Source organism: Pleurodeles waltl, chromosome 2_1, assembly GCF_031143425.1.
Source record: "Pleurodeles waltl isolate 20211129_DDA chromosome 2_1, aPleWal1.hap1.20221129, whole genome shotgun sequence".
Lineage (NCBI taxonomy): Eukaryota > Metazoa > Chordata > Amphibia > Caudata > Salamandridae > Pleurodeles > Pleurodeles waltl.
This window is the reverse complement of record NC_090438.1, coordinates 707,013,874-707,158,052: the sequence shown is the minus strand read 5'-3', so window position 1 is coordinate 707,158,052 and position 144,179 is coordinate 707,013,874. Positions and strand designations below refer to the sequence as shown.

The following is a 144,179-nucleotide window of genomic DNA, read 5'->3' as shown; positions in this document are numbered from 1 at the left end:
CAACAACGGCACAGGAAAGTTCCCCGGGGGCACTTTCAGAGGAGACCTGGCGACCTCAGAGGACTTCAGGGGTCAAGAAGAAGCAGAAGACCAGTGTGAGTGACGGAGAAGGGAGAGCAGGGCGAGGAGGCGCGGACAGGCTGCAGCAGGAGGAGAGCGGCTATGCGAGCAAAGATGGCATGGAGAAGCTAGGAGATGCGGAGAGGCAGGAGGAGGAAGGCAACACAGGGGAAGAAGAAGACGCGGAGAAGCAGGAGCAGGAGGGAAGAGGTGACACAAGAAAGGAGGAGGACAGAGAGAGGAGGTGCGACGGAGAGAAGCAGAGAGCGAGATCGGACACAGGAAGAGAGGGCCCTGACACCAGAAAGCCCTGCCACGTTCCTGGAGGGACATGGCTGCATAAGGTACAATCCTATTTTCTTACAGGATCTCCCATTAAGGTGTAGGGGGAAAGAAAGAGGGTGAGGGCACAACCAGGGGAACTAACCCTATAGAGAAGAGGTGGGTTAGAGTGAAAAAGGGAAACGCTTTGTCATGAGCACCTATGCATGCCCTACACATGTGACACCTATGTGATCCCTCCTCACGTCCACACTCACTCCCTTCAGTGGTGAACCTGTCCTATAATTTATATATATTAGACCACCTACCTGAGACCTGGTTTTCTCCTCTCTTCCTCCCGAGGCACGCCAGTCCAAAGCAGGAATTGACTGCAGAGGAGCAAAGAAACAACCTAGAGGGGATAGAAAGAAGATAAAAAAAGGACCTTAATATGTCGTAACCATCTTGTCCCAAAAACATACCAAAGAAATAAAAAGAACACGCAGACAACCCCAATTAGAGTCCATATTCCATCTAGTACGTACAACAATTTGCGCCTACAGAGGTGTCACAAGTGGGACTATTGATAACTCTACCCCATCCTCCTCTACCCACAAGTAAAATGGATACGGACACAAGCCTAATGGACGTGATATGCAAATTAGCTGAAGGCCAGAGATATTTACAGATAATCTTTGAAGAACAAGTAAAGAATGCTGAAACAAATTTGCGCCTACACAGAGTAATTGCTGGTGCCATCGGTTTCACCTATTTGACTTTCAATGAGGGTAAGACCGTCCAAATTGCATACAAATCACAGTTATACTCCACAGCTGAACAACGCTTTGCTCCCACTGAGAAAATCCTCAACTCTGTCCAGATAGCAGTCCTTAAAGAGAGACATCTTGCCCAGAGGAAGCTCACTATTGTTGTGTCCCCCATTCCAGCCGTAGAAGCTGTTACCAAAGCGAGCGTTCTACTCTCTAAAGCACTACATCCACGTTGGATCCAATGGACAACGTCTCTGTGAGCCATTGATGTTGACTATATTTTTGACTCCATATTGTAAGAATTCTTGCAATATAAACTTGAGTATCCAGTTCCAGAAAATACATTGCCTATTGAGCAATATCATAGAATCTTGTACACCGATGGTTCAGCCCAACCAGCAATAGGCACCAAACATCAATACTCCGCTGCTTGCGCAGTCATGAGTGTTTACATGAAGGGTGGCAAGTTGCATCCACAAAATACTTATCCTCATACTCCAGGAGATTGCTCTGCATAACTTGCAGAGCTTAAGGCTCTGGTGATGGCACTGGAACATACGGATCCTGAGCAGATGACTTTGATTGTCTGTGATTTGTACTAGTGTGTACAGTCCGTCAATTAATATCTGCATTACTGGCGCCAAAATGGGTTCAGAGATTCAAAAGGCAACACCCTTAAACACAGACGTCTGTGGGGGAAAGTAGCAGAGCTGAAAGAAACGCTACCTAATGTCCATGTTGTATATACACTGGTGTGTTGGAATACGCGTTGAAGGCAATACTCTGGCTGATGAAGCAGCCAAATCAGCTGTAGACCTGGCTTCTGTTGGTGCAGTAACTTGTTCTAAGCTAAAAGTATATGATGAAACACTGGCAGCTGTGAAAGCTTTGGTCTCTGCCTAAAGCATATCCTGCTAAATATTCGTACCGGATGGCAGGCTTGTTTGATGCACAAGTAACAATACCAGGTGTGAGAGTTCGAATGATTCCCAATAAAGACTTAAGACCTGAAATAATAAAAGCAGGGCATGAAGGAGTTGCTTCTGCTCCTGCTGGTGTGGCAGCTACAATTTCAATATTACAATCACGCTATTGGTGGCCAGGTCTTTACAAACAGACCAAGCAGTATTTCATTTGGTGTGACATCTGCCAGCAAATGAAAGGGTCCACCATGAAACATCCACCACAGAAACCCCTTTTAATTTCAAACAAACCTTTACAATGTGTGTTCTTGGACCATTGTGGTCCCCTGACCAGACAGTGCATACAAATACATTCTAGTCGCTGTTGACTCATGCTCCAGATTTCTGTGGGTTTAGCCACAACGCTCAGCTGGCGATCGAACTGTTATTAAAGATTTACGAATCTTTATCGGCACATATGCTGTTGCGGCTTTCCACTCGAACCGGGGTCCTGCTTTTGCCTCGAGGGCTTACAGGGACACCATGGCTTCGTTAGGGGTCCAACTGCATTACTCCTTTCCATTTCATCCCAAGGGAAATAGTGTTGTGGAGCGACAAAACTGAGATTTACAGCAATCCTTAATAGCCAGAGTATTAGGCATAGGTTGTAGTTGGCTTACACACCTACATGGAGTCCAGAGAGCACTTAACAATCTGCCCAGAAGGTCCCCGGGGGTGCGTACATCATATGAATGCCTCTTTGGAACTCAAATGTATGTTCCATATCTTGATGGTCCTGGCGTGGAGGCAGCAGATACACCCTTTGACATAAATGAGCGTGTAACTGTCTTGCAGGACTTACAACAGTTCCATGATGACAATGCATCTGCCAATGCCGCCTCCTTTGGAATCAGGGATGTAACAATAACATCTACAGGCTGTTTTCCTAAACTTGGGGATCTAGTGCATGAAAAGATTGCTGTGAAAAAGGAGTTCTATCCTTCTTATCGTGCACAGGGTACAGTCCTGGGAATACACTGTATCAGAACTGTGATTCTACCACCACTGCCTGGCTCTAAAGAAAATTGTTTTGTCTCTATCAACAATGTCAAGTTACACCATGTGGCCAATCCTGCACAGCAGACCTAGAGGACTCCTGGGTAGTGCCCAAATCCCACCCACTACAGACCAGGATATTCCCCTACAAGTTTTGAACAGCAACGTTGACACCTCTCCGAGCTTAGGGAGGGTGGAAAATGAGCTTTCATTGGTTCCATTAACAACTACTTTCACAACTAGTAAAGATGATAATGAGCAATTTCTTACAAATTCTACATAAACAGATGTCATAATTTACTATGAATCGCCAAGGGAGTCTTCAGCAAGTTCTCCTCTTAAAAACACAGCTCCAGTTTTTGCACGAACATATTCTGGTTATTTTGTCGACGTTAAAGACACCTTCAGTGACTCATCTGCCTCTACTGCAACAGAACAAGAGCATGTAGTCTGATGCATTGGTTTAAGATTAACTATTTCATTCGCCCATGGATTTATCTATGGTTCTTATTGACTGTACTTGCCTTCCTCCTATAGTTTGGGTCTGTTATTTTTTTCTTTCTCCTCATGCATGGTCATTTTCTTCCTGAACGTTGTACAGTTGAACTGGTGGATGAGGTCCTAAAACCACTTTTTTCATTGCACAAAATTTGCAGAGACTTGTCCCTAGTGAACATTACAGCCATACCAATTCCTGATGGGATTGTTTGGGATAAAGGCCCATATGCGGATATGCGCCGTTTTTTCTTTACGCAATAGCGTAAAAAAACACAGCGAACACAGCCATTTCACCAGAGGAGAGCCAAAATGGATCCCAGATGCCACTACAGACCCCAGGAAGATGACAGCAGACCAGAAACCAGCCAGTAGGACCCACACAAGAACCAGGACACTTTTAAGAAGAAAAGAAAGTGTCGCTTTAGTGCAGAGGAGCAGGAAATTCTGGTTAAAGAGGTGACGGAACACCAGCGCCAACTGTTTGTCACATCAAAGTTGCCAATCAGTAGGAGAGAGGCTATATGGCAACAAATTGTAGACAAGATTAACAGTGTGGCTGAAGTACGCAGAACAGTCATCGAGAAACGCTGGCATGACTGCATGACTGCAAACGCAGGACCAAGGAAAGGATGGCAAGAAACAGGAAGGCAGCACTGCAGACTGGAGGGGGGAGTCCAGCACACCAGGAGGCCCTGGACCACATGGAGGAGATGGTCGCAGCCGTCATCCCTGAGGAGATCGTCACAGGGATTCAAGGACAGGACAGCGCAGACTACCAGGAGACAATGCACATGCAGGGTAAGTTGCATGGGGAATTAAAATGCACAAATGTTAACTGCAAGCGTGGGGGGATACCGACCACAAAATGCATGGAAGTCAACATATACATGGAGTGGAATGGGTAAAGGGGCATGGCATTGGGGCATGGCCTGCACAGACAGAAGCTGGGGCACACCATTACACTACACCAACTACAGTCCCATAGGGGCATGCTGTCATGCCAAAGATGGAGCAAAGGGAAAGCCACGACAGAAGGGAAGGCCACTACGTCAAACTTACATCCTGGCACTCGTCAGCCAACATACCTCCTACATTAACTAGGGCCCTATTAGCAATCCTCTAGCCAAACCGACAACTGCAATGTAACTGCAACAACAGTGGCCACTACCATCTCTGATCTGTGTGCAGCTCAAGTAGCCAATGGCAGTAACCTCCCCATGGATCATACACACCTAAATTAGGGGGTGAGGATGACATCTGCAACAATCCCCAGAAACAAGACAAAGGCCCCAGTGCACTCAAATGTCAATGCCCATAGTTGTCACAAACATCAGCCAAAGTAAACAACAATAGGAGCGACACAGCACTAAGGACACACCCATGTTGCATATGTCAGGGTCCATCCTGTGCCTGGGTATCGAGGCAACATCCCAAATGTCATACTGCTCAGACAACAGCATAGAGGAGGGGACACATGTAACTAGTCACTGAAATACACCTGCACAGTCAGAGGAGGAAATAGGTCACTGATACGACTATCAGGGCAATCCAATGTAACACACATTACCCAACATCAGCAGGACTCATTAACAATGTCAACATCCATATCGGATCATAACATTGCCATGCATAGGATATGCCACATGTCAATTACATTTAAGTCGATGTGAACGATCAGGGATTGGGGCAGGTCCAGATTGTTAAGTGTGCTGCCATGGCCATCAGAACACCCACAGCCAGTGAAAGGTCTCACCATGAGAATGGATGTACACGGAGGGTCGAGAAGGAAAAGAAGGTGGCAATTCTCTATTTGGCTAAAATCAACACATAGAGGCGATGAGGCTGACAAGTCTAATAACTCAATAACATACATGTGACACACAGGTGGGCCTTAGGCCTGAAACAATGCCCATCTGAAGAACTGCAGATATTAACACAAAACAAGATCACAAAGTGAATTCATCAAAAGGCAGGCACGTCACATCAAAAATGCCACAACACAGACACACTAATTGTACCCTGTTTCATTGCAGAGGAAGATGGATCTCCTGCCGATATGCCTGTCCCAGATTTCCCTGATGACATGGATGACGAGCCGATAAACATTCCCCAGGAGACTATCCAAAAGGTCCTTGAAACCCTTCAGACCCCACCTTCTGTCACAAGGAGGAGCACAGAACAAGCAGCCATCGCAGAGGAACCACCCACCACCCCAATTGTAAGACCTGCTAGCTCCAATACAGCTGAGGACTCAGACGACACTGGCACCAGCTTTGAGAGAACTGTAGTTGGAGTACAGCAGGAGCTGGCCAAGGAGGTGCGGGTGGGGATGCAAAATATGGCAGCCAGCCTTGAGAGGGTGCGTTCGTGCATGATGTCATTTGCAGATCAGGCAGCAGCTATGCAAGCCCTAACATCTATCTTGCAGGAACTGCAGAAAACCCAGAAGGAAATCAGCACAGCTGTAATACAGTTGACCCAACGCCTACAACAGCAATCCTGTCAATGCGTGCAGAAATGCAACATTGAACCCCTCAAGGCCGACCTGGCTGCCTACCATCGTGATGTGGCTGCTATTCTCAAGAACCAGCAGGCCCTCCTTGCAGCAGTACTGCCCTTAAGACCTTCACAGGGAGCAGCGACCGGGATGTCTGACTCCACGTCTTCTAACACTGAGGTGTGTGTTGCCCCTTCACAACCAACAACAACAAGGACAAAGCAGGCAACACACACATCAGAAGAAGAAGACATGGAACAGATCACATTGACAAGGAAAAGTACCCGGAAGCACTAGTCCCTGCCACATGGCCAACTATTACCAAAGTTCTGTGTTTTGAAACATGACAGTCTTCCAACAACAGTACTCAAGCACTGTTCTGCTAACCACTGTATATCTTGTCACCCAGCCCAGTGATTGTCTCTCTCCTACTCATTGGCTAAGTCTGTCCCTCTGTACTGTCTGAAGCAGCAACCCCAGCATGACAAAAGCATTTTGGTAAACCCTTGTGTTGGATCACAATGGAAGATATCACTATAATGGACTCACAATCATGGACAATGTACATATAGCACTACAGCACTTTTCAATAAATAGAACTTACACAACAAATCTCTGTGTGGGTAATGTGACATATCAACTGTGCAGTAGATAACTGAAATGTGCCTACTGTCAAATTACGTAGCTTGTCAATACAACTGTCCAGATATTGGGGGTCATTCTGACCCCGGCGGGCGGCGGGAGCCGCCCGCCTGGAGGGAACCGCCGAATGACCGCACCGCGGCGGTCATTCTGGCTTTCTCGCTGGGCCGGCGGGCGACCGCCAGAAGGCCGCCCGCCGGCCCAGCGGGAAACCCCCTTCAACGATGAAGCCGGCTCCGAATGGAGCCGGCGGAGTTCTAGGGGTGCGACGGGTGCAGTGGCACCCGTCGTGATTTCAGTGTCTGCTTTGCAGACACTGAAAATCTTAATGGGGCCCTGTTAGGGGGCCCCTGCAGTGCCCATGCCAGTGGCATGGGCACTGCAGGGGCCCCCAGGGGCCCCACGACACCCGTTCCCGCCAGCCTCTTCCTGGCGGTGTAAACCGCCAGGAACAGGCTGGCGGGAAGGGGGTCGGAATCCCCATGGCGGCGCTGCTTGCAGTGCCGCCATGGAGGATTCCCTGGGGCAGGGGAAAACCGGCGGGAAACCGCCGGTTCCCCTTTTCTGACCGCGGCTTTACCGCCGCGGTCAGAATTGCCCCAGAAGGATCGCCAGCCTGTTGGCGGTGCTTCCTCCGTCCCCGGCCCTGGCGGTCCATGACCGCCAGGGTCGGAATGACCCCCATTATGTAGTTAGAGAAATCAGCACAGTGACCATGATTGCATCATACTCTGCCCATCCTGAGGGAATAATCTGATGAAGTGAGAAACCATACACCACCATGCTGTGTAGGACAGAAGAATGCTTCCTCAGGGGATAACTAAGTCATCAAATAGTGCCCACTAATTAGTGCCCGCTAAATGTTGTCAACATGCAAAAATAACACAATAAACATGCCACACTAATCTAAGTAAATACTCTGCCCATCCTGAGGGAATAATCTGATGAAGTGAGAAACCATACACCACCATGCTGTGTAGGACAGAAGAATGCTTCCTCAGGGGATAACTAAGTCATCAAATAGTGCCCACTAATTAGTGCCCGCTAAATGTTGTCAACATGCAAAAATAACACAATAAACATGCCACACTAATCTAAGTAAATACAAAAAAAACTGCACAAATGAAAGGTGTCTGAGTTAACATACAAATAGGTAATCATGCCGAACTGTATCACAAATGATGTATGAGGGTCATGAAGACAAGAATACAAGATTGCCAATGAGAACTCATCTTATAAGGGTATGCATGATCATCACACTGCAGTCAGACCTAAAACTGTTTTCCCAATATCAAGTCTGGAAGCACTGTTAGTGACTTTGAAAACACACTTATCAACAGAAACACATTGGGAACCATATTAACTGTGATTAGTGGTTGCAACGTAGACACTCAGCTCAGTTGGGATTTGTTTGTAGCATAGGACACAGATGTTATAGTACAAAATTGATGTACACTGAATCCAAACTCACGATCAAGTACCATTCAACACATACTATTAAGGGGTAACCAAATATTTATTAAAAGCTAACCATAGATGAGGAAACTGAAGGAAAAATCTTACCTACTCTAATCCACCCTGACTACTCATTACCCACAACTATCCCTAACTAACCTAAGCTACACTTACTAATCACATGTAACGAAACATTCTAAACATCTACCCCTCACCCCCCTTATGAGAAGGGACACATTGAGGACAACACATACTAACCTAAACACATACTATACTATCCTAAACAAATAAATATATATATATATATATTTTTTTTTTTTTTTACACACAAGAACCCTAACATAGCCCCCCACTCACCCACCCACACATGTAGTAAGTCAAAAAAGAAACAAGCAGGACCCCCCACCCACTAACACTAACTAAACTAACAGCCTATACTAACCTAACACTAAGCCCCCTAAGCCCACTAAGAACAAGGAAAGAGGAGGGAGGGGAGGGTATCATGTCCATCAAATCAACTGTCTAGAGGTTGGCCCTCCGGAGGGTCCTCTTTATATCCTTGACCCGCCTTTTAATGTGCTGCACGTCCCGGCTCAGGTGGCTCACCTTGCGCAGCACTATGTCCATTTTGTGTTCAAGTCTATTGAAGGCTGCAGGGTCAACAGCTGGAGCAGTGGCAGTCTGGGTACCGGTGGAGGAGGTCTGAGTGGGCTGTCCTGCACCGGTGGCAATGCTGGGGCCAGGAAGTCCAGCAGATGTTGGATCAACAGTGGCAGCTGTGGGTGGGGCCACCTGGCTCTGATTGGTGGTTGTTTCTGTGGTGGCTGTGGTGGGCAAAGTAGGCCCACCCTGTGGGAAGACTCGCCATGCCCCAGAGGCACGTTCATGGCGATATCGCCGGGCCATCCTCCGGAACCCCGGCTCCACCAGCAGGATGTGCTGGTATCGCATGGCCCGACGCTGAAATTCACGGACCTGGTCTGGAGTCATGTTAGCTGCTGTGAAGACAAATGCAGATATGCTACATTAGTAACTGCATTGTGTGAAACGGCACAGCAAGTTAATCAGACATTACATCTACTGTACTTGTAACAGCTCATATCACGATACAGAGCATTGAATGTCCCTGAGGAAGTATATGGCAGGCCAGACAACAAAGGTGACATCACACAAAGCACATCCATAACCCACAAGATGGGTAACAACTGGCTTTGACTTGCAATCTGAGTTCTGACAGTTAACATCTAAGAATCATGCTGCATATCCTCCACCAAGAGCTGGGCTACAAATGTCAGTGTACGGAAAGCAAAACTAAAGCCAAATGGTCTGCAAGTTGTAACTGGACTTTCCAGTATGGTACCAAGTGCCAAACCTGAGTGTGTATACTAGTATGCAACCAAACCGTCACTTATTCACAGGTATGTGTAACATACTGGTAGCATCAATACTAGGTACCCCATTCACAAACCCATGGCCGTGTTTGAGGGGGGCGGTGGATACACAACTATAATTTGCCAAAATGTACACCGAGGAGTGTATAGGCAACTCCACACGTTTGTCTCTACAGACACACCACAGGTAAGGTCTATCTACAATCTGGAGTCAGCAAACCCTAGAGCACTCATAGGGTCAGACATGTCAGGAAATGCAGAACTTAGTACACAACATATACTTCCAGTGAGGCCTGACTTACATCAGACACAGAGTTGATAGAACACCCATGATCATGAATTGCATGCACACCTAGGCCATTACACTGAGGTTCCACAGACTTGATGCACTACATGTGGAAGTACATGCTGCTAGGAGCTTCTACCTACTGTTTCAAACTTACGCAGGTAAATAGTGAAGCAGATGTCTATTGGGAAGCTATTAGCTCCACCAATCTTAGAGAATGTGGATCTGACAGGCTGACTAAATAGGGGCTGACTTCCATAGCGACTCTTAGTGATACAAGTGTCAGACACATGACTATCCCCTGTACTCACAGTGGGGCCTACAGGGATGTCCTACAATCCCTACATGATACCATTGGATACGCATTGGCAAACTCAAAACATGTGAGAACTGCATTCCCACTCATGGAACAAGTGAAAAACTTGCCCAACGCATCACACCTTGCTATGCGTTCAACTCACACGAGTCCATAACCAGCAAACACAACACATAACAGACATATCAACACTTACTGGAGTGGTCGGGTCCTCAAATGTCGCCACCTCTCCCACAGTGTAGGGTGCCGGTCCACCTGTAAGGTATGGAAGGAAGAAATGTGCTCAAAATCTGTGCACAGTGCAACAATTTCATAATCATTTACAATGTGTAGGCTGAATAAGGACATGGCAGCCATTCAGACATGATGGTACTGCATCTGATATTTCAGGGCCAACTTGTACATAGCATGGGTCTCCTGTGCCAATTACACACATATCTGCACACATACATTGGCCCTAACTATCATGTGGTTGCAAACTTGCCCCATAATTGGTGAGCACTAAAAAATATGGAGTGCAATCGAATCATAATGTGCATCCAAGAGAAACATCCAACGCCTGGTTACTTGAGGACTGCATTACCAGTCAAACATGTCTTGTGGCCATGACACATTTATTGCACATAGGCCCAATGTACAGAGGGAGGGGCAGGGACTCCTGTAAGCCATCCTGTTGTTACAGTACAGTCAATTGATGTGGCCCAGCTATGGTGATTTGCACCAACCATGGAGATGTAAAGCCATGTGCATACACTTGGACTGCCATCCATATTTGGATTGTGGCTCAACTAATTCCAACAAACATCATAAGATGTTAGCTGAGGGCACCTTACACCTTTTCACGATGTTTTAAAATCCTGAACTGACATGTATCCAAAAAGATCAAGAAACCAAATTATCCCACACATTCATAGTACTTCTGTGAACGCTTTCCTTCCACACTCACCAGACTAACATGAGACCAATGTTTGAGCCCCTTTGCTATTATCAATTGACGTGAAGACAGCACTCATTTTCAGCATCATGTAGTGATTCTAAAGTCAGTCTAGCAATTGCGTCAACATTGTTGGCCTAAATGTTGGTACATCTGTACTTCTCTGTCAATAATACCCTATGTAGACATGATTGGCTCCTATTTTGTTAGCTGTGCTGACAAAAATGCCGCACCAATTTCCTTCATGGTAAAGTTACCTGTAAGTTTGCTGAGCACATGCTACCTGACAGCTAGCAATTGTGATCCTTGCCATAGTGCATCAATGATCCCCTTGTATTTCCCCAGTATTATACACAGTCATCAAGTTAGCTGGCAGACATTGCACTAATCCCCTGATGTCACTACAGAGCATTTAATCGTGCACATTAACAATTGTCGTACTCACCAACAGTGCCACCAATCATGATTCCCAGGTGGTCCAAGAGATCCTGCTCCCTGGTGATGAGGTCAGCCCACCAGTGCTTCAGCTGGTGGTCACTCCTCTGGCTGGCATACAAATGCTGCAGGTGATGCAGCACCTTTCCCCACCGGATTCTGCGCGCCTCTGTCGGGTACCCCTGTATGACCCTGCCCCCTGTCTGGATCATGAGCGGCAAGAAATATGTCACCAGCCAGATGAAGCCCCGCAACTCCTCTTCCCCAATCCTGCCAAGACGTGGCCTACCAGACATACTTATAGTTGAAGATAAGGAATAGGGATTAAAATAAATAGAAAGGGGAAATGGGTGAAAGTAGGGGTAAAAAGACAGAAAAAAAGTAAACCTAAACACTAAAAGAGCCCAACTATCCCCAAACTAACACTACCCACAACAGACTCCCACAAACAAGAAATACACAAGATAAATGGACAAATGTAGACAAAACACAGTGCTACAGTATACACAAACAATATGTATTTCACAAAAGGACTTTACAGATAGCACACAGGACAAATACAGCACAAAATCTCTGGACAACACTCTCTACACAGCCACACAGTCTAGAAGGATCATAGACTGCAAAGTGAAAGTGAAAGTACACCCACTGTACATGGTCTGTAAACAGGATATCCTATTACAACACTTCCTGTATGAAATTTCCCGCCTTTTTCGCGTTATGCGTCATTTTTTGTTGCACAAAACTGTATTCGCGTCATTTTTTTTATGCACAGACGTGAATATTAACCCGCATCCACATAATGATACATGGACTGTACAAATATCTGGATGCGGGCTAAATTTCACTCCTGTGCTTCAAAAAAAATGACGCAAATACAGTTTTGGTAAACAAAAAATGTCGCACACCGCTAGGGACGGCAAAATTACAGTGCATTAACTGGTTTGGGGCATTTTTACTTGTTTTTTGGTTATTTTACATTTGGAACACATCAGAGATTGGCTAATTGAAGACAGTATGGTGTTGATGGTGTATGTTCACATGTGTGACATAAGACTGCAGCGGAACATCATCCACTACACCCTTCACAGTATGTTTACAGTTGGCTGACGTCATAGATGGTCATAAGTGTGACCTACATATATGTGTGGCACAAATTGTGCATGTTTGTCGTAAGGAGAGGATAGCAATGTGAAGCACATATGTACAATACCTAAATGCCTTTGGCTCAAAGTGTGTGCTTTGACAACTAATGTGTTGGTTGACCAAGTGTGTGTGTATATCACATGAAGCATTATTGTACATATGGTTGTATGAATGTGACGCCCATGTTTCCAATCCTAAGATGCAAGTCAAATTTGGAATGAGCAAGGGCATGTGTTAGTCATACATGCAACAACACCCGTAAAGTATACTTCCATGTTTTAGGGTCACGTAGACACCACATGTGACATAGCATGCACCAGATGGATGGCAGACGCATGTTCATGTCAATGGTCCACATTTTCTACATCCTATGTCCTAGAGTATTGGTAACAGCTTCCTAGGCACTAGTTGATGAATCCCACAGTGAGTCATACACATGCATTGAGGAAGTGGGTACCATGTTGTTTGCACAGACAGACAAGGGTCAATCTCATATGTATGATGACACCACAGTTGAGGCCATAGAAGTAAGCCCCAACTATCAAGTGGCTGTGGTGGACAAGCATACAAGACAGCACGTGTCCACATATTTCCAGTGATCAATTGCACATAGGTGTCTTGTTCATGTGTGTGGTCCAGTGATGATCCTGTAGATTGTTTGGGGTGTAATTTGTCACAGTTCGGACCAGGACTCATCATGAGTCAGTGGCAGCTATTCCTGTAACTATGGAGTATCCTTGGTTGATCAATGTGAGTAAAGTAGATGTGGACATGTGAACCAACATGTTGATGGTCCCACCCTGTCACTAAAGATGTGTAATGAGACAGTCAACAGGGCAACCTTGGTGTGCTGAGTGAGATAATGTCTCAGGTGTCATGTTCCGGCAGGTGTCATTACAACATTTGTACACAGGTTGGCCTCTGCACTTCCCACTGCATTTGGGAACATCATAGCCTCTGTGCTGTTTATTCTCGCAGCTATTCACCACACACGGCCCATCACTATGTTGTTCGCACTGTGATGCTGTGTGTGAACTGTCATGGTTCTGACATTTGTGTATTATTCATGTACATTATCAGAGGTTGCTGGTTGTGCTGAAAGCCCCATACCCAATCCCTGCCTATGACCCTGGGACACTGTCACACTTTGTCATTCATGCATGTATGCAACCCAGACAAGGGATGGGCCATGAATTTTGCATTTCCAAGAGGATGTAACTCAAATGGTACAGTTAAAAGGCAGATGATGCTATACAATGTATTTGGGTATGCATGGAAGAAGCCCATGCCCAATGCCCCCTGATGAATGGGAGGTTTTCTTATGCACGTGTGGTACATATGTAGACACAGGGATACTTTAGTGTGACGCACAGACAGTTGCCAATCAGGCTGACAGAATGCAAGGTGATTCAGGAGGCAGCTACTGGACAAGTTACATAATCAGTGGTCTGACTGAGACTGTTTGGAGGACAAACTAGACAGTTGACATGTCAAACTGTGTACGTCATGTGTTTTTGAAGGTGACAAATGAACCCAAAGGCTGTGTTACACGGCTTAATTAGTATCAATGGTTGACGGTGTATTTGACATAATGGCAACTCCTATGCTTTTCCAGGCATCATCAGGGGCAGTGCTTTTTGAAATGGGTGGTGTGCATGGAAGTGATCACAGGTGTGGGCTGCATCTGTTTCTTACCAGTCCTGTAGGTGAGACTTGCATTCTAAGGGCCAACAGACATTTTCACAAGGGGAAGCAATCTACATGTGCTAACAGGGCTTTGAAACTAGAAGACAGTGTATAAATTGACCTGGCGTCCATGCAGTCAGATGTTATATGACAATGGCATACCTTAGGAAAGGGTGTAGCACACTGGTTTGCTAATGTTGGTCTGTGTGTGTAGAGGAGGGAATATCGGGGTACACATCTTAGTATTCCAGGGACCTCTTCCGACAGGTGGGTTGTGACCAGGTGCATGGGAGTGTCAGGAGTTAGGAAATGGGCTGACATGTGCATGGAATGTCATGTGCGCAATGCATGTCATATGTGTGGCACTTGTGCTGTCTATGTTCTGCTTCTATGGAACTCTAGTCACAGATATTCCTTGCAAATATCGGGAGCAGTTGGACTAACTGCTGTCAAGGGTCTTGTCAGACATTCCTGTTAGTGATGCCAAAGCACATTGACTGCCTCATGTATGAGGGTTGTTTTCCCCTTATTGAGTGATGGTGTCATAGTTGTGTGCCATATGCTGCGTTGGACCTTGCTTTCACCAAGTATGTGTGAAGTAGTTGTGGTCCTCTGCTATTGGCCTTCAAAGGAGATATGTACATGATATATGTCATTTAGAGTGTGTGTGTATGTGACCATTGTATGTTAGGCATCACATTAGCTCTGGGATGTTCTGTGTCCTACTCAGTATCTCAGCAATGCTCCATGAGGCAACACTCTTATTCTGATAAGTAGAGATGAAGGTGTGCAAAAAGGAATAGCCAGACCATGATATGGTGATTAGAATAGGTGTTTATTTAAATTAGTTAACTAAAGTGGTGAAGGTGATCATATTCAGAAGACATTATTTACAATCTGTTGCCGCCTGCGTATACCAGCAGCTGTGTTCTGTAGTTCCCCCTCCTGTTGCAGGCCAGCATCGTCCTCTTCCTCCTTTTCAGGCATGTATGGCTCTGGTTCCAGGAGGGGATGTTTCTTCTGATACAAATGTTGTGCAATATTGCACATGTGAGGATGATCCTACAGACCATCTCGGGGGAATATAGGAGGTTACCACCAGCGATGTCCAGGCAGCGGAACCTTGACTTGAGGATGCCAAAGGTCCGCTCGACAATGCTGCGTGTCCTCCTATGGGCCTCGTTGTATGCATGCTCGGCAGCTGTACTTGGGTTGCCAAATGGTGTCATAATCCATGGCTGGATGCCATACCCCTGATCAGCTGCAAGAGAAAATGAATGGGATCATGTTGATGTAGCTGGCACTATTGAAAAGACCTTTAATGGCAGTAGTTGTCGTGTGTTGTCTGTGACTCTTTTGTGTACTAATGTGACATCCTATGCTTGTAGGCTGTACCATCTGCATTGTGTTGTTTCCTTGGCTGAACGACTGTTTGTCTGCCAACCGTTTGTCAGCAGTATGTTTTGGGATTTGCAGTACAGTGTGCCCTCCCTAGCATTGTGACTTGTGATACAGGTGTCCATGTGTCTTCACTGGGGGTGAGATGATAGTTCCATGCACAGTTAAAATTGGAAGTGTTGTTAACACATTCATATCAAAGTACCCTGGACATCCCATACCTTGAAAGTTATGCAATGTATTAATGTAAAGGTCATTGGGACACTTACAATTTGCAAGGTGACATTTAGGCAACCACACTCATTGACGTCTTAACATTAGGCTGTACAGTAATTTCCAATGTGTGACAGCTTCAATGGTGACTTAAGAAACATGGCTAGTGATGTCAGGACCTCAGTGTGTTCCTGTTGACATGTTGCTGTTGTGGTGTATGTGTTGTGCATCCTAGAGGGTTGCTGTGCAGTGTGTATATAAGTAGGTTTTTGTACTTACCAAAAAGTAGTCCATTGCCATACCGTCCATCCTGGAAGTGTTCATTGATGGTGCAGTGACGGAAGATGTATGAGTCATGGACACTCCCAGGATATTTAGCCACGATGTTGGTGATCAATCCCTAATGATCGACTATGGCCTGCACGTTGATTGAATGTGTGTGCTTCCTGTTGCGGTAGAGGTGTTCAGTTGCAGCAGGTGGCACAAGGCGTACATGTGTGCAGTCGATTGCACCAAGGACGTGTGGGAAGCCACTGATTGCGTAGAACCCCTGTTTTGTTTCCTGCTGCTTCTGCAGTGTGTTAGGGAAGCAGATGTGGTGGGTGTCAGTCGAATGATGGCATCCAGTACTTTGGGCAAAAAGGCGGAGAATGATGGTTGTGATATTCCGCCAACCAGGGCACCAGTTGTTTGGAAAGAGCCACTTGCCAGCATGTGAAGTACGGCAAGCAACTTTGTTTCTGTTGGGATGGTGCGGGGTGTCACCAAAGTGGGGGCCAACTGCTGTTCAATGTTGCGCAGCAGCTGCTGAATGGCCTGCCAGTTCAACTGGTACCTCTGTATGATGTCGTGTTCCCTGAGGCCCTGAAGGGTTGTTCTTGGGCGGAATATCCTCTCCTGCCTTCTGCGCTGCCTTTGGGGTCCCTGCTGGTGTTGTTGTAGCTGCTGTTGTTGCTGCTGGGCTCTGCGTCTGCGTGCACGCTGGATTAGAATCACCTCCATGGCTCCCTGTTGCTGCTCTGCTGCTCTGCTGTTTGTTCTGTGTGTTCTGATTAAATACAGGTGTGTTTGCCCCATTTTAACCCCTGCCCTGACCCAGGCGTTAATTTTTGACGCAAATCGGGCTGTGCGTCATTTTCTGGCTCCGCCTTCCGCCCGTGCGTCATTTTTGCCCAAAAGCATAAAAACGACGCATGGCCGTTTAAGCCATTTTTGGGACGGGAACGCCTACCTTGCATATAATTAATGCAAGGCGGGTTGCCGCATCCAAAAAATGATGCACACGGCGGAATTTTGTCGCCCGTGGGCTCGGGCGTCAAAGTTTTAATACAGGGCAACATTTGCGCTGATTATGCGTCAATATTTTTTACGCACAATCGGCACAGACGGAGTATAAATATGCCCCAAAGTATTATTTGATATATATAGGCCTACTGAGGTCATTCAAATACCATATGTATTCAAACTCTCTATGATTGATGTAATCACACCCAGAGTGGTTTCTGATGATTGGGATGTGAAAACTGTTGATGCTATGATGCCTGATCTACAGTATTATGCAGGATTTGAAAATGAAAATGTGTACCAGTTTAAAGGAAATAATGGAGATATGTTCCGTTATAATTGTTATGGACATTATTTCATTCACAGAGCAAGTACCCCAAAGACTATTTTTAAATATACACAATGGGAACACTGCCCAATTCCATCAGTAGGCAGTTCAAAATGTATACTGAAAAGTTTGCATATTGTTCTGGGCACAATGTTAAGAATGCTGAGTCAAAGACTGCCAGAAATGGAAAGTCAACACTTTGGCTATAATAGGTGGCATTTTGCTGTTGCTACTTTTTCTGCGCAATGGATGTCCATCACAGCAAAAGTACTGAATGCGCTACCGCCATGACAACTGTGTCATGAATGCAAGATGCAGTATTTTGGAGCACCACTCCTGGAACAGCTGGAGTGTGACTGGACATTGTCATTCTGACTGGTTTTGGATTGTGTGCAGCCCATGTTTCGAATGCCTCTGGTGCGGTTTTGAATGAGCACTGAAATTCTGTCTTTCTATGCAGTACTGCTGATCTGTTGATATTCTCGATGAGGGCTCATTCCCAGACATGTGTATTGAGGGTGTGTTTGCCTTTTGTGGATTCCGCGACTCTTAACTCTATGATGAGCATGACACAGAATGCTGCTGCCTCAGCTGGAGCTCAGGCTTGGCAACACAAGTGCTCTGTGGCGTTCCTTGGATATGATTTGGAGCTTTTACCGCCTGCTGAAGTAGAACCCCTCTGGCTTCAATTGTCCCAGATGTCACTGGCGATTTCCAAAGTGACACTGACTATTGAATTTGCTTTTTTCTCCTCCATGTTCAAATTGTCCTTTTTCTTCCTCTGTGTCTCTTAACTTGTCACTATTGATACATAGGGTTTTTTAGATATAATAGTTTTATTAGATTTCTTTTACCTTGAGGTTTTAAACCACCCTTGACCGGCAAGGGGAGGGTGTTGTATAGCTATTTTAGCCTTGTTTTAGACATGTTGTTTTAAGCTGACTAGGCCTGCCACTGTGCACTTTAATCCAGTTATATTATTTTCAGCATTGCTTTATTTTTCTAGCAATAGCCACATTTGCTGTGCTCTTTTATCATCTTTATCTCATTGTACTTTCGCCTAGGAAAGCATCACAATCTTAATAGAAGATTTATTTCACTTTGTGCTTTCTCCAAGGGTACAGTCAGATAGGGTTGCGGACAAACATGGTATGCTGTGTCTTCAATATTCACAGAAACACACACACCCATATGTAGAGACCATTTCTTAGAATGTCAGTGGCTTTATTATAAAACACCACTTTGTCTCAGACATGTTAGAGGGAGATTCCAGCCAGATGACCACAACTGTATGCTGATTGCTGAACGCTTCACTGCAGCTACTTGCTTAGACACCCAGACCCGTAATCCACATGGGGACTGTGTTTCTCTAGACTACAGGATTCTTCCTTCAGGTATGAGGGATGATGTACCCCCAGGGGGGAAACCCAAAGGGCAGATTAGGTTTATTCGGCTGTGCTCAAACATAGTGTAGGTAGGAGAAATATATATCCCTCCTAGTGACAGTATGGTAGGACTATTCTTGTCTTTTACTTTATTAGTCACCTGCTTGTTTTTATTGTATTTTATCATACTAATTATTGCAATACATGCCTTTTTATCTAAAATGCAGTTACTTCAATAATCCTTATTAACCTATCTTCTGTTCTTTTCTCTTTGCCTATATGAGACTGTTGGTAACTGAGAGAAAGGGATGGAATTTGATTGACCATGATTCCCCTGAGGAGTCTTTCTTGTCATGCGCCGGGTTGCCACAATCATCTTGGCCAGATATGAGACTCTGCTAGTTAGCCGGAGAACCCGGATTAGGCCGACAGGCGTCATGTGGTGTGGAATTATGGTTAGTAGCCACAATCCATGTAATCCCGTCTCCTAAATCCACTAGCCTCATTAGCATATTGAGAACCTACGCAACACCCCCTTGTCTGACTCCAGTGAGTTGTTTCCCCAGGTGTTTGGGCCGCCAGCATTAGGTGGGGGTTAGAGGGCCCCAGGGGGAGGGATCAGAGCCCCAGCCTTCCCAATGCCAGGCAGCCTCTGACGTATTCTCTTCTGCCCTTCTTGAGCACCGTGGGTACTGGTCATAGTAGAGCGTCCTCCCTACAGGTATGTGGCATCTCTTTATGCAGCCCCTGCCACATACAGTTCAAGGCTTTCAGCTCGGCCACAGGGAGAGCCTGTAAGCCTCCCTCCCTCAGCAGCAAGCTCACTCCCTACGGAGGCTGATCGGGTCCAATTGTGGCAGGGGGCAAATCACACCTTGCTGCTCACGTACCGCCGCACCCGGGCGAGGGCCTCCTTACAGCGGTGCACCGGTCCATCCTTCATTAGGCCGCCATGGGTTCAGTGGTTGCTGCAGGCCATCACATCTGTGAAGGTGAGTTCTCGGCTTCACCTCACTCACCATTGAGCGCAGATTCAGGGACGGGCATTCAGCCTGACGGCACCAGGGCCAACAGGACTCATGGAGGTCTCTAATGGTCAAGGCTGCTTACGGTCGTATTGCCAGTTCATCTAGGCCTCGCCGGGCTTTCCCGGAGCAAGAGGCGATTTTGAAGCTTTTCAAGCACGCCGTGCTGAGTTAGGGGTCTCACTAAAGAAAAAGGAGTCCACCCCATTGACCCTACTCTATCTGGGTAAAGTCAATCTAAAAATTAACAAGTGATAAATGTAGGGAAAAATACAATTGTTAATTTCAAACAGATGAAACAGTAAATCAGTCATTGAGACTGCAATTTAATTACATATTCTTAATTCATTCTATTTTGCTCAGACGTAAGAATAGCCTGTACACATTCTAAAACATATTATACACATAAATCAAAATACAAATAAACAAACAAATGAAAAACATCTGAAAAAACTATAGTCCTTCAATCATCTTTTGGTGGAGGTGCTCACTCTTATCAGTTCCTGGCAATTTGGAACGTAACCATGGTGCAAGGATTGCAGAGAGCTCCTGCTGTCCTGTGTGAGTTTTATACAAGTCCTTTTTATGATTGTGCTGTTTTCTGCCAGACACATAATCCAGCATTTACGAGACAATTAAAATGATAGGCAGTAGAAAGCATAAATGACATCAGACAACCTGATATTTCACAGATGCCAAAGTTCACACCTCAGTGCACCGTTTTTGCTGTGATTTTTCCTATTATTGCTGGTTTTGCCTAGTTAGCGCTATGGATAAACATCCAGTTCCAAGGTCCTGTTTACCACATTAGTCCCCATCCAACTGGCAACTCAACCTCAATGAGGACTACAATTCCCAGAATGAATCACGATGCCTGCCGCTGGGGCCTATAATTAGGTGACTCTCAGCTGGACTGTTTTTTCACACAGCATCACTGAGAACGTCGGGACATGTAGGCCTCATCTAATAACGAAGAAAGGGAAACCACGAGCCCCAGAATGATCGGTGCTGCTGGCTGAAAGGTCAGCATGTCTGAACGTATCTTGTGAGTTGGGAGCAAATTTACAACTGTGTATTCGGCTGGTAAATTAAACTCCTGGAATGGTAAGTTGGTGGAGCTCGTGACATGGAGGCTTCTATTAACCCATCTCACCTGCTCCTCCTCATCAGCCTCCGCAAGTTTGACAGATATCTCAGTGTCATTAAAGGCAACATATTCAAGCTCAGTTACTTCTGCAATCACTGCGCTCTGTAAGTGAAGTTCGATGCAGGTGAACGGGACTACTGGTCAAAGAATGTACAAGATGGTTGATCGAATGTACTGTGGTAGAAAATGGCGGCTCTGGTGACCTAAAGACATCCCGTAACCTTAACTACAAATCTGACTAAGTATTTTTTACCCATGATTCTAATTATGTATTGTATGTGCATATGTGTGTGTATTCATGTGTGTGTGTACATATATATAAATACATATATATGTATGTATGTGTATATGTTGTTTCTGTGCTTGGCATGTTCGTGGATCATTGCATGGCTCCTGGGTGGGTTGTTATACTAGATATCTATGAATTCCTGCTCTCATCTTATCACACTTATCTACTCATCACTCTTATGTCATGTCTCTATCAAACTACCCTCCATTCTCACTCTGACTAATCCCAAATCCCTTCTACCACTTTCATCTCCTAAATATCTCTGCCTAAGCTCTTCCCTCCACTTCCACATCTAACTCACCAAACCTCACTCTACCTCTGTGACCTCCCACACAACCCTACTAAATTCTCCTGCATTCATCTCACCCTGCTACTATGCTCTCCCTAACCCTTCCACATATTCTCCCCCCCTCACCCCTCTTTACTCATCCCAAGCTTTTGGGTTGAGTAAATGAACGATATACTCCCAATTAACACTTCTGGATTTCTTTCCTCCTCCACCCCTCCATTACTCCAGTAAATCTAACTAACAAACTCTCATATCCGCGGCCCATATTAACTCATAATAATACTAAAACTGTACTAATTATTTAACTATACTAATCCATCACTAATTCTTGTTGGGTTCCGGAGTAGCGTGCTACTCATCGAAAAGCGCTTCGACGCCTCGTCAGGGGTAGTAAGCGCTATATAAATATGATTACAATACAATACAATACAATCTCCTCATTTCCAAAACAGTGTGGTTACTGCCAACGCTTTCAGTGCAAGTCCACAGCAAAAGAGATCTTTGCATTATATACATATCTCTGTATCACCCTTAATTTTCATACACATTTTCAGCAAAATGTGTAACTTAAAAAATCCTTATGAACAATATTTCATTTTTTCTCAACCTCTCTTCAAATAAAGAAGGGCGATGTGTTTCCGCCCACTTTAATTAAGGGGTTCATCAGGACTAGCGGAGAGAGAAGTACCTCACAAATACAAAAAACACCTATTTACCAAACTAATAATTTAAAACTATTTGAAACCTCCACTGTGAACATTTCTAAAAAAGAGTTTTAAAAACCTTTCAAGGTGTCATCACAAACTGACCTCCTTAGTTGCTTAATAATTCCCATGCACAAATGAGTAATAATCTTCAAGTGTGAAGTTCCCTCTAAGTGACTGATCTGCTGTAAGGACGCTGCAATCCATGTGCAAATAATTAGCGTGCTACCAAATGTAGCCCTGCATGCAAAGAAAATAAATTTCTATGTACCTGTTTCTTTTAACACGGGTCAGTCATAAACTTTACCCTGATAAGCTTCTTTCTAAAAAGCACAACATTAGTTTAAGACCTATGCTTTCCCTTAACTGAAACCCAAAACGTCCGTACTTTTTAATCTAAAAATTTTTTGGGGAACATACTTACACTTGAACCAAGCATCATATCGCAGCTCCTAATAGACACGAATCGCGGGGATTCAGAGAACACTCCGAACCTTCAGCAATGTTTTAGAGGCACCATCGATCGCCTCCGTTCATATTGTGACCAGCTCTCCTTTGCGTAAAGATCCTTTTATTGCGGCCATCTTCGAGAAGGATTAAAAATCCTTTCTCCATCAAGTGCAGCGGCCATGAAGCAGCCATGGTTGCATAGATTACTTTCTGTTCCCAATCCTCATGGCTTTCCTTTGACGCAAGAAGATAAATCATGTCTTATTCAGGAAAACCTACGGTCCTTCAAATATGCGATCGGAGGGCTCATCAGTGACCTTCATACACATCAGACCCGCTATCTTTTTTGTAAGAATCCTTTTGTGGTGGCCATTTTACAAAAGGGATTGAATATCCTTTTTCTATCAAGCGCGCTGACTATCTATTCTTCCTATGTGTCGCTCATTGAAAGCGACCATAGTTGGAAGGATAACTATCAGATCCTTTTTTAATAAGCACCTGTCTCCAGACTCACTATTCCTGTTATGTTGACCTCAACCAAAGTACTGCCAAAGCTTATGATAATAAGGGCCATACCCATTAGCAACCTTGACATTTCTTCATAAAACAGGAAAAATCTTGTTTAAACATGTGTTTTCCATCTTTCTATAAGAGGTATAAGATAAGGTTCTAAGTAAAAATAGTTATGGAAAATCATAAAGATACAGCAAAAAAGAAAAGGGTCTACAATATACTTAATGCAGAATGCACTTATACATTTTCAATAACTATGATCTAGTGCAAACACTGTTAATCAAAACAACCTTCTAGATCAAGGCCCACATTTCGTCCAAATCATTTAGGTCATGTTGCGCTGTTCCATATTTTTCAATTAATCTGGCCTCCATTCTGTCCAGACAAGTGGCTATAGATCGTCCACTTTGATTAACATGTGCTACCTGAAGTACTGTCCACCAGATATCATTTGGCTTATGGTTAAATTCTCTGTAGTGTTCCACCCATGGCGCTCGTCTTGTTGCACATCTTATTCATGATTTGTGTTGCAGAACTCTGGTTTTAAGAGGCTGTGATGTTTGTCCAATATATATCAGCTTGCAGGTGCACTTAATGCAATATATCACATTTTTAGCATTACAGTTGGAAAAACAAGTTTGATAATGTGTTTGTCTATTCAACATTATTTCTTTAGTTTCACTTGTAAATTGACATGCTGTACAATTTTTACATTTATAATGGTCCTGTAAAAGAGGAAGCTGAAGCATCATTCTGAGATCTTTTCTCTTTTCCACAGGATGAGCCGCTTTAACCCAATGTTCACATACATTCTGTGATTTCTTAAATGCAAACAATGGTTTCTTAATACCCAATCTGGTCAAAATTCTCCAGTTTCTTTCAATAACTGACCTTATTTTGTTTGCTTTGGGGCTATCGGTAATAACAAAAGTCAGAGGGACATCTTTCATCCATTGTCTGGGAGTTAATAAAGTTTCTTTAGGTGTAAACCATGCTCTTTTAGATGCTGCTTTTACCAATTTTTTAGGGTAGCCTCTACTGACTAGTTTTTTCACCAATTCCGTCGCATTTTCAAAATAGTCATCTCTATTAGAGCAGTTCCTCCTAATCCGAAGGAACTGTACATAAGGTAAATTTTCTTTCAGAGTTCTAGGATGATCATTAGAAAAATGCAGTAAAGTGTTGCAAACAGTTGGTTTCTTATATAGGCTCACTTCTAAGGAAACCTCACATCAGTGCTATCGGGGTCTCACATCAGTGCTATCGTTACAGTGCGCTTTTCACTGGACAGTCTGGGGGTCCACTGGCCTCCTAGGGTGGCAGGATGTTACAGGATACGTATGGCAGGCTGAGAGCTCCGGCTTAGCACTGCCGATCCACCTTCTTGCCGGCCACACTCCCACTGTTAAGGTTATTTTAGAATTTTTCTTGGAGCACAAGACCAATCAATCAATTTTTTTTTTTTATTTAAGTGATAAGCTTTATGTTATATGTATTGGTATAGTGCATTATTACTCGCAAAGGTATACTCTCGCTTAGCAACTGTGTGTGCCTAGCCCTCACAATTACTTTTACCAAGCTCAATATGGCACTGTATTTAGTAGGTTGCTTTTTTTTTTTCCGCAAACCAAAACAAAAAATTAAAACTGAACAGAGATTGCAACACTCTCCCTTAGGAAACAATGGAGTTGGGGACTTAAAATAACCATCTCCTGGGAAATAGTATAATTTAATTTTTAAAATAAATATATTTTATTTTATATATATATATATATATATATAAATATATATATATATATATATATATATATATATATACGTATATATAGTAACTTTAGAAATAAAATTAATTCTGAACAACTTCTAATATTTAGTACATATTAAATAAGAAACTTGATTTTCTAAATTATTCTTGAAGAAATTATATTTATAAATTAAATAATTGTATTTTAAACATTTAATACACATCTAATTGTAAGAGTTAATTTGCTGTACCATTTGATTTTATTACTTCTATGTTAATAATAGATATTTTAAATAATTTTAAATGTTTAATTCATAATAAAAAATATTGTTTACAACAATTATAAACTTTAATAATTTTCTATATACCTTCCCATGAGGATATCTCCACAACGGTGGTGATGATCTCCCCATGTGTTTGAAAAAGTCAATAGTAGTAACTTTACACTCGTAAATTCAGCCTTAGGTGTCTGCAACCCCTGAACTGAGGGGGTGGAGACATGTAAGTGTACACATCGATGTAAATTCACACTCTGAAATTGTGACTAGGTCAAAAGTGTATATTTACCCTTGGTGCCAGAGTAGATTTCCACATGATTAAATTTACATCTATATATTTACCTTTGTGAAAAGGGCCCACAACTTTTAACAAATTGTAATACATATCACATAAAAATAAAAATGTTGTTAAGGGGGTGTGGCCAAGGCGTCAAGATGGCTGTCGCACTTCCGTAGTGCTCCGGACCCCTCTGTCATCCGCCTTAAGCAGCGCCTGTCATCTGCCTGCACTGGCGGCAGAATGCGATTCAGGGGCTTGTCTGATGTCCCTAGGGCAACTGGGCTGAATATTGGAGCCTCGTGGTTCGGTTGAGCGGCGTAAATTACACAAAGCGGTCTGCTTCCAAAATGGTGGACGGGTTCCGCTGACTGGAGGTGCTGTCGGAGGGTGGACTGGGCCTGCGGCCCAGTGGTGAGGAGGAGTGACTGCCCCAACTGGTGACCACACAAGTGGGAGGTGAGGAGAACTCCAGGACAGTGGGGAGCGGCGGCAAATGGGAGTGGGGCGGATGGCCTGAGAGGTGTTGTGGGAAGAAGAAGCGAGGACGACTGTGGGGTCATCCGGCCTGCTCGGGCACACCTCGAGGCTTGGGAGGCACCGGAGTGCGTGGCCCCCAACCAGCTGGCTGAGGAGATTCAATAGGCGTGTGCCGGCAGGCAGCCTGTGCCTCTCCCGAATTGATAGCAGCACTGGGAGGGGAAGAGCTATCCATCATAGCAAAGTGTGGTGCGTTGTTCTGACCCCCCCTCCAGCCACTGAGACGGTGCTGGGCCCAGATGGCAGGGGATGGAGCCGAGTAACAAAGGACAGAGGTGAGAAGGCAGAACGGACAAAAGGTGGTGGGAAAGTGCCGTAGGGGATAGAGATTTTTCTCTCCCCCTCCTTCTTTGAGGTGACTCCAGGATCTGGTGGCGGTGGGGACGCCTGGAAGGTCAAAGAGGCTGCAACGTGTGGATCGGAGGTGTCTGGGACAGTCCTCGCAGAAAAAGGAGACCTGGGCACTGTGGCTGGGGGCGGATGGACTTCTGGTCATTGATGGCAGGTCGCGGCAGAGTGGAGATTGTTGTGGCCGTGGGAACTGGCGATGGGTCTGTGTTCCTTGCAGTGGTCACTGCTACCAAGGGGTGAAGAAGTAACCGTACCCGGGCCCCTTTGTGAGTGAGACGTGGCCCTCAGGTAGTGGCTCTGTGGGACCTGTGATCCAAAACAAAGATTCTGTCTGGACACTTCATGAAAACACAGACCAGAGTGAGTTGAATAATAGCTGTGATTGCAATGGCGGTGATGGGCAAGGACAAATCGACAAGACCCTCTACGGCGCAAACATGCATAGACCAATTTACTACGGGCCCTGGCGCTTCTCGTGCTGAGGACCAGGCCCCAGGCGGTGGTGGCCAGAAACCTGCGGCTACCGGCGACCTGGCAGCCATCCTTCAGGCTATTCAGGCGTCCCTGCCAGCAGTAGAAGCCAAGATTGGAGAGGTAACAGTGGATGTGGCTCTGGTGCGCCAGGATCTCTGCAATGCAACGTCCCGGATCACAGAGGTGGAATAGAGAATATCCACTGTGAAAGATGACCTGACTGCCTTGAAACCGCAAATTTCTGCACTATCGGCCCGCACATCAGAACTATACGGGAGAGCAAGAGACGTTGAAAATAGATCTAGGCGCAACAACTTTCGTATCGTGGGCCTTCTGGAGAATACAGCGGCCTCCTCTTTGGCCTCCTTCCTGGAGGAGTGCTTCTGCTACTGGATGCCCAGAGATCACCTCAACCCATGGTTCGCAACTGAGCGAGCCCACAGGGCTGTACAAGCCAGGCCACCACCGGGCTCCCCGCCAAGGCCGGTGATACTTTGTCTCTTCAACTTCAAAGACAGGGACGCTGCGCTGCAGGAGGTGCGCTCCAAGGGGGATCTATACAGTGACACAGCGAAGGCCCTTGTGTTCCCAGACTAAACAAGGGATGTGCAGTTGCAGCGCCAGAGACTGAGAGCGATGGACATACCCTACCGCCTTCACTTCCCTGCAAAACTCCGAGTGGTACACAGCAATAAGACTCATTTCTTTGAGAACCCAGCTGGGGCGTGGACTTGGCTAACAGAGGAGGTCCCGATAGGCCCCCCCCCGGTGGAGGCCCACTGTAAACTCGAGACAGACTACCAACAGACAGTCGGTGGAACTGCCCGCTTGGCCCCACCAACAAACACGCTCTAGGAGGCGCAGAGCATGCCGGGGCTCATGCTCCGGCTCCCCCATGGAGCCCCATCAGAGAAAATGTTGGAGCAATTGGCGAACACAGGTCAGTGGGTAGCAAAGGAGGATCAAGGGTGCAGGGGCCGACACCTGTACACAACGGAGGACTCGGACTTGTCCTGAAGCCTGGTGCTTTAAATGTGCACATGGGGAGGGGAAGGTGGGGCAAGTAAAGGCCACAACGAAGATTTTGCTGCAATATGACTGCTTACTATCCAACGCTCTTTAATCCGACGATATGGAGGTGTCCACCACTGCTCAACCAATTGGTGTTTAAAACTCACCGTGTTAGGGGGTGAAATGTTTTATAAGGGTGACAGATGCTTTTTGGGGGAAGTATGGGGTGGGGTGGGAGTTGGGGGGTAGGGAGTTTAGGCCTTGCAAAAAGGCACTTGTTACTGTTAATTGAAGTCAATGTTTGTTTGCTGTTATTCGCAACTGCACAGGGATGTGGATCAATGATGGTACAGGGCAGAGCGTCCGCTACTCACTGGGGCGCTATATGTACACGAAGGGGGGAGGACCCAGGAGGTACCCGGGTGGAATTAGGAAACATAGTTGTGGTGGACATACGCACGCAAACAGATGGGACCGACACAGATGATCTCATGGAATGTTAATGGTCTCCTAGATAAGATCAAGCGTGCTGCTGTACTTGCCTACATCCACCGACACAGGCCTGACGTACTCCTGCTGCAAGAAAGCCATCTCCTGGGGGACCATTGCCCCTTCCTGGCCCACAAGGGTTTTGACAGAGAATATCATGCGGGGTTCATGCATGGCTCTCGCGGTGTGGCAATACTGCTCCACCGCTCATTTCCCATGGGGGTGATCCAAGTGTGGCGAGATCAGCAGGGGTGATATGTGGCTATTACTGGAAAGGTAGAGGGCCTCACGATCAATGTGGTTAGTGTCTATGCTCCACCAACGGTGGTGCGTGGGACTCTTAAGGATCTGGCTCAATTGCTTCTGGACTTGCCCGCGAGAATCACCATGTTAGGTGGGTGACTTTAATGCAGTTCCTGACCCAGGGTGGTATGCGACTGGGTTGCCTTCAGCCCATAGACAGGCAATGGCCACGGGACTATCCGGGTGGCTGACTTCCACAGGGTTATGCAATGCATGGAGGATATGGCACTTGCGGCACCAACACTTTATACATACTTCGGCGGCCCACAGTACACAATCTAGAATTGACCTTGTATTCCTACCAGCCACAGATTTCTGCCATCTCACCCACATTGCAATCTTGCAGCGCAGGATCTCTGACCATGCGCCCCTCTGGTTTAAAATGGGACCTGCTCAGGCGTTGGTCCGTCCTAGCAATTGAATGCATGGTACCTGCAGGGCAGGTCTTTTGTTAAACAGTTGCAACAGGCGCTTCGAGAATACTTCGGCCTCAATGGGAACTCAGTGACGTTGTCTGGGGTCCTATGGGCAGTGAGTAAAGCGGTACTAAGGGGGATGGCCAAGAGCCTTGTCCATGCTCGGGAGCACTCCCAAACATCCCACATTGTTCAGCTGGAGGCACAGGCCATGCGATTGGAGGCAGAGCAGGGTGCACAACCCAGTGAAAGGGTGGCTAGACAACTCCTACTGATCCGAGAGGAGATTCGGGACCACCCTTTGGACGCGACTAAACACCTTTGGCGAGGAACTAATGCTAGGGTATCTGGCTGGGGGGACAAAACTGGGAAGCTGCTATAGTGGCTGATACATTCGCATCATACTACAAAGCGCTGTACCAAGCCTCAGCAACGATCGTTCTGGGTCATGGCCGTCAGTTCTTAACGGATATTCCCCTCCCAACGTTGCCCCGATGCAGGTACAAATGTTTGACGAACCTCTCACAGATGAGGAAGTCGGAGAAGCCATCTCTGCACTGGGGATGGGTAAGACCCCTGGGCCTGATGGGTTCCTGCCAGAGTACTATAAGGTGTTCCGGGAAGACCTGGTGCCATACCTCTCGACGTTGTATGTGGAGGTGGACCGCCGGAGCTCCATCCCAGAGGGGCTGGACGTAGCCACCATTGTGGTGCTCCCCAAAACCCAGCCCCCGTTGCAACACTGTGCTGACTACAGGCCAACATCTCTGATTAATAACGAAGTGAAAATGTATGCCTTGATTCTTGCCTCCCGTCTTAAGAGGGTGCTGCCACTGCTGATACACCCAGACTAGTGTGGTATCATGGCCAACCACAGCAGGCAACACTGTATTCGTCGGCTCCACGTGGCCCTAGCTAAACGCCACCAGCTGCCCCAGAATCTTGCTCTCCTATTTATTGACTTTGAGAAGGCCTTTGATACTGTTGACTGGGGGTTTCTCTTCCTAGTGCTCCAGCGTGCAGGCTTTGGACTGAGGTTTTGCCGCCTGGTCCAGGCCCTGTATGCCAGCCCCATGGCACAGGTGCAGGTAAATGGTACCTTGTCCTCAGCTTTTTCTATCCACCGGGGAACGCTCCCTGGCTGCCCCCCGCCCCCTCTCATTTTTGCCCTGGGCGTGGAGCCCTTGGCGCAACTGGTAAGGATAGATCTACTATACCGTAGTTGGAAGTGAGGGCCCTCCTCTGAGGACCAAGTGGCCCTGTATGCTGATGATGTCTTGCTTTATATGGAGGAACCCAGCGTGACGGGTCCAAGAAGCTTTCCTCTTTTGCGTTGCTACGAAGAGGCATCTGGGATTCAAATGAATCCCGCTAAATCGGTGTTGGTGCCCCTAGCGATTTCCTGAGACTGCTTTGACTGGCAGGGAGTGGTACCCATGTGCAGGCTGAGTTTTAAATACCTTGGTATTTGGGTGGCTCTCCTTCCGGAACTCGCATGGGCCCTAAACCTGACCTCGCTTCTATCCCGCACCAAGTCGGATTTGCAAAGATGGCAAACACTGCCGTTGAATGTTCTGGGCCGTGAAGCCCTATACAAAATGATGGTACTACCACGACTTTTATATGTGTTCCAGAACTTTCCTTTCCTGATCCCACGCCCCTGGTTCCAGGCATTAGAGAGAGCCATCACCTCATTTCTTTGGTGTGGAGCGAGACACCGGGTGTCCTGCAAAGCACTGCCAGAGGGGGGTGTACAACGGGGGATTGGTTATGGCTGATCCCTATCTGTACTATCTGGCGAACCAGCTCTTCGTTGTACATGATTGGTTTAACGAGGTATGGGCAGACCCAGCCTACCAGATTGTTGGAGTCACTAGGTGTCCCTCGTATCCTAGACTTTCTCTAAGGCTCGTCGCTCCCCCGAGACCTGGAGCCGGTAACTAGAGTGGTCTTCGTTGCTTGGCGCGCAGCACTGTGGCACACCTGATGGAACACTTATCACCCAGCAGACCCCACTGAGGCACGGCAAATGGCTGAGTGAGTCGGCGGTACTAGAGGGGTTCACAGAATGGGACCTACTGGGCATAGCACGTGGGAGATGTATGGAGAGGGGACGCAATGAAATCCTTTCAGGAGTTACAGGCTGACCCCCACACAGTTCTTTGGGTACCTCCAGATCCGGCATGCCCTGGGCATTCACTTGGCACCCACCGACCCGATACCGGAATTTAGCCCACTTGAGGCTAAGCTGCTCATGAGTAACTTGGGGAGAAAAGGTTCATCCAAAATTTGTAAAATGTTAATGAATAATGCCCCAGGCCACCTAGATCAAACTAGGAGCAGGTGGGGGGTCTGGTTGGGGCCAACTGAGGAGACTGATTAGGTGGATGCGCTGATGGCGCCTAGAACATTGGCGGTGTTGGAGGGGCTTAGTGCGGTGCAGTTTTATTTCCTACATAGGGCTTTCCTGCCCCTTGACAGACTGCATTGGGCAGGACTTCGCCCCTCCGCCCAGTGTCCGCGATGTGCAGGGGACCGGCTGATTTCTTTCATATGGTGTGGGCATGTCTGTTGATACAGGCCTATTGGCGCAAGATAAACCGTGAGCTGAATGCTGTGCTGGGATGGGATGGGAACAACAGCTGTCCCCAACACTTGTGTTATTGGGCACGATGGAAGAGTTGGAGGGCACAAGATCAGACCGAGCATTTGTTGGTACGGCCCTGCTGGTGGCCAAGAGAGACATTGCAGCTACCTTGAACTCCCCTACAGGACCGTCCCTCCAGAAATGGAGGCGCGGAGTGGGCTTGTGTGCGCACCAAGAAAAATTGGTTTAAGAGTCGAGGGGTTGTCCCCATAAACATGGGAAGGTGTGTGGGAAATGGCTGGGACTGCTCACATGAACTCAGTAGGTGTCTGTGCCCTCAGGTGATGTGGCAGGAGGTGGATCTGACATCTGTCTCAAAGTCAATGTAATTTGGATCTGGTTGCACCTGAACTTACCTGTGCAAGTTGTCTTGGTTTTTCCTTTTGTTTTCCTATTTCTTTCCTCCTTAAAACCAATAACATTTGTTTTTTAAAAAAAATGTTATTGTGGGTGAGAACTTTACAGTCTGCTTTGATAACGCAGTTGTTCCCAGACAAATATGTGACAACCACAAGAGGAGGGGCTTTGGCTCCACATCTTAGGAGCTAGGAGAACATGTTTTGATTGGGTGAAGTTGTGTGCTTTCACAAAAAGGTGCTTGCCCTCCACATAACTGTGATCATTTTTTGTATTTTATCCAGCTGCCTGAACATTAACTTTAAGGAACCCACACATGCCACTGCAATGCTATTAAAGTATCTTAGATAACTGGATATATTATTGTTTTTTTTTGGCAGCAGTACAGATAGGAGGCAGCATTCATTAACATACAAGGTTTGGCTTAATAGCACATTTATAAGACAGACCTATTGGCATTGGCAATGTTTGTTTCAAAATTATTCTTTAATAAATCTTATTTAAAAATTAAATAACTATCATTGAAATAATGTAATATTTTAATACACATTTACTTTATTGAGTTAATGTGTAGTAATGTTTTGTTTTATTAAATTTAATTATGTGACATTTATTTTTTTATAAAAATGTTTAGAATTTACTTTTTAAAACAATTAACCTTTAATCTTTCTTTATATGTTCCCAAAGGAAGATCTCTGTCAAGGTGGCGAAAATCCACACATACAGAAAAAAATTATTAGTAGTAACTTTATACTCATAAATGCTGTTGTAGGTGATGCTACATAGAGTTAAAAACAAGTTTAAATGCTCAATATAGTCGGAGCAATAAACCATACACTTAAGGAACAAAGATCAGCATCGTCGATGTTAGCACAGCATTTGCCTACCCATTTTAGTTCAAAAGCAGAGTGGTCCAAGTGAAGCAAATGTAGAATTTCAGCTCTAAAGTTTGGCAAGATTGAAGCACTAGTCAGAAAAAAATTAATACAAGAATATTGCTTATGAGGCCTAGAAAAAAGCATAATTCCAAAGGTCCAGGTTTTTGCTCTTTCCATATATCAAGCAGATTCAAGTTAGCCATCATGTCTAAAATACCAGATCTAGTCCTACCCAACCGAGCTGTGTTGGAAGTGTTGGTCATGTCAAAATCTTGGAGGTGGAAGTCCTCGGCCGGCAGGAGGGGCGCGTGGCTCATTATGTTTAAAGATCTGGGGGAGTGACGGCCCCCCAGGCTGTGGGGGGCTGCCTGCCCCCCTCCACACAATTGGATATTTGTCCTGAGGAGGTGGCAGTCCCCGGGGCTCTTGCTATAGGCCTCCCCGAAATTAAATCATTATTTTACTCAGGGGAGGTTGCGGTCCCCAGGGTGCCGGGGGTGCGTATGGCCCCCGCATTTTACACTGTGATCGCCTGTGGAAGTGGCAATCCCTGGGGCTTATAGAAGCGTTAGGAGGGAGGGCCTGGGAGCCCCCTCTTTTCTAAAGCTAATTTTTTTTTAAAAAGGCGGGATACTGCCAATATTTCGTTTTTTAAATATCGGAAAAATTCCCAGATCATACAAAAGCATAGAAATTCAGTTGTTATAGATAGAGTTATTTAAAGTTAATATAGGTTGTGCCCTAAGGTAACTATAACTCACTCCCCCGCCATGCAGAGTTTTCCAAGCAATAATTTTACTGCAAGTGTTACAGTGAAATTATTACCGGTGTTATAAAAGATGTAATGAGTGCTGTAATATCTAGGGTAATTAGCAGCGCATGGTGAGGTATAGCTACCTTAGGGCACAAGTGATAGTTACTTGAAATAATACTAAAAATAATAGCAGAATTTCTATGGTTTCGTACATTTAAATGTGAGCCTAACTATAATGCCGCTTTAGCCTTTGTTTTTTTTTCAGTGAATTTATATTTTTTGTATTCTATTTCCTACTATAACATCCCTGTAACCTTTGTTTTTTTCAGTGAATTTCTATGTTTTGTTACAATAAAGTAATTTTAATATTTTTACGTTAATCCAACCACCTCCACACACGCCCAAAGCTGTGCATACTGGGGGTTGGCAGCAGGGCCAGGCCCTACAACCAACCCTCTATAACCACACCAACTCCGCGTCACACATGGCCTTTGATGTACTAAAGGACTGGTTGCAAAGAGTGGTTACAAATTACGCACTGACATTTTGTAACCTGTATTTCATTGTACAATGCAACTTGTGCACTAGGTCGCATCACAAAATGTCCAGTCGTAGGTGATGTAGAACAACTTACCTAATGAATATTAATCAAGCAGGTTGACTGCCTGTAATTGACTACACACACAGGGATGGTGACCTACAAGTAATAGCAAACAACAATCCTTGATTCTGTATTCCCAAAAGGGAGTTCAAAAAAAAAAAAAAAGTACCCATGCTTCTCAAATTTACCAATGCTGCTTTAAAAAAAAGGCTTCCTGTAGGGGAAACATTGGGGGAGCAGGTAGTGGTTCTCTGAACCACTGCATCCTCCCTACAGGGCTGTTGAAACCATTCACAAGGGAAAGGATGCCCCAAGGGGACACCTTCCACTTTGCAAATCCGCCACCACTTTGCTTGTGATGTCAGTGGCTTATCAATGGTGTGTGACTGCTTATTGCATTCACAAATAACATATAACCACGCCATATCACAATTAGGAGGGAGTGTCTGTTTCACACCCTTTCCGATTTGAAATTTGGTACAGTCAGTAAACCCATTTTGAGAGTCAAAAAATATTTTTCAACTTTCAAAATGGGTGTAGTACATATTGAAAAGCCATTTTCCAGTGATAAATCCTGTGATTTTGCCATTCGCAGGGTTTGTGATCCCAAAATGACTTTGTACATCTGGTCCTCAGTTACTGATTTGCTTCTCAAATCCCATAAACGGGGCAAGGCAGGAGGCTGTAGCTATGCAGGGTCACCAGGCCAGATAACTTTACTGCAACTTCCCACTGAACCCAAAAGCTCTTAGTGGGATGAATTTAATGTTCTTGTCCACCTTAGTTCTGCCTTCCTGTGGAAGCCCAGCAGTCCGTCCCATTCATCAGGGAGTGGGAAAATTACTAAATCTCACTTTTCTACAAGTGCTGGGAATGTAATGCCATATAACACCTGCAGCTATCATGTTCCCAAGGCAGGCTTCTAGGCACTAGGTTTCTCTCGACACGACATTGCACACAACATTCCAAAAAAAAGACATGACATTCCAAAAAAGACATGACATTCCAGGAAAAGACATGAAATTCCAAGAAAAGACATGACATTCCAAGAAAAGACATGACATTCCAACACAAAACATGACTTTCCAAGAAAAGACACGACATTCCAAAAAAAGACATGCCATTCCAAAAAAAGACATGCCATTCCTGGCAAAGACATGACATTCCACACATTCCAAGAAAAGACACGACATTCCACACGAAATTCCCAAAAAAGTTGTGACATTCTAGGAAAAGACATGAAATTCCAAGAAAAGACATGACATTCCACACATTCCAGGAAAAGACATGACATTCCAAAAAAAGACATGACATTCCAAGAAAAGACACGACATTCCACACGACAGTCCAAAAAAAGACATGACATTCCAAGAAAAGACATGACATTCCAGGAAAAGACATGACATTCCACACGACATTCCAAGAAAAGACACGACATTCCACACATTCCAGGAAAAGACATGACATTCCAAAAAAAGACATGACATGCTAAGAAAAGACATGACATTCCAAGAAAAGACACAACATTCCACACAACATTGCAAAAAAAGACATGACATTCCAAAAAAAGACATGACATTCCAGGAAAAGACATGACATTCCACACGACATTTCAAGAAAAGACATGACATTCCAACACAAAACATGACATTCCAAGAAAAGACATGACATTCCCAAAAAAAGACAAAACAATCCACACGACATTCCAAAAAAAGGCATGACATTCCAAGAAAAAACATGACATTCCCAAAAAAGTTATGACATTCCAGGAAAAGACATGACATTCCAAGAAAAGACATTCCATAAAAAGACACGAAATTCCACACGACATTCCAAAAAAAGACATGACATTCCAAAAAAAGACATGACATTCCAGGAAAAGATATGACATTCCACACATTCAAAGAAAAGACATGACATTCCAAAAAAGACATGACAATCCAAGAAAAGACATGACATTCCAAGAAAAGACACGACATTCCACACAGCATTTTAAAAAAAAAACGACGTTCCAAAAAAAGACATGACATTCCAGGAAAAGACATGACATTCCAGGAAAAGACACGACATTCCACACGACATTCCAAAAAACGACATGACATTCCAAGAAAAGACATAACATTCCAAAAAAAGACATGACATTCTAAGAAAAGACATGACATTCCACACGACAGTCCAAAAAAAGACATGACATTCCAAAAAAGACATGACATTCCAAGAAAAGACACGACATTCCACACGAAATTCCAAAAAAAGTCATGACATTCCAGGAAAAGACATGACATTCCAAGAAAAGACATGACATTCCACACATTCCAGGAAAAGACATGACATCCCAAAAAAAGGCATGAAAACCAAGAAAAGACATGACATTCCAAAAAAAAGACATGACATTCCACACGACATTCCAAGAAAAGACAAGACATTCCACACATTCCAGGAAAAGACATGACATTAAAAAAAAATACATGACATTCCAAGAAAAGACATGACATTCCAAGAAAAGACACGACATTCCACACTACATTCCAAAAAAAGACATGACATTCCAGGAAAAGACATGACATTCCACACAACATTTCAAGAAAAGACATAACATTCCAACACAAAACATGACATTCCAAGAAAAGACATGACATTCCAAAAAAAGACACAACATTCCACACGACATTCCAAAAAAAGACATGACATTCCAAGAAAAGACATGACATTCCAGGAAGACATGATATTCCACACGACATTCCAAGAAAAGACACGACATTCCACACATTCCAGGAAAAGACATGACATTCCAAAAAAAGACATGACATGCCAAGAAAAGACATGACATTCCAAGAAAAGACACAACATTCCACACAACATTGCAAAAAAAGAAATGACATTCCAAAAAAAGACATCACGTTCCATGAAAAGACATGACATTCCAAAAAAAGACATGACATTCCAGGAAAATCATGACATTCCAGAAAAAGACATGACATTCCACACGACATTACAAGAAAAGACATGACATTCCAACACAAAACATGACATTCCAAGAAAAGACATGACATTTTCCAAAAAAAGACAAAACATTCCACACAACATTGCAAAAAAAGACATGACATTCCAAAAAAAGACATGACGTTCCAAAAAAAGACATGACATTCCAGGAAAAGAAATGACATTCCAGGAAAAGAAATGACATTCCAGGAAAAGACACGACATTCCACACGACATTCCAAAAAAAGACATGACATTCCAAGAAGACATAACATTCCAAAAAAAGACATGACATTCTAAGAAAAGACATGACATTCCACACGACAGTCCAAAAAAAGACATGACATTCCAAGAAACACATGACATTCCAAGAAAAGACACGACATTCCACACGAAATTCCAAAAAAAGTCATGACATTCCAGGAAAAGACATGGCATTCCAAGAAAAGACATGACATTCCACACATTCCAGGAAAAGACATGACATCCCAAAAAAGGCATGAAAACCAAGAAAAGACATGACATTCCACACGGCATTCCAGGAAAAGACATGACATTCCACATGACATTCCAAGAAAAGACACGACATTCCAGGAAAAGACACGACATTCCACACTACATTCCAAAAAGAGACTTGACATTCCAGGAAAAGACATGACATTCCAAAAAAAGACATGACATTCCAGGAAAAGTCATGACATTCCAGGAAAAGACATGACATTCCACATGACATTTCAAGAAAAGACATGACATTCCAACACAAAACATGACATTCCAAGAAAAGACATGACATTCCAAAAAAAGACACAACATTCCACACGACATTCCAAAAAACGACATGACATTCCAAGAAAAGACATGACATTCCAGGAAAAGACATGACATTCCAGGAAAAGACATGACATTCCAAGAAAAGACACAACATTCCACACGACATTCCAAAAAAGACATGAAATTCCAAAAAAAGACATGACATTCCAGGAAAATACATGACATTCCAAAAAAAGACATGACATTCCAGGAAAAGTCATGACATTCCAGGAAAATACATGACATTCCACATGACATTTCAAGAAAAGACATGACATTCAAACACAAAACATGACATTCCAAGAAAAGACAAGACATTCCCAAAAAAGACGCAACATTCCACACGACATTCCAAAAAAAGGCATGACATTCCAAGAAAAGACATGACATTCCAAAAAAAGACATGACATTCCAGGAAACGACATGACATTCCAAGAAAAAACATGACATTCGAAGAAAAGACACAACATTCCACATGACATTCCAAAAAAAGACATGACATTCCAGGAAAAGTCATGACATTCCAGGAAAAGACATGACAGTCCACTCGACATCCAAGAAAAGATATGACATTCCAACACAAAACATAACATTCCAAGAAAAGACATGACATTCCAAGACATGACATTCCAAGAAAAGACACGACATTCCACATGACATTCCAAGAAAAGGCATGACATTCCAAAAAAGACATGACATTCCAAGAAAAGACACGACATTGCACACGACATTCCAAAAAAAGACACAACATTCCAAGAAAAGACACGACATTCCACACGACAGTCCAAAAAAAGACACGACATTCCAAAAAAGACATGACATTCCAAGAAAAGACACAACATTCCACACAAAATTCCAAAAAAAGTCATGACATTCCAGGAAAAGACATGACATTCCACACATTCCAGGAAAAGACATGACATTCCAAAAAAATGCATGACATTCCAAGAAAAGACATGACATTCCAAAAAAAGACACTACATTCCACACGACATTCCAAAAAAAGACATGACATTCCAAGAAAAGACATGACATTCCAGGAAAAGACATCACATTCCATACGACATTCTAAGAAAAGACATGACATTCCACACATTCCAGGAAAAGACATGACATTCCAAGAAAAGACATGACATTCCACACGACATTCCAAAAAAAGACATGACATTCTAAGAAAAGACATGACATTCCACACGACAGTCCAAAAAAAGACATGACATTCCAAAAAAGACATGACATTCCAAGAAAAGACAACATTCCACACGAAATTCCAATAAAAGTCATGTCATTCCAGGAAAAGACATGACATTCCAAGAAAAGACATGACATTCCACACATTCCAGGAAAAGACATGACATTCCAAAAAAAGACATGACATTCCAAGAAAAGACATGACATTCCAAGAAAAGACATGACATTCCAAGAAAAGACACGACATTCCACACGACATTCCAAAAAAAGACATGACATTCCAAGAAAAGACATGACATTCCAGGAAAAGACATCACATTCCACACGACATTCCAAGAAAAGACATGACATTCCACACATTCTAGGAAAAGACATGACATTCCAAAAAAAGACATGACATTCTAAGAAAAGACATGACATTCCACACGACAGTCCAAAAAAAGACATGACATTCCAAAAAAGACATGACATTCCAAGAAAAGACATGACATTCCACACATTACAGGAAAAGACATGACATCCCAAAAAAAGGCATGATATTCCAAGAAAAGTCATGACATTCCAAAAAAAAGACAACATTCCACACGACATTCCAAAAAAAGAAATGACATGCCAAGAAAAGAAATGACATTCCAGGAAAAGACATGACATTCCACACGTCATTCCAAGAAAAGACACGACATTCCACACATTCCAAAAAAGTCATGACATTCCAAAAAAAGACATGACTTTCCACACGACATTCGAAAAAAATACATGACATTCCAGGAAAAGACATGACATTCCAAGAAAAGAAATGACATTCCAAGACATGACATTCCAAGAAAAGACACGACATTCTACACATTCCAGGAAAAGTCATGAGATTCCAAGAAAAGACACGACATTCCTCATGACATTCCAAGAAAAGACATGACATTCCAAGACATGACATTCCAAGAAAAGACACGACATTCCACACGACATTCCAAAAAAAGATATGACATTCCAAAAAAAGACACGACATTCAACATGGCATTCCAAAAAAAGACATGACATTACAAGAAGACACGACATTCCACACAATCCAGGAAAACACATGACATTCCAAGAAAAGACATGACATTCCAAAAAAAGACATGACATTCCAGGAAAAGTCATGACATTCCAGGAAAAGTAATCACGTTCCATGAAAAGACATGACATTCCAAAAAAAGACATGACATTCCTGGAAAAGTCATGACATTCCACACGACATTCCAAGAAAAGACACGACATTACACACATTTTAGGAAAAGACATGACATTCTTAAAAAAGACATGACATTCCAAGAAAAGACATGACATTCCAAGAAATGACGACATTCCACACGAAATTCCAAAAAAAGACATGAGTCCAAAAAAAGACATGACATTCCACACATTCCAAAAAAAGACATGACATTCCACACATTCCCAAAAAAAAGACATGACATTCCACACATTCCAAAAAAAAGACATGACATTCAACACATTCCAAAAAAAAGACACGACATTCCACACATTCCAAAAAAAGACGACATTCCACACATTCCAGTGAAAGACATGACATTCCACACATTCCAAAAAAAAGACATGACATTCCACACATTCCCAAAAAAGACACGACATACCACACATTCCAAAAAAAAGACACGACATACCACACATTCCAAAAAAAAGACACGACATTCCACACATTTCAAAAAAAGACATGACATTCCACACATTCCAAAAAAAGACACGACATTCCACACATTCCAACAAAAAAAGACATGACATTCCACACATTTCAAAAAAAGACATGACATTCCACACATTCCAAAAAAAAGACATGACATTCCACACATTCCAGTGAAAGACATGACATTCAACACATTCCAAAAAAAAGACATGACATTCCACACATTCCCAAAAAAGACACGACATACCACACATTCCAAAAAAAAGACACGACATTCCACACATTCCAAAAAAAGACATGACATTCCACACATTCCAAAATAAAGACATGACATTCCACACATTCCAACAAAGACATGACATTCCACACATTCCCAAAAAAGACATGACATTCCACACATTCCAAGAAAAGACATGACATTCCACACATTCCCAAAAAAGACATGACATTCCACACATTCCCAAAAAAGACATGACATTCCACACATTCCCAAAAAAAAGACATGACATTCCACACATTCCAAGAAAAGACAAGACATTCCACACATTCCCCAAAAAAAGAGACGACATTCCACACATTCCAAAAAAAAGACACGACATTCCACACATTCCAACAAAAAAGACGACATTCCACACATTCCAACAAAAAAGACATGACATTCCACACATTCCAAAAAAAGACATGACATTCCACACATTCCAAAAAAAGACATGACATTCCAGGGAAAGACCCGACATTCCACACATTCCAAAAAAAAGACATGACATTCCACACATTCCAAAAAAAGACAACATTCCACACATTCCAAAAAAAAAGACACAACATTCCACACATTCCAAAAAAAAGACACAACATTCCACACATTCCAAAAAAAGACACGACATTCCAGATAAAGACTCGACATTCCAGGGAAAGACATGACATTCCACACATTCCAACAAAAAAGACATGACATTCCACACATTCCAAAAAAAAAGACATGACTCCTCACATTCCAAGAAAAGACATGTCATACCACACATTCCAAAAAAAGACACGACATTCCACACATTCCAAAAAAAGACATGAAATTCCACACATTCCAAAAAAAGACATGAAATTCCACACATTCCAGGGAAAGACGACATTCCAGATAAAGACAAGACATTCCACACATTCCAACAAAAAAGACATGACATTCCACACATTCCAACACAAAAGACATGACATTCCACACATTCCAACACAAAAGACATGACATTCCACACATTCCAAGAAAAGACATGACATTCCAAGAAAAGACATGACATTGCAGGGAAAGACACGACATTCCACACATTCCACATAAAAGACACGACATACCACACATTCCAAAAAAAAAGACATGACATTCCACACATTCCCAAAAAAGACATGACATACCACACATTCCAAAAAAAGACACGACATTCCATACATTCCAAAACAAGACATGACATTCCACACATTCCAAAAAAAAGAAATGACATTCCACACATTCCAAGAAAAGACGTGACATTCCACACATTCCCAAAAAAGACATGACATACCACACATTCCAAAAAAAGACATGACATTCCACACATTCAAAAAAAAAACATGACATTCCACACATTCCAGTGAAAGACACGACATTCCACACATTCCAAGAAAAGACATGACATTCCACACATTCCAAAAGACATGACATTCCAGGGAAAGACCCGACATTCCACACATTCCCCAAAAAAAGACACGACATTCCACACATTCCAAAAAAAAGACGACATTCCACACATTCCAATAAAAAAGACGACATTCCACACATTCCAACAAAAAAGACATGACATTCCACACATTCCAAGAAAAGACATGACATTCCAAGAAAAGACATGACATTGCAGGGAAAGACACGACATTCCACACATTCCAAAAAAAGACAAGACATTCCACACATTCCAAAAAAAAGACACGACATTCCACACATTCCAACAAAAAAGACGACATTCCACACATTCCAACAGAAAAGACAAGACATTCCACACATTCCAAGAAAAGACAAGACATTCCACACATTCCCACAGAAAAGACAAGACATTCCACACATTCCAAGAAAAGACAAGACATTCCACACATTCCAAGAAAAGACGTGACATTCCACACATTCCCAAAAAAGACATGACATTCCACACATTCCAAAAAAAGACATGACATTCCACACATTCCAAGAAAAGACATGACATTCCACACATTCCCAAAAAAGACACGACATTCCACACATTCCAAAAACAAGACATGACATTCCACACATTCCAGTGAAAGACGACATTCCACACATTCCAACAAAAAAGACATGACATTCCACACATTCCAAAAAAAAGACACGACATTCCACACATTCCAACAAAAAAGACATGACATTCCACACATTCCCAAAAAAGACATGACATTCCACACATTCCAAGAAAAGACATGACATTCTACACATTCCCAAAAAAGACATGACATTCCACACATTCCCAAAAAAGACACGACATTCCACACATTCCAAAAAAAGACGACATTCCACACATTCCCAAAAAAAAGACGACATTCCACACATTCCCAAAAAAGACACGACATACCACACATTCCAAAAAAAGACACGACATTCCACACATTCCAAAAAAAGACATGACATTCCACACATTCCAAAAAAGACATGACATTCCACACATTCTAACAAAAAAGACATGACATTCCACACATTCCCAAAAAAGACATGACATTCCACACATTCCAAGAAAAGACATGACATTCCACACATTCCCAAAAAAAGACATGACATTCCACACATTCCCAAAAAAAAGACATGACATTCCACACATTCCAAGAAAAGACAGGGCATTCCACACATTCCAAGAAAAGACAAGACATTCCACACATTCCAAGAAAAGACATGACATTCCACACATTCCAAGAAAAGACAAGACATTCCACACATTCCAACAAAAAAGACATGACATTCCACACATTCCAACAAAAAAGACATGACATTCCACACATTCCAAGAAAAGACATGACATTCCAAAAAAAAGACATGACATTCCACACATTCCAAATAAAAGACACGACATACCACACATTTAAAAAAAAAGACATGACATTCCACACATTCCCAAAAAAGACATGACATTCCACACATTCCAGGGAAAGACGACATTCCAGATAAAGACATGACATTCCAGGGAAGGACATGACATTCCACACATTCCAAAAAAAAAGACATGACATTCCACACATTCCAAGAAAAGACAAGACATTCCACACATTCCCACAGAAAAGACAAGACATTCCACACATTCCAAGAAAAGACAAGACATTCCACACATTCCAAGAAAAGACACGACATTCAACACATTCCAACAAAAAAGACATGACATTCCACACATTCCAAAAAAAAGACATGACATTCCACACATTCCCAAAAAAGACACGACATACCACACATTCCAAAAAAAAGACACGACATACCACACATTCCAAAAAAAAGACACGACATTCCACACATTTCAAAAAAAGACATGACATTCCACACATTCCAAAAAAAGACACGACATTCCACACATTCCAACAAAAAAAGACATGACATTCCACACATTTCAAAAAAAGACATGACATTCCACACATTCCAAAAAAAAGACACGACATTCCACACATTCCAAAAAAAGACATGACATTCCACACATTCCAGTGAAAGACATGACATTCCACACATTCCAAAAAAAAGACATGACATTCCACACATTCCCAAAAAAGACACGACATACCACACATTCCAAAAAAAAGACACGACATTCCACACATTCCAAAAAAAGACATGACATTCCACACATTCCAAAATAAAGACATGACATTCCACACATTCCAACAAAGACATGACATTCCACACATTCCCAAAAAAGACATGACATTCCACACATTCCAACAAAGACATGACATTCCACACATTCCAAGAAAAGACATGACATTCCACACATTCCCAAAAAAGACGACATTCCACACATTCCCAAAAAAGACATGACATTCCACACATTCCCAAAAAAAAGACATGACATTCCACACATTCCAAGAAAAGACAAGACATTCCACACATTCCAAGAAAAGACAAGACATTCCACACATTCCAAGAAAAGACATGACATTCCACACATTCCAAGAAAAGACATGACATTCCACACATTCCAAGAAAAGACATTCCACACATTCCAAGAAAAGACATGACATTCCACACATTCCCAAAAAAAGACATGACATTCCACACATTCCAAAAAAAGACACGACATACCACACATTCCAAAAAAGACACGACATTCCACACATTCCAAAAAAAGACATGACATTCCACACATTCCACACATTCCAAAAAAGACATGACATTCCACACATTCCAAAAAAAGACATGACATTCCACACATTCCAAAATAAAGACATGACATTCCACACATTCCAACAAAAAAGACATGACATTCCACACATTTCAGGGAAAGACACGACATTCCAGATAAAGACATGACATTCCAGGGAAGGACATGACATTCCACACATTCCAAAAAAAAAGACATGACATTCCACACATTCCAAGAAAAGACAAGACATTCCACACATTCCCACAGAAAAGACAAGACATTCCACACATTCCAAGAAAAGACAAGACATTCCACACATTCCAAGAAAAGACACGACATTCAACACATTCCAACAAAAAAGAGATGACATTCCACACATTCCAAAAAAAGACATGACATTCCACACATTCCAAGAAAAGACATGACATTCCACACATTCCAAAAAAAAAGACACGACATTCCACACATTCCAACAAAAAAAGACATGACATTCCACACATTCCAAAAAAAGACATGACATTCCACACATTCCAAAAAAAAAGACATGACATTCCACACATTCCCAAAAAAAGACATGACATTCCACACATTCCAAAAAAAAGACACGACATTCCACACATTCCAAAAAAAGACATGACATTCCACACATTCCAAAAAAAGACATGACATTCCACACATTCCAAAAAAAAGACATGACATTCCACACATTCCCAAAAAAGACACGACATACCACACATTCCAAAAAAAAGACACGACATACCACACATTCCAAAAAAAAGACACGACATTCCACACATTCCAAAAAAAGACATGACATTCCACACATTCCAAAAAAAGACATGACATTCCACACATTCCAACAAAAAAAGACATTCCACATATTCCAAAAAAAGACATGACATTCCACACATTCCAAAAAAAAGACATGACATTCCACACATTCCAAAAAAAAGACACGACATTCCACACATTCCAAAAAAAGACATGACATTCCACACATTCCAGTGAAAGACATGACATTCCACACATTCCAAAAAAAAGACATGACATTCCACACATTCCCAAAAAAGACACGACATACCACACATTCCAAAAAAAAGACACGACATTCCACACATTCCAAAAAAAGACATGACATTCCACACATTCCAAAATAAAGACATGACATTCCACACATTCCAACAAAGACATGACATTCCACACATTCCCAAAAAAGACATGACATTCCACACATTCCAAGAAAAGACATGACATTCCACACATTCCCAAAAAAGACATGACATTCCACACATTCCCAAAAAAAAGACATGACATTCCACACATTCCAAAATAAAGACATGACATTCCACACATTCCAACAAAGACATGACATTCCACACATTCCCAAAAAAGACATGACATTCCACACATTCCAAGAAAAGACATGACATTCCACACATTCCCAAAAAAGACATGACATTCCACACATTCCAAGAAAAGACATGACATTCCACACATTCCAAGAAAAGACATGACATTCCACACATTCCAAGAAAAGACATTCCACACATTCCAAGAAAAGACATGACATTCCACACATTCCAAGAAAAGACATGACATTCCACACATTCCAAGAAAAGACACGACATTCCACACATTCCAAGAAAAGACATGACATTCCACACATTCCCAAAAAAAGACATGACATTCCAAAAAAAGACACGACATTCCACACATTCCAAAAAAAGACATGACATTCCACACATTCCACACATTCCAAAAAAGACATGACATTCCAAGAAAAGATATGACATTCCAAAAAAAGACATGACATTCCAGGAAACGACATGACATTCCAAGAAAAAACATGACATTCGAAGAAAAGACACAACATTCCACATGACATTCCAAAAAAAGACATGACATTCCAGGAAAAGTCATGACATTCCAGGAAAAGACATGACAGTCCACTCGACATCCAAGAAAAGATATGACATTCCAACACAAAACATAACATTCCAAGAAAAGACATGACATTCCAAGACATGACATTCCAAGACATGACATTCCAAGAAAAGACACGACATTGCACACGACATTCCAAAAAAAGACACAACATTCCAAGAAAAGACACGACATTCCACACGACAGTCCAAAAAAAGACACGACATTCCAAAAAAGACATGACATTCCAAGAAAAGACACAACATTCCACACAAAATTCCAAAAAAAGTCATGACATTCCAGGAAAAAACATGACATTCCAAGAAAAGACATGACATTCCACACATTCCAGGAAAAGACATGACATTCCAAAAAAAGGCATGACATTCCAAGAAAAGACATGACATTCCAAAAAAAGACACTACATTCCACACGACATTCCAAAAAAAGACATGACATTCCAAGAAAAGACATGACATTCCAAGAAAAGACATGACATTCCAGGAAAAGACATCACATTCCATACGACATTCTAAGAAAAGACATGACATTCCACACATTCCAGGAAAAGACATGACATTCCAAGAAAAGACATGACATTCCACACGACATTCCAAAAAAAGACATGACATTCTAAGAAAAGACATGACATTCCACACGACAGTCCAAAAAAAGACATGACATTCCAAAAAAGACATGACATTCCAAGAAAAGACACAACATTCCACACGAAATTCCAATAAAAGTCATGTCAATCCAGGAAAAGACATGACATTCCAAGAAAAGACATGACATTCCACACATTCCAGGAAAAGACATGACATTCCAAAAAAAGACATGACATTCCAAGAAAAGACATGACATTCCAAGAAAAGACATGACATTCCAAAAAAAGACACTACATTCCACACGACATTCCAAAAAAAGACATGACATTCCAGGAAAAGACATCACATTCCACACGACATTCCAAGAAAAGACATGACATTCCACACATTCTAGGAAAAGACATGACATTCCAAAAAAAGACATGACATTCTAAGAAAAGACATGACATTCCACACGACAGTCCAAAAAAAGACATGACATTCCAAAAAAGACATGACATTCCACACGACATTCCAAAAAAAGAAATGACATGCCAAGAAAAGAAATGACATTCCAGGAAAAGACATGACATTCCACACGTCATTCCAAGAAAAGACACGACATTCCACACATTCCAAAAAAGTCATGACATTCCAAAAAAAGACATGACTTTCCACACGACATTCGAAAAAAATACATGACATTCCAGGAAAAGACATGACATTCCAAGAAAAAAAATGACATTCCAAGACATGACATTCCAAGAAAAGACACAACATTCTACACATTCCAGGAAAAGTCATGACATTCCAAGAAAAGACACGACATTCCTCATGACATTCCAAGAAAAGACATGACATTCCAAGACATGACATTCCAAGAAAAGACACGACATTCCACACGACATTCCAAAAAAAGATATGGCATTCCAAAAAAAGACACGACATTCAACATGGCATTCCAAAAAAAGACATGACATTACAAGAAGACACGACATTCCACACAATCCAGGAAAACACATGACATTCCAAGAAAAGACATGACATTCCAAAAAAAGTCATGACATTCCAGGAAAAGTCATGACATTCCAGGAAAAGTAATCACGTTCCATGAAAAGACATGACATTCCAAAAAAAGACATGACATTCCTGGAAAAGTCATGACATTCCACACGACATTCCAAGAAAAGACACGACATTCCACACATTTCAGGAAAAGACATGACATTCTTAAAAAAGACATGACATTCCAAGAAAAGACATGACATTCCAAGAAAAGACGACATTCCACACGAAATTCCAAAAAAAGACATGAGTCCAAAAAAAGACATGACATTCCATGAAAAGACATGACATTCCAGGAAAAGTCATGACATTCCAGGAAAAGTCATGACATTCCACAAGACATTTCAAGAAAAGACATGACATTCCAACACAAAACATGACATTCCAAGAAAAGACATGACATTCCAAAAAAAGACAACATTCCACATGACATTCAATAAAAAGGAATGACATTTCAAGAAAAGACATGACATTCCAAAAAAAGACATGACATTCCAGGAAAAGACATGACATTCCAAGAAAAGACACGACATTCCACACGACATTCCAAAAAAAGAAATGACACTCCATCTAAAGACATAACATTCTATAAAAGACATGATATTCCAAAAAAATACATGACATTGCAAGAAAAGACATGACATTCCAAGAAAAGACATGACATTCCACATGACATTCAAGAAAAGACACAACATTCCACACATTCCAAGAAAAGACATGACATTCCAAGAAAAGACATGACATTCCAGGAAAAGACACGACATTCCAAGAAAAGACACGACATTCCAAGAAAAGACAACATTCCACACGGCATTCCAAGAAAAGACGACATTCCACACATTCCAAGAAAAGACACGACATTCCACACATTCCAAGAAAAGTCATGACATTCCATACATTCCAAGAAAAGACACGGCATTCCATACATTCCAAAAAAAGACATGACAATTCACACATTCCAAGAAAAGACATGACATTCCAGGAAAAGACATGACATTCCAAGAAAGGACACGACATTCCAAACGGCATTCCAAGAAAAGACACGACATTCCACACCTTCCAAGAAAAGACACGTTATTCCACACATTCCAGGGAAAGACAACATTCCAGGGAAAGACACGACATTCCACACATTACAAAAAAAAAGACACGACATTCCACACATTCCAAGAAAAGACATGACATTCCAAAAAAGACATGACATTCCAAGAAAAGACATGACATTCCAAGAAAAGACATGACATTCCAAGAAAAGACATGACATTCCAAGAAAAGACATGACATTCCACACATTCCAAGAAAAGACACGACATTCCACACATTCCAAGAAAAGACATGACATTCCAAAAAAGACATGACATTCCAAAAAAGACATGACATTCCAAGAAAAGACATGACATTCCAAGAAAAGACATGACATTCCACACATTCCAAGAAAAGACACGACATTCCACACATTCCAAGAAAAGACATGACATTCCAAGAAAAGACATGACATTCCAAGAAAAGACATGACATTCCACACATTCCAAGAAAAGACACGACATTCCACACATTCCAAAAAAAGACATGACATTCCACACATTCCAAACAAAGAAAGGACATTCCAGGAAAAGACATGACATTCCAAGAAAAGATACGACATTCCAAGAAAAGACACGATATTCCAAGAAAAGACACGACATTCCAAGACATGACATACGACACATTCCAAAAAAAGACACGACATTCCACACATTCCAAAAAAAGACATGACATTCCACACATTCCAGGGAAAGACACGACATTCCAGATAAAGACACGACATTCCACACATTCCGAGAAAAGACATGACATTCCACACATTCCAACAAAAAAGACAATGACATTCCACACATTCCAACAAAAAAGACATGACATTCCACACATTCCCAAAAAAGACATGACATTCCATACATTCCCAAAAAAGACACGACATTCCATACATTCCAAGAAAAGACATGACATTCCAAGAAAAGACATGACATTCCAAGAAAAGACATGACATTCCACACATTCCAAGAAAAGACACGACATTCCACACATTCCAAAAAAAGACATGACATTTCACACATTCCAAACAAAGAAAGGACATTCCAGGAAAAGACATGACATTCCAAGAAAAGATACGACATTCCAAGAAAAGACACGATATTCCAAGAAAAGACACGACATTCCAAGACATGACATACGACACATTCCAAAAAAAGACACGACATTCCACACATTCCAAAAAAAGACATGACATTCCACACATTCCAGGGAAAGACACGACATTCCAGATAAAGACCTGACATTCCACACATTCCGAGAAAAGACATGACATTCCACACATTCCAACAAAAAAGACATGACATTCCACACATTCCAACAAAAAAGACATGACATTCCACACATTCCCAAAAAAGACATGACATTCCATACATTCCCAAAAAAGACATGACATTCCATACATTCCAAGAAAAGACATGACATTCCAAAAAAAGACATGACATTCCAGGGAAAGACCCAACATTCCACACATTCCCAAAAAAAAAGACATGACATTCCACACATTCCCCAAAAAAAAAGACGACATTCCAAGACAGGACATTCCACACATTCCAAGAAAAGACACATTACAAGAAAAGACACGACATTCCACACATTCCAAGAAAAGACATTTAACAGATTCCAAAAAAAGACATGACATTTAACAGATTCCAAAAAAAGACATGACATTCCACACATTCCAAAAAAAGACATGACATTCCACACATTCCAAAAAAAGACGACATTCCACACATTCCAAGAAAAAAACTTGACATTCCAAGAAAAACCATGACATTCCAAGAAAAAAAAAATGACATTCCTAGAAAAAAACCATGACATTCCTAGAAAAAAACATGACATTCCTAGAAAAAAAACATGACATTCCACACGACATTCCCAAAAAAAGACATGACATGACATTCCTAGACATGACATTCCACACATTCCAATATAAAGACATGACATTCCACACATTCCAAGAAAAAAACTTGACATTCCAAGAAAAAAACATGACATTCCTAGAATAAAACATGACATTCCTAGAAAAAAAAATGACATTCCACACGACATTCCCAAAAAAAGACATGACATGACATTCCTAGACATGACATTCCACACGACATTCCCAAAAAAGACATGACATGACATTTCAAGAAAAGACATGACATTCCACACGACATTCCAAAAAAAGACCTGACATGACATTCCAAAAAAAGACTTGAATTCCCAATATTGTTGATTAAAGAGACAAACTTTTTGCTCCATGTATCAAAAGACTCAAGCCCACATATAGGGAACACATGATCCATTACTTGCCTCTTCGTTTACTAATAGCATTGCCATCAGAGCAGGAGTGTTTCTCAGTTTTTGTTTAAACACTCACTATTAATAAATATATTGCTAAAGCATGACGTGATTGCACACTGTCATTTACAGCAGATCATTTCCAAGAAATGTCCAAAAACCTTCACAAGAACTTGCAGCTTTACATATATTACTATATAATGTAGTAACAGCCTGTGAAAATTGGGTTTCAGAAAACATATAACCAAGTAAAGTGTTCTGATTTGTTTTCACCCTATTAAAATATTTTTTTTCATCACACAGAAGTACAAACAATGGACTTTCACAGCTACTGAAATATATTTTGGAAATGTTTGTACAGTTGCCTTAGTTATTTAAATGCTGTGTTAGGAAAACCCTGACAAAATCCAGGAACTCTGAAGTGAGAAGGAAAGTTAACTGTAAACTGACTTTTGACCTCTGTCTCTGAACACAGAGCAAATGTGACAAGAAGATTTAAAGGCTTCTTTATTGCTCCTCCACTTTGACTTAACAGAACACCTGTTCTTTGTAAACTTGCCAAAGGGGGCGCACCTGTTCTTTGTCAACTCGACAAAAGGGGCGAGTAGGTCATAGGATTAGCTCACTCTGATAAAGGGATAGTCAAGTTGATTTTTCGGGGCCCGATTATTCGCACAACCACGGATCCAGCTCTGAGGGGTCCGCAATAGAGAGTGCAATGTTTAATTCCCCATTTGTAAGGAATCTAACACAGGATGCTTAGAAGTAGGTTTGTACAGGGATTTTAGATTCCCCCTTGAATTCTGGGTTATAGTTTTTCAAGAGAGTCTAAAATATTTTATTTTCTTGTTGCAATTCCAGAATCTTAGATTTAATTATATCCTGTGAAATCTGTAGACCTTTCTCTGCAAGGACAGTGGTAGGTTTCACAACAAGCAACAGCACTAAAGCTTGGATTTTGTTACCACTTGCTACTAGCTGCCTGGGTTCTAGTAGGTCTTTTCTGTCTTTTGCTAAACCGATCATTGTTTACCTTAAATGTAGTTTTAAACATTGCCTCTTTAGTATTAAGTGTGATCTTCAGTAGGTCACAAGACTGGGCTATATCATTCAAATGGTAAATAGAGGTTATGAAATGCATCAGCTCTTTCTTTGGTTGTTGGCTGGTTGAATATTGTATTTTACAACCACTTTCAGCAGACATATGCGATAATCAGAACTCCTGCTCAGCAAACTGTCAGCATTGCAAAAGGAGAATGATGCAATACTCAGTCATTGAATCTGGACCAGAACAGAAAATGAAGTCAGGATCTAGCAAAGTGGTGTTGGTGACCCAACTAGCTAAATATTCTGATCGTAAATGTTCATTTCTCTTAAGAAAATTCTGTGTTTCAGGACTAGGGTTAACATCCTCAAACCTTACTGTAATGTAGACATTGAGGCCCGTATTTATACTCCGTTTGCGCCGAATTAGTGTCATTTTTTTCAACGCAAATTCGGCGCAAAAGTAACGCCATATTTATACTTTGGCGTTAGACGCGTCTAGCGCCAAAGTATGGGCAAATAGCGTCATTTTTTTGCGTGAACGCCTTCCTTGCGTTAATGAGATGCAAGGAAGGCGTTCCCGTCTAAAAAAAATGACGGCGACGCAAATGCGTCGTATTTATACTCCCGGGCAAAAATCACGCCCGGGAGTTGGCGGTCAAAAAACCCCGCATTTGCGCCACTATTTAACGCCTGGGTCAGGGTAGGCGTTAAGGGGCCTGTGGGCCCAAAATGAGCCCACAGGTGCCCTCCCCTGCCCCCAGGGACCCCCCCTGCCACCCCTGCCCACCCCAGGAGGACACCCAAGGATGGAGGGACCCACCCCAGGGACATTCAGGTAAGTTCAGGTAAGTATAATTTTTTATATTTTTAATTTTTTTTTGGTGGCATAGGGGGGCCTTATTTGTGCCCCCCTACATGCCACTATGCCCAATGACCATGCCCAGGGGACATAAGTCCCCTGGGCACGGCCATTGGGCAAGGGGGCATGACTCCTGTCTTTACTAAGACAGGAGTCATTTAAATGGCGTCTGGGCGTCGAAAAAAATGGCGCAAATCGGGTTGAGGCGATTTTTTTGCCTCAACCTGACTTGCCCCATTTTAAGACGCCCTAACGCCATTTTCCCCCTACGCCGGCGCTGCCTGGTCTACGTGGTTTTTTTCCACGCACACCAGGCAGCGCCGGTCTGCTAGCGCCGGCTAACGCCATTCCATAAATACGGCGCCCGCATGGCGCTTCAGAATGGCGTTAGACAGCGCTAAATTTTTTGATGCTAAACTGCGTTAGCGCAGTTTAGCGTCAAAAAGTATAAATATGGGCCTAAATGCCTTTCATTGTTGGGCACAGGTAAACTGCCCTGCACAAACTTAAATGAAGCACTAGTGGTTTTCTTTCCTAGACCTCTCATCGTGACAGTCAAAACAATTTCACCAACAGCAATTCAAACAGAACAAAAAATGGTAACTTACTGAATGCAAGAAACCTTACAAGTGATCCCGGAAATGTGGGTTGATCATTCTGTCAGGAACTGACGGGGTGTTGGCTAGACTGGTGGCAGGGAAGTCAAAGGGGGCAGAATACTGGAATAGAGCTTCCCAAGGTCACACAGAGTCAGAGGAGAGAGGGGATCCAAAAGGGAAGCTATGTTCAAGGGAATAAGAGATGGCTGAGAAAGTACAGGCATTCAAGAGGCAATGTGGGCACCAGACTAACCCCCCAGGACGAATGTGCAAGATATATATATAAATAAGCATAAACAATAACGGGAATGTGGGGTGAAGCACTCAGGAGCTCCACACACTAAGACTGAAGCTCAGTAAGTTCCTCACCCACAATTGCTGTTACAGGTTCTGACTGAAAAAACAGATATATTGGATGTGTGCAAAGGCAGGGTCTGTGGATCTGATCCCTATGGTGATGTTAAAAAGTAACTGAAACACCATGTAGGTTGTCAGCTGAGCCCACAGATCCTGGAGATCAAACAGGAACACAAAAGGCGGTAACAGCAAGGGATTAGAACTAAATACAACCACTATAGAGAAGGAGCTAGGAAGGAGGAGTGCTTAACAGGGAAGAAAGGAAAACAAAGGGTACACCTGGGAGAAAACAAGCAACAAACATACAAGGAATCTAGAAGCAAGACAGCAGGAAAGAAGAAAACTACAAACTGCAACAAAGAAATGGAAAGAAAGGCAAGGACTGGGAAAAGGAAAATACAGAAGGAGAGGCTTCAAGGGAGCACAAGGAGTGCTGGTGCAGGAATTAAGGAAACCAGGAAACTCTGCAGGCAGAAACAGTACAAGGAATAGCTGAGGCTCAGGAGTCAAGTAGCAGTGCAGGGAGTGCTAGTTCAGTAACAAGGATAGCTACAGCACATGAACAAGGATAGCTACAGCTCAGGACTAAGGAAATACTATGGCTCAGGAACTCAGCAACTAAGAATAACAAAAGCTCAAGCAACAAGGGAGGAATAACTAAGGCACTGTAACCGGAAAATGGAATAATTATGGCTCAGAAACTTCAGGAAACAAGGGTTGGTCTCACTAGAAAACATACAATTACCTACACTGGACTAAATGGAGCTGAGTCTTAAAAGGGCTCACAGTAGTCACATGCATCAGGTGTAAGCAGGCTAGCACCAGTCAGCCACAGGTGTGATGAATTCCTCCACCCGTCCGTAGCTGCATGGGTGGAAATGAAGCAATGAGCAGGGGATTACAGCTATTGGAGTTCCAAACATGGGCATGCTAGCTTCCCCAAAACCTGGCATGGATTGGGAATGGATGATAATTTCCAAAGAGGGTCCAAATGGCTGGAAGTCAGACTATGTCTATAGGGGAATGTCTGGAAGCTTATTAGAGCATTGGAAAGACCCAAAATGTGGCCCCGTGATGGTGGACTTGAGAGTGAAGGGAGCGAATTGTGACAAACATTGTTTTGCACACTTCTGTCACTGGAGTATACTTGGGCTATGCGTGGGTGATATTTGTGCTACCTTTGGACTCTCTTTCTCTGGTGGCCACCTGGGGAGACTTATTTCTTATGAAGCTTCCTAACTTACTATAGTATCATCAGTAGAAAATGCTTTCAGTTTTCCACTTTGATTCCATCAAGACAGCTTTCAGACGTGCCATAGTTTTGGCATAAATTCAGAAGGTTAGCACTCTAGTTGCACACTGGAACTCTGCAGAGAAGCTGCTGATCACTAGGGAGTTAACTGGCAGTCTACAGCTGGTGTTAAAAGTGCATTTTCAGTCTGCATGTCAGAATGTTTTAATGAAAGAAGAGGAAGATATGTGAGAACTCACTTAACATCCTCATTTTTCTTTCTACAGTACTAACCATAACTTCTCGGACAAAATTAACCTCTTCATTTTGTTCCTTTCTAAAATGTTTCAATTTGTACCAGTTTGATTCAATCAAGATGGCTTCAGGTGTGCCACTCTTATTATAAGTAAATCTGTTAGCATTCTAGTTGTTCCTTAGAACAGTCTGGAAGGCTGCAGAAGAAGACAAGGGAACGGACAGGCTTCTCCTGTTGGAAGTACATATTTTACTGAATGTCAGACTTCATTCTCATATGGCTGAGAAAGATAGTGTGAAGTTACTGAAAATATGCTATCATTTTAGCTTCAGGAGCACCTTCAATAGCCTTGATAGGAAAATAGTTTTCTATCAAACATGATTCATGAAATCCCAGAAGGCTTTTTCACTGGGTAAAATCGCCTGAGAACACACCAAAATTGCTACAATTAGTATGGTACCATCAATAAATGAGTTATTTATATTGTAACAAAAACCTGTTATCTACCTTTACACGTTCTGCTTTTTGTGACCCTCAAAACCTGCCGTTCACTACAATGTATTTCAGTGGGGTGCTATCATGTATATTGGTCCCAAGAAGGCTCACGATGAGATCTGTGCTTAGGCTCTGCCCAGATATCTATATTTATTTTTGCTTTAGTAATTCCAAAACTACTCAATGGATTTACACCAAACAACAAAAGGCATGATCTGCACAGCAAGATCTGGCTTCCTGCCAAATTTGGTGTAATTCCATTCAGCGGTTCGGGCTGTAGTCATGGAAAAATGAATTGGAAAAATGTGTTTTACGATGTCCTCCAATCCTTTTTTCTGGGCCCGAGCTTGACTAAATACCCCACAACCTTCAACACAGCAGCTGAACTGACTGTCGTATTAGTTTTGAAAATTTTGTGAAGATTCAAACAGAATCAAAGTTATTAACAAAACATGTTTTTCCTATGGAAATTAGTTCCTAACTATAACTACCTACTGGCGACAGCCAGTTGGTAATATATATATAGATATTTATATATCTATGTATACACATATATATATATGTATATATAGAGATAGATATAGATAGAGATATATATATAGATCACAAAGTTCTGGAGTCTCGGGGCTCAAGACACGGCAGTCCATTTCAGGTCCCAGAAACCCAGATAATGCACCAATTTGCATCCATAAATCAAAGGGGCCATGAACACCAAAAGATACAGTAAGTGATTTAGTTACCCAAAATGTCGATATCAATGTGTTTCAGCCGTAGCCTTGATCACAGTAGTTGACAAAAGGAACTGACATGGTCATTATATACATACATTAATGAATATTAAAAATGGACAAACAAAATGTGAAAGTTATAATACCTGTGATGGCAGCCGCCATGATTGCACAGTTAACAGTCCATATACTTAATATCACCTAAATAGCCTGTATGCCTCTGTCAAAACCTCAATAGCTGAAAATCAGATTGAGAGAAAAAATATTATGTAAGAAACCCCATGTTACTTCAAAGCCTCCGTCCGACAGTAATGCCCGAAGTTACTCATAATGTCACCAAATACTAAAATAAAGGAAATGACAAATACAAGAATTATGTATATACATATGTACTCTAATGACATACATTGCTGATGCTAACCATAATAAGTTCAACAGCACCAATACTCCGAGCATAGCAAATACGAGTGGTATGGGCATGCAGTGACTTAATAGGAGCCGCATGCTGATGTTAGTAACCGGCTTACTAAAACACCCACTCAATCATAATAATCTGTGCACTATATAACCCTATGGATAGTTCATGCAAAGTATCATGCATCAGTGTAACTTAGCTGTTCCGTATTATGCAAATATTGTGGTTTAAAAGTGAATCCTGCAAATGTGGACTTGATATCATAGTTGTAGCGGTGGCAGAGTACAGTGCTGTGCAATTTTTGGCTGATTTCCAATACATCTAGTGCAGAACACCCTTTGTGGAAACAAAAACAAAATGAATAATAATTTAACATTAAAAACGGTTCATAGTACTGATCTAACCTTCGAAGACTAACAAATACACAACTACATATTTATATTACAGCAGATGTACTGACATTTCCTCACTAGAGTTGAGACCCAATGGTGCTAATTTTTCAAAGTCCTAGACATATTTTGATTCCAATACTCTCAACGTGTATTCCTTGTTACCCCCTCTCAAATCCAGAGTTATAACATCAATCACAACATATTTCAAGAAATTCTCATTACCAGAATGTGTCACAAAGAAATGCCTGGCCACCGGATACTGTTGATCATTATGTCTGATGACACATTTATGTTCCAGCAACCATTTTTTAAGCCTGATGAATAGTGCTGCCTATATATATTTTATTTTAAGGACACATAAGGCAGTACACACAGTATGGTGTATTACAGTTGTAACTCCCTCGGGTGGAATATGTTCTGTTAGTGTTAAGTATCACTTAGGTTTTACAATTTGTACTGTTGCTACAGGCTTTACACTGCATGCAACAGAAAAAGGCATTAATCCCGTCTGCTCGTTTGTTGGAGCTGATACCTGTGACCAAATTATGATTTAATCTGTTCCTGAAGAAGCAACTCGTCCAATCTTGGGGCCCAGGGTCACAATCACCTGGGACCTGGCCTAATTATTATTTTTTTGGGGGGGAAGGGGAGGCTGCTTGGCCCACCCTCCCAAGGCTGATCTCTGCCCTGAGGACCCCATCCCCCAGGGCCTGGCCTAATTGTTATTTTTTGGGGGGGGGGGGGGGGTGCGGGACCCCATCCACTGTGGTCAGACCAGGTGACCTGAGAGTCAACCAGTCACAATATTGGGGCCCGCGAGGGGGGCCTGAAGACCCCAGTGGTCCCAGCCAGCTTGCCACCTCCTGTGGGAGCCAGCATTGGTGTCACAGAGAGGAAGCTGTTAAAGCAGCTCCCCCTCTTGGTGATCGCAGTTTCCTTTGCTTCCCTGCCTGCATTTCACGAGCAGGGAAACAGAGAAAATCTCCGCTCGCATGAAGGGAGAGCTTTTTGGCAGCTGTCAATTCATCCGAGTGGAGTGTTTGCTCTTACTTGGCGTAAGCTGTCAGCTCCCACCAAATCACAGCAAACAGCTATGTCGCGGGGTTGGGCACCCCGGGACATAGCAAGAGCGCAGCCCTAGGGGGGTGGCGTTCCCCAGTGCCATCAGTGGCTTTGCGAGGGGGGGCCGCATGGCACCCCTCCAACATAATAGCCCCCGGAAGGTGGTGGTTCTCCGGGCCTGGGGGTCCGCAACAGACCCTCTATGTGTTTTGAAATTAGCCCCGGGGAGGTTGATGTCACTGGGGCTGCTGCCCCACCCCTTTTTCTGAGCCCCCGCTTGACGGATCACTGCAAAACTTTCCAGACAGCAGCTCACATGAGCAACAAATTCTTGGTGGAATTTTCGTGAAGATTTGTCAACCTGTGCCAAAGATTTAGGCAAGTAAAAAAAATGCTTTTTCTATGGAAACTAGGTTCTAACTATAACTGCCTAGTGGCAACTGGGTAATGTGTGTGTATGTATGTGAATATATATATATATATATATATATATATATATATATATATATATACACACACACACACACACACACACACCTTACCTACTGGCGGTAGTTATAGTTAGGCCCTGTTTACCATTTGACCAATCTTCACGAAATTTTCCCCAAAAAGCATGCCGGTGGTTCTTGTTGTGCATGGAAAGTTTTGGGGTGATCAGTCATGCGGGGGTAAAAAAAAAAAAAAGTGCATTTCCCATGATAATTCCCATAGGACCTTTGAACAGACCTACAGCCTGAACCACTGGACGAAATTACACCAAATTTGGCATAAAGCTAGCTTTCGGGTACACAAATGGTTCTTTGGCTTATTTGGTATAAATTCATTCTGTAGTTTGAGAAATGAAAGGGGAAATAAATTTGTATATCTAGGACTGCGGATCCATGCCGACGTTTTCTTGATTATTGCAGTGAATTTGCAGATGCACGCAACAGCAGGAATGCTGTGATTGGCGGCCCGCTATCTGATCAGAAAGTTGCAGCCACCATTTTGAGTAAAGGGACAGTCCCCGGGGCTGAAAAATTAAATTAAAAGTGACATAAGGGGTCAGGGTGGTGGTACCCTGATCCCAGAAATGTGATGTAGGGGTGTTTGAGGGGCAAATTATGGGTTTAAATATTTTTTTTTTTTTCACCATATGTGATATTGGCGAATATTCTGTAATCTTCGCAAACATTCGAGAATACACCCTTCTAATAGCCGTAAATATTTGTGAATATGCAAAAAATAATTTTAAAAAACATTCATACACTCATTCATACACTCATTCACTCAGACTCATGCGTCCACTTACACACCCACTCACTCATGCACCCACTCATAGGCTCACACCCACTCACAGATCCACTGACAAAGAGGCCCTGTGACCAACCCCGCTGTGTACAGCCAAAGGCCAGGAGCGTCATGGGGTTGGGTGGCAATAAGGGCTTGGTTGCAAGCCCTTTGGCTGTGTGCAGCAGTGGTTGGATTACTATATAGTGATTAAAATTACTTTACGTTAAAAGAATTAATGTCTGAGTGGGTCTGTGAGTGGGTGCATCAGTGACTGAGTGGGTCTGACTGTGCAGGATTGTCTCAGTAGGTCTGTGACTGTGTGCATGAATGTGTGAGTGAGTGGGTGTGAGTGGATCTGTGCATGCATGAGGGTCTGAGTGGCTCTGTGCATGCACGAGGGTCTGTGTGTGAGTGGGTCTGTGTAAGGAAATGCCTCTTGGCATGGTTACCCCCTGACTTTTTGCCTTTGCTGATGCTATGTTTTGAGTTGAAAGTGTGCTGAGGCCTGCTAACCAGGCCCCAGCACCAGTGTTCTTTCCCTAACCTGTACTTTTGTTTACACAATTGGCACACCCTGGCATCCAGGTAAGTCTCTTGTAACTGGTACCCCTGGTACCAAGGGCCCTGATGCCAGGGAAGGTCTCTAAGGGCTGCAGCATGTCTTATGCCACCCTGGGGACCCCTCACTCAGCACAGACACACTGCTTGCCAGCTTGTGTGTGCTGGTGAGGACAAAACGAGTAAGTCAACATGGCACTCCCCTCAGGGCGCCATGCCAACCTCACACTGCCTATGCAGTATACAGTAGATAAGTCACCCGTCTAGCAGGCCTTACATCCCTAAGGCAGGGTGCACTATACCATAGGTGAGGGCACCAGTGCATGAGCACTGTGCCCCTACAGTGTCTAAGCAAAACCTTAGACATTGTAAGTGCAGGGTAGCCATAAGAATATATAGTCTGGGAGTCTGTCAAACACGAACTCCACACCACCATAATGATGCCAGTGTACATTTTATTGTAACATACACCCCAGAGGGCACCTTAGAGGTGCCCCCTGAAACCTTAACCAACTACCTGTGTAGGCTGACTGCCACACTCAAGACATGTTGCTGGTCACATGGTGAGAGTGCCTTTGTCACTCTGTGGCTAGTAAAGCCTGCACTGGGTGGAGATGCTTATCATCTCCCCCTTGCAGGAGCTGTAACACCTGGCGGTGAGCCTCAAAGGCCCACCCCCTTTGTTACAGCGCCACAGGGCATTCCAGCTAGTGGAGTTGCCCGCCCCCCTGAGAAAAACAAGGAGGAGTCACTGACCAGCCAGGACAGCCCCTGACTTTTAGGAATCCTCCATCTTGCAGATGGAGGATCCCCCCAATAGGGATAGGAATGTGACCCCCTCCCCTTGGGAGGAGGCACAAAGAGGGTGTAGCCACCCTCAGGGCTAGTAGCCATTGGCTACTGCCCTCCCTGACCTAAACCCACCCCTAAATTCTGTATTTAGGGGCTCCCCTGAACCTAGGAACTCAGATTCCTGCAACCTAAGAAGAAGAGGACTGTTAAGCTGAAAAACCCTGCAGAGAAGACGGAGACACCAACTGCTTTGGCCCCAGCTCTACCGGCCTGTCTCCCCACTTCTAAAGACACTGCTCCAGTGACGCTTCCCCCAGGACCAGCGACCTTGGAATCCTCAGAGGACTGCCCTGCTCTAGAAGGACCAAGAAACTCCCGAGAACAGCGGCCCTGTTTACCCAAGACTGCAACTTTGTTTCCAAAGAAGCAACTTCAAGACAACTGCGTTTCCCGCCGGAAGCGTGAGACTTGCTACTCTGCACCCGACGCCCCCGGCTCGACTTGTGGAGAAACACCTCAGGGAGGACTCCCCGGCGACTACGAGACTGTGAGTAACCAGAGTTGCCCCCCCTGATCCCCCACAGCGACGCCTGCAGAGGGAATCCCGAGGCTCCCTCTGACTGCGACTGCCTGACTCCCAGATCCCAACGCCTGGAAAAGAGACTGCACTCGCAGCCCCCAGGACCTGAAAGATTGGAACTCCAGTGCAGGAGTGACCCCCAGGAGGCCCTCTCCCTTGCCCAGGTGGTGGCTACCCCGAGGAGTCCCCCCCTGGCCTGCCTGCATCGCTGAAGAGACCCCTTGGTCTCCCATTGATTTCCATTGGAAACCCGACGTGTGTTTGCACACTGCACCCAGCCGCCCCCGTGCTGCTGAGGGTGTACTTTCTGTTCTAACTTGTGTCCCCCCCAGTGCCCTACAAAACCCCCCTGGTCTGCCCTCCGAAGACGCGGGTACTTACCTGCTGGCAGACTGGAACCGGGGCACCCCCTTCTCCATTGAAGCCTATGTGTTTTGGGCACCTCTTTGACCTCTGCACCTGACCGGCCCTGAGCTGCTGGTGTGGTAAGTTTGGGGTTGCTCTGAACCCCCAACGGTGGGCTACCTTGGACCCAAACTTGAACCCCGTAGGTGGTTTACTTACCTGCAAGAACTAACCAATACTTACCTCCCCCAGGAACTGTTGAAAAATGCACTGTGTCTAGTTTTAAAATAGCTATATGTGATTTATTTGAAAAGTATATATGCTATTGTGATTATTCAAAGTTCCTAAAGTACTTACCTGCAATACCTTTCATTTGAAGTATTACATGTAAAATTTGAACCTGTGGTTCTTAAAATAAACTAAGAAAAGTTATTTTTCTATACAAAAACCTATTGGCCTGGAATTGTCTTTGAGTGTGTGTTCCTCATTTATTGCCTGTGTGTGTACAACAAATGCTTAACATTACTCCTTTGATAAGCCTACTGCTCGACCACACTACCACAAAATAGAGCATTAGTATGATCTCTTTTTGCCACTATCTTACCTCTAAGGGGAACCCTCGGACTCTGTGCATACTATTCCTTACTTTGAAATAGTGCATACAGAGCCAACTTCCTACAGTCTGTGTGTGAGTGAGAGATTTTGAGTGGGGCGATGAGTGGGTCTGACTGGATCTGTGATTGGGTGCGTGAGTGTCTGAGCGCCTTTGTGAGTGTGTGCACAACTGTGAGTTGATGGGTGAGTGTGCCAATGTGTTTTATTTGTGTGTGTGTGCTTTAGCTGATATTCACGAATTCGGCACAATGCTACACACAGGGGCCCGCACTGGGCATTGCAGTGGACTCTCTAATATCCACGTTGTGTAAGAAAAAAACACCTTCCCATTTTCAAAACACACTATCACTTTCCCATTTCATTCATAGGGTCAGAGTATCTCCACACTGACCTCTAATCCCCCTTTCCCATTTTTTTCCATCTCATTTCAGCCCTAGAGACCAGCCCCCATTTTAGAAAATGGTGGGCGCAACTTTCAGATCAGCTTGCGCCCAGCCAATGAGAGCATTCCTGTGGCTCGTGGGTCTGTGAATAGGTCACAAGTATATTTGCTAACTATTTGCGCTTCCAGATATCTATATTTAGTTTTCTATTATTACCTCAGACTACTGAACGGATTTACACCAAACCACAAGAAGGCTTCTTTCTGGACTGACCGCTACCTTTCTGCCAAATTTGGTATAATTCCATTCAGGCTGTTGTCATGTTCAAAATCGCTATGGGAATTAGAATGGGAAACACACTCCAGGTCCCCTTTATCAGCCTCCACTTGACGAATCCCCCTGATACTTCCCATCCACAAGACCTTACTGGGCACTTTTTGGGGAAAATTTTATGAAGATTCGTCTAACGGGACCAAAGATATAGGCAAGTCAAAAACGCTTATTCTAGGGAAAGTAGGTCCTAACTAGAACTACCTACAGTGATATTATCAATGATGTCCAAGATGTCATGATTGATGTAATATCTCGGGTAATTAGTTGTGCATGTCGAGGGTGCGAGTTATAGTTACCTTAGGACATGAGTTCTAGTTACTTGAAATAACTAACTGCTGAATTTCTATGGTTTTGTGTGTAAAAATCCGAAACCATCTATAACGTTCTTGCAACCTTTGTTTTTTAGTGAGTTTCAAAGGTTTTTTAATTCCATTTCACCCTGCGTAGGTGAGAAGCCTTCAGTCTCTGGAGGGCTTGATAATGCAAAAGTCCTGGAAAATGGCTTTGATGGATGATAGAAGTCCCACTTTTCTGGCCAGTTGGCACAGAGATATTCTGTCTCGTCGCAGGATGGTTCTGAGTTTCTTTGTGACCTTTAAAGAGGGAAGACTCAGTGAAGCCACTACTGAATCAATGAGGAATTCTAGGAATGTCATCTGTTGGAATAAGTTCTGATTTCCGTTCGTTGATGACAAACCCCAAGTCCTGGAGGAGAGCAATAGTCATGTTCAGATTGAATCGGAGCTGTGTTTGAGATTGGTCCATCAGAAGGAAGTCGTCCAAGTAGCTGATCATCCTTACTCCTCCTGGTTGAAGGATCTCCGCTACTGGTCTCAGGAGCTTTGTAAAACATCATGGGGTTGAGGATAGACTGAAGGGGAGGGCTCAAAATATGTACACTTGTCCCCTCCAAGCGAACTGGAGAAATCTTCAGTGAGGTGGGAAGATGGGAATTGTGAGGTGGGCATCTTTGAGATCCAACCCGACCATCCAATCTCCCCTCCAAAAAATGTCTCTTAGGAGATGGATTCCCTCCATCTTGAAGTGGCGGTAAACCAATCACTCATTGAATCCTCTCAGATTTACTGCTGGTCTGAAGCCTTTGTCCTCCTTTTGCACCAGAAACAAGTATTTTAAAATCCCCTGAGGGTGGAGTACTGACCTGTACATAGGACCTTTGCATAATACCTCCATCACCTCTGTATAGATAAGAATCATCTCTTCGTTCAAAAAGACCAGAGGTCTCAGTGGAGTGTTCTGAATTAGGGATCCATAAAATTCGATGTGAAAACCTCAGACAGTTTGAAGGACGCAAAGGTCCGTTGTAATCCTCCCTAATTGTGAGCAGATTTTAGGAGTCTTCCCACCTCACCCCCCCCAAGGCTTTGAGGGGGAAAAAAGGGTACTGCTTACTGGTGTTTCCACCTGGTGCATTAGCGCCTCCTCAGTTGTTTCTTCCTCTGCCTGAGCCTCTGCTGGGGTAGAAGGTTCCGTGTGTTCCATCATTCCAGCCACTGTTCCTTTTGAACTGAGTTCTAGAGAGATCTTGGTGGAAGGAGCAGCCCCTGCCTCGTCCGGGCCCTGCAAAAACCTTTCCTAGGAAGATTTTGTTAATTGAAGATTATGCCATGTCAAGGGCGGAAAAGGTTGCCACAAACTTTCCCAACTCCTTGATGAATGGCCCCCAAAGAGGTTACTGTGGGCAGTCGCCCCACCTCAGAAGTTGCTAAATCCCCGAGTTTGGGGTCGATTGTAATAAGCAAGAATCTCCTGCGATCTGCCTCAAGCGCATAGTTCGCATTACCAGCAAACAGATAGCTCTCTGATCCTAACCAGCTACTATTTCAGTGGACATGGGAATGCCTGATCGCTTTGCTTGTTCTGCCACCTGGATGATCTGGGCAAGAGGGCCAGCAACGTCCAGGAGTTTATCCAGGAAATTTCTCAAGGATTGGTGTATGCCCTTTTTAGGGCCCTTCATAGATTTATTGAAAAATGTGTTTAATTTTGCAGATATGCAGACTTTCCCTTGCAGTGAGGGTCTGGGGCACTCTCCCTGCAGTCTTGCTCTGACCTCCTTTTCTAAAGGTTGGTGGATTTTACTAGCAACGTACTCTGCCACGTTTTGGTCGGGTGTCCATTCGGAGGACCGTAGATCGATATCAGAGGGGTCGAACATGTCACACTGGTTTGTGTCTGCCTCGGTGGAATCAGAAGTATTAGGCCCTCGGACGCCATGGTCTACTAGATTCTTGATGATCCTCAGATGAAATGTCACAATCTGAGTCACCCTCCCCTCTAAAGGGAAACCCACCATCAGGGTCTGAATTTTGGGTGGCAGCGTCACAATTTTCTTTGGGACAATCTCCCTCCCGGTAGGGTGTATGTTTAAGCATGCAAACACTCTTACTGAAGGTTTCTGGCAATTTATTGAAACCCTCCATGCGCCCCGCATCATGCTTATAGGCCTTCTTTCACCTTTCAACACTAGTACTAGGGCCTGGTTCTTGAGATTTAGGGTCACTAAAATCCCCTGCATACTCTCTGCCAATTTATCCACTTTGTCTTTAAGAGGGTTTTGAGAGGGGAGGGGGGGGGGGGGGGGGGGGGGTGCAGGGATCTAGAAATTGCCAAACAAAGTGCTTGGTCCACCCCAAAAGGCAACTGTTGGGGAGGCCATTGTTCCTTAGCATCCTGGAAGGATGAGTATCCATGATCACCACAGTGATCCATTAATAGTCAGATGATTGCACCAGTGAAAAAATGTACGTCCAAAACTTACACAGGGGAGCCCCGGTGCTTATAACCGTAAAAACAGTTGTAAATGAAATTGTGCTCACTAGGTTGCTCTGTAGTCGTAATCCATGACTTGAAATTACAGGGGATAACAACTGACGTAGTGATGTAAACACGAGGGTTGGCAGGGGAATAATATGAGGAAACCAAAGGAATTCCTCACAAAAATCCTCTAACGCACGTGCAAGCTTTGTTAGAGTGCTGGATAGAAACAGCTCTTTACAAGGCCGCAACGGGCACGAAAGGACTGTTGTCCACACACGAGAGCACCTCCTCAGGACGCACGAGGTATGAAAAAAAAAAAAAATAATAAATCACACTGGGAGATAAACCTACCCTGCGTGATAACAGTACACGTCTCAGTTAAACAATTACATCTTTAAACAAGCACAATATTCAGTGATAATCATTAAATGAGGAGAAATTAAGAAACAATGACAACTGATGAGCATTCAAGAAAGAGGAAAAGGAAGGGACGTCATTCACATATATGGCGGACCGAGTTATGATTGGACTGTGGTTACTATGGACACTAATTCCCTATCCCTCATGGGATAAGTAGTTCTATTTTTTCTTTGATAACTGCTATTTTATATCAAGTGAAGAAAGAAATGCATCATACTTGCCTCGACCTTATTAGAACTGAAACTTCCCTTCTCGTTATCTAGGAAATTTATCACCACCTGACAGGTTTGCTCCTGTTGGAAGTAGAACAGTTAGATATTTTATAACTTAGAACAGGTCTTAATTTTTCTTTCTGCAGTACTAACCATAATTTCTATGACAAATGAACCCCTCATTTTAGTAGAGTCCAGTGGCAGAGTAGATTGGCATAGACTGCATTGATTTTGAGTAAAGGATTATAGAGTGCATTGGTGTGGAGTGCAATGGTTAGAGTAAAGTGAAGTGGCACAGAGTAGAGTGGTGAAGAGTAGAATTGAATGGTGCAGGGTAGAGTAGAATGGTGTGGAGTGGTGCAGAGTAGATTGTTTCATACTAGAGTGAAGTGGCTTAGAATGGAGTGGTGAGCGGCAGGGTGCAATGGCATACATTGACATTTAGTGCAGTGGTGCAGAGTAGATTAGAGTGACGTAGAGTGGATTGGCATAGAGTGCACCAGTGTGGAGAGGAGTGATGCAGTGTTGCAGAACAGTGAAGATGGTATAGAGGGGAGTGGTGCAGAGGGGAGTGCAGCGGCCTAGACTGCATTGGCATAGAGTGCTGTAGAGTAGAGAGGCATAGAGTTAAGTACAGTGGAGTGGTGCAAATTTGGACCATTGGCGTAGAGTGGTGTAGAGTAGAGAGGCATAGGGTGAACTGGTGTGGAGTAGTGCAGAGTAGAGTGCAGTGGAGTGGTGAAGTGAGAAAGTGGAGTATGCATGTTGTGGTAGTGCACTACTATTACAGTCAACACATTTACAATTGAAATGACTATTACATTTGCACAGGCATAAGTTTTACTGATAAAAGTATATACCGCACAAAAAATGAGTGGAACTGTCATTATCCGTTATATTTTTTATAATATTAAAATAGGTTTCCTCCACACTTCAGAATTACCAAAAAATTTGCTTCATTTGTGCTCTCTAATTCAGATGTATTCTGAAATATCTGCACAGTTCATTTAAAGTCATTTATATTTTGTTGCGTGTTAGAAAAAAATAACATCGTACATCCTTTGGTCCATTACATCCCCATTATCAGCATAATTCACTTTGAAGTCAGAGCAAGAAAAGTAAACACCAAGTTCACTCATAAGTCAGAGATTTACATTTAACCTGTCTGAGTGCACAGCAAATATGACAAGATAAGAACAAGATTTAAAGGCTTGTTTACAAATTGAGCACTGGTGGAAGGATACCGTAACAAAGGTAAGGGCCATGGAACGGACGACCTCTAGATGGATAGCCTAAAACAAATAGAGCCAGCAAATAGAAAACAAGCAAATGTGAGTTACAAAACAACAATCCAATGGTAAGCAATGAGCAGAATGAATTCACAGGGAAGCTTTCCGAATGTCCAAGGTTTCGTTTGCAAATCACTTTAACCAAAAACATTGAATTGTACTTCATGTATCAGAATCTGTGCCTGCTGATATGTATTATTGACTAAATATATTCACCTCTAAGATTTTCTTTCTTCTCCAACAGTGTGAGACAGGTTGCATAATCTGCACAGACATGCTGTTTCTTTGGCAGCTGTGAATACAATCTGCAAAGCATAGGCAGGTATCACAGTGCATCCTTTCCCGGTCAATAGCGAGATATAGTACAATCTGTAAAGTTGATTCACCTCGCAGTCGTGCCTCTCCTCCCAGTTGAGTCAGGATGTTCTTCCGTCTCCTATAATATTTTCATAGCACAGACTAACATGAATGAATCGGCACACCTTTCTCTGGCAATGAGAGACAAGTAAAATATCTTTAGGGTTGAAGCTGCCATCAGGATGCCCTTCCTGCTCTTTCAATTAGAGACAGTGAGCCAAATCTTCTATAGCAGAAACAGCCTTCAGATTGTACGTCTTTCTCTGTGAATGACAGATGTAGTGCAATATGTCATCATTGAATAACCCGTCAGGATGCACTTCCGTCTCTGTCAGTTTGAGACAATTCTCACAATCGGTCACAGCTGAACAAGCTGTCTGCTTATGTTCCCTTTCTCTGAATGGCATAACAGTGACACAACTGTTGTGGCCATAGTAGTTGTCAAGACGTCTTCATTCTGTCAGGAGATCAGCAGAACAATCTACAAAGCCTCCTCAGCTGTCAGGAGGCATCCAGGTGTGCAGCGTGTTACATTTATAAACTATTGCTTCAATAGGACTTGACCAACAGTTTGTTGAAAGTGGTAACATTACAATCAAAATTCAAATCAGATTAAAAGTTCTGTTCAACACAAGTATACAGAATCAATAGTTAGAATCATCCCAATTTGGCAGATCTTATCAAAAGCCTTAGAAAACTGCTAATATTCCTGACATCTCATGTCACTAAGGAAGCCACACTAAGTTCTAGGAAAATTACCTCTGCATTCAGGGACTATCGTCAGAAATTCTATAAGGAGAATGTGGTTAGGCTTCATCATATTTTCGATTATTGTATGGCACATTTTTTGCCTGTTTAGAGTTGGCACATCATGTTTCATTTAGAACAAACAACATTTTTAGAAATAGGTATTAGAAACCAGCAGCCAGTTGCGATGTCGCCCCAGAAGTTTGGTGATTAAAACCGAGAGGTTGTCTTCACTTAGGTGTCCCCAATCCAGTAGATGTTTATTATGAAAAATTACACGTGATATAGCAACTGGGGCTTTATCAAAGGGGAGCAGAGGCTGCCCCTCTTATTTTCTGTTTCCAAACTGTGCAAACTGCAGCTCCTGCTCTGATTTTCCATTTTAATGTAAATGCTTTAAACAAACTGTGTGCAGTGTGTAAAACATATGCACAGTGTCAAGTCCATAGATGTAGATCAAAGTTAAAACCTGCTATCTTATCTTTTGTCCCACAGATTGACGTAGGAATCCTGGTGTTTGTGTAGCAAAGATACCTCATACTTTTTTTTTCTTTTTATAAATAGATGTTCTGTCCTTATACTATGTATATATGTAACCGACAGGCGAATTAAATGAAGTTTATTTTTCAATATCTGACAACAGTACCAACCCCTCCAACAGGTTTAAAACAGATTAATGTGCTAGTACATATGTCAGACAGAGTGTGAGATGGCTAAAAAGAAGCTGAACATTGGAAATATCCCTTTTTCAATTGGGTTAATGCCAATAATATTGTAATATGTAAGCATAAATAGTGTGGTGCATTGTGGGAACTGCGATAGTGCCTTGGCAATTTATTGATAAAGACGTGATCACAAGTCAGTCAAATAAAGATTTGCAAAACCAGCTGCCCTATCAAGAGTGGGTGATCTTCAGAGAAATTTTGAGAAGATTTAATTAATTTAGTCTTTGAAAATGCCTTTAAGAGGGCAGGTGAGCCTTAATGAAGAGGAGATATGTCAGTAAATGATATTCAAATAAGTTTATTTATATAAATGCATTTTTGGGGCAAAGTACACATTTAGGAAAAATGAATGCCTTACTGAGACGTCTAAGCAGATAAGCAAACACTACAGAGGTTACCTAGTCTCTAGGTTTGCCCGATGATTTGTGACAGTCGTTTGATCGACTCATCGGTCATTGACCGGAATAGAAGCAGGGAGATTATTCAGTCACAGGGTTTGCACTTAATTATTAATGTGTCTAGCCATATGATCATTGGTCGTAAGTTTTTATACTCCAGTACCAAATTATTATGTACGTAATGTCTTCTCATGTATTGTGACATATTTAAACAGAGAGCCTTATTGATAGGCCCTCACAAGTGCTATGTAGAGTTAATAAACAGAGGTGATGAAATCTAAAATTAAATTAGAGGAATGGGAGGCTTGAGAAAACCTTACATAGACATGCTTATGGCAGTTTCAGCAGTTAGTATGAATAATTTCTAAGAAATAACCATTTCACAAAGATGACCCATGAAAAACTAATTTGATAGCTCACCATCAATGCATTAGTGGCATCTCCCTTGTGTGCTTGTAGAATTCGGAATGATAATGCGCCCTGCACAGGAGAGAGTTTGTGGAGGCATCACTAGCCTGCAAACACAAGTGCTTCTTTAACTGGAACAACGGTGTAGCACAATTTACTATTGTAGCACTTCTCTTTTTCACCAGGATAAATTGTGATTGTTCAGTTGGCATGCCAGATGAAACGTTGCCTTATGTATTGTAACTCTCTCAATTGTGTCCCCCTCATATCGATTATTAAAAGCAGGTCGGTTTAACGTTTATTCCATCCCAATGTTGACAGTTCAGACTGCACCTGCTTGGGGAGGGCACCTGAAATTAATAGTTCATATGCAGCTTTGGCGTGTCATCTGTTATTAAATGTAAATTCCGAACATTCAGGAGGAGCTTCTCACTCTAGTAGGTTTGAAATTAGTCCTGCCGAATTTTATGAAACCAGCATACTGCTAATAAAGCAATTTAAGAAATTCACTATGTGCACTCTTGAAGAAAACTCAAATTATGTTGTCACTGTTTCCCTCAAGAAGAACTTATGTAATCGTATTTATGATTTTCGAGCCACCGAGTGCATGGACTGTTTCGCAGAGTGGTGGCTAATCTTACATCTAGCACAAATTTACTGACTTTGGAGGGAACCTGTAAGAGAGTTTTTGATGATTAGAGGCCCCAAATTGAATAAGATACTGGAATTCACTTTGCCTACCCTAGTTCAGAAGACTGCCCACTGAAAATTTCAGTATTGGCTTCTTTTCACGCCAGGTCTCTAATGAACGGTAGTTACGCGTGTGATGATTTGGTCCTGATTGTGCCCTGAAAAAAACAGAGGTTAATTATGACATTTTAGAAAAAACATAAAATCATTAGGTTTTCAGAATATTATTAATCAAGCTTTTTATCCTATGATCCCAATTTGTGTACTTCAGAGCTTCATTAGCATTCATCACATTATTAAGAGAAATACATGATAAGCCAATGTTATACCTTCTCGGTTTTTCATATCAAACAACGTACATCAGAGGGAGTGAAGAGGGATAATGGGAAATGGTTGCATTTTACTGGCCATCTAACAAGCGAATCAGGAACATGTGGCCAATGATGAAGTATAGCTGATGTGTTCTACAGTTTATGATATATGAGTAAAATAACTAGAAATTGAAGCCACCCCTCGGATAAAAAGCACCTTAGCAGCTCATTCTAAGGGAATGTCATTCTGGGCACCGGATTTTAACCATAGTATTAAAGCCCCCTGCAGTTATTTTACGAGAGTGTGGTTTACCAGAACGAATGGCCTATGATTCCAGTGTGGCTTACCAGAACGAATGGCCTGTGATTCCAGTGTGGCTTACCAGAACGAATGGCCTATGATTCCATCATCTGTGATGTGAAAGAACTAAGCGCCACATTTACAAAACTCTGCCTGTTTGCAAGCACAAAATGCATTTTGGTATGTATGAATCCCAAACTGCGATCCGGTAACACATTTTGGTATTGAGAATGCATACTGATTTGGTATTTGTTTAAGACGTGCCTTCCAAATATCAAAACTGAATGAATGACCTGTATTAATGATTTGCGACCAAATTCCGGTTGCATAACAGTAATATTTTACCAACATTTCAAGGAGGTGGCAACCGTTATGACCCCTTCCATTTGAGAATGTTTTTTTTACGAGCAACATATGAAACATAAGTGCATCTTTTTTTTTTGTTGTTTTTTTAAATGCTGCCTTTTTCCTTTAGGTAAACAGGCTGCATTTAAACTAAAAAAATGAATGTTTTATTGAAAAGCAATCAGACATGGGGGTTCCCTGACTCCAGCATGCCACCATCCCTTGGATAACCACCATGCCTAATGGGACTCAAACAGCTGACAACCTCATTAAAATCAGCTCAGTATGTGACCCACTAGGAATTGCTATTTAACTGTTGTAAGTTTGCTTACATTAGGAATTGGGATTCCCTAATTACGATTAAGTAAGAATTGCAATTAGGAAATCACAATTCCTACTTTTTGTACATTTGGCCCTAACTACTTATCCTATCCACCTATACAGTTGTCCATACTTCACACCTTTCCCGACCACTGTGCAACATCAAAGTACCCCAGATGAAGAGTAGAAGATGTAAAGTGAACCTGGATATGGCATTGGTAATTTGACAATACCATTAGCTTTCTTTCTTGCTGCTTCCAGTCTGGGTGTCGTGTCCTCCCCCCTCCCCCCCAGTGCATGTGTCACATTTCCAGTATCAGAGCGTGAGGTAGGTGCGGACTGGGTTAGGTGGTTTTAACTCATATGCAACTTTTCAAAAGTAAGAACTTGTTTTGTATGTGATTTTAAATACTTTACCTATGTAGGTGCCAGTCGAAACGAGGAGCAAAATGAAAGATGTGAACCCACCAAATCTATTCATAAGATTCCTTATTAAGAGCAAATCTCATTTTAAAGATCTTTGTCACGCTGATCCCTGGTGACCAGATCCAAGTAAGTATTGCTCACCTTCGTGTTTAACACCAGCACACAGGGCTTCAGAGCTATGAAGATCATGAGCAAAGGTCTCCAATCATTTTGTTTTGTCTGATTGATAGATCAGGATGAAGAGGTAAAGGCTTATTTACAGGTCTACCAGGGAAGAGGGAAAGCAAGTTTTAGTAGTGTTTGATAACCAAATGCCTCCTTTTCTAGGTCAGTGTTGTATTTGAAGTGATATGTAAGAAGCTGCCCAGTGGGTAGTAATATATTTTGCGCATACTTTTTGGAGTTTATTCACAACACATGCGTAGATGAGTTCCTGGTTGGAGGTCATGATCATGGCCTTGTAGTTTGAGCCATCAGTGTCTGGGCAAACTTGTCCGGAGCATGTGGTTAGTGTATACTGCTGTTGGAGCAGATATGCTAATTAAGAAAATTATTAATGATCTATATGTTATTACTATTGAGAAATTGCGTAGAAAAATTACAGAAAAATATTGTGCACGTTTGAAAATGTGCCCTGAGGGTATGATCACCAAGTGTACTAAAATGACTGAAATTGTATGAAATAATGAAAATGAGAAAAATGTAATAATATGTCACAATGAGATGTATAACCTATGTTTTATATTAATTTGTAGTGTTAAGTTAACTGAATTAAAGGCCTAGTCTCCCTAGGCCTCACATACTGAGAGCAGAAAACAATAACCGCGTTTGCTTCGAATCTGCTGTGGACTAGCCTTGACCTGCTCAATGTTGAAGTCACTTAGCTAGAATTTTCTGCAATGTACCGGCGGACAGGAGATGAAGACAATTTGATACAATTATGTGTAAAGCAGGCTAAATGTACTTTCCCAGGACTTGAACAATGGAGATACTGACTGAAGAGGAGCATGAAACAATTTCGATACCTGAAGGGCCGGAAGATGAGAACATCGTATGAAAAACCAATCCGCTTCTAGTGAACGGGGACATATGAAAATTAGTAGATTTGGTAAACAAAAACTATAGGTTAAAGTTATATCTGCCGACTGACTGACCAATTAGCAATTGGGGGATGGACTGGGAGACCTTTATAAAAAGTAATGACAAAGGGCAAGAAATCAGATTAGCAGGAGAAAAGTTGATGACGTCAGGAGACGCTGTCCGAGGTGCTGATATTGGGCTCATGGTCTGTGAGCCTGATCCGTAGCTGACTAATAGATGACCTGAAGACGAAGACTGACTTGTTGCTGATCCATCCTGGATAGGTAGCTATGAAAATGTGACAGACTATTTTTATGCCTTTTATTCTAGGTATCAACTGCACTTTTTTTTTTTTTTTTTAAGATTCTCACTTAGGTAGATTTTTTCCAAATTGATGTTTTCTCTAAATTGTTTTTGCATGAAGACCCCCATGCTAATGCTAATCTTGGTTAGGTAGGCTGTTAGGGTGACGTTGACAGTGACAATGACTGACAAACCTAATTGCTGAATTTCACTATTAATGCTGGTATTCTTAGTTTGTGGTATCACATTGTCATAGAAAGCTTTCTTTAAGAATTTATGTCTTTTATGATGGATTAACAAAAAGGATTGATTTGAATAAAGATTGAACTAACGGATGATCTAGAATTGTAATCAATAGGGAATAAAAATTGTTAACTCCTTCCTGAGTAGTGGTTATTCTGGAGTATTATGGTTTAGTTGTTTTCCATAGAATGTTTCTTGATTATTGATGTTAGCTATAGATTCTATAGTCACTGCATGACTAGGATACTCCATGCGACTCAAAAGGGTCATCGACCTATACACGTCCCCTCATAAGTTTACTTACTAAGGACAAGGCGCGCTAACACTGCCAACTTTAGTTGTAAGCGCAGCTCCATGCTGTGTTCTTTTGAAGAATGGGTATAAGTTTCCATCCCCAGGAAACTTCAAGGTGTAGGGAATGTAGGTCGGGCCAGGTTTCACAGAAGCCTGAAAGTAAAATTAGCTAATGATGAGTTGTGGCTCCCTGCCTATTACTGTTCAAAGTGGGACAATATTAAGTGTGGGGCTGCCAACTACCCAGTATTATCTAGTCTGCCCATCCCTATTTGCTCAGTTTTAACGGAGGAGTCAGGCGGAATGTGGGCATCTAAAGTTTCTACCAACCATGTGTTACTTTAAATTAACTGGAAGCAACGAGAAATGGGTACCAAAATAGCTCCATGGGGCAGCCATTTTGGAATGGTGGTCTGTGTAAGGGAGTCAGACAGTATAATGATCATAGGGAGGTGGAAGTGGTCATTCTTTCTTTCTAGTTTGTTTTTAAGTTAATCACAGTGTTGCGTAGGTTCTCATTAGGGTAATGAGGCTACTGGATTTGGGCAGTAGGACTGCTTAAGTGGTGGGTAATGAGTACAATTCCACACCTGGTGACACTTGGCGGCCTAATCCGGGGTTTCCAGCTAACTAGCAGCACCCCATCGCTGACAGATGATTGTGGCAACCGAGCTCATGGTAAGATAGACTCCCCAGGGAATCTGGTACATCAGATCGCATCCAGTTATCTCAGTTACAAAAATCTCACTCAGGCAAAGACAACAGAGGCAGAATATATTTAAATAGGCATTTATCAAAATATCTGCATCTTAGATAAAAGCAGGTGCATAGCAATAACAAGGATAATGAAAGACAATAGGATCAGGCATGTGACTAAAAACGTAAAACACGAACAGTCCGACTATGCTGTCTAAACAGAGGAGTGGATCTATAGCCCCTCACCTACGCTATGTATGAGCGCAGCATACTAAGCCTAATCTGCCCTTTGGGTTTTCCCGTGGGAGAACATCATCCCTCATACCTGAAAAAGAGGCATGATATCTTAAAAGACACTGTCCCCATCTGGATCAGGGCTTGGTCGTCTAAGTAGGTAGCTGTAGTGAAGCTTGCAGCAATCAGCATACATTTGTGGTCATCTGGCTAGAATCTCACTAACGTGTTTGGCACTAAGAGGTGTTTTATAATAACACAGCTGACATTCTAAGAAATGGTCCCCACGCATGACTTGTTGTGTGAATGCTGGAGACAGCATACTCGTTTGTCATCAACCCTATCTGACTTTAGCCTTGGAGAAAGCACAACGTGAACTATATGTCCTACTAAGAATGTGATGCTTTCCTAGGCGAAAGAACAACAAGATATAGGGAAATAAAACAGCACCGCAAATGAAGCTATTGCTAGAAAAATAAAGCAATGCTGAATAAAACGTAGACAGGTGAAAGTGCAGAGCTGCAGGCCTAGTTAACTAAAACAAGTGCTCAGAACATGGCTAAAATAGCTACACAACAATAGTATCATTATCGAGCACTGGGGAACCAAACTGACATTACAGGGCATATGGTGTTCAGCCATGCCAATTTAAGGGGCAACATGCAACACCCTGCAGAGCTATGTGAATTGATTATTCATTAAAAAAATAAAAGCAACGGAGGTAATCCCAGCATCATCGGAATGTTGTGTTATGCCTTTAATTCGAGAAGGTGGTCAACCGCTGGCAAGGGCTAATTGCGCTTCCCTCAAGCTGCACTGCATCCTTCCTTCCTTGACCCCTTATCATAAGGGGGTTGTTGCTATCTCATATTACTTTGAGGAATGGTGTAAAACTATGACACAATCATACATACATTTGCACATTCAACCAAAGGAGAATTTTTAAAGGGCAATTGAACTGTCAAAATACTGCATTTTTTTCTTCGCTTGTGGAAATTAAAATAAAGCCATTCTGAGGTTAGCTGTGGCAGTTGCCCATGATGCTAAAATATTTCTCTCAAAATTTCATTGGGCATTCTGTGCAAACCAGCAAACTGGTTTAGCTTAACCCCTTTTACGCCACAGACGTAATGGTTATGTCCGTGGTGGCGCGCCTCAGGCACCACAGGCGTAACCAGTCTGTGTACAGACCCTCGGGGGAAGTGCTAGCACTCCCCCTGAGGGCCGCCACCCCTACCCCCCAGGACAGGTTTGGAAGGAAAATAGTTTCCCCTTCCACACCTGACCCCCCCTCCCCACCCCTCAAGACGTCAGCACGCGATTGCGCGCTGTCATGAAAGGGTGCAAAGACGCGCTGGAAGCTATTTGCTTCCAGTGCGTCAAGAGGAAAGAAGGTGAGTTTTACCTCGGGGCGGGGGTGGGGGGTGGGAAATCCCTCTAATAGAGGGGATGTGATCGGGCAGCAGGAATGCCCAATAGACACCTGGGAATTAGTGTGTGTGTTTATAGTGTGGGAGATCGACCCCTTGGGCAAGGGTCACTCCTTTGGGGGCCAATGTATTTTTCGCCGTTTCTGCCCCACTTGGGGGCAGATCATCCTTTTATTTTTAGGCCAATCTGCCCCCAAGATGGGCAGAAAGCCACTAGAAACCACAGATTTTTTTTATGGCTGATTTCTTTTGTGTTGGGGGGCGCCCCCTTGGGCAAGGGTCGCCCCCAAGGGGCAAAAAGCAATATTGGGCAGTTCTGCTCCCCCTGGGTGCAGATCGGCCTGTTTTGTTTTTGGGCCCATCTGCCACTTAGCGCCAGGGATCATGTGTGCACTCTGTGTGGGGGGTGGCTCCTTGGGCAAGGGTCGCCCCGCCAGGGGGCAATATATTCTATGGCATTTCTGCCCCCCGATGGGGCAAATTGGCCTATTTTCTTTTTTTTTTTTTAGATAATGCTTTAGCCTTACACGAGATCACCCTGATTCTGACCGTCTTTTTAAGATTAGACCTGTCCTTGATCATTTGGTAGATCTTTTTCAGAAATCTATGTTCCAGGCAAAGAAATATCTGTAGATGAGTCTTTGGTCCTGTTCAAGGGTCGTTTGGTTTTTAGGCATTACATTCCTAGCAAGAGGGCACGGTATGGAATTAAATTGTATATGCTGTCTGAAAGTAGTACAGGATGTTTATAATTTCCGGGTCTACACTGGTAGGGATTCCAGTATTGACCCCCCTGATTGTCCACCCACTTTTGGAGTGAGAAAATTGTGTGGGAACTTGGTAGACGACTGTTTCACAAATGTCACCATTTATATGTAGATACCTTCTACACTGGAGTTCAGTTGTTCAAGGAGTTGTTCAGAGTGGACACTCTTTCTTGTGGCACAATCCACTCTAATCGGAAAGGCTATCCAAGAGAGCTTGTCTGTAAAAAACTTGAGAAGGGACAGTGCAGTGCCTTGCAGAATGATGAGCTGCTAGCTCTAAAATTTGTAGACAGGAGGGAGGTGTACATGCTAACTACCATCCATGATGAGAGTACTTCACCTGTGGCTATTTGGCATCAAGTTGCTGAAGTGCGCAAACCTGTATGCATTTTAGACTACAATAAGCACATGGGTGGTGTTGATGGAGTAGATCAGAGGTTGGAACCTTACACTGCTGCTCGTAAGTTATGTTTGGTATAAGAAGTTAGTGGTTCACCTGTTCACTTGGCAACTTTTAATGCTTTTGCTGTGTTCAAAGATAGTTCTCCAGATTCAAGGATAACATTTGTGAAATTTCAAGAGTATCATAGCGAGCCTTGTTGTGTTTGAACAGGCAAGAGTTCCTAGAGAAGCAGTGGTGGAGGATGTGGCTAGATTGAAAGATCGTCACTTTGCTGAGCATGTTCCTCCCACGGCCCAAAAAAAAACTTTCCTGCTAAGAGATCTAGAGTCTGTGCTCGAAGAGGTATCAGGAAGGAGACTAGGATGTACTGCTCGGATTGTCCTTCAAAACCTGGGTTGAGTGTGGGTGGCTGTTTCAAGAACTACCACAGAAAAATCATTGGGAAATACCGTGAGTGTAGACAGCTGTTTTATATTTTCATATGTTCAGTTTCACAGTTGGCATTACTGTCATGTATTCAGTTAGAGCTTTTGTGTTTGTAGTTTTGTATTTATTTATAATTAGTGGTTTCTGTGTTTAAAAACAAAAAAAAGTGATGGCGGTGTGCATGAGGGACCGACCCGGGTGGGGTGGCGCTTGGCTGGCGGTGTGCGTGGGGTGGCGCTTGGCTGGCGGTGCGCGTGAGGTGGCGCTTGGCTGGCGGTGTAAATATTGACTTGCTGTTGGCTACTGCAACACTGCCAGACAAACGCCAGTTCACAAACTCCCATCAGCTGGTGTGATTGCTGTATCAGGCATGAGGGCGTATGTAAGTGATGAGCCCTTGAGTGGCGCTGTCGGTCGATGCAAATGTTGTAATGTGTTGGGCCTGTGGCTGCCCGCGTGAATGGTCTTGTGCATGTCATGTATGAAAGGTGTGTGAATGGACTGTAAAGCGATAGGTGCCTTGTTGTGGCTTTACAGCTCACAAGCTGTGAGTCATTGGTTCAGTTTTTTGGCCTCTCAGTTACTTCATTTTTGTGACATCTCTTTAAAATAAAATTTGATCTACTGAATCATCACTCACCCTCATGCCAAATCCAACCAGTATGTGTGGTAAAAATAAAATCTGCTCTGCTGTAATCATGCGTCGCACCACACCCGTGACACGCTAGGTGTCTCGGGTGGGACCCCGATGATGAAGTGTTAGAAAATGGGTTGTTAAGGGCAGGCAAGTACCTACACTTAGCAATAGGCCACTAACCTCCACTTAGGTCCAGTTAGGTCTCAGTAAATTAAAGCTAGCTCAACCCTTGGTAGCTTGGCAACGAGCAACAAGGCTTAACTTAGGAGACAAAGCGTAAAGCATTCAGAGATCACAAAACAGTAATTAAACAAAACACGGGAAACAGTTTAAAAATCCAAAATCAATTTATAAAAATAGGAAATAATTTTAGCTTTAAAATGACACCAAAATGAATAAAATCGGATAAGGGGAACTGGAGAAATTAATTTTAAAAGAATTAATGCTTTCTAGCACATAGAAACAAAAAGCGCCAATCTGGTAATCTGGTCGCACCTCGACTGGGGCAAAGTCAAAGTTTAAGCCCAACCACAATGAAGCCCGGCTCGGCTACAGCCCGCAGGAGGCCTCGGTCAAACGTTTACCTTAGGACTTAGTTTTTCTGGAGATTTTCTTCAGCAGGACGGACCTGCCAGTCCAATCCGACCTCCTGGAACTCTTCCTTGGATACACGTCGCGGATCCCTCGGTGGGGATTTTTACCGTTGGACTTAGTCGTTTTTCAGGTGAAAATCCTTCGACTGGGGCAAACCTGAATCTTGATCCAATGTCCTTGGATCCCTCTTCGGATAGGCTATCTGGAAGGTCCCGGTCAACTTCCTACGTTCGGAATAAGTCTACTTTTTGGAGATTTTCTTCACGGGGACGAACCTGCAGGTCAGGCCGGGATGAGGCAAGCTGGCTAGAGTTGCTGCGGTGGGTCGGTCCCTCTATGGAGCTTTTTTCCAAAAGTTCTCCAAAGTTCTGGATCTTCTTCCAGATGTTCTTTTAAGATTCTTTTGAGGTCCACAGTTCACCCAAAGGTTCCAGAAGCTCTGAGATGCTCCTTCGGGGTGCGGACTACAACTCCCAGAATGCACCTGGCACAAACTCCTTTTTGGCCACTGGACAGTAGTCAGCTGGATGGTTTCTTCAGGAGTTGGTGCAGGGGACTCTGGTTATCAAATTTTCACCTGTAGCAAACGGAGTCCCTCCTTGAACCAGTTGAAGCCAGGCAAAGTCCTTCTTGTGGTGAAGCCCAAGTGTGCAGCTGGTGCAGTCCTCCAGAGTGCAGTGTCCAGGTGCAGGTCAGGGGTCCAGCAGGGCAGTCCTTCTGTAGTTCTTCCTGGTAGGGATCTGGTAGGGAACTGAGGTGTGGGTGCAGGTCTTAATGCACAACCGGTCAAAAGATAGTGAAGGATTGGTATAAGGGTAGTTAAAAATGACTAGAGGTAACGAATTGTAATTTTATTCTAATGCCTATACCTCTGACATGATTAAAAACAATACATAGGGATATAGTAAAATAAAGTCTACACACCCCATATAAAAGTATGATTGGTATAATTACTAGATCTTGTAGTAGAGATTAGTAAAAGAGGAGAAAGTAAGCACAGAATCCCCTGTGTCACTCTATATCGTAGGTCAACATGTTTCTCGCTGTTTTATAGTCAATAAATGATCCTATGCAATTCGTCAGGACCTTAGTACATACCTAATCCTTTAAACAATAGGGAATCCCATAATAAGGAAATCAAAAACCCTCCAAATACTAAAGGTAGGGCCTCATCGGGGTAACATCAGGATTGAAAATCCACTATGGTTTTGAGTGGAGCCAAAAAGTTTTTGACCACCTATGCCTGATGATCATCCCGAGGCGTATCTTTTGACCGGTTGTGCATTATTCTCAAAAAGATCTCCGGCAAAGAGCCCCCGTGTGGGGCCCGTCAGGCATTGCAGTGCCGGCCTGACGAGGAGCTTGGCCCTATGATGAAGCATGTCACCGTAAGGTGAGTGAGGGATCTTGCATCGAAGACTTTGGTCTCCATTGAATGCTGAACCACCCAGTTTGAAAGAAACCACCTTGCATTTTTGGAACCGTGTGTACTTTGATTTATTGACTGTTGGGAGCTTTACAAACGGGACCAGGAGTATTTTCTACGAATCTCCCACTTTTGCCCCGCTCTGCTGTTGTTTTTTGGTGGGTGCAGGTCTGCCAGTTTTATCCTTGCTCCTGGGTGGGGTCCAGGGGGTCCTGGTTCTCCATTCAGAGGCAGGGTCCTTCCCCCTGTGATGACCACTTTCTGGGAAGTGTGGCAAAAATCAATCCCAGGGAGCAACAATCCTCAAAAATTCATCATGGCTGAAAGTGATTTTTGGAGGTTACATCTGGCTGAGCCCACCCACTGGTGTGGCTAAAAATCCTAAACACTCCCCTCTCCTAATCTAATCAAGGGAGCACCTAATTGTCTGGGTTTGCAGGATGTGAGGGTGTTGCTCCAAATGTCCTTCTCTGCCTTTGAAGACCAGTTTGGCAGCCCTCCCCCCTTCCTCCTTACCCATCTGCTGAGGGAAGATCTCATCCCCTAGGCACATCTTTGTGTTGAGCCCGGCCACTTCACACCTCATCAAGGCAGCCTGGCCAATCAGATCAAAGCAGCAAAAACACTGCAGGGCTGAAGTTGGCAACTTTTTAGGTAAGGTTTAAAACTCTTTACCTGAACAAGTTATATTAAATCCAACAACTGGAAGTTGTGGGATTTAGTATAACAATTAAATTGATACCAAACTTGTAGTATCTATTACTTAAGGGGATTTTTAAAATGAAAATAAAGTCTCCCCATTCTACCTATGGAGGCCATTCACTACAATGAGGGAAAAAGTAATTTGGCTGTTTTACCTCACCAGGGCTTCTAAACCTATTTTATAAGGTCCCTGCTTATAGTTACATGGCACCCAGCCCTAGGGGCACATATGGCACACCTTAGGGGTGACATATGTAACAATAAGGTAGTTTAAGACTTTGGAACCACTTTTAATTCCAAAGTCGAATTTGCATGTAACTAATTTAAAAGCAGCCAGCAAGGCAGGCCTGCCTTTAAAATGACCAGGGCACCTCAGCAGTGCACCTATGGATGCACTACCTATGCTGGGGTCCCTAAACCTACATGCCCTACCATATAGTAGGGACTTATAGGTAGGTTGACTTAGCCAATTATAATTAGCCTAATTTTCATACTGATTTTACACAGAGCACAGGCCCTGGGACTGGTTAGCAGTACCCAGGGCACCATCAGAGTCAGGAAAACACTAGCAAAAAGTGAAAATGGGGGCAAAACGTTAGGGGGCCTCTGCAATCAGCCCCGTTTTCTCACATGAAGCAGGCCTCCAACTTGGTTGGTGGGTGAGGGGTCTTTTTAACATAACCTAAGTGCGTTTCGTTTCACAATTTTAGTGTTTGGAGCATCACATAAGTACGTGGACACATCAAAATGATCTATTGCAAAACTACCTGTGTTTGGGGGGGTGGGGAAGGGTTCACTTGTTTTTGGTCCCGGGTGCGGCATTCATCTAGGGAAACCTACCAAAACCAGACATGTTTTAAAACTGGACACCCCAAAGAGTCCAGGGAGGTGTGGCTTGCCTGGATCCCCCAACATTTTCTTACTCCTCTGCAAACCTCAAATTTCTTCCGCCCAGCATTCCCCTCAGTCTCCCAAGTAAAATGATATGTCCCTTGTGTGGGTCCCCAAAGCAGAGTCAGCCTAAAAGATGTACAAAAGAAAACCATGTGCTTATCAACTCGCTGTGCTAAACCCTCAATCTCTACAGGTTATTGGCATTTTTCTGTTGCAGGCACCTGGACCACCCACACAAGTGAGGTACCATTTTTATCGGGAGACTTGGGGGAACGCTGGGTGGAAGGACATTTGTGGCTCCTCAGAGATTCCAGAACTTTGTCACCGAAATATGAGGAAAAAGTGTTTGAGCCAAATTTGAAGGTTTGCAAAGAACTCTGGGTAACAGAACCTGGTGAGAGCCCCAGAAGTCACCCAATATTGGATTCCCCTAGGTGTCTAGTTTTAAAAAATGTACAGGTTTGGTAGGTTTCCCTAGGTGCCGGCTGAGCTAAAGGACAAAATCTACAGCTAGGCACTTAGCAAAAAACACGTCAGATTTCAGTGAAAAATGTGATGTGTCCATGTCGCGTTTCCTGTAGCGAGCATTAGGCCTACCCACGCAAGTGAGGTACAGTTTTTATCGGGGCAACACAGAATAGCAAAACAAGTGTTATTGCCCCTTGTCTTTCTCTACATATTTTCCTTCCAAATGTAACAGTGTGTAAAAAAGATGTCTAATTGAGAACTGCCCTGTAATTCACATGCTAGTATGGGCACCCTGGAATTTAGAGATGTGCAAATAACCACTGCTTCTCAACACCTTATCTTGTGCCCATTTTGGAAATATAAAGGTTTTCTTGATAGCTATTTTTGACTCTTTACATTTCAGCAAATGAACTGCTGTATACCCGGCATAGAATGAAAACCCATTGCAAGGTGCAGCTCATTTTTTGGCTCTGGGTACCTAGAGTTCTTGATGCACCTACAGGCCCTATATATCCCGCAACTAGAAGAGTCCAGCAGACGTAACAGTATATTGCTTTCAAAAATCGCAGGAAAAAGTTAGAGTAAAACATGAGAAAAATGGCTGTTACTTTCACATCAATTTCAATATTATTTTATTTCAGCTGTTATTTTCTGTAGGATCTACACAAATTACCCCTTGCTGAACTCAGAATTTTGTCTACTGTTCAGAAATGTTTAGCTTTCTGGGATCTAGCATTGGTTTCACACCCATTTGTGTCCCTAACTGGAAGGAGGCTGAAAGCACAAAAAATAGTAAACATTGGGTATGTCCCAGTAAAATGCCACAATTGTGTTGAAAATGTGGGTTTTCTGATTCAAGTCTGCCTGTTCCTGAAAGCTGGGAAGATGGTAATTTTAGCAACGCAAACCCTTTGTTGACGCCATTTTTAGGGGAAAAACCACAAGCCTTCTTCTGTAGCCCTTTTAACAAACTTTTCGCTGTATTTTGGCTAATTTCTTGATCTCCTTCAGGGGCACCCCCAAAGTATGGATACCTCTAGAATCCCTACGATGTTGGGGAAAAAAAGATGCAATTTTGACATGGGTAGCTTATGTGGACAAAAAGTTATGAGCGCCTAAGCGCAAACTGCCCCAAACAGCCAAAAAACAGGCTTGGCACCTGAGGAGGAAAAGGCCTGGCAGCGAAGGGGATAAAAGATAAATCCATAAGACATATTATGGAGCTGTGTTGTGCTCCAAAGCATTATATCTCTGTTGGTTTAGGTCAGAATAGCGTTAGCAAAAGTATCGTCCTACAAACACAATTTTCAAAAAAAGGGCTCTTGGTTGGAAAAGGAAAGGCAAAGCCAAGGACGTGGCTCAAATGAGAGTTGTCAGTGTGGATGAGGTATGGTGCCAAGAGAAGGGATTATGACTTTGAGCTCATCCCTGCAGCCTGGGTGGTGAGTCACGGATTTTGGGCAAAGTGAAGCCCTGAAGGTTTGAGGCTTTGGAGCTTGGAACCTTTCCAAAGCCATCACCACTCCATCTGTTTGCTGGCCAGCATACGTGCTCACCTGCTCACTCCCTAAACTGTCCTAGGTCTGGCCTGCTCCTCAGGGCTCCAGGAGAGGCTAGGAGCTGGTGGCTACCGAGGCTGGTAGGATTTTAAAGTACACAGCAAAGAATGCTGGGTGTGTGTATTAAGCACAAAGTGAGTTTCTTACAGACTGCACAGATTTTGAACATCCAAAGTGCACTCAGAGGTGGCCAGTTTAGTGGCTGGTGCAGGAAAGTGTGATAGCTGTTCCCCTCGGAAAGTAAAGGGTTAGTTTCCCTTGGTTTTTCCACTAACACATTGGGACGAGCCGCAGCAGAGATACACAGAGTACAGAATGAGTGACCGCTGCTTTGAGTGGAGAGCAAGGTGGTGAGTAAAGTGGTCAAGATTGACTATACCACGCCCCAAATTATGGACCCCAAATAAAGGAGAAATCTGCCTGGTTGCCGGCACCTGGAAGTCCATGGCTTCACCGGTGGTAGTCAGTGGCAGTCAGCAAGCAGAGTTGAAGCCTAATGCCTGAAGCTTGATTCTGGAGCGTCCAGTTAACTGTCCCCTTGGCGTATATCAAAAGGGTTGAGCCCCAGGTGTAGCATACATTAATCATGCCTGGTGGAGGGTTGGGCAGTAGTGGTGCATGGAGGCAGCCAGCACAGGAGTCGATGCAGCTTGCACCTATGGTGTTCCACTGTTTTTCGCTACTCCCCGGAAGTGTGCTCATATTAACACTCAGGCTTAGTTGATGGTTTGTAGGCGGTCCATCCAATTTGGCCCGAAAGAGGACTAATTAAAAGGCTTAAAGGAATTCCATCGAGCTCTGCAAAGCCGAGATAAGCTATCGGCCCTTGCTAATGGAGTCTCCTCTGTGGCTGAAAATGAATGCCAGAAAGCTTAGATCAGGTAGAGTAATCTCCACCAGAGTTGGTGAAAAAAACAAGATCAAATCCTATAAGGAATAAATTGAACCGCATTGGCTCTTTGAAGAGACTCTTTTCTATGCCCACCTATTTTCTCAAACTGACAGGGGATGATACATTATCAGGCAGACAGGGACAGGTTCAGCCTTCAGGAATCTCCTTACCCAGTAGATTATCCCTGTAATAAGAGTTATGTCCCAAGGAAATCCCTAAGTAATCAGGACTAGATCTTATTCTTCTAAGTCCCCTAAGATGGACTACACATTGTCAGATATCACCTTAATCAAAACATCTTTCAACATCACCCGTAGAGCTAATGATCCTCAGTCCCCTGTAAGCTCAGATACCTCCAATTTTCTACACTTCATTCCATCTACCTGAGGAATATAATCAACTTTCTGAATCACTTCATTGCTGAGAGCGAATACTCTTCTCGATCTTGAACCTGCTGGAAAAAATTGAGACCTAATTCTTAACACATGCTTCCCATTCTGTCTGATATGTTAAAGTCAGAAGTGGCATTTAAAGAAAATAAGGGCAAAGCAGGCCTAAAAAAAGGTGTGGAGGTTGCCACATAGGTTGGTTGCCCTTGGTTGAAAGTAGGCATTATTGCTTTGCAGGAGGATGTGAGAGAAACCATGGAAGACTTCCTTTTTCTAGAGGAGCTATTCAAGGTCCCAGAAGTCTTTTCCTCGAGTAATATGTATAGTGATCCCCTAATAGATGTAGAGCGCAAACTGTTCCTAATTTTAAATAAAAAGAAAACATGCATGCAATCGAATTCCCCCAATTCACAATGAGGACCAAAAAAGAAGAACAGACAAAGGAAGAAATATCAAAGGCTGAAAAAAGGAGCAATGAAACTGAGATTTGCCCCTACTCTAAGACCACTAGAGAACAACATGGGAAATGTATCAATACATGTAACCTTTGCTGGTGACCCACATTAACCAATTCAGGGGGACTTAACTCCCAATAACGGTTTCTCAGATGAGAGGGAGTGTGAATCTTCAAATAAATAGATTTGTAATCTATGCAATGTAAATCCTCAACCCACAATTTTGGATCCAAAGGCTCAAGACATTATCCCCAGGGAAACCTTTCAGCTTTCTGTTGAGAAATCGCCTCTATGTTTAAAGCGTCCCAATTCAGAAATGAAAGATTTGCGTTTGACTCTTGAATTTATTATGTTTGATGAGGATATTGTTTATTTAAATTAACTTTTACCTAATTGTCTCTCAGAAGTAGAGTCATTGAGGTTGGTAAGGAGTAAAGACATTTAAGTACAATCACTGTATATCTCTGCCAAAAAGATCAACATTGCTCTTTAATTCAAAGGTAATTGTTAATTTAATACTGGACAACTGTGATTTCAATTTTAATAGAGGTATTGACATTATCCCTCACTCTCCAGTAGAGTGCCCCTTTCCTTCAGAAACATTAGGTAAACCTTTAAGCCCATGTCTCAGACTGTAGTGTTTCTTCCGAAGAGCTGCCAATTTGTGTGGAATTGACAGTTAATTTGGTGGGGTCCAGAGGTAGGTCTGTCACTTATCTAGGTCAGAACAATAATTTTATGACCTGGTGAAGAAGACCAAATAACTAAATGGAATTTGTTGGCTGGGGTACTTAATTTTAAACAACCAAGCTCCCACATGACTGTACAGTCTATTTGGTAATAGTATTAAAATCAAATCCTTTCCTGGAATTTGGCTGGCAGTTCCCAGAGTCTCAAAAACTGCACTCACTGAATTCTTTGGATGCAGATATTTGTTTACAATAGACATGTTCTGGATTTTACATTGGGACACTTTTTATATAATCAGTTGCCCAGCAAATGAAAATCAGGAAAGCTCACACAAGTGAAGGGATTGCAATATTGCTATCTACAAAGTATTCCTAGCCCTACAAACCATTTAGCAATACTTTGAATTTAGCACAATGTCTAGTGTTCAATTCAAAAAGGAACTTGGAACGGGGCTTGAAACTCTTCCCCTTGCCAGTTTATACATTCTCCCTTGACTGAAAGTCAACTCATGCATTGAGTCACTGTTCCAGTATATTTTCAAGTAGCAGAAACATAAAATATAAATTAGTAATTTTTGTAGGGGATCATAATGCTAATGTTTCAAATCATGGTTTAGCTCAGCTTTAAGATACAGAGAGGGACGAGGCACTAAATATACCTAGCCTTATCTTTCCGAGGTCACGTAGAGCTGACAAAAAGGGGAAGCTCCTCCTTGAACATCGGAGGAATAATAGGTCAATTATCATTATAGGCAAAACTTGATTAAGATATCTCCCGCTCATCCCATTCATTGTCGCTAAAAATCTAGCTCCATAATTTGTTATTGTTTCCTTGTCCGTTTTTTAATTTGCTATCTGACCTAGAGATTATAGATACCAAATTGGGAAATCACAAAATATAAATATTTTCAGGTAGTATCGCCCCAGAGAAAAACTTGTCTTGGAATTTAGTGGGAGAAAAAAAACGCACCTTAGTACAACTTATGCGAAGGTGCATTGGACAGCCTCCAATAAATAAATAAGAGAGGAATTAAAACGCACTAAGAACTAACCAGTAGGGACCAATGTCAATAGTCAAATTTGATGAGGAAATAGCAAAGTTTGTTAAACAAGCACAGCGAGTCAATCAGGTAAAAACAGGACATCCAATTGACAATTGCAAAGGTTCTAATTTAAATAAACTAATTAATAATTTGCACAAGTGTCTATTTATATACTTCCTAATGGCGAGAAGGAAAGTAATTTGTTTTTAAAAAAAGAAGATGGGCTAGATGGAAAGCTTCTATTGTTGGGCAACCGACCAGTAAGGTCTGGATAGACCTCATTGAGGCCATCACCCATAGTAATTCCAGAGGTTTCTGAAGACTAATTGCACTGGCCAGTGGAAGCAGGGTCATTGCCAAAATGTTCCCAATCTCAAGTGAGGCCTGGTTGAATTACAGCTCTAATCTTTATGCTGCTTACTCTTCAGAGATTGGAAATATTTCACTTATAGGTTCCCAGGTGATAAAAGAAGCAAACTCCTATTGACTATCAAATCGCATATTAGGGACGTCACTCATTGTACCTGAATTTCCAGGGAAAGGGGATCGATCAATTAACTATTGCCATCACTAAGTTGGAGGAAGATATGCAGTCCAATTACTTGGCACTGCTCTTTAAATATTGTTAGTAGATATATATCTATATATAGATATGTATCTATATATAGATATATAATATACATCTACCTCTACACCTCTACACCTCTCTACCTCTACACCTCTACACCTCTACATATATATATATATATATATATTGTTATGCTACCGGGTAGGTCCTGAACACACAGAAAGGCAGTATTATTCTCCCTTTACATACGAACAAAATCAATGGTGAGGCTGGGCTAGATGGTCGTCACTTTGTATTTTTGGGCCCCAAATCTAGTTAATCTCAATGACTGGACACTGGCAGACAGAGGCGACCCCACTCATAGATTGCAGTTAGACTTGCTCCATCTGCACGGCATACTCACATTGTACAACAAGTCTCCCCATCATTTGTTGCCCTGATCTACAGAGTCCCTGTAGAAAGCTGGTATGTGGCTCTCCACCACATGAAATGGTTTGGCATCATTATCAGGTCGAAAACCCTATGGCAGGGAACATGGCTATCAGAAATGGCAGGGTTGGTGGGTTTCACGGTTGAGACTTTATAGGTAGATCAACACTGGGAGATGCCCGAGGAGCAGGCCACCTGAAATTATTCCAGGAATTAGTGACTGAATTCCACCTTCATTCCTCACAGTTTTACTGGTATCTAAAACTCGCAGCAGAAAACAGGACCTACGGGGAACAGCTGCCCTCATCCTCCTCGACTTATTTGCAACCTTCAACACCATCTCTCACACCACACGATGACCAGGCTCCACTGCGTTGACATCCAAGTCAATGCACTCAACTGGACCTCCTTTCTCTTTGACTGAACACAGAGGATCCACCTACCACCCTTCGTCTCTGCACCAAAAATACATCATCTGTGGTATTCCCCTGGTCTCCTCCCTCAGCCGCACCATCTTCAACAACTACATGACACCTCTGGCACACATCTCACACACCCACGGACTCAACATTGTCTCCTACACTAACAGCCAGCTTGTCCTATCCCTCACAGACTACACTGCCACCATCACCACACACACCAGTTTCCAAAACACCATGACCAACATCACCACCTGGATGAGGACCAACTGCCTCAAACTCAACTCAAACAAATAGATCCTCATCTTGGTGAACAAGCCCCCTCCACCCTGGCCCCTGTGGTTGCCCTCCAGCCTTATCCCCCAAGCACCAGCCAGGCACACAACCTCGGAACTATCCTGGACACCCAACTGAGCATGAAGCAACAGATGAACATCGTCTCCTTCTCCTGCTTCCACATCCTCCGCATGCTTTTCCGAAGGATCCCCATCTCTACCAGGAAGACAGTCACCCAGTCCCTCATCTCCAGCCAACTTGACTACGGCAACACTATGCCAGAACCATGAAATATCTCATGAACTGCCTACAGACCATCCAGAATGCGAAAGCAAGACTCATTCTCGAACTCCACAGAAGAACCAGCATCACTCCCCACCTCAGGGCTCTCCACTGGCTCTCAATCCAGCAAAGATGCCTCTTCAAGCTCTTCATGCATGCCTACAAAGCCTTCACAACTCTGGACCCGCCTACATCAACACCTGCCTCACCTTCCACCAATCGACCAGAGAACTCCGCTCAACCACCCTTGCACAGGCCCACGTCCCCCGCATCCGTTGCAATCGCTTCTGTAGGCTCTCCTTCTTTCACCTTGCTGCCAAGTCCTGGAATGACCTTCTCTTACACCTGCGCACCTCCTTTTCTCTGAAGAACTTAAGAAAGCAGCTCAAGACTTGGCTCTTCTACTGTCATCGCCATCCAGACGAGGCATGCAGCATCTCACCAGCGCCTGGAGACCCCTGGGGTGACAAGCTGCGCTCTACAAGACCGCTTGATTGATTGGGGTTCCTGACCCACAACTATACTACCTTGCTGCCCAATCCCAGTATGCCTACCATTGGTGTCATCCAGAGGCGCAGGTCCCCTTTCAAGCTTGAGGGAAACCACATTATCCGCCATCCTACCCAAAAGGATCCCAATTGACCCTGTTGATATACAAACATTGTCCTCCAACTGCTGAGTGTGGCGAAAACGTAGATGTGTGCTGGAGGCAGGCTGCTTTACTCACCTGCCTTACCACTGCTGGACAAACCCTGTCTCCCTCTCACAAGAGAGGCATTAGTGCAATATATACTTCATAGCCACGATTTACAAACAATGGGGGAATCTGTTCCCGGGTGGCCAAGTTCTCTCACATGATGACCCCACGCACTTCAATAATGCCTCATACATGGATCACTTTGTTCTTCAGCAACTTCACAATGCTTTGTGAGCTAATCTGTATCCGGTGGCCCAACAACTTCTTGCCATTGACAGTCGCAGATGCAGACAGGGGACACCTGGTCCCCCGACTGTACCTTGTTAGTCTGGCTATGAAACCAGGCCTGACTCAACATGTAAGGAAGCCCAGGGGAAATTATCTTGGATGCCCCCTGACAAAGTCTAGGCATGTTGCTGCTCAAAAATGAAACTTGTTTCTTTCAATCATAAACACAAACTGCTCGCTTCAAATTCCTGCACCGAGCATACACTACCCCCAAGCTCCTAGTTCATCTAGATCCCATCCACTCATCGCAATGTCCCAAATGTCAGTCCAGAGGCTGATGTCATACATTTAACCTGGACCTATACACACATAGGACAATACTGGACTGATATCTTTACTTCACTCTCTATGATGATGGAGGTGACTCTTGTCCACCCAATAGTTGCATTATTGGGTTATACCAGTGACATCCCCCGATCGATCCAGAGAAGTACCTCCATTGCTTTACTACATGTAAAGCGAGAACTGACACTGCATTGGGGCAGTGGTCACCGCCCATCCTAACAGGCGTGGTTAAGTAGCATGGTACAATGTGATAAGATCAGCATGGATTATACACAGCTACAGTCACTTACTTCCAGACCTAAAGATATTTGGAACCCGCTATGCGTTTATCTGCTGGCCCTAGAGGGAGAAGACTCAGTGTTTTCCTCATTCCCCTCACCCACTCTATGCCTTTACCAATTTTCCTCAGTTCATTATTAAGTGACCATTTGAAGCACCCCTACCCCACAGCAATGCCCACTGTACCGCTCTCATCCTTTATATGGTCTACTGTTAGGCCAACACACCACACTCTCCCACTGTCCAAAAACATTATATTGCTCTCTTAATTATAAGCACATTCTGTTTTGATGTGCTTATCTTTGATATAACTGAGAAATATGTTTTTGTTGTGTGTTACTATTATTTGAAAATTCAATAAAAAGTTTTTTTAAAGAAAGAAATACTAATTGCACTTTACTCTTTCACCTGGTGTCATTCTGCTTGGAGGTGACTGTGGGCTTTCCCTGAAAATAACTATAGTAAATGGTTTAAAACAAAATGGTTTAAAACAAAATGGTTTGCTTGCTCCACTACTAATCTCCCTGTACATTTATGATCCCCCTACTGTATTGAATGACTTGGGAGGTGATGCACCGAAGTGAGGTCATCGAAATATTGCATTGTCACTTTACAGTGAAAATATGGTGCTCATGGACCTGGCCCCTAAAAGGTTACAGAAACGATAGCTTGCAAAAATATGCCTCCAGTAATCACTTGAAAATGATTATTAAAAAAAGTAGAGTGATAATGTTTTGAGGCAAGAGTAACAAAAAGATTGGGAAATGCAAATGGGCTGTGGGAGTGAGGAAGTGGAAATGTTTGATAAATACCCCTTATTTATGGAATGTTTACTAGCCTCTCAGATAAAGAAATCTCCCATCTCTCAAGCAAAGCAATGATCAATATAAATTCTGCTTTATCTTTATATAGAGTTACTTGTGGAACACACTTTTAAAATTTATCAGTATAGCATGCTAAAGCCCCCCCCCCCCCCACTCTGTATTATACGTCGGAGGTCATACCTCTTATTTTTTTGCACAAAATGGAGGGAATTGTTTGGGAAAAATTCACACTTAATACAGTGGCTCCAATAAAACTATATGCCTGGAAATGGGCTTATTAAGTAGCCATAAAATAGGGTGGGCATCAGCTTTTACATAGCATGGAAAAAAAACCTAAGAGGTCTTTTATGTACGTAACTTTTTTGGCTGAGTATGAAGGCTTTTACTCTTATTAAACATTTTAACCATGCACATAGGCACTTTAAACTGTGCAAGCTTGATCTAGAGGAAATGTCTTGTTTACAACTGAAAACCTATTTGAAACAGTTTCACATAGTTTCAGGAGTAGCTCGATGGTCAATGACATGCCTGTGTGTTCGGGGAGAAAGAAGTTGGATATTATTGTACCTACCTGTACCGGAGCACAACCACAATCTTACCAAACTTGGAATTTGGAACATGGGGTTTGTCATTTCTCATTAGTGCAGTCACTCTCCATAACAAATGACAAAGCTCTAGTCGAGGCAGTGGATCTGAACACTTTTGACTTGTCAAATATTAAAGAACAGTACCTGAGCCCATCACAACTATCGGAGAAGGCTAATCAAAGTCTGGCCGTACTGCAACAAGAAAAAGTTTCCAACTTGATCATTGAAGTCTCTAGTGATATGAGCAAATTACAACAAAATATAGGTGCAAGGGAACTTAGTAATATCAATACCCCAGTCACCAACAACAGCCCTCCAGACGGCAGCAATAGAAACAGCAAAACTCCCCCTAGAAGCCACCTTCCAGCTGAATTCTCTAGCTGCAAGTTGGGGGATCTCGCCTGGCTACACGCCTCGCATCTAAGCGCCCTCCACACTTTGTCAGTCCTCAACATGCAATTGGACAAACTAGATTTACAAATTGACCTAATGAATGTTATGGCCACTCACATTGCTGATATTAATCGAAAATTGGATATGTTGGCCATCTGGCCACCTGTTCCAAAGGCTAATGTGGATCAAGAGCAAGATCCCTGAAAATGTGGACTGATAATCGACAAATTGAGTACATTACCAAATATTCTAACAGACATGTTAGAAAAATTAGAAACAAATAAGAGTAATATTTTTACTCCAAATAATCTGAATCAAGGACTATCTCACCTAGCGCTTTTGCAAAAGAAACTAGGAGCAGGGCCAGCAAAAGAGTATCGCTCAAGCTGTCCAGTAAAAAATGGGGCTAATGCTCAGAGCACAACCTTCTGTGAAAATGATGACTCAAAAGCACAAATTAAGTCACCTATAGCCTCGGGAACTCCAGATGTTGTTCATGCCAATGCAATGGGGACACAGATGGAAAAAAACAGCATAGACTAATTCAAATTGTATAGACAAGCTTACAGCACCAATACCCAAATGTCCATCTAAAAGGCAAACAAAACGAGCCAGAAAGGCGAGGAAAAGACATAATAAAGAAAGAAGTGGCAATTTTTACCCCATATTTTTAGCACAATTAAAGCCACAAACATGGATCCCTGGTTTCTCATGCAATGACAAGGTCTGAAACTATGCGAAAATTACAAGGGCAGGGACAGCCGATGGTTCAGTTAATCTCCAATGATAAACAATCTGCTGCTTCTCCACTATCTGCAAAGCACAAAGTGCACCGGCCAATGGAACAACTTCAGATTAATTTACACCATCCAGACCTGAGGGATGCAGAAATCATGGATGTGACTTCAGGTCAAGGGTGTACAATGTCAGCATCAGAAAACAAGTTAGCACACATAGGTAGCAAAAACCCTGAGGCTCAACCAGTCTCCCAACTATCCACGCAGGACCTTCCAGGGAAGCCAGTGGCATTAGTACAGAAATTAAAGGATGCTTCGCAGACAGTGGCATTGGGGGGCCAATCTGTCTCTCTGGAATCCGAGGCAGACGGTGCTCTGAAGGCCACCCACACAAAGTGGCTTCTTGCAACTCACAGCTATCTGCCCAGCTGCCATAACGGGCAGTTCGCCGAGAGCCAAGTCACAGTCATGGAACAGCAATGCGGAACAAATACAGCCTATTAGTCAGTCCAGCAAACCATCCCCCTTGGCAAATCATCCACAGTCCAGCACTAAGAACGCTTGTTGGAAAAATATTTTGGAAACTAGCCTAAACTTGAGCTACCTCTCTTGGGTGGTAACAATTAGTAATGAACAGGACCACAAAAGTCATGATTTGGAATACACAAACTCTTATGAGTGAAGTACAAAATAAGAATTCCTTAACCAGACAAGCAGACGTGCCTATGAAGGACCCAAATAGCAATCAGTGAGAGGGCAATCAGCCGAGAAAGCCAATGCCTCACGGATTACTCCCTCCAACCTCAGCACAGCCATTACTCAGATAAAGTCTGGGAATCAAGTCAGATCATTTTAACTCACAATATACATCGCAGGGTCAACAAGACTGTTTGAACAGGGGTAACATCCTGGAGCTGCTGGCTGAGTTGCCATCAACTCAGAAGATTGTATCTACAGACTTTAATGTCAGTGAAATTCCTCTACAGCAGCGACCAGTACAGGCCAGAGCAAATATTCACTACATGGAGAACAAGGGACATCGTTACATCAATCATGGATGAAATAACGCAATTTGAAGCATGGGGAATATTGCTGTCAGAACTGTCCAGATGACGCTACCCTCGCCCCCTGCTGTCCATCCAGTTCTATGGAAAAATCAAATCAATCAGACTTAAAGGCCCACGTATACACAATGGAGATGAATAGAAGGGAGTCGGAGAAGAAGCAGTACAGCCAGGGGGTTGGGGGGGGGGTGGAGAAGTCAACCAAAAACCTTTGCATGGCCCTTCAATTGCCTGAAGCTGCATGCCTATACCTCCACGACCACAGAATGATGCTCAGGACGAACGGAGGTGGATGGCTCACATCATAAACTCAAGAAAGAGCAACTGAATCACAAAGTAGAAAATATGGATCAGGGGTCTGCCGTTAACATGTCTTGGAATATCGCAAGAGCAAAAACCATTATCGCAGATGGATTTGCAATAGCAAACAGTTGCAACTACACTATAATCATATTGCAAGAAACATGGCTAATAGACATGGTCCACTTGGGAGGTTACCCATTAAACCACGTCAGTGCCGAAGAATGTAATAAATCGGGCAGGCCAAATGGAGGTCTAGCCGCGTATGTCTTCACGGCGCTACACATTACAACAGAGCAACTGGCATTCTCAAAATGATCTGCAGGCTGTCAAACTCCGCTTCAGTGACAATTGACAAACTCCTCTTGTAATTTTTAATGTTTACGCTCATCCACAGAAACGTCGAGAAAACCCTGCTGTTTGAGAAATTATTGAATAAAGCAGAAGAGAAGATGCACTCAACCAACATGGGACATTGTAGTCATGGCCGATTTCAATGCCCACTTAATTCATACTCCTGAACCGGATTAGCAATTGGCAGCTGAAAATGCTCTGTAGTTAGTTCTCCCTCAACTTCCACCAATACAGAAGAGAACGGACGCAATGGGCAAGCAAATGGTCGAGGCAGAGCATTGGGTATGAGAGTTTTAAATGGCAGGACCAAAGATGACATGCCGCCCAGTTACACCCACTATAGCACAAAGGCTGCAACCATAAGACCATATGGCTGTGTCTCTTCCTCTGCTATCACACGTGAGGAAATTTAAAATCAAAACTACTCTCTACAGCGATCACTCATACCAACATATAGAACTGGACTTGAAAGCCCCACACCACTTGCCTGTCACTGACCTTGGAAGTATTGCATCTACTAACTTAAAACATCTGATTTTGTCAGAGTCTTCATTACCGCAGCTGTGTGAAAAGATAAAAACCCTGTTTCAATCTGCAACACTCCAGGCCTCGCCTGTAGTGGAAGTGTAGGCCACCCTTTTAATTTCATTATCTTCACTCAGCTCTGCGCCAATCACCAACACAAAAATCAGATGATGTCCTCAAGTCTATCATAGAAAATTTTTAAATTAAGGAACTGAGGCACGTACTTAGAGAAATTAAAAAAGGTCCTTTCACAGAATCTACATGTGTCCAAATAAAGGCCCTTCGAAAAAACTATAAAATTCAGGACAACTTCTGGCTCAAATTGCTCTATAGTTCAAAAAAGGCAAATTCCAGGGCCTTTTGGGCAACAGTTAACAGCATTGACCGGCAGTCAAGAGTAACTCATTGTTCATCAATTCCCGAAAATAAAATGGGCGGATTAATTGGCCAACAACTTTTTTTTTTTTTTTCTTTTTTTTTTTAAAGATTTAGCTGAAGCAAATTCACACCTGAAGGAGCCTGCAAGTCCTAAGAACCTTGGTCAGATCGACGATGGATACATCGCTAAGGCAGTCTCCCAAGTAATTAGGAGGAGGCGTAGGGATGGTGCCCCCGGCCCCAATGGCCTTCCACAGGCAATATTTAAGGCCTATCCAGAGTACTGGTCAACTTCACTGGCAATCCTTACACAGAAGTAGAGCGCAACAATCATCCCTGACAGCTGGAGAGGATCTATTATCAATCCAATATTTAAAGGGGGTGACAGAACAAATCCAGCCAACTACAGACTGATTTCTTTAATTGACAGTGTGTCCAAATACTTCACCTCGCTGATATTGGATGATCTGCTCCACTGCTCCAATTCAAACAACCTCATCCCCCTGAACCAAACCAGCTTCCAGAAGGGGTACGGCACAATGATCAATATTTTAGCACTAAGTGACATTGCCGACAAAGCAAAATGCCTAAAGAAAAAGCTACATCTATGCTTTGTTTACTTTAAAAGCGGCTTTGATCGAGTGGACAGAGCATTTCTTTGGCACAAATTGCAAAGCTGGAGCCTGCAAGAACGGCTTCTCTGCAGCATTGAAATGATATACGATAACACCTGGGTGCAGATCAAGGTAGCAGATGGTATGAAAGTTTCAAGGAGGATTCACAACAAATATAGGCTTAAAACAAGGATGCGTTCTGGCCCCGCACATCTTTTTACCTTTTTATGATGACCTCTCCCCAAAGCTAGACGCGACTAACTCACTCTCCGGGGATGGGGAACTTGCTCATATCACACCTTTCATATGCTGATGACATTGTTTCATTGAGCCACATGAAATAGGGCTACAGCAGCTAGTTAGCACCCTGGGCGATTTTGCAACGTTAAATTAGAAATCAATACTACGAAGACAAAAACCATGTCTATAGGATACGTCTCCAATTCTGTAAATAAAATTAAGTTGGGTGGCATCAGCCTTGAAGAGACTCGCTGCTACAAATATTTGGGTTTTACTATAGACAACGAGGCTAGCCTTGCACCGCAAAAGCAGGACATCACTCAGAAATGCAAAGCGCTGACATTTGCTTTTTGCGCCCCAGCCAAAAGGTTAAAAGGGCCCTCATAGAAACCTCTACTGTCCGTCATGTCAGCCAAATTCCTTCCAGCCACTACGTATGGAAGCTAAGCACTACACGGGAAAGACGCTTCGTTCCTCGATCAGCAACAAATACAAATCTACAAACTAGTTTTCGATCTTCCCTGTTCTGCTTCCCCTGCCCAAGTAAGCCTTGAATTTTGCCTTAAACAGCTGGATAGGAAAGTACATACGATAAAGACCAGGTACAAAATAAGAGGAAACACCACCAGCCCTTTAATTGTGGCTTTATGGTATTCAGTTAGCAATGACTCAAATGACATACCTATGGGACTCTAATAGGTCATATCCCCTTCTGTGCCAGTGTTGAAAAAGGAAATAGGTCTGCAATCTTTGCTAAACGCAAATTTGCACGATGCTCGCATGCCTGGCTTCTCACGCATACTTACACCACCCTGGCACCATCGCAATATCTGATCTCAACATTTTCAGTATATGGCAAATGCCACTTGCTCGCGATACAGCTAGGATCTCTTACATCAAGAGCGGATCAGCCACTGTGGAAGAATGGGGGAGAGACGTCATGCAGGCTATGCAATGCTGCCAGGGAGGACATGGTCCATCTGATCTGTATATGCCCGACCCCAAGAGAAGCACGTCGTCAACTGCTGAAACCAGTTTTTAGTTCAAATGGGATACGCTCTTGTCGGTCAGCAGTGATGACAATTGATTCAACTGATCTGCAGATAAATTATAGACTTATCAAATTTCTGTCTGTACAGACCAAGTGCCTAAATATGCGGCCTGTGGCGGTTAGTGCATCATAAAGATTTAGTTTATGCCCTTGAAAAATGCAGAACCACGCACATTGAAAAGTTTGCGCTTTTTAATAATTGTTTTGTTACTCATTGTTTTAGCATAAATTCAAGAATTTTATAGTGGATATTAAATCTTAATTGTGCTTTTTTTTTGCAAATATTGTTATCCCCTATATGTTCTTAGGCTGGCAACATAAGGGTAGCTTTTAAATGTCTAGTTGTAATTATGTAATTAGTTGACTGTTATGCTAAGATTTTAAATAATCATGCAAATAAAATAAACAAACTTGAGGTTTGTCATTTCTTATTATTGTTGGAGATTAATGATTTGCCATTAAATGTAGTTATAGGTGCCTAGAAAGGATTAAATTACGAGGACAGATTATGTATGTTCTCATCCCAAGACCTTAACCATGTGCTATTTGTTTGCCCTTCCCTTTAATCGCTGTTTATTGAAACAAGTCTTCCTGAAATATGGGCTCCCCTTAGTGAAAGTATTGCGCTTTGTCAACTTAATGAATGGAATGTTTTACATTTTTTCAAAAGCTTTTTAAAGTTTTATTGATTATGTGATTTTGTATTTATCATTTGGATCTCATGGTAGAGCTAAATCTTAATAAATTGAAAATATTGTTCAATGTTTTAATTATTAACTCAAAATGGGGCAACATTTAGGTAAACAATTTCTGTCAGACAATATTTTGGTTACAATATTCAGGTACCATGCTATCTTCATCAGACGTATTACAGGGGTAACATTCATGTTTTTACAAAGTACAAGGCCGACATTATCTGTGAATACTTCTTACATTCATAATGCCAGAGCTCTTCATAAATTTATTTATAATTATGATGATTTGGGAGTGCCTAGTGCAAATCAGGTTGTAGTTCTATCAGCTGTATTTTATCAATAAAATTCCTAGCATCTGATTCACAAAGGCATTTTTGGACCTAAATGTACATTTAGAGTTGTAAAAGTCTGTTTACACCAGTCAGGAATTGACCAAATGAAACCTGGCAGACGTAAAAGGGTTTTACTACTGTGGATTCCTCCAAAGAGTGTAGAAAACCCTGTAGTAGTAAGTCCTATGCAATAGATATAAATTGGGTATAACAAGGTCCAGTTAGCCATGTAAATTTGGTGACATTGACAAACCTGTGATTTTATAGGCACACTCACAACCTGAAATCCACTCTTACCCACCCTAGAAATGGAGGGAAAAGTACTTGAGCCACAGCATTTAATAACTCACCCTCCAGGTGAGAAGGAAGAACAGATTTAGTGGAGGTGTTGGGGAAGCTCTTTCTCCACAAGGAAAAATATTTTCCCTGCAGAGACAGAATTTGCAAAGCTTGCCTCGATCCTCCGCTGCTCTGTCACGATAGCATTAGTACACATACACTCGGTGTTAGAGCAATTAGCTCAAGTGATTCAAATACAAATTTATGACTGAGGAAGATATTGACAATATTTGCCTTTTTTTTTTTTTTTTTTTTTTTTTTTTTTTTACAGTCGAGGTAACAAGGTATCCGCTTTTGTTGTTTTCTTTTCATGCGAGGTGGAGTTGTGGGCTTGACTATTTCTTTGCTGCTGATCAGTATATTAATACAAATGTCGGACTACAAGTAGAGTGCCACAAGCTAGTATATTTGTAACATTTATTGCATTAGAAATGGTCACAATTTTATAATTTGAGAGGCATATCTGTGTCCCAAGTATTCTAGTACAAGGACTTCTAAAAGAGACTGCAAACAAGCTGGTGAAGTATGATAATGATATGTTATTTGTTACAGTCTTTGACATCACAGTTCATGAGCTCTTTTTGTCTTTTTCTTCTAAATGTGATTTCCCCCTTGTAGGGAAATGCCTCCCTTGACATGGTTACCCCCCTAACTTTTTGCCTTTTTTTGATGCTAGTTATGATTGAAAGTGTGCTGGGATCCTGCTAAGCGTGCCCCAGCACCAGTGTTCTCTCCCTGAACTGTACTTCTGTTCCCACAATTGGCACAACCCTGGCACACAGTTAAGTCCCTTGCAACTGGTACCCCCGATACCAAGGGCCCTGTGGGCAGGAACGGTCTTTAAGGGTTGCAGCATGTATTATGCGATCCTGAGGATCCCCTCACTGAGCACATGCACACTGCCTCACAGCTTGTGTGTGCTGGTGGTGAGAAAATGACAGTCAACATGACACTCCCCTCAGGGAGGGGCATAGGTAAGTAACCCCTCTAGCAGGCCTTACAGCCCTAAGGCAGGGTGCACTATACCACAGGTGAGGGCATAGTTGCATGAGCACTATGCCTCTACAGTGCCTAAGCCAAACCTTAGACATTGTAAGTGCAGGGTAGCCATAAAGAGTACATGGTCTGGGAGTTTGTCAAATACGAACTCCACAGTTCCATAATGGCTACACTGAAATCTGGGAGGTTTGGTATCAAACTTCTCAGCACAATAAATCCACACTGATACCAGTGTGGGATTTATTGAAAAGTGCACCCAGAGGGCATCTTAGAGATGACCCCTATATACCAGTCCAAACACCAGTGTTAGGCTGACCAGTTCCTGCCAGCCTGCCACAACCCGACAAGTTTCTGGTCACATGGGGTGAGTGCCTTTGTCACTCTGTGGCCAGGAACAAAGCCTGCACTGGGGGAGGTGCTTCTCACCTCCCCCTGCAGCCACTGTAACACCTGGTGGTGAGCCTCAAAGGCTCATGCCTGTTACAGCGCCCCAGGGCATCCCAGCTAGTGGTGATACCCACACCTCCGGACACAGCCCCCACTTTTGGCAGCAAGTCCGGAGGAGTTAATGAGAAAATCAAGGAGGAGTCATCCACCAGTCAGGATAGCCCCTTAGGTGTCCTGAGCTGAGGTGACCCCTGCCTTAAGAAGCCCTCCATCTTGGTTTCGGAGAATACCCCCAATAGGAATATGGATGTGCCCACCTCCACTCAGGGAGGAGGCACAAGGAGGGTGTTGCCACCCTCAAGGAGAGTAGCCATTGGCCAGTGCCCCCCAGACCTAAACACACCCCTAAATTTAGTATTTAGGGGCAACCCTGAACCCAGGAAATCAGATTCCTGCAACCTACAACAAGGAGGACTGCTGACCTGAAAACCCCACAGAGACAACAACTGACTTGTCCCCAGCCCTACCGGCCTGTCTCCACACTCAAAGAACCTGCACAGCGACGCATCCAGGGGGACCAGCGATCTCTGAGGACTCAGAGGACTGACCTCTACCTAAAGGACCAAGAACCTCCCGAGGACAGTGTCTCTGTCCAGAAACAGCAACAAAATTGAAACAAAGAAGAAACTTTAAAGACACTCACTTCTCGCCAGAAGCGTGAATCTTCACACTGCACCCAACGCACCCGGCTCGAGTCCAGGACAACAAACATCACAGAGAGGACTCCCAGGCAACTCCAACGACGTGGACACACTGAGTCGACCTCCCTGCACCCCCACGGCGACACCTGCATAGAGGATCCAGAGGCTCCCCCTGACCATGACTGCCTGGTAACAAAGGAACCAGACGCCTCGACAAAGCAGTGCACCCACAGCCTCCAGGACCGAGAGAAACCTCCTACCAGTGCAGGAGTGACCAGCAGGCAGCCGTCATCCTAGCCCAGTCGGTGGCTGGCCCGAGAAGCCCCCGTGCCCTGCCTGCATCAGCAGAGTGACCCCCAGGTCCCTCCATTGATTTCTACAGCAAACCTGACACCTACTTTGCACATTGCACCCGTCCGCCCCTGTGCCACTCAGGGTGTGTTTTGTGTGCTTGTGTGTGTGTCCCCCAGTGCTCTACAAAACCCCCCTGGTCTCTCTCCCCACCGCCCCCAGAGGACGCAGGCACTTACCTGCTAGCAGACTGGAACCGGAGCACCCCTGTTCTCCATAGGCGCCTATGTGTTTTGGGCCCTGCTTTGACCTTTGCACCTGACCGGCCTTGTGTTGCTGGTGCTGTAGCTTTGGGGTTTCCTTGACCCCCAACGGTGGTCTGCCTATGCCCAGGAGACTAAGTGCTTTACTTACCTGACAACCCCCCAGGAACTGTTGATTTTTGCAGTGTCCACTTTTAAAATAGCTATTTGCCATTTTAACCAAAACTATGTGTACTACTGTTTTAAATCAAAGTTCTATACTTACCTGTGTGAAGTACCTTGCATTTTATGTACTTACCTAAAATTTGAATCTTGTGGTCCTAAAAATTAATATAAGAAAATATATTTTTCTATATAAAAACCTATTGGTGTGGAGTTAAGTCTTTGAGTGTGTGTTCCTCAGTTATTGCCTGTGTGTGTACAACAAATGCTTAACACTACCCTCTGATAAGCCTACTGCTCGACCACACTACCACAAAATAGAGCATTAGTATCATCTAATTTTGCCACTATCAACCTCTAAGGGGAACCCTTGGACTCTGGGCACACTATCTCTCACTGAGATAGTATATACAGAGCCAACTTCCTACACCCCTATACTAACTTCTACAGCTGTCCAGAAATAGATTCTTCAGAACGTGTTTGACTGAATACAGTAGCGTAGATAGTATTCTACTAGCTGCATTTCCATTTTTCTGAGGTACAAGTGAGGGGTGCCCTTGCAGCTGCTCATTTTTATCATTGTAGTTAAGCCACTTGCCTGTGAGGTACAATGGTTGACTCTGGAAAAAACAGGCTGTTGACTCTGAAAAGAGTTGCCATGTATACATATGTCATCTTATTTGTTACAACCATTGCTATCACATTAGCAGAGCTTGATGTTTTTCCTAAAACGGGGTTGCCGATTTATTTCCCAGGCTGTTTATGACTGGATTAATAACAATGGGTATGAGTAAACAATGGCTTCTGTGGTATTCCATCAGCAACATTTCCACTTTTTCAAGGTGTGAATGAGGTGAACTGTAGTGCTTCTTTTTTTTATAGTACCTAATGTTACGTTACATGTGAATTTTTAAAGCGCACACATCAGCTGTAGGGGCGCACAGTTCTGGAAGGGAAGACAGGCATGCAGAAAAAATCCATAGGCTGTAGATTTTTTGAGCTTCTGTGTAAATACTGACTGCAATGGGATTGTTCAGAATCCGAAGGTCAGGACATTCCACGCTTTAGTAGTGAGAAAAGTGAAAAAGCGACCACCCAACTTAGCTTTAAAGTCCCTTCGAACCTGTAGAAGATGCAGACTGAAGATCAAAGAATTCTATTGGGAATAGATTTCTGTATTCAAGATGAGAAGGTATGGAGTGTTGGAATGAATGACCATATGTACTAGGCAGATCAGAAAGATTGGTAGCCAGTGAAGTGCAAAACGGATTTACTAGTGTGGATTCCTCCATTATGAGTGAAGAGAAACCTGTGGTACTAAATCCTATAAGCTGAAAAGGAAGGGGAGAAGCCCTGAAGAAGGAAGGGCCCTGGAAACCAATCTGACTGCCTGCTTCTAGATGACTGCCACTTTCCATGGTATTATCATAGCCAGTAGTTTGTTTGCTTCAGCTGTAAACTCAGGTGATTGTAATACAAACTGTTGACTGAGTGGATATGTTAAATGGATTCTTAAGGATTGTTATAGCCCTTAGTTCGTCAAGGGCTTGTATGTTTGCCCATTGTACTGCATTAGCTATGTACTCATTTTTACAAGATGAAAGCAGAGGTGTGTTTGCCTTCTGATCATTTCCTCAAGGCATCAGAGGCTTGTGTGATGTGGCAGTCAATCCAGATGGCAGTACAATTGCAAGATATGCCACTTTGATTATTTGTTCTGTGTGGCCCCCACCTTCTGAACATCTGCCACAGTCTCCATAGTGATCGGCGTGAGGACAAAAAAACTCAGTAAAGAGGTAAAATGAAGTTTGTGTATTAACTAAGGAAGCATAAACAGAGCTGCCACAAAGACCCGTAGGGTTCCCTCACTGCTTCCCTTCTTCAACTGTTAGCAACTATCTTGTATATCAACCACCAATATTCTTCACTGACATCATTCTAGTCCAGAGTGATGAATGCAGGTGGCATAGGACAGACCATTACATCACTCTTTCCTTTACAACACAAACCAAGAAAACAGTAATGCAGCACCCTTTATCAATATTAAAATACAAGAAAAACAGTCAAGAACTAATAAACACAAAAGAAACTACACATTAAATAACGGAACAGATGAATAGAGCATAAAACTCCAGACCTAAATGCCTATCTAACGGAAGGGTGAGCGCCTTGTGTGGCAACTACTGTATATCCATCCTGGTGCTTCAATGCTTAAATAGATTTGGTTGGTGACCGGATTCCTCCTGCAGGTCTGGCTGGACTCGTGCACAAGGTACTTCCAGCTAGGCTCCTTTGATTGGTGCCTTGATTGGGACGCATGACATCTTTGCATTTCACCACCCTTTCTGCATTCCACCTTTGACTACCATTTACTTTGTCGATTCCCATTTACTTTGTCAATGACCACAGGTTTATCATAATGTCACCAATGATAAGGCACCGATGGAAAATTAAGAATCATAATTTTAATCACTAACATGAGAATGAATTGCTAGACCTAAAAGCTATTGCTTCAACATTTAAAAGCATGCTCTGAACTCTGTCTAATCCATGCAGCAATACACGCAAAACATGCTAGACTGGCACTTAAAAAAAAAAAGTTTATTCCATAACCTCTTTCTGAACTATGAACTATGAAATTACATCTTTCTTTAAAACAATAGAACCAGTACTATATGCACTCATACCCACCTACTAACATGCCTAATGCGCTGACATGTATTTAGAAAAAGTGAACCAACCCAGAATTGATAGTTGATATTTAATAGTTCTTGAATAATGGCTTTATTCAAAGTGACTTCTTCAATTTGTTCTTCAGCATTAAAAGTTCTGTATAGCTCTATTAATCCAAATATTCTTTATTATGCGGATTTAGAAAAACATCCAACACATGTTTTGCCCCCTACACTCCTTCAGTAAACAGATGTCCTGTATCCCTTTGGGATTAAGCCCAGGAATTAAAAATGAAAACAATACTTGATGCAAAATTATGTATTCATTTGACAATGCAGCTTGAAAATGTATTTGACAATGTATGAGAGTTACTCCTGTCTGTTGTAATCAGAACCTTGAGAAAGCCCTAGGCCTTCAGCCGGCTGTTTTTCTAAAACCTCATAATAAAGAATATTTGGATTAATAGAACTATACTGATCTTTTCTTTCTGAAGAACAAATTGTCACTTTAAATAAAGCAGTTATTCAAGGACTATTACATTTCAACTCTGAATTCTGGGTGGGTCCAAAAACTGTTGGATTTGAAGAACAAGTGGTCCAAACATCAACTAGTGACCCACCCCTTTAACAAACATGGGAGCCATGTGACAGAAGGGACGTGTTGGACCTTTGAAGTAAATTATTTAACATGTATTTAGAAAAGTAAACATTGATTTAAGATTGGAAACATTAACATTACATGAATGGTGTGAATTATGCAGGCGTTATACTCATGTATGAAAAATGTGTTCTTCTAGAATTTGAGGCGTATGAGAAAGGAAGCGATTGTATCCGATCCTCGCCATCTAATAAGACAAAGCATTGTTCAATGTTTCAACATATCGAAAAATGAATTATTTTATCGATTGATTATAAAGAATGTCCTAGGGAAAGGTGGGGGAGCATCATCATTGACAGCAGAAAACAAGTGAGCATAGCAGACCAGAAGAGAGCTGACAGATGAGATGAGCACTGTAACTGACCACTAATACTTGCCACTTGAGCTTAGAGGATAGGTAATTCGAGAGCATTATCTGAATGATATGGGTGTGGGGGTGATGTTTTAGAGAAACCATACTGAGCTTGATACTTAAGGGAGTAGGATTGAGCTTAGAAAAGTGCATAGGAACTGTCTAGTTGTCAAGCAGTTAGATAAAACAGAGTATTTATTCCACTGAAGAGATTCTATTGAGCCTTAGAGAAAATTGATAAATTGTTTCAGAATATTATGATACCTGGAAGCACGAGACAGATAATGGCGAGAATCTTTGTTAATGTAATCTTTCCCAGGCTAAGTTGACATAATTATTCAGACATATTACATTTGTGGGATGAAGACGAAAAGAGTAGGGACCGATTCAGGACACTCAATGTAGGATTCTGTAACCTGAGAATTTTGATCAATAAAGATTATATTAATTCTTCAATAAATTATTTTAAACTATTAAGAATTCTCTGACTCTAAAAAGGACTCAGTTGTAAATTAAGTAACTGTCAGTCCAGCTTGAGGATTCTACATCCACTTTTAGATAAAGATCCATACTGAGGACTAAGTGAAAGTAATGGGGACCTGCACACATCAATATTGATGAAAAGCTAGACTGTCACTGAATCAAGGGTTATCATGCACTGTATTTCCCATGATGCAATGGGGTGAACGAAGAACTGGGATGTTAGGCAGTGTTCCCACCCTCTTACTTTAAAAGGGCTCCCTCGAACTAATGAGCTGACGAGCTGCTGCTGATGCACCTGCGCCCCGTGAGTGGTACAGAGACCTGAGAAGTCTCTGGGCAGCTTTTCAAACACCCCAAAAAGATTGCGTTGCTCTCTACTAAAGGACAACTATCCTGAAACATGTTCAGAGATACACAGCACTGACTGCATCCATATTGATGAAAAACTAAAGACTGTCACTGGAGCGTTATCATGCCCTGGATTTACCATGATGCATTGGGGTGCTCTGAGAGCTAAGAGGTGAGGTAGTGTGCTCCCAGCCGCTTTTTTTTTTAATTAAAAGACTCCCTTGAGTGAATGAGCGGACAGGCTCTGGCTGATGCACTTGCGTCCAGTGAGTTGCATGGAGCCCTGAAAAGACTTTGGGCAGCATTTCCAGTACCTCCAAAAAAAATGCATAGCTCTACTGAAGTAGGAAAACTATCCTGAAACATACGTCCGAGATACACACACTGGCTGCACCAACATTGGCGAAAAACTAAAGACTGTCAACTGAAGCAAGTTATCATGCACTACATTTACCATGATGCATTAGGGCAGTGGTTCCCAACCTTTTGACTTCTGTGGACCTCCACTTTATCATTACTGGAAGCCAATTTTCTAAGCAGTCGTGGACTGTCGGAGGAGGCTTCGCGGACCCCCCCCGGAGTCCCTGGATCACAGGTTGGGAACCACTGCATTAGAGTAAGCTGAGTACTGGGAAGCAAGGCAGTGTGCGCCCCCACACTGTTTTTGTTTGAATAGATGTAAACAATGGAGGATCACATGATAAAAGATTTATCAACATGAAATTGAGTTTCCTCAGCTCTTGGGCTTTCTCCTGATAAGCAGGATTTTTTTTTGATTTTTTTTAGGTATTTATAGAGAAAAAACAGAGGTGTGCTGCTTAAAGTTCAAGGATGTGCACCTCATAATTGTGTGGACAAGGAAAGGCAATACATTTCGTACACTAGGCAATGTGTCTATATGTAATCTGAATGGACACTAAGCTGCTATGGTAAAGATCATTAAAAATAAGTTTATCTAGAGGGCAGTGTGAAAACTGCAGTCACCCAAGTAAAGCATAATGTCAATTGCTAGGGTGCTGATCTTGATGACCAGTAGAGACTGCAAAGTTGTTTGCTTGCCACTAACAAAATAGCAATTGAAAGTAATGAGGTCAGCTCAAATGCAGATGCTCAAGCTTAAAGCTAGGTGTGCAATACAGCATGTTTTCCCAACATACGGATGATCCCTGAGTCACAGCACAATAACAAGGTCAACAGATCCACCAATGAGCACAAGACTGACCATTCTTTGGCTTGCTCTGCGTCTCGGCATATGCAAAAAGGTCTTTGCCCAGAGGCCTGGCACTTTCGTCAAGCTACTTGGATAAAGCCAATCTCATCACTACTATGCCATAGTACTAATAACTCAATGTAGTAGTCTAACTTTTTTTTCATGTGTATTGGAACCCCTCTCTGCCAGTGTTCTCCTGTAATGCTGAGTATGATGTAGTAGGTTGGTAAGAAACAGCTCCTTGTCCACTCTTTAGATGGACATTCAAGCAAGAGTTTTAAAATGTTGAGCATTTGGGACTACATGCATCACCATCTATTAACCAATATCAATATTCCATGCACTGTGATTTTGATTCTTTTATTGATTGTATATGCAGTCTTGTTGCCATATTTTACTGTTTAACAGGGATATAATTGCACTGCAGGAAACCTGGTTACAACAGGGTCTTCCGCTGTCGGGTTTCACATCCTTTGAAATAAATACAGTCATGCATAAGCAGCACGGAAAGCCAAGTGGGGGTCTAGCAGTTTACTTTTCATTAACCCTGAAAATGGACACAGAAGAGCTGCCGCGAGAAGACCAAGACCCCCATGTGCTCAAACTTTGCAACTGAATTTCTAACAATAGGCCACCGATGTTGTTGGTTAACGCCTACATACACCCCTGCTTTTCCCGCAAATGTACTGCAATAAAAAGGTTAATAGCAATCATTTCATACTACCGTCAGACCCACCCCGAGTGGGACATCATTCTGACAGGAGACTTCGACTTGAATTTAATTATGGCACAAGTGGAAGACAAAATACTAAGGGCCTGATTCTAACTTTGGAGGACGGTGTTAAACCGTCCCAAAAGTGGCGGATATACCACCTACCGTATTACGAGTTCATTATATCCTATGGAACTCGTAATACGGTAGGTGGTATATCCGCCACTTTTGGGACGGTTTAACACCGTCCTCCAAAGTTAGAATCAGGCCCTAAGTGCTGACAACTCTTACTGGAACGTCCCGACACAGGTTTCATCGAACTTCACTCATTGTGATCATCAAGGTGTACAGTTGGTGACGTCACTGGAAAACCTCAAATTATGGGTCCTAAACAGAAGGTTCCCAGGTGTCCCCCCCTCCCCCCACCAAGCCACACCTTCCACGGCCCCAATTCACGGTCCATTTTAGATTACACCCTAGTCACACTGCCTCGGATCTCTTTGGTACGGCAATTTAAAATAAAATACACCACATCTAGTGACCATTCCTACCAAATACTCACCCTAAGGTCCTCCTTGCCTGTGCACAAACCTGCTCCAGTACAAGTGGGTTCAATAGAGTGAACGAGCTTCAACAGACTACGTTGGTCCTCTGACATACTATGAGCCTTATCTTTATCAGCAAAGTTGCAGATGTTGGAGAGCCTTAAAAACCACAGACTTGTAATGGATGCCTGTGACGACGTCCAAGTGAAAATACTTGACCAGCATTCTCCTCGCAACCTACCACAGCCAATTCGGTGAATCACCCCAGCCCGCGTTTCAAAACAAGCCCAACTCCTTAAAAAAGTTTAAAGGAAGCTGGTAAGACACCTGAAGGCTCACCCAGGCAATCAGACTGTGGGAACAACTGAAGAATTCAAAGAGAGTATAAAAGACAAATCCGCAAATAAAAGGCCAAAGGCAAGAGCTCTCAAAATTAATACATACCGCAAAAGGGAAAAACCGCAGGAAATTCTGGGGCATCAATCTAAACACCAAAGGGAACTCTAACAACTGAAATATCCCTGAAAATAACTGGGTGTGTTATCTCAAGATAATCTTCACAGCAAAGTGCCACCCACGTGGAACTCCCCCACCCGCCCCATTGCCATAATTGACACCCTTAAGGAGAAACATCCTCCAGCTGGACGGCGGGGAGACGATCAAACTCACTCTGTCCACTGACTGGACATACCGAGCACTCCTTAAGGCCCATTGTGAAGGAGCCCCTGGGCCAAATAGCCATCCACAAGCCATTTTTATTGAAGAAGCTGTCTTCTGGTCAGAAGTGCTAACCTTATACAGGAAGTAAGTCTAGGACGCGCCATTTTTGAGAGCTGTCAAGGCTATTTAATCAATCCAATCTCAAGGGAGGCAACAGACACAACCCGGCGATTACAGGTTAATCACCCTTATCGACGTTGAGGCAAAAAACTATGTCTCCCTGCTCCTTGTGGCATTAACATGGTCAGAAAAACATAAAATCGTTCCAATTAACCAAACAGGCTTTTGGAAAAGGGTGGGTACCGTGACTAACATCTTAACTTCCTTTCTGGTAGAGCAGAGCAGATGGCAGCCCAGGAAACTAGATCTTGGCTTTATAGATTAAGGTCAATCAATCAATCAGTAGTTTGTTAAGCGCGCTCCTCACCCGGCAGGGTCTCAAGGCGCTGGGGGAAGGGTGCTACTGCTTGACGAGCCAGGTCTTGAGGCGCTTCCTGAAGGTCAGGAGGTCCTGGGTCAGATGTAGGTCGACAGGGAGGGAGTGGCAGGTTTTGGCGGCAAGGTGGGAGAAGGATCTGCCGCCGGTTGGGGTCCGTGGACGCAGGGGACAGTGGCAAGGGTGAGGTTGGTGGAGCGAAGCTGGCGTGTCAGGATGTGGAAGTTGAGGCGCTCGTTGAGGTAGGCAGGTCCAGCGTTGTGGAGAGCCTTGTGAGTGTGGATCAGGAGTTTGAAGATGATCCTTTTGTTGACGGGGAGCCAGTGGAGGTCTCTGATGTGTTCGTGGCAAGGGTGGTTGAGGATGAGTCGTGCTGAGGCGTTCTGGATGCGCTGAAGTTTTCTCTGTAGCTTGGCCGTTGTTTCCGCGTAGAGAGCGTTGCTGTAGTCCAGTCTTCTGCTGACGAGGGCGTGGGTGACCGTTCTGGTTTCAACGGGGATCCATCTGAAGGTCTTGCGAAGCATGCGAAGGGTGTTAAAACATTAGGATGAGATGGCGTTGACTTGCTGGGTCATAGTGAGCGATGAGTCCAGTATGAAGCTGAGGTTGCGTGGGTGGGTGGTGGGCGTTGGGGCAGCTCCCAGAGTGGCAGGCCACCAGGATTCATCCCATGCTGCTTTGTTGGAGCCAAAGATGATGATCTTGGTCTTCTCCGAGTTCAGTTTGAGGCGGCTTGCCTCCATCCAGTTGGCGATGGCGTGAAGTCCGGTGTGGAGCTTGGTCTTGGTGGTTGTGGGGTCCTTCGTGAGAGAGAGGATCAGCTGAGCGTCATCCACATACGAGACAATGTTGGCGAGCAGTGCCATGTAGACATTGAAGAGGGTGGGGCTGAGTGAGGATCCCTGGGGGACTCCGCAGATGGAGTTGGTGGCTTTTGACAGGAACGGGGGAGGCAGACTCTTTGGGTTTTGCCAGAGGAAGGATGTGAGCCAATCCAGGGCTCTGTGGAGGATTCCAGCATTGTGGAGGCGTGTGCGAAGGGTGTGGTGACAGACGGTGTCGAAGGCTGCAAAGGCAACGGTTTCATCTTTGTCGAGCCTGCTCCTGATGGCGTCGGTGGCAGCGATAAGGGTGGCCTTGGTGCTGTGGTTCTTGCGGAATCGGGACTGGGAGATGTCGAGTAGGCTGTTGTCCTCCAGGAAGCAAGATAGTAGGCTGTTGACTATCTTATCGATGACCTTCACAGGGAAGGGGAGTAGGGAGATGGGACGGTAGTTTGAGGTCTTCGGGGTCGGCTTTGGGCTTTTTGAGCAGGGTGTTGACTTCGGCGTGTTTCCAGCTCTCCGTGAAGATGGCGATCTCGAAGGAGCTGTTGATGATGGTCCGGAGCTAGGGAGCGATGATTTGGCTGGCTTTATTGAAGACGTGGTGAGGGCAGGGGTCGGCGGGTGAACCAGAGTGGATGGTGCTCATGGTCTTGGTGGTTTCCTCGTCGTTGGTGTGGGTCCAGGCACTCAGGATGTTTGTGTGGATGAGTGCGTTGGAGTCAGCCTTGACAGTGGTGGGGGACGGCGGTGAGAAGCTGCCATGGATGTCTGTGATCTTGCGGTGAAAAAATGTGGCGAGGGAGTCGCAGAGGTCTTGCGAGAGGGGGGGGCTCAGCAGAGCAGGACTTCGGGTTGGTGAGTTGCTTGATGATGCTGAAGAGCTCCTTGCTGTTGTGTGTGTTGTTAATTTGTTCTTTGTAGAAAGATCTTTTGGTGGTCCGGATGAGCTGGTGATGTTTGCGGATGGTGGATTTGAGGGTGGTGTGGTTGTTTTCTGTTTGTTCTTGGCGCCAGATCTTCTCGGCTTTTCGGCATTCCCGCTTGGAGGCCTGAAGGTCTGCGGTGAACAGCAGGCTTTCTTGCTGCTGCGGGTGCTGGTGGTTTTCCTAAGTGGAGCGAGGGTGTCGGCACTGTCGGCCTCACCTTCAACCGATTAGACACATGTTCTGGAGCAAGCTGAAGCTATGGGGTCTTCCGCCCCCCCCCCCATGCAATAATTGCTTTATTCTCAGATACATGGGTACGCATAAAGATCAGAGATGGTACTAGGCTCTCAAGGAAAATCCCCACAACCCTCGGTCTGGAACAAGGCTGTGTGCTCGCCCCACACCTGTTTAACTTATTTATGGCTGACCTGACCCCAGCTTTGTACGCAGGAAACATTCTCCCCCCTCACATGGGAGGGATCTCTCTGACATCTACTATATGCGGATGATCTGGTACTGCTCAGCTGCACCAAGGTCAAGCTACAAAGATCCCTAAACCTTCTGGCTAATTATGTTCATTCCAACCAGCAGGAAATCAATGTGGCTAAATCAAAAATAATGTGTTTAGGCTGCAGGTACACCATCAGATCACTGATGGCCTTAAGTAACGTCTCGTTAGAGGTGGTGCCATACTATAAATATCTTGGAGTAATTTTAGATGCCCAGGGATCCTTATGACAACAGAAGAGTTACTTTGCACAAAGAACCCCAGCACTAATGTATGCTTTCTCTCTCCTGGACAAACAGCCATATGACCCATCACTCCGTCCTCTGCTAACAGTTCTCATCCAAATTGCTTCCCACTGGATCTGTGGGAGGTAGCACCAACATACAATTCATTTTCAAGAGGGGTTAATAAGGGAAACTGCTTTCAGTTATTGAAGATAAAGCCAAATTTAGTGCCTGGTCTCATGCGTGGATGACCATAAAATACTATACCAAACTGGAAGCGGCTGCCTATTTCTTCACCACCTATGCACCTCACATGAAACTTGAACTTATGACAATGCGACTAGGCAACTTGACAACCTCGACCAATGCTCTGTTATAGAGGAACATTAATGCGCAGTTCATGTCAAAAGGAAGATCTACTACACAATCTGCATCTGTCCGGGTCTGTTAGACCTTCTAAAGAGGATGTTCACTGATGGAGCTATGACGACCTGTAGGGGAGCCATAGTGGCCTGTTTCAACCCGCACGATCCCCAGCTAAACTGTACGTTTGTCAAGTTCCTGAAACATGCTATGCAAAAAAAAGGGATGTTCGGGTTTGTAGCACCAGTAGGCCACGACCAAAATAACATGTCTAATCAACTCCCCCAGGTCACACAGAGATCACTTCAACTGTACATAGACCAATTGGTTCATGGTACTGGCCCGCACGTAGGGCACTATCAGCCCTTTTTTTTATTTTTTATCCCCAAGTCTGAAAAGGTTTCAAGATCAATCGTGTTAGCTCCAGTGGGTCGGGTAGTCGCAGTATTTATCATATATCTTAAGTCCAGGACAGTAATAAAGTGATGTGCTTCCATCTAAAACATTTTGAACCCCTGGCCTGTATATCTTTTACTACAAGTGAGACATTTTACAAGATTTACTTATCTCAGGAAAACTAAATCGTAAAATTGTTTTCTTTTTAACTTTTTAATTTACATGTAATCACTTCGTAGTAAAAATCTTAATTCATTTTAGAATGTTTTTTTATCATGTAAAATGGCAAAATTGTTAAGGTTTTAATTAACTGAGAAACTAAATTATGAATTACACAGCGACTAGAGGGGATAATCCTTCGGGCAATCTTTTACACTGACTGGAAAAACTATCACGTTATAGACTAGGCATTTTAGAATTAACACTTTAAAGCATAGTGTGTATATTAGCAATTCTAACTGACATGCAGCTGAAGTATGTACAAATGAACATGCATGGTTAAAACTAAACACTCATTATGCTAACATTGCATTCTACAAATGCTACATTCCCATATTGCACACTGGAATATAAGCCTGGGAGAGATGCAGTTATTTCGACTGTGATATAGAATAACAAGATCATTATCAAAATGGCTGCATGATTCCCACCACACACATACTCACTGATAAGTCAGATTAATGTGTGTCCACTCAAGTCCCCCAGTATTTTTTCATACTGGCAGCAGTTCAAGTCGTGCCAAATTATTAGAGATACCTCAAACTGTAGATTAGGTGCCTTGGGTGGTGCTTGAAAGGGGAAACCCACATGGGTCTCCCCACCCGTTGACGTAAGTGATAGTCAACTCTTAATCTCCCATGCAACTAAGCTATTGCTAGTACTGTTGATATGTATCTTTAATGTGAACTAGCGGATCCAAAGGGCTGTCTACCGAGCTCATGTATATTGAAGTTAAGTGTGATAATTCAAACTTGTTGGGGCGCAGATGTTCACAAACATTTACTGATCCCTTGCACCCTACTGCAGTGACAGAGATGAGCCGCACACAAGATCAACCACTCCATCTGAATTTGAATGATGGTGAATTATCCCAGCAGGTGTAGTTTTACACATTTCTTCCTAAATCCTTTGATACTGCCAAGCCTTGAAGTCCATATCTGTCTGGTAGTCAGATAGCCATATACAGGAACATCCGTGGTCTACTAAAAGCAGAGTGAGCTCTTGGGCAGTTACCCCTTTGTTTCCATTCATACCCACAATGTTCAGCATACCTCCATTTTAATCTTTGCAGTTTGTTGCCAAACTAACGCTGTTCACACTAGATTTCAAATAGCTTTCATGTTACTTAAGAAATACAACATAGTATATTTGGAGGAAAGGTTTCAGAATCCTGCATTTTGTTGAACAGAGCTTTTTGATAGCTTAATAATCTGTTTATATGACAGTGCTCCTTGGTCTTTCCTGCTTGCAGGTTATTTGCATGATCCGACGTTTGCACTTCTTACACAATCACCAATAACGGAATTGGTTATAAGCTAGTGGCCCTTGTTTTAAAACTATTATTTTTTCCACTGCTGTGCTCGAGTTTAAGGATATTCGCCTGAGCATGTTAGTAGTATTATTAATCCCTGAACTGCTTTCCATCTCAACTCAGATTCAAGAATTCTTGAACTGCCTACACTCTCTTGCAGACTAAATACAATGAGCACTGATTGCTAGTGATTCTCATCTTTCACTCATTTAGGGAGCTCAGTGGTCCCTGTTAGTGCTCACTTCAGGAAAACAATCTGACCACATTGTGGTATCTACTTCTGCCTCCCACTTAACATCTGATCTACTATCCTGTTCCTCGTGAACTAGCAAGCTCTACCAACACACAATAGCAGCACGGAAAATGTAACTACAATGCCAATGGAAATATCTGCTGCAACTGATTACCAGGATCATGCAGTACCAAAAAAGGGTTGACTGAGCTTACAGGCCATAAAATACAAGCTGTACTCCATTGAACACAAGTTGACCATTTTGAATCTGAAAGTCTAATTGTCAATCATTTAGAATGACCTAGGCAGTGTGTTCATGGGCAAGGCAACTATGGGAAAGCTCTTCCTACTGTACATTACAAGGATATTGCAAATCACTGAGGACTTCCGTTACCATGTAGAGGAACGAGGCTGAAGGCAGTGTTCCTGTATAAGGTCACAATATAGTTATAACAGTGGTTCCCAACCTGTGGTCCGGGGACCCCTGGGGGTCTGCAAAGCCTCCACCAGAGGTCTGCGACTGCTTAGAAAATTAATTTATCTTAACAGATTAGGTCTGCAGCTTTTAGTAATGACTCAGTAGGGGGTCCCGGATTCCAATAATGATTCAATGGGGGTCCCCCAGGTTCCAGTAATGATAAAGCAGGGGTTCACATTAGTCAAAAGGTTGGGAACAACGGAGTTGTAACATACAGAAAAGGAAACTTTTTTCCTTTCCCATAAATTACTTAAATCCTTGGTGCATTGCTGTTTTGTATTAAAGATATCACATCTTTGTAAGTGAGAATACAAGTAGAATCAATATTGCAAGCCTAAACACCAAACAAGCTGTAGATATTTGCTTTTAAGATATTAGAATCAGTTTAATACAAGTCAGATAAAAAAAAAAAAAAAAAAACACTGCAGCTCAGAATGTGTATAAGCATACAGGGTGAGTCTATATTTTCTAAAAAAAGGCATGCACAGAAAAACGTTTCATAAATATCTTACTGTTCCACTTATCACTATCCTTCTAGAAAAACAGAAGCATCTTTAGTTATGCTCCATGACCTGCCTTTCAACTTTGGATGCTGACTGGCAGAAGGCATTGTTTCATCATCGTGACATGAGTACTGAACTGTAATAAGTTATTACAGTTGAGCAGGTATGTCATTTCTTTATTACATATGACTAGGTGCGTCACAGGTAACCTGTAAAAGGAAATTAGAGCTTGGTCTGGTTTTGGCTTAAAGAATAGCTATGCTATGATTTGCAGTTGCCCACCCTTTATTACAGGTTGGCTCAAGGATATGGTGGAATGGGCTATTGCGGACAAAGTGTGTATGAAGAAGGTATGATCTGATGAGCGGCTTGCTGAGGACTCAATGGGGTGGATGGCCGATTCAAGCATTGTCTGACCCACCTGATGGAAGATTCCTTGAATGAATGGAATGGTGGATTGTCACTATGTATATGAAAACAGATGTTAGTGCAACAATATCAGGATTCCAGGTTGAAGCCTGGGTTGGAATGAGCTTGATATTGAGTGCCTCAATGTAAGGTGTAAAATGGCTGTTTTATTTCTCCTTCATGTGCATTAGTCTGGGAAGGTGTAGGATGATGTATTTTTGTATTTATATTTATAAAGCGCATTCCGGCTGTAGCGCTGAGGAGTGGGTGAAGCAAGTGATTCCCTAAAGAAACCCCTGGAAAGGCAAGACCGGCAAATGGAGCTCGTCCAAGCTAGAAAAAAAGCCACGTTTTTAGCTGCTTTCGAAAAGACAGGTGCGTGTCTTCTTTCCTGATGGGCAGCGGAAGAGTGTTCCATAGTTTCGCAGCCGCTACTGAAAAGGTTTTGTCTCCCAATCTGGCCTTTCGGCAGTGGGGCACTGAAATTAAATTGAGACTAGAAGATCTGAGTGGACAGCTAGGCGCATGCTGCTGCAGAAATTAACAAAGATATTTGCAACCTTCCAAGAGAAGAGCCCTGTGTGTGAGGCAGAGTGCCTTAAAAATAATGCGCTTTTCCACAGGTAGCCAGTGCAGCTGTCTCAAGTTGCTACTGGCAGACGCTTAGTGTGGGAGATAAAAGTCAAGGCAAGCCATGGCATTCTGAATCAGTTGTGACCTATAAAGGGACCCTTTGCTAATGCTTAACATCAGGGCATTGCAGTGATCCAGTTTAGAGGTGAATAAGGCCACAATCACCAAAATTCCGAGTTCCTTCTGAAGAAAAGAAAGGATTTTCTTGAGAATTTTCAAAGTCCAAAAACAGGTTTTAATGGTGTGATTAACCTGTTGCTCAAAAGAGAGTATTAGCAAATAAGATTCAGAGGTTTCTGGCCGTAAGACTAGGACCTGGCCACTCACTGCAGGATGTGGCATGAAATATCAGGGAGGGACAAGATGTGAGCAGACAGGTGTGTAATGTTTAGGAAAGTTGTACTGTATAGCATCAACTACTGTTCTGAATCATCATTCTGTTGCACTTGCTGTGTACACAGATTATTACTTTTATTTCCGTGCTGTTTTTGTCAGTTATATGATGTGTCTATATTTCAAACAATACAAAACATTTTAAAAAGAAATAAGAAAATTAGATGTGGGTTTTTATACATGTATACAATGGAGGGATTCTCTTTGAAGGAATAAAGAAAAGGAGGGTCCCCCGAAGCACTGGCCATGCAAATCTCCACATGTGCAGAATCATTTATCCGACAGCCTTATCGAATGTCCTTACTTTAGAACTCCACTTATACATGGGCATCCTAAACTGGGTGCACATCATTCATTGTTTTCCCTACAGGGGTTGCAGAGTTAAAGGCAAATCTGGCCAAAGGATTTTGGAGAAGGGATCCATTTGCCTTCCATGACATTTCCTAACAAAAACCCAAAATGCTGAAGTAGAAATTTATGCAAGGAACATACACACTATGAGTACTAAACCTGAATTCTGGATTCAACCAAATAAGAACCATACTCAAATCCCTCAGGGATGTAGAATAGATCTAGAGTGCGATTTTAAATGCGCCATGGGATGGCACAATAGATAGAATCCCAAAATGGCAATTTAAAGCAAAAAAAAAAAATTGCTAAACTTTAAACTAAAAGAATTATGGAGATAGGGCAACCATGCAGGTAAAGAGAATGTATTTTCTTCAAGCCAACATCAATTGTTTTCCAGTAGTGATTGTATACTTATTGATGAAGCATATTTGCAAAAGTAGACCTCGCTTAAGTCCTGACCACCACTACATATATTTACAGAAAGTGCCAAAAACCTCTGGTTACAGAAATTGCTTTGAAAGTATTGGTGGTTTTGTTTTGCATCTGTGATCCAAATATTTATGTATACCTGTGTCGTCACAACAACTAATACATAACTATGCTATAAAATTTAGTCTGTAGGTTTACTGTTAACTGAATGGTTTTAACTTTGATGTTTATTTCACAGTTTAATGCTAACCAAATTAATCCATATGCATTGGAAACATTTTGCAGGAGACTTCAGAAAAGAACTGAAAGCATGGTTGTTATAACATATCATGACTCACTATTTCTGTTTCTATTGAAAAGACTCTTAGCAGGACATTGCCCGCTAGCCACACATTCTATGTTTTCTTAAGCTTGAAGGAGTACTTGTATCCTTTGCATGCTAGACCACCATTTGTTGCAAAGTTATTTCAAGGCACATAACTTGTTGTGAGTCCTTTACGCCTGGTGGCTTCCTGCATGGATGTAGGACAGCCATTCCATATGAGAACCTCTCAATGAGGGGTGTCAACAGCTATTTTATATTTATGTAGAAAAGCACAGATTCCTGGAACGTAATTAACAGGTGGCAATATTGCCAAATGGTTGGCACTCACTTATTCAATCTCTGGAGAAAGGGAAGATAGATTAGAAATATTCAAAATGTTCCCGTCACACATCTCGAAATCATAACGTGTTAACCTACTAAGCTCAATATTCTGAGACCTTCAGATATGTGCGTCCTCAAACAAGCATATGCCTCAACGCCCTCAGAAGCAGACTGAAAGCGTACCTTTGATCAACAGACAGGAGTGCCTATCACTAATCTACTTGTATATACATAATTTTTAAAATATTTCCTTTTTCTTTTGGGATATCACATTTTTGATTACTTATCTCACAACCCTGAGGGAGTGATATTCAGTGTCAAAACATGTTAATTGTTCAGGTTTTTATTTGCAGGGTTCAATTGAATTTATCAATGAAATAGCTTAAATTATATTTTCAGTAAAATTAACAGTTTAATCAGGTCTTTATAACAGAGACACTATCGCAGCAGTCCAGTTTCCTCGCTGGCCTCTTGCTGAACCGGAACCACTGCCGCGATCCTCTGGACCCCAGCACCTCCTATTCCGTCCGCCTGCCAAATTCATTGCGGCCCTCCTCTGGCACCTTGCCGTCCAATGAGCCTCCGCTCCTCCGAGCGCAGCAGAAGGGAGGCAGGCGGACCAGCAGCGGTACGGGAGAGGTGAAAATTACGGAGTTCGGAAGTCACGCTGGAGCTGGACTGAATTGCATCAAGAGCATTTGAGGGCTGCAGGCATCGAGCGGTGAGTTGATTCTGCAATAGTGGCAGTAGTAGTTTCTGCCCTCAGCTTTCTCCCGCTTTGCAGCTACCTGTATCTGCCCTACTGGTGTCTTTATTCTACCGCTCCTTGACATCCAATTTAAATTGTTTTGCTGCCTTTGCTGTCCTCACTTCCATCTGCTGCCTTCGCCTCACCACCTACCCGCACTACAGAGACTGCCACAACTGTCATTTTCCACCCTTGTTTCTGTTCTGGAGGTTGGCGGTTAGCGGTCATTTCAACTATATGGTCAGCTGGACAATCAGCATTAATAACATCAAATATATCAACACTGCCTGGCCGCTGTTTCAAGATCCAGCCTCAAAGAACTAGCCATTTCCAGGAAATACCGGGCCATGAGAATTTAAAGGCCATACGACCAAAAAGGCCCTAGGATAACGCCTGGAAGGCCAATCTACAGCGCGTGTAGTGGACATAGTGGCCCACTGCTGAGAGCGAGCCCAGGCTCACTGCAGAAACGGCCCGACCAGGTTCTGGTGCGGCTTGCAGTGAGGCCTGTGAGCCCCACTTGCGCCAGTAGGTTAGGACTACCAGAGGCTCACAGAGGCAACACTTGGCCCTGTGTGTTGAGCGTGGAAGTGGTGAGACTTCCTTGGTAGAACTTCAGGTGGAAATTAAGGGAATTATGGAGGCAGTGGATTGCAGGAGCAGTTCCAGATTAGGGGTGCAGTTTGCAACCAGAAGTGGTGACAAGCCACAACAAACCACAGTAAACCATAATCCCCTTCTCTCTTCCCTCTGTCCTCCTTACCAATTGAATATTACTCCAAGTCTGTAAAGTAGCAAAGCCAACATAAGCTGATATCCCAGTCCAAAGGAAGTATTTATTCTTCGCAAGGGAGAATGCGTTCAGGGAAAGAGAGGGCATCTCTCTCCCAAGCAAAAAGAAACAAGAGGAAACAAAAATTGCCTACTATGCCATCCGTGAACTTAAAGCAACTAAAAAACTCACTGGAAGAGAATTTGACCCGGACATTCCCCATCGCGCGTATGTTTCAGAAGGGAGCAAAACTGCCTCATAAATTTGACTTTTTGGCTACCCCTTGGAAGCAATATTTTCCTCTACCAAAGACCAAACAGCTCTCTCGTCTCACATTTCTCCAACAAAAAGTCAAAGCAGCACCGTAATTGGAAAGGGGAATAATGGTGGGCCAGATGCTGGTCAAATTGTTTCAACAAATGCCCAGGTTGATTTTGCCTCTCTTCAAGCACCTGCAGCTTGAGGGTCATCCCATATTTTGACCTCACTGACACTGAGCGAATCTACGGGTAGGAATTTAATAAACTCTTTTAGGAATCAAGGTGAAATAGAATCAGATGGGGAAGAGGTAAAGAATTCCCCAGAAAATATTAGCAACTCATTGGCTAATAAAGGAAATGACTGGGGCTCGATTACTGATTTGTAACTACTGACTATGAGATCTCCCTCTCCTCCACCACCTCTTAATAGAGCCACTAACTTTTTGCAGACTAAAGGTTCCACCCCTCTAGAAGTAAATGTCATTATTAAGAAGTCAATAGCTATTGAATATCCCAAAATGTTGGTCGGTAAAGAGTCCATGGGGGGTTCTCAAAGCTATTCCGGAAGTCAGTAGCAAACTGCCCCGCACTCTACAGAAAAAGTAGCCATAAGTCCTAGCGCCGGCAGCGGGAGTCTATATAATGAATGGCAGATATGTTCCCAAAAGTGCCAAGGTAACTGCATATTCAGCAACTCAAAAAACAACAATTAGAATCTGTGGATGTGCCGCATATAGCGCAGATTACTGCAACCAATTATCAGCCCAATTCATCATCACAAGACAAACTGAGCCTAAAGGAGAAGGACCCAATGCTAGCACAATATGATTACCCCGCTCTTGAAGAGACCCAGGAGGGTCCTTTAGGCCAAAACAAAGTTTGGGACTTTAAAACTTCACAACTAACTTTGGACGCTTTATCCTATCAATCCTCAAAGATGGATGTGCAAGTTGACCTATTGAACATAATGGTGCATTCGGTTGCTGGGATTGACCTAAAATTGGTAGACTTAAATGCTTTGATCCCACAAGCCCAGACCTATGCCGAAACAGAGCATGATCTCATCTGCACGTTAGCCTCAATTCCTGAGGTTATAAACTCCCTGATGACGGATTTTAAAGCTAATCTGACCACCTCAAAAAGTTAAGGTATTGACTTAAAGTTAAATAAGGGTGAACAGGTCGGTGTTGGAAACAGTGAAGGGTAAGAAGGGGGTGAAATAAGGGTTGGTAAACAAAAGGTTTGTCATTGTCCTGATAATAAAGGTCTTATAGAGTTACTTAGTATAACAGAAGAGTGAAAATAAGGTTTATCATAGCCATGCTAATGAATGTATCAGTGTCACCAGTAAATTATTTAATAGGAGCACAGGGTGGGCTATCCAACCAACGTCTTCTGCCCCAGTCTTCTTCCTTCACCCTGCCTATAAAAACTCAACTTCGACAGCTATCTAAACCACCAGAAACTAAAAGGCAAAGAAAACAAGCAGAGAAAGGCTAGGAAAAGGCTGAAAGGTCCACTTATGACTAATGAGGCAGATACACAAAATATACCAATTCCTGAAAATACTAATTTTAAAAAAAGAGGAAAATACTAAGAACTAAAAAATTAGAAGTAGTCTTGTAACGACCAAGTTGTACCCTTTATTCAACATTCAAAAAGGGGGTCTTCCGATTTAGGCTCAAGTGTGTCTACCCCTTGTTTAAAAGTGACTGAGGATGATGTTATATCAGATATGGGGAATCTATGTTGTGGGGAAGTAGAAACCCAGGCGCAACAAGAGGCAGGGTGAAATTATCAAAAACCAGGTCCCGAATTGGAAATCAAGAAAAAGAAGGTCAAAGAGGGAATTGTAGAAGGAAGGCAGATGAAAAAGTTTTAAAAAATAATGCTGTCAGGGCGGCAGGATTATCAAGCCCTCTACATAGCCGATTACGAATGTTAGCATAAGAATAGATCTTGATCATGGCAAATTACCATTGAATGCTAGAGAGTGCCCCTCACATACCTCTGAGTGCTCAGCAAGGACTGTCCTGTGAAGTAGGTCAGGACCCTGTAGCAGAGGGCTACCAGCAGGAATCAGCCTGGAGTGGAAATAAGTCGATCTTCTTTCCGAGATATCGGACTAGGGGTTCAGAAGACATTAAATCGTGGGAATACACTTAAACTCCTGCAAGCCATACCCCCGCTGGAGAATATACGATCCGTAGACTTAGAATTTTTAACTGGAGAACGGACGCTAAAAAGTCCCCACCAAGAATCCACCTTGGTGACCTGGTCTTCGGCAACTGTTGCCAACAGGGATTTAAGGAAAAAAAAGTTTTTATAAATGGAGAATTGAGCTTACAACTCCCCATCTGATTGGCTATCCGGAACCTTTGGTTTCGGTTAGCCACAGGGTAGATCTCACAGGGAAGAGTAAACCCTATTCAATTTTGAGGACAGCAACTGGAAACCTTACACTGACTATTTATCATCCAATAAATTACACGCTAGATAACAGACATGATCCAGGTCAATTAAATATATAATGGCTTTCAGCGGCTCTCCACCATGATGTGAACCCCTGACAAAATTCCTCGCTATTTAGATTACCTAAAGTTAACTGTCATCATAACTTATTAAAAATCTGCTCCTGGAACATAAACGGGATAAGTGTCAATAGCCAGCAAAAAAATCTATCCCTGCTAAAAGACTTTCAAATAGTGCTTCTTCAGGAGACCTAGGCAATAAATCCTTTCACAACTGATGGCTCTTAGGGTTTTTTCTCCCCAGCCTATAAGGAAGAAATTTGGGTGGCCGAAGGGGGGTCTGGCGACCCTTATAGCAGTTGGGCTGAGAGTAACCTGTCAAGAATACCATGCTGATATTTTGGTAATAAAACTGCTAGATTGGCATAAGACGTTAGGTAGAACGCTGTGGGTAATAAATGTTTATATACACCCAGAAGCCTGCTCCAAGAAGCTATTGTCCTCTAAACTTGTGGAATTAGTATTGATGGGGATGCAAGAATCTGATGCCCCGGAGCTACTAATAGCAGGAGATTTTAACATGAAGTTATTGCAACCATATGATAGAGAGGAACAGATAGTAAATCAGGATTTTATATTGTCTGTTCCACGACAAACACTGGGGAGTCAAGTTAGGGGCGGGGGAAAGGCTAAAGTGGTTGCTTTCGTTAAAGATCTGGAGGCGCCCAGCCTCAGAATCTTGAATGGGAGATACCAACTGGACACCCCTCCTTCTCCTACCTATGTTTTGGGATTTCAGTCAGTAATTGATTATGCAATGGTTACTCTGCCACTTTTGCCGTTTATCGCATCCTAAGGACAGATTTAAGTGACCACGGCTTGCAAAGTATAGAGATGAATTTAAGTGTTCCTACGTATAAACCAGCTATTACCTCTCCTAGGAACCTCATCTCAATCAATTACAATAAGCTTTGGTGGCATGAGGATTCAATCGAACCTATTGGGAAAACTTCAGAGGAGCTTTTTAACCAAATTAGGTGTGATTTAACCGATGAACCAATAAGTCTATGGTCATTATTCCTGGAGAAATTTGCAGCTAGATTTCTCTCTGACCCCCTCCCCGTATATCTCATTTGCACTATGAGTTAGAGAAGGAAATAAATAGAAATATAATTAAAATAACAGTGGTCACTGCATTGTTGAGGAAAAAGAGGAACCGGTTATCAAGATTAGCTAAAAAGCACTTTAATGAGCCTGGTACACAAAAAGACTTACAAGTCATAAATAGTCAATATCGTAAACAGATATTGGAAGAAAAATAAAGAAAAGGCAAAATTTTGGGGCAAAGGCCCATTTACTAAGCAAACAAAAGAACTCTCAGGACTTCTGGAAAATGATTAATAACCTAAACAGGGCACCTACAATTATACCAAGTTCAGATATCTATGAGCTATCTTGGTACGATTTTCTATGGATAAACTAAAGAAGAGGCGCTTTGCACAGGGAGTCTATTAGTGACTCATGGGCTGCAATCGGATGAAAATGTAGTCAGTTATAGATCTACGGATGATAATGATCAAATGTTCTCCGTTCCTCAGATAAAACTTACTGATAAAAGCAGGAAGAACAGGGCCCCAGGCCCAAATGGGATCCCAAATGCTTTATATAAAACCAACCCAGGATTCTGGGCAGAGGGGTTGGCCATGATCTATAATAGTGCATCGGAGCATGAAACTTTTCCATGCTCCTGGAAAGGTGCCATTATGCACCTGATTTTTTGAACTAGTTGATCGTTCCAACCCTGAGAATTATCGGCTAATCACTAACTGACACTGAGGCTAAATACTGTGCGGGCGGCCCTCTTGGGAGTTCTACAGACGTGGGATGCTCAAAAAAATATTATTCCAATCAATCTATCAGTCAGGATTTATAAAGGGGGCTGGAACAGCAGTAAACATCCCATCCTGCACTATTATAAATTTAAACAAAGAAAACAGCCTCTGTATGTATGTTTTGTGGATTTTAAATCCGCCTTTGACTCGGCACAGTGTAGCCTGCTGTGGGCAAAATTAAACTCCTGAGGTATCCCTCCAAAATTATTAAAAGCAGTGCAGATGCTGGATTCTGACACATGGATTAGAGTGAAAATTGGGGATGGTACCTTTCTATCAAGGAAGGTGGGGACTGAACGTGGTCTTAAACGAGGCTGCATCCGCACGCCCTATCTTTTCAATCTTTATCAGATCTGTCCTATATATTAAAATGGGGTAAATGCGTACCCCCCAAAGATTGGGGATCTCTTCATCTCAAATCTGCTTTACCCTGACGATGTTGTCCTTTTAAATTACACAAACACTGGATTACAGCGTTTGGTAATGAAATTGGCAGATTTTCCAGCATAAAATGGGTTAGCTATAAATGAGAAGAAAACAGACAATAGAAATAAGCAGCAAAAGACAGAAAAAATATAAGTGGTACCTTCAAGGCTCAAAACTTGGACAAGTCAAATTATATAGATACTTGGAGGTACTATTAGATGAGAGGGGGTCATTTTCCACCCAGATAACGGATTTAGTACGAAAAGGAAATAACTGGTTGCTTGCTTTTCATTCCTTATTAAGAGTGTTAGATGGCCCCAGTTACAAACTTCTGTTACAAGTGATAGCCGCCAAGTTAATTTCAAGTGTTACTTCCGGTAGCAAAGCCCTGAGGGGTAGGGATGCAATCACCCTGAATGGGATTATTGGGAACGTTTTTAGATCGCTTTTCCATCTTCCCAAGCAAGCATCTCAGGCCCAAATTAGGCTGGAGCTTCGGTGTGTGAATCAAGTTATTGCAAGACAGGGGGCCTATATTAAACTTTGGAAAAGAGTTCAACTTGCAAACGAAAATGGAAGTAAAGCTTTTTGGAAAGAGATAAATATGGAACCAAGATACTCCTCACTGTTATATTTGGACCAGTCCTTGGATGATCTGGGTGCCCGTTCATTATGGGATCAGAGTTTGCCAGTGGCCGCTTTAAAAAAAATTATTAACGGTATGGTAAAGAAAAAGTCCCTGGTTGTGGATCAGAGTCTCCTTGCAGGTAGATCTCATTCTTGGTTTATAATTAAGGAATATAAAATGCTAAAATGCCAGGTGTATCAGGACCGGGGTTGGTCAAAAAAATATAAAATATATTTATTAAATATAGGTATGGTCAACTTCCAGGAGGTCAAGATTTTGCACAAAGGGCAAGTGCAGGATTAACATCAACTTGCTCTCTATGTGGAAGCGGAGTAGGGGGTCTGTTACACCTGATTTGTATATGCCAAAGCTTAGGGCAAGAACGAAGAAGATACCTCAAGGTTGTGTTCAATCAGAAACTCATACATACTTGTAGGCAGGATGTGATTGCCTGTTTTAATTCCTCACATTCTTCATTGAATGTTAGGTTAGTAAAGTTTCTAAGTCAGGCCTCGAAAAAACAGGAAGTTCAGAGTACGCTAAAATCAGTAGTGGGTGCGGAACTAGTTTGAGTTCTGGTCTTTAGATTTATAACTGAGAAGATGCCAGCCGACATACAGAGTTTGCTAGTCAATAAGGTCTTAGCCAATGAGAGAATGGTATGGTAGGACTTTTTTTTCCTTTCTTTTTTAATCCAATTAACAGTGGACTGTTTTAAGGAGAATAAGTAATATGTTTTATATGTATTAACAAAATGTAATGGAATTTTATTTAAGGTCTTAAAATTTCTATAAGACTATTTTTAAATTGTACTAATTCATATCATGGCCTGTGTAAAGATTTTAACTAAGGATGTGTTTTGCACAAGCACCTTAGGTCCTTGCTTCAAAAGGTTTTAGTTGGGTAGTTATGACATAAACCAATATATTATTAAAAAAGTATAAATTATCACTGATTCACACATTTGTCTTTCAAAGTATAGGTGCTTACTAAGAATTTATTTTAGACAATTGCTTACTGATGATTTTTACATTGTTATGGTTTTAATTAACTAAACAATAAAGGTTGACTTGGTCTTAATAGAAGTAATGGCTTTTTCCATTCAAAATACCTATGGATTTGTCAATATCGAGTAACAAAACATTGCCCAGTCAAAGAATAGCTTCCAGAGTATGAGCTATTACAATAGCGAGGAAGTGAGCAAACAGACTATATTTACTATATTTCTTTGTTAATTTCCATATTTTTCCACATTGTAACGAAACAAACATTCAACAGCATGAATCACTCCCCAGGTCATGATTTACTATTCTTAACTCCACATCAACATATCTAAAGTAGACAAATCTTAAAGATCTTCAGCTTTGGCACAAAACTGAAGCCCCTGTAACAGCCCTTGATTGCCAGACTAAGACTTGGCAGAGATGTACAGTTCCTTTTAGTACTGTGAGATGCTTGTTTTCACAATTAAATCAGAGACTGCTTTTATTATGGGATGCACCTTACAATGTGACTGAGCTGTACTTTAAAGACAGTCTGTCTTTATTGAATCTCATACATTTCATGTGCAGCACAATTTCAGAGTGGTTGGGTGAACAGGTTGCAACTGCCCTTTTTGAGCTAGTCCAGTGAGCCACACCTCATAATCATGTTTGCCTGTTTTTTTCAGCTCCCAGGAAGTAATTACACTCCAATACATGGAGTCCTTTTTTATCTGAAAAGTACACTCATTAATAACACCTTCAATTCCACATCATACATACATTGTAAATAGGAAGCAATGCCTTCTTGTATTTGTGGTGCAGTAAGCTTTTTTGTAAAGGCCTTTGTGATGACTTGGTGCAAGTCTTTGCTTTTTTAGGGTTTACATCACAAGACTGCCTCAACCAAAATTGGTCTGATGTGTCTTGCAAGATCTCAACTTCTCCTTATATTTTACATGCATTAGATACAGAAAACAATGTGTTGTGTTTTGCACTGCTGCAGCTTTTTTTGAGTAACTTGATCTTGAGTTGACCGGTGTTGCTTCTTTGTTCTGTTCTAGTTGTCACTGTTTCACTCTCCTAGCACCCACCCTCCTTGCTGCAGTTCAGGCAGGCACCTTATAGGCACCCTGTTTTTGTTTTTTTAGAGTTAGGAGCCAGCATTTTATAAACATCCTCTGTCTCTGGTAAGGGGACCAGTATTTCTACTGCAAAGCCCTCACTCCTGCATATTCCACTATCACCATCATTACCTTTGGAACCTTTGCCCCCAAGATTAGCATCACTATCATTACCGCTGAGCACCACTGTTAGAATAACGACCACTGTTACCACCAACATACTACCACCAACATCACCAACCATAGTGACCATTCTATCCACCACTCAGCCCCTGTTTGAGTGGTGCATTTTACAGTGTTTAGGTATGAGAGAATGATTGCGACCAGTTCAAGCACCAACACTTCCTGTCTAGCCCTCAATGCCCTGCATATTGCATTACCACCATTAACATAAATGTAACTACCACTGATATTGATGCCACCTCTACAAGCGCCAGGAGCACCATCACCACCAATTTCACTATCTTCATAACTGCAACCATGCCATGTTTGGGCGGGTTTGTGTTTAAGAGTACAGTGTGTTTGACAGTGTTGAGAATATATGTGTAACCGAAAGTGCAATCCGGGCATGTGTTTGAAAGACTGAATTTATATAACATATAGCTGCTGGCTTTTTAGGACTGGTCTAGAGAGTCAGCTTTAGCTTTGTCTTAAGCAGATTACTGTATCAAATATATTATATTGTCACCCCACCAGACACTATAGACAGTGTGGGGGGCAGATCATCCCACTCCAGCCATTGCCTGTTATTCAATGCCAGATGCATTTTGTATCAGCTCACTGGAGATCCTTTCTGTAGTTGGCTGGCCAGGCAGTATAAATTAAATTTTGGCTTTTTGTTACAATGCTTACTGTGTTCCCACATCGGGAAGAGGCTGGCACTCACAAAGGATTTTGCATTGGTCTGTCAACATCTGTTCTACAGTGTCATTCTTGTTTCAGTTTATCCTTGATAGCGCCTTTAAGATTATTATTGTAGAGGGGGGGCGTGACCAACAAGATAGCCAACCGGCTCCTCTGAGCAAGAGCTCCCAGAGCCAGCCACAGAATCCTGCAGTATCCTGTGGTTCTGGAGCCTCATGGACACCGCAATACACATGTGTGAAGAGGAGAGATGAGGAGAAGCAGCACTGGAGAAGGATCGGCCCGGGGACTCTCTCTCTCTCTCTCTCTCTCTCTCCCTCCCCAGCAGCTCGGTGCAGGCCAGCAGATTGGGCCTTGGCCCCAAGATGGCAGGTGCAGCATATCACACCCTTTGTGCCTGAGGCTGCTGCAGGCCCTGGATGGCATCCCTGGAGCCGGAGAGAGGTGCAACTGGAGAAGAGAGGTGAGCCTCTGCCTGTGACTCTGATGAGAGGGGGCTGTGCAGAGGGCTGCTGGAGGCGCTGGATGTTGGCCGGGGGCTGCCTAATGCTGATTGCCTGTGACTGTATATTTCAGACACGTAGCAGGCCCGCTTGGAGTACTGCTGATCCTGGCCTGTCACTTTTCTTGTGCTGGATGCACCTGGCCCCACACGGGCAGAGGGGATAACTGGCACGGCTCAGTCACTGTCTGGACTCTGCTGCATGGATGGATGTGATTGAGGGGCCTACTAGGGACTGAGGTGACGAGAGGCTTGAGGGTCGGGAGTCCACCTCACTCCCCCCAAAAAGAGCCGAGGGCGCAGTGGTAGAAGACAGACTGGTCCCCCTACAGTTGCTGGGGGATTGACCTGGGGGCTACCAGATGCAGTGAAGAGGCAAGGCCTACATTGGGGCTGGATAAGAGTGCGCTGACTGGGCCTGGACCCATACAGAGGGCCAAGAGAGGTAGGCCAAATAACTATGGGGAACGACTGAGGTGGCCTAGACTGCTGCGGAGTGGACTTGCCCGCTTTCCCCTACCTGGTCGCCACTAATGGAGCAGCCGCTACAGAGGCCTATGTGAGCTACTGGGGGGGGGGGGACCCAGAAACAGATTGATGTTAGGTCTGACACTGGGGCGCCCAAGTGTACCTGGCTGCTGCCTGGTTATAACCCATCAGGCCCTTAACATGCTTGTTGACTGGTGTGCTCCGTGAAGTGGCACTGAAGGTAACCTGCAGGCGCAAGGCAGTGGTGGGTGCCCGTCCTCCCTGTTGAGGATCTGAAAGGCATACTCTGTCCCGCAAGAGTGCTGGTGGGGGGTAGTGCCAGTAGAACATAGAGGAATACCTGAGGACGGCGGATTACCACTGTGGACGGGGTTTTGCTCTCCCATCTGCATTTTCAGTGGGGCACTGTCGAGTGAGGTGGCAGCCTGCACTGGCGGCATCTGCAGGATAAGTGATTTAACGGGGCTCCACCTACAAATGGTCCCGAGCTGGGTGCATTGCTGTGTTGGAGAGGTCCCCTGGGCACCATGCTGAGGTGTGCTGGTGGACTGTGATGCTGCGGGAATGCACCTGCTGTGCGGGTCCCACTACATGTGTAACAGCTGGATTCGCAGAGAAGGGAGCTTCCTACCATCTGCCTGACCCATGTCCATGCGTGGGTGCTGGGAGAGTCCCACTGACATTGATCTGCTGCACTCCCCGGCGCCATGGGTAAGGACAGGATGGCTAAAGGCACCCAGCAGACTAGAATGAAACAGTTCACTACACCAGGCGTGAGTGAGGGCTCACAGCCTGGGCAGGGCATCAGGAGTTGCCCGCAAGCCCTCTGGGGCCTAGATCCTGGTGGCAATTGAGGCCCTGGACAGGCGGTACAGGAGAAGATTGCAGCCATGGCAGTTGATGTAAATTGAGGACGCATCTGTGTGCGGTGGCAGAAAGATCTATCGCCACTGAACAACAGGTGACTACAATGCAGACAGACCTAGACACCCTGAAAGCTACCATGGCCACCCTGGAGCTTAGGTTGAGCAGGCTGGAAGTGAGGATGGAAGATGCAAAGGGGAGGTCCCGTAGGTGCAATTTGAGATTTGTGGGGTTCCCTGAGGAAGTAGAGGGAACCGCCCCGGAATCATTTCTTGAAGACTAGATTAAGAGGTCGCTCCCTGCAGTACAATTGTCGCTGGTGTTTGTGGTGGTGAGGACGCACAGGGCCCTGGTCCGTCCGCACCACTCAGCGCCCCCTCGTGGATGATCATCGCTATGATTCTCAAATACAGAGATCAAGATACTATACTGCAGGAAACACGCAAGTACAGGGACCCGGCCTACAAGAATCACACCATACATATTTTCCCCAGACTACATCAGGTCGGTCCAACTCCAAAGACAGTCCTTTACTGGAGTTAAGCAGAAGCTGAAAGCGATGGATCTTACATATGTGCTGCTGTACCCTGCTAAACTGAAGGTGCTCCATGCCGGCCGCTCACATTTTTTCCAAACATCAGAGGCTGTATGGGACTGGCTGGAGCTCAGGAGGCAAGTGTGTCCCGGCAACCCCCTCTGGGAGGACAAGCAGAGAGGCCAGGAGGCAAGCAGACTACAGTACGGAGAAGGAGTAAGCACCGGCATCACACGAGCTCTGACGCTAAAGTGATAGTCCGCCTAGATGGCACTCTGAGTTTGGAACAGTTGCGGCAAGAGACAGAGGAAGCCAGGCTGCTGGTGAAGACCACAACGTCTGTGGTGCCCTTGCAGTCTGGGTCACTTCGGAGAGAGGATGCCCAGCTTTGGAGCAGGAGGATGCCCGGATGTAATGTATGAAGCCCTTATTGTGCCCTGCCAAGGTGTTGGAGGCTGGCCACCAGTGTGCCTGGGTGATTCCCCAAGACAAATGAGTAACATTTAAAATGAAGGACTGTAATGTGCTGTTTATTGGGCCTTTCCCTCCCCCTCTCAGTGTGAGATGTTGTGATTGTCTCTGATCCTTTGTGGGTTTAGGGGTAATTTTGACTTTCCTCTCTCCCCTTCTTCCTCCTTCTGGCCTTTTTGTTCTGCCTGGGGTTGCTGGAGAAACGGGACTGCTTTACAGTTGGGGCCATGGCTGCATGAGGTGACTACTCCCTTCCTGTTTCTTTTATACTGTTCTTCTCTCGCTTGCTCCATTACTGCTCCTTTTTTTCTCTTCCCTTTACTACAGTTATTGTTGTGCTAGCAGTGGGAGGGTGCAAGTGTGAACTAGGTGCACATAGGGGTGTTCTGGAGAGATTGGTCTGTACACGACCATATGACACCTCAACTTCTGATGGGAGGTGAAGGACAATCTGGTATGCTGCCTTTCCTTAGGCTAGCAACAGAGTGGGTCAGATGGTTCCATATACAAGTTGGGGAGACAAGTTGGGTCAGTGGTGTTTACCCGGTTTGGGATGTGGTTGGTTGGGCTTTGCTGTTTGTTGTACGAAATTGGCTGATAATACACTTTGTGCACATGGATGTTGTGTTGAAGCTTACAGGGGGGAGCTGTATCCTTTCTTGCCTCTTGGTCGGGCGGCGGGTGCTGGGGCGGGCCTGGTCGGCTGGGGTGTGGGACGGGGGGGGAGGCTGTGGATCAAAATATACAGGGATGTGTGATCTAATATGCTTTCTCACGTGGAATGAGAGGGGACTGAATTCCTTTGTCAAGCGCTATAGAGTACATACATCTCTCAGGTGGGTCAGAGTGCACATTGCTTTCTTGCAGGAGCTTCACCTCTTAGATGCTGAAGCCCAAAAGTAATTTTTTTTAAAAGTGGAGGAGACCGCTCTACTCCTTCACATATTACTCTTATGCTAGTGGGAGTCTCGATCTGGGTTGCCCCCAGGGTACCACTGCAATTAAGAGGACAGGTAGCAGGCAGATATGTGCTGCTCCATGGGATACGCGATGGACGAGCGATATGTCTATTAAACATTTATGCCCCTAGACGGACGATGATGGGTTCTTCAGGAACCTAGAACAAGAGCTTCTGCCCTACATTGGGCTCACCATCATTTGGGCAGGGTACTTCAACTGCGTCCTTGATGGCAATTGGGATAGAAGCCTGCCCAGGCAGGGCACCAAGCCCTGAATGTCAGCTAGACTTTGAGAGACCATGGACAGACTGCTCTTTGTGCATGTTTGGAGAGAGCTTCACCCTATATCTAGGGTGTACTCGTGTTACACACCTACTCATCAGGCAGACAGCAGACTGGACCATTGTCTATTGGCAAACAACAGTAATTTAAATGTTAGGAGGGCAGTCTATCGGGTGCAGTTCCTGTTGGATCAAGCCCATCACGGATTGGACTTGAGACACCTGATCTCCTGCAAGTGGGCCTGGCATGAGAGACCACTTTTTTCCAATATCTGGGGATGTGGGTGACCCATTTTCCTCAGCTGCAATATGAGCTGAATATGGGCAATGTACTGGATGGCCTCAAAGTTTCTATTCAATTATGGAATACCCCCTGCTCTCTGTAATGGGCAGAGTCACACTAAGCAAAATGATCCTGCTCCCCTGCTGTCTATGTGTAATGCGGGACTCGTTCTGAGATGCCAATATCCATGTTTTGCCAAATTGATAAGCTATAATATCTGTGATATAGGCTGGAAGGAGATGTAAAGTCTGCCTTGTGGTCTTGAAATTAGATTTAGTGGAGGGGGACTGGGGCACCCACATCTCCATCTGTATTACATGGCAGGCCTACTCCGAAGGGCAGCATTGTGGTGCGACACACCACTAATGGGAGAAGAAGCTGCTGGAGCGCTCCGTGCACTTACCAGAGCTCCCTGCACAGCTTATGTGAGGGCTCCAGACTCCCAGCAGATGTCCCCTTTGGGGTATCGCAGCTCACCCGGACATGGGAGTGGGCAGTTACACGAGTGCTGCAGTGGGCACCCTATGCACGCCTCCTACATATTTGGTGGCTGCACCCCTTTGCGCAATAGATGTTTCAAGGTGGAGGGCAGATGGCTGCAACAGGGCAGGAGATTTATATCAAAATGGCGCCTTTGTAACTCTGGAAGAGGCCGGGCCCTTTTTGGTATTGGCCAGGGACAATTCCTACAGTACGCCAGCATATCACAGACAGTTCGGAGATTTAGGTATCCTTCCCGGAGGAATCGGTTGAGTCATCTGTTGCAGACAATACTAGACCTAGGCTCCGATAGGGGGATCTTATCCCATCTATATGCTGCCCTTAAAAGAGAGAGACAGCTGTGTTAATGACACGCAGTGTGGGACGCAGACCTGGAAATGCCGCACACGGACATGGAGTGTACTAAGGCCTGGGCACTGGTACGGGAAGGGTCTATCAATGCCAGATTTAAGCTGGTGTAATTTTATTATCTACATAGAACGTACTTGACAGTGACTTCACCGAAAAAACAGGCGCCTATGGACAGTTGTGCACGCTGTGGCACATCTCCTGCTGGATTCGGACATGTTGCGTGGAGCTGCAGGTCACTGCAGCCATTTTGGCATGCGATAGCGCAGGTACAGAAAAAAATAACAGCAGTTAGACTGGAATTGACTATGAGACATTGCTTGTTGGGACTGCTACCCCTTCCCAAAAAGGGTTGCAAAATGGCATACCAGTTTGCGCAGTTGGGGTTGGTTCTTGGGAGGCAACATCGCTATTCACTGGGCCAGTCCAACCTCCTCAACGTGGGACAAATGGCTAACTTATCTCTTGGAATGAGCAACAGCTGAGGAGTGCAGGCTTTGTGTGGTCTGCATGGACGACTATGCAGAGCGTGATCTGGAGGTGTGGGTTTGCATGATGGAACAACTGATGGGGGTGGGGACTGAAGAAGAGGTGACAGATGGGTTGCTGATTGAGTATCCACACAACTCGAATGTTGATCGCTCCTCTGACGACTCAGATTAATGGGAGTGCATAGGAGGAGGGTAGCAGTCACGACAGTGTGTGACAGTTGACCCTAGCTGCGGAGTGAATGGATAACATGGGTTGTTGGCAGCTGCTGGTTGACCGCCCAGACCGTGTGTGTGTGTGTGCCCCCCTTCGCCTCTCCCCCTTTGAGCGCCTTGATTTCTAAGTTTGACAGTTCCTCACACTCCTTTGTCCTCCCGCCTCCTTTGCCCCCCTTGCTGTTTAGACTGCTGGAGGTTCAACTGTTCTCTCTAGCTCCCCTGCTAATGGAATTGTAAGACAGTATATTGCAAGCAACTGCCATACTATTGTCGACTATTGTTCAGCGCTGGTGGGGTCTTCTGCATTGTCTGTATTGCTTATATAAAATTTGAATAACCAAATATGCAACAAAAAAAAAAAAAAAAGATTGTCCAAGCATGTTCACAACAACACTCCCAGCCTCTTCCATTCCTCATTGCTGGATGACTTCTCACCAGAGCCGCGGTGGTGGGTAACTGTGGGCACACGCTATGCAGTCCCCAGGTACTACTAAACCGCACCGCCAGTACTTACACCACCATTTACAATATGATTATGACTCCTTACCACCACGACAATTAGTAATATCATTGCTACGCCTTCAATTACCTTCCCCTCCAATATCACTTCCATTAACACCACCAGTTAAAGGCAAAACCTGTTTGTTTTGCCCGTGCTTGATTTTACTATCAACTTTTAACCAGTCTATTTTTTCCACAAGAATAGAATGACATGGCTAAAATAATGAGAACATATTATTAAACAGATTATATGCTAAAATTGATATGAACCATTTAAGAGCTAAGAAACAAACAGGAAAGAATGTTCTTATACATAGGTTATGTTGGACATACAGCTGAAAGAGGTCCTATCACAACAACTAGTGATATTCAGGACACATTCTCCCTTTTACCAGTGTCAGAAATAATTGCCAGATATAATTATACCTGTAGCAGTTAAAGAAATGTTTTCTAGAAACTAGTGTGTGGTTTTCAGAACTGCGCAATCTAAGAAAAATCCAATTTAAAAAGCAAGGATTTTAATGAAAATTGGTCTGCCCACAAAAAGTGTTTGAGAATGCAATTGTGTTAGCATTTATGATGCTGTGTGTAAATGCTTCATTTGTTTCCCCTTAGTGCTCCACAGTCTTTTGTTAATGAGCGCTGTCACTTAGTCATTCATTCATTCTGTGCCACCTGGTTGATGAAAAACTGTAGTCCTACTTCTGTCTTTGTGTAGTGTCCCAGTTTTTGGTTTTCACAATCTGGTCACCACATGAACCCACCGTTATCTTCAGGTTCAATTGATGAAAAACGAAGAATATGTCCAGAGGTGAAATATAAGCTCTTGCTATTCATGACACTTATCAAAATTGTGAGAAGTCTTATATTTCACTTAGACCCCAATTACTCTGGCCACCAAGGGGGGGGGGGGCAATTTTATCACCCCTAATATTGTCCAACATTGAAAAGTGTAAAGAACAGCACCAAAATACGATTATTGCTTGAACATGGGGCATACAATTCATATTTTTGTGACTGTAAATGGGGCCTTGGCCAGCACCCCTCACTGAACTGCAAGGTTACGTGAGACCTCTAGACAGTGTTAGGGGCATGGCCTGGTCAGTGAGACTGCGGGATTCAGATTTTCCAACAATCATGAAGGTATTTAATGTTAAAGGTGCAAGAGAGGGGCTTAAGGGGCGGTGAAAAGGGACAATAATGCTGAGTAGTATGGTAAGTAAAAGGAACACAAGCTTCGTAAAATTAAAAACACCCTTTTGGACAACTTCGAAAGAGAGGGAGAGCGTGTGTGTCTTGAGCATGCATATATGTAAAAATATCAGGTGAAATCCGATGTACACCTCACCATACCAAACAAAGCACGTGTACCCAACTATCAGAAAATCTATGTTTGGGGGTGTAGCGCCCCAAACCCACCGAGGGAGGCAAGGCCCCCAAGTACTGTGCTTAATCCAGGTGGTTTCCAGCGTCTGTTGCTGGAAATCAATGGGGAAGGTGTGGGTATTTCTTTCTGGGGCCCTGCTGCGGTCTCTGTCCTTTAGAAACGGAATAAACTTGGTGGCGAATTGCCATTAAGAACCATTAAAGACCGGCCTCGCTTCTCGTGCATCTGTACGGTCAGACTGGCCTACAGAGGAATAAGGCAATGCCACATGGGCGCCGCTAGTCCCATAGGGCAGCGTGTGGGCCTTCTTTACGGTTCACTGGTCAACATTCAGTTTACTTCCCCGATATGCCACAAAGGTTTCCTGTAGCAAGCTCACACCCATGCTCCCACCTAAACCCTGCAAAACACTTACACAGCATGTCCTTGCAAACTGAAAACTGCCCCACTTTGATAACATGGGCCACGTGTTAGTTATCTAATTCACGAATGTGTTCCACGTGTTTTGTGCCAAGGCCCATTTTCTGTTCCAGTCCGACTCTGGTGTCTGAATCTTATGTTTACATGACTGCGCATTTGTCAGCTCAAGGGCACTATTATGTAGCTTAGTTTTGCTAACAGCTAAAAACAAGAATCAGGTCAGGTTTTACTGTTTTGACGGAGGACATATATCTTGGCACACGAGCGCGAGACAGTCAGCAAGAGTAGACACAAAGAAGTAAAGTTATAAAGTAGCCTCTCGTGCAGTTTAATGTATCCACTCAGGGGGAGGGAAGGATACTTGCAGGTAGTAGCAGCATTCGGCCAGAGACGATTTCCCAGCCGAGCTTCATAACCCAACCCTAAAAAGAGGGTAAATGGCACGTCAGCTGATGGTGCTAATGCAGTTGTAAAAATAGAATAAATGTACAGTATCGTCGAATAAAAGTAGAAAAATATCAAGGATTCAATCCTGTTTTTTCCAAAGACAGGACCACATAGGTCTGCTGTAGACAACATGAAATAAAAGAAAGTAAACACAGGCCGAGTCAAACATCGTGATGGATGAAGTAAATGGGCGAAGTAAAAGTGCAATTCAACACAGTTAATATTAACCAGGAGGGCGCACGCAAGGGTTTCCGAAACGAATGTCAGGGAGTTTCTATGTTAAATAGGTTCCACATAGGTTAAACCCAGGCTGGTCAGGTATGCTCCGAGGCACCCAAAGTAGCATTTCCAATGTGAAAGAGCATGATGTACATGAAAGCAAAACAGCCATAATAAATGATTCTTACATATCGCTTCTAGCGCTGCAAACGACAAACACCAACTTAATGAATCGAAATAACCGACCTTAGTAAGATTCGGACTCTTGACATACAGAACATGTTGGTCAGCAGCAAACATTACATTACCTCAATACTCAGTGTAGAACAGGTGGTAAATTGTCTTTCAGACTTCTAAATGCGCCGCTCCATTGGCGGTAAACCGACAGCACCCACAAGCGTGAAGCAAAACGTAGCCTTTTCCAGCTCCCAACTGAGTGCAAAGCGATCAACGTTTCACTCAGACCGCACCCCGCGCAGAAACAATTTACGAGCCTCTCCTAGACCAGAGCGAAGTTCAATTAACAGGTTCCAAACCTCTACAACTGGAAACCAAAGAAAAGAGTTGGTCAACGTTCTGATTTTGTTTTCCTCGGCCACTCCTATAGAAAGACGAATTTTCTGGATGTTCTGTTAACTGAAAGGGTGAACAAGACATTCATAGAGAAGAGCTTCAGAGTAATGAAATTTACAAAAGAAGGAAAAAAAAAAAAAGAGCCTTAAAGACGCCGACGATTTAAAGACTTGCCTAATTTGAATAATTAATGCCAGTTAGCTTTGTAAGAGGCCGACAGTTTTTTTTTTTTTTTTTTTTAAGGCTCTTCTTCTTTACTATTGGCTGTGCAGGCATTAACGTCATTATCTGCAAGCAGGGATTGTGGGATTTTTGTGGCTATAAAAGCAGCAGGCGTAGTACCATCGCTGTCTTTTGTTGTTTGTCAGACGTGGGGGTTGTGGTCGGGTTGATAGATTTTATGGTTTTTTTATTATTATAATAGAAAAAAAGAGACTTTGTTTAATGTTTTTTTTTGGGAGTTCCCAAGCTATTTGTGCTGATTACATGTTATTTTTTTTTTTTTTGCAAAATTAGTGATACGGGAAAAACAAGGTGATAATCTATTGAGCCGTTTTTGTGGAAAAAATATTTTTTTTAAGTACCATGGTTGGGTTTTCTTGAAAGAATTGCATATTGTGATAATATATGTATATTTATGTTTTTGTAACTAAAGCAAATTTAAGTTTTAACGGGTGGTTTGTGGTGTTCACTAAACTAAGGAAACAACCCATTTTATTGTACATTTTTAGCTGTTTGTTCCGTAGAAGCTGAAGTAGTAATAAGTTTGCGAGTATACTGACGAATGTAAAACTAACGGAAAGTAGTGTGTAGCTAAGGTGTAAATTTTAAAACTGTACCCTCGGGTTATAATAGTTTCTTCTACTTTTTTACTTTATCATTAAGTGCACTATATGGAATATCGTTGCCAATGTAAACCTATAAGATTTAATGCAATTTGTAAATATGTCCATGATGTCACTTAATATATATATATATTTTTTTACTTTTTGTTTATGAAATCGCAGTTGGTTTCATTAAGGCTTGGGTTGCCAAGACTGTGTAGTCTTTATTATAACGTAGGTATCCATAATTCACCACCAGGCACTCTCTCACCGACTCTTGTAGGTTAGTTATTCGTTCTGGCTTTCAGCAATTTGTCACTGGTTTTCTACCTTTCTCTTCCGTGGGTCTCACTTTTGTGCTTTTCTTCTCTGCAACAAAGTTTGGGAAGACAAGTGCCAGTCCCCCAAAAAGAGGGCAAGTGGGCCCCCGCCTGCTACCACGGCTCAAATTGAGAATTGGTCATTACAAAATATAAATATGTAACTTATATATGACTAAAGCAGGTTTCTTAATGTAAATGCTGGTTGAGGTGTAGTTTTCATTAAACAAAACAAACGTGTTGGAAATGAAACTTAAGATCACTTAAGTGAGCACCAGAAATGGTTTCTTCGAAAGCAGGTGTATTTGTCCAAGAGCTAGCATAAAACTGTCCATGACAAAAAATAAAATAAAAAATACATATATAAAAAATTAAAGCGGCTTGGGGTCAGCAGTTATCCTTCAATGTCTTAAACTCAAGTCATTAATTATGTTTATGTCCACTAAAGGGTACATCATGTGGAAATGGGCCCTACTCAAAGGACCTTGCCTCTTTCCTACTGTGAGAGACTGTCTTCTGCCGGATTACCTGTGACAGCTGGCTTAAATACACATAAGTGCCATAGATTGTTCACATCACCAGTGTTTTTTGTTTTCTTTCCATTATTTACTATATTTTTCTTAAATAGGTTTTATTGGGTCTAAACTGTCTTCAGGTTAGAGTAATTGATACCTTATGCATCTTTACTCAAATAGGAATCGTATAACTCTGGGAAGTGCATTAAATCTATCATGGCTTCCTTTGCTGTAATATGTAATCATGTCTGATAGGAAAATGCAGTTATGGTCTATTGAAATAATATATATATATAGTTCACCTTAAATATTTTGTTGCAAGCATACGGTCTCCACGTTTAGTCAGACTCTTATTTATTTTTGCCTTTGCTTCCGATGGGGAGACAAAATGCAGCAGATTGCGAAGGCTAGATCAGATGGGTTTGCCAATGCTTGTTTAACGCTAGTTGTATGTAAATAGATGGATTTGTTTCAGTATACAGGAACACGTCAGGAAGGCAAAAGATGAATACAATGACGTGTATTACCTAAATTGCCGTTTTATTATATGTAGCTTGTACTCGAGTTCTGAATCCACCACATAACTATGAATTATGTAGTTCTGTGAAAATTACATCTCCGCGTAACTTTGTGAATTTGTACCAAAATCTAATGGTAAATGTGTAGTGCTAATTGGAAATAAAATCCCCACTGGTTTCTCTGTTCCTATCCTGGCAAGTTTGCACCGTATAAGTGTCAATGCATGAAGTTGTGCTATTCTTCTATACATTAAAGATTCTTTATATATCCTGGCAGGAGTGGCTTGAATTGTTTGACAAAGCAGACAATGTTAATACTTGATAAATGGACTAAAAGTTAGAAATGCATTGTAACTGTTTAACAGACAGTGGGTGCAGAAACGTGTGCTTGAGGCGAGACTTCCTCAAAATCACTCGACCTAAGTGCTGAAGACCACTTTTTATATAGACCAGGGCTGAAACATGTCCTCATTTAAACATTGTCCTTGGCATACAT

At 43.1% G+C, this 144,179-nt stretch overlaps 1 long non-coding RNA gene across 1 annotated transcript; it reads right to left on the bottom strand.

Annotated features, from left to right (window-relative positions):
- Positions 1-68,191: 68,191 nt before the first annotated feature.
- LOC138259109 (uncharacterized) lies at positions 68,192-141,597 on the bottom strand. The gene is made up of 3 exons (XR_011198639.1): positions 141,242-141,597; positions 72,835-72,941; positions 68,192-68,250 (listed from the first exon to the last, which is right to left on the bottom strand). It is a non-coding gene; the product is annotated as an uncharacterized lncRNA (long non-coding RNA).
- Positions 141,598-144,179: the final 2,582 nt, after the last annotated feature.